Genomic DNA, 144179 nt, shown 5'->3' on the forward strand with positions numbered 1-144179 from the left:
TTCATCAGTCAGCATAACATTAGTATTACAATTGAGGGATACGTTCATTAAAATGTTCATTTTTATAGAACTAAATCTAAGTTAATTATCTGTTGTATATCACAAACCTTTCTTTTAAAAGATTAAGAAACTTTAATTAAGATTTTTTAAGGTAATTTCTTAGGTTGATGGGCTTATAATGGTAAAAAGAATATAAACATGTATATGTTAGGGAGATGGGACACCAATATGGTAGATAAAACAAAAACTAGAACAACTATGAAATGGTCCGAGGTATCCATCCCATACATTAGAGATTCATGGCACTAGAAAACTAGTCTTGTATGAGACCTATAGATTGCTGTGAGTTTAATTTATTAGTTACAAAAGCAGGTGAAACTGAAGTCACATCACAAATTGGACACTCTCAGGATCTGTCGGAATCCAGTGAAAACATTTCCGCTAAGAACAAGAGCAGCCTGACTCGACCCATATTCCTCTGTAGTGGACTTATCAAGTAACAATGCAGAAATGTAGAAGAAATCTTCTGAGTCAGCTAAGAGGTTTCCAAAAGGGGGGAAAAAAAGAGGGGCTAGAGAAACACCAACTGAGAGGTGAGAGACTCTTTTCACTTTGGGTGAGATGTGCTATTACTGAATTGTATTCTAGTTATCTGTAGTGCACTCCGAACATCTCCCAGCACTTAACAATTTTAATGATAGTGCTGCAAGGTCTGAAAATTATAGAAGCTGGGTGAAAAACATTCCATCTTCTCCATCCTCTGTTGAGTTAATTTGGTTTTAACTATGGTGGAGCAGTTATTTATCTATAATTCCCCTGTCGCTCTCTAACACATCACATGCTGAAGCACCCCTGCGCTGCTCCACCCCACCCTTTCAGCTCACGAGGCACTGATGCAGAGAGCAGTGGTCAATCAGTAAGCTGGCTGAATGTGTGTGTGTGTGTGTGTGTATTAAAGGAAAGGCGGTCTTCATCACAGTTCATTTTTTTTTACACCTGTGGCTGAAAACTGAGTACAAAGAGAATGACTGAGAGGAGGGGGAAAAGTGTGATAGACAGAACAAAAGTAAATAGGGTGCATTACAGGTAAAAAGGGAACGAGAGAAAGACAGTAGGGGAGAGTGGGAGAGATGAAGAACATTACAGAGGCTGCATGAAAGAAACAATATTCAATATTTGAATGTCAAAAACTGTGGAGAACAAACGAGCACAGACATAAAAACAGGAGCAAAGAGGGAAAAAGTTGCAGTGTAGGAAACAGAAACAAGTCTGACACAGTACGTTAATAAATAAATGTTTAATTTAGAGCTAAATGCACATAAATCACCTGACATAACAGAAATGCTTCATATAAAACAAAATCAATTTGCAGTTTTGTAAACTAAAAAATTGATAAAAACCCACAATATCAGTGCAAAATAGGAAAAAAGTCAAATGATCTGGATATACATTTACAGTACGTTTTACAAATTTATATAAGGCTGTTTGAAGTTGTAAACGTATAAACGTATATTCCTATGGTGGCTTTTTCAATGTTTTTAAGCCACAAATGACTTGAAAACCTGTTTAACAGAATGAATAAAAAAAGAAAATCAAGATAGTCATAATCTTTGGGCCTGCCATCACATTAATGGTCCCAGCATACAAATATTTAAGAGTCGAAGCAATTTACATCAATTTACATGTTTGAAATGTACATATAGTTAAATAAACCTTCTTAAAAGAATGCAATTAAAATGTTTTTGATGGAAACAAATAAAAAGCACCATATAGGTAGTAGACATGTCTGAATGAATAAAAAACATAAACTGGACACCATTTGAGGCTATTAAAACACACAAATGACTGATTAAAAAGAAAAGAAAATCAACCTGCATAGATTAGTCCAAATACAGTCTCCTCCAAGCATACAAAACACCAAGAGGTAGCTCTCTTGCTCTATCCAGTAGCTACAAACAAAAGTTTTATAATCTTGATTTGCATATTAGTAACAGAGAATCCAGGTCCTGTTTGTCACTGTCTCACATGTATCTGTTCTTGACGTACTCCCTGTACATCAACATGTCGTCCCTGCAGAGAACCCTCACCTGGCCCTGACCTGTCATCACATGGCTCTCGAACTCATCGCGGCTGTCTCTGTCGACCTGCGGAGGCAAAGCGGCGTAGATGCTGTCCTCAGGGAAGCAGGACACTGGCTCTCTGACATGGACGGGACAAAGAGAAAGAGGAGAAAAAGACAGATGGGCGCAAGCATGTATCAAATAATGGATGTATGGAAGAACTAATATTAGACAAATCACTTGGTGGTAGAAAAACAAGCCATGACATTTAGATTTCCTATCAGGGAAACGTGGTTTCTATCTATAGTTGTCACGAGATGGTTAAAAAAAATGCATTATGGCCTAGAAAAATGTTTGAATCCAACCAATCTGGGGAAAATCTGCCGGAGAGTGCGGGTCATTAAGAGGACTGTTAATGGAAACAACACGAGGATGGCCACGCAGAATTACTCATAGTTTCATGGAAACTAGACTACAAAGCATGTCTCATCATCTTAAGAGTAGATTATCAACTGCATGCTTGTCAGGGCAACCACTCAGTCAGCTAGTTCAACAGCAGCTGAGGCCCCGGTAAGAGGCTGCTCAGACACATGGCTGCATTACCAGTGCACCTCCTTGGTTATCTGCTGTGGCAAGAAAAAAACCCAAAAACAATTATGTACTTGAGTGTCATCATGGAGTCCTCAACTACGGGTTTAATGTAATTTAAAGCTCCACTCACAAGCAGATGTATACCGATATATCCGAGCACCCAACTTGAAACAGAAAGATCTCGTTTGTTGGTGCTTTTGCTTTCAGGCTGAAGTCCCGTTTTTATCCAAAAGTAGCACACATTTCTATTTAAAGAATTGGTTTACCATGATAAACTACTGGTGATGCTAATTTAACCAGAGCAGAAGAAGAGGGGTTTCAAGCAAAGTTTTTTCATATTACAGTTAAACAGTACACTAAAATATATTTCTGAAAACATCTGAAGCTAGAAATGCAGCAACAGTTTAATTCATATATGATGTCTAGTTAGATGGTTTCATCTGAGTTTCGTGAGCAATCACCAAACAGCACCCATAGAGAGTCAACTGGCAGACTTTTGCCAGCAAATCAGCGGGGAGCTCTGGGTGCAGCAAACGTGATCATTTGTACAACTGTACTTTTTCATATACTGCCCACATTGTAAGGATACAAAGCCGGTTGAAAATAGGCCTGCTGGTGAGTAGTGCATTCAGTGTACAGCACATGTAAGACAGGACAATACATTTTAAAAAGTGTCCTGAGATAACTTCTGTTATGATTTGGCGCTACACAAATAAAATTGAATTGAATTAATACACAAAATATGAAGAAACGAGGGTGCAGTTTTGGCAATATTCCCCTTTTTTATATACACCTAGAATGTCAAATGTGCATTTGGATTTGAAGTAACACACTACGCTTCAGTAAAATGGTCTGTGGGTCATGCTATGTTGTCAGTTAAACAGACAAGTCTTGTTTAATTGAACAATTTGTGTTCCGTCTGTTTCCTTGTTGTGACTCTCGTTACACAGCTGACATCCCAGCGGCTCTTAAAGATAATCGTTACAGCCTGCTGACATGTCAAGAGATGTGAAATGTAGAGTAAAACAGTGGATCCACCAGCGTGAAAAAAGTGTGGAAATGGATGTGAAATATAGATTGGAGAATAGTGTGTCAGCTACATTTTACATTTTGTTAATTACAGAAAAGCAGAAAATCTCACTGTGCATTTAAGCTGAATCTCCAAATTATTAAACATTTAAAAGAGTATTTATGAATTTTACTGCCAGTTTAAAGGTGATCATAATTACGAAACAGCTTGAATAAAACATCTGATCTATGTGTAACACCTTAATTACACATGAACACTTTAAAGAAGGTAACAGATCTTTTTTAGTCCTAACTCCATTATTCTGGACCTGTGACTTAAAAGCTAATCATAATTTAAGGAGGAAACAAATCACCACACCGCTCTGATGCTTCTCAACAGGAATCCGCCATAGTATTCATATCCTGTCTGCTTTTATCTCTACCAATTGAGTCAGCTTTGCCTAAGCCTGGTGGGTCAATAGAGGAACTACACAGAGGGAGGTGACTGACCAAAGGGCTCCTAACAGTGCAAACATGTTTTGGGTGCTGTAACAGTGTCTTAGAATAGATCGGTTGCACAACAAGAGACACGCCTGCCGGACCCAGTGGACCTGACGTGGGGATAACAACAATGGATGGAAAGATTAATGAATGGTCAGAGTGAAGAAAGGTGAAGATATAGGTGGGCGAGGGGAGATGCAAACTGAACTAACATGAAAAGACGTCAATGTTCCATGCTGAGTGACGTTGCTGAACTTTCAACCGTGCTAAAAAAGAAATGGTATTTCGGTTGACATGTATGTACAAAAAAGAAAGTCACATGTTCAAAGAGAGCCACAAAGAGCCATGTGTTCACTCTGAAAAGATTACAGAATGCTTTCAAAAGATAGTCAGAGGCTAGAAAACGCATCTGAGACATTTCATTCAGCCTCCAATCTTCCTTCAAGTCACCAATTTCCATCTTATTATCATTATAAGCACAAGTAATCCATGTGCCTGCCAGATCTGGGCTGCATCACTGTCTGACAGCCACAACATTTGGTGCACATATCCATTTTTTTTTATTTGTCCTTTGGTTCATAACCAAATTCCTGCAAAAATGACATGATATTCCCATCAGCTTTCAGCTGTACTTGAGCACAGTGCTCATTAGCAAATGTTAACATGATAACATGGTATGAACATGGTAAATGTAAGCATGTTAGAATGCTTATGTTAGCATTTAGCTCAAAGCACTGCTGTGCCTATAAAAATGGCTCAATCTAAGGTTATGAAAACACGATTCTTATTTCCAGGCGATTATACTCTATATATTAAACATACCTATGAACATTATATTCAATTTCTGTCAATAGAGCCCCGTAAATCTTACACACTTTCCTTAACCCTTTTTTTTTTCCAGTTTCACATGATATCCAACATGTCTTCCTCTGAATAGAGACCCAGGCTCCATCTGGCTTTCTATGAAATGTTTGGCCATGACAAAACTTCAAACTCATGGTCCTCTTACAAAGCTGGTTAACAGGGAAGTGTTGTACAAGTATTGTACAAACAGAAATCTCATCACCTGCTCTCTCGCTCTCGCTCGCTCTCTCTCTCTCAGCAGAGTGCAACAAATATAAAGAAAAACACTACCACGTGGATATATTTTTGTCCTCTCTGCTTCTGTACAGGTATAATTTCACCAATTTCTATTTATGTTCCATACAGCTGTGATGCACATAGGTAGACCTCACAGTCCATCTGGCTACCTGGATGTATTTTTAGAGCAAAGGAAAAAAACAAGCCCTCCTGTTTCCTCTCGTGCCTCTGCTGCCTCGAGGCTCTTTCGCCTTCAAACATCTCACATCTTCAGTGGGGTTGAAAGGGTTATTTTCCATCAATGGGGGGTGATATATTTGGGAAGACCACTGCGCTGAGTGAATGGTACACTATTCTTGTGCAGAGTAGTGTTCCATTAAAATGACAAAACTATACAAACATTTTACTTTCTATATTTTTGAACTCAGGCCACTCATTTGCTTTCTAGTAGAGAGTGAGATAAGTAGATTGATACAAGTTAGCTGGAGCATCATATTTACGGTACAGACATGACAGCTGTTAATCTTCTCATCTAATTCTTAACAAGAAAAAAAATAACCGCATTTCCTAAAATGTCAAAATACGCCTGTAAAATGTTTGAATATCTAAAATTGCATATGCAAATGTGAAGTTGCCCTTTACTTTGATGCTATAACTGTAAAAAATGTTGCCTGTTGTATGCTTGTGCATACAGTATAAAAGCATATTCATGTAAGTGTTTAATAAAAAAGAAGCAAGTAGCATTAGAATAATTAAAAGAGGTTGATAAAAAGTAAACATGAGCTGCCATTGCATCTCAACATTATTTCCTCTCTGATATGATTAAATAAAAACACTGGAGCCCGTTTAGAGTCCCAGTGTTGAAGCATTAGAAAACATGCAGTACACGTGAGAGAGAGCGATTAACAAAGGGCAAGAGCAAAAGAAAGAATTCAGAAGAATACATATTTCATTGAGTCATTGAGATGCTGTCTTTGAGTGTGTGTGTGTGTGTGTGTGTGTGAGAGAGCTGGAGTTAGAAAGAAAGAGTGCAAGAGGGAAACTGCATATGCATCTGCTTATGGCTGCACATTGTCATCCCACGTGTGGTTGAATTTTGAGTCTGGATGAAGAAACAAAATACTTCTCTATGACCTGCTGGGTCATGGCCGCAGTGATCAGGAAGGTGAAGGAGTGTAATGACTAAAGAAATTGGTTACTAAAGATGAAGATTAAAGTGCACACAGCTAGAAGTCTCCCTGGAGACCACTTAGTGCGAGCAACTGTGTTCACTTGTCCCAAGGCTACTGGAAATGCTGAGCGGTGTTTAAAAGGGTTGGATTATAACTTCAAACCAATATTACAATGCAATGCTTCTCATTACACGTGAGTGAGGATTACTGAGTTTGGGTACATATGTTTTTGTTTTTTCTGTGTGTGTGTGTTGGGGGTTAATGTGTCACATGTTTTACTCACAAGCAGATGATGTGCGCCAGGTTGATGCGTTCGGTTCTTTCCACCCTGTGCTGGCTCTCGCCCAGATGTGCAAACCTGCAGGAAAAAAAAACCCACACACAAAATGAAAAAGACAAATATTCCTGCAAAATACGCCACAGGTCTACAGTATATAAACACACTGAACACATTTGTCTCTGCTACATGCTCCTTCCATCTTCATCATGCGAAGAGCCATTTACAAAAGGTAATTGGGTAACAGGGTAACTGATCTCTAAAGGACCCTTTAAATTTCATGTTCATATTGTCAATTTTTTAATACAAATACTATAATAGAGAAGAGATAAACACATCTGTTAAGAACTCCAATGCTCAGAGCACATCATCATCAAATCTCAAATTTCCCCGTAGGTTATTTTTCTCTCGCAAAGACACAATAATATGCACTAGTTGAGAGTTCCCCTCTGGCTGTTGCTTATGATTTTTAATATTAATGCACTGATTAGCAGAGCTCAGGCTGGAGCTAACATCTCTGGAGCCATTCCAACTTCCAGCCTCAATAATGAATGCAGTTTCATTCTCATTATGTGCCACTACAGTAGGATGATATGAACAACATTCTTCATTACTATTTGGATTAAAAAAAAAAAAGTCAATCCCTCCTCTTCAATCACCCTCAAAACTGTGTCTGTCATCAAAGTCAGAAATACAAATCTGAGAAATAAAAAAAGTAAATGTTAGTTCCACAGTACTTAAAAGTGTCCAGTATCAACACAGGACTGGATAATGTCAATTGTAAAACAATGCCTTATCAGAAACAGCGATTATTTCTAAAAGGCCCAAAGTACTACTCGCCACTGGCCAAATATGAGTAAAAATATATTCACCGCCAGTGGAGGGCAGCTGAAATAGGCTTTCTTCACTACAAACTCTCATCACTACAACGCATAAGTTGATTGAACCATGTTTTGTGTTGCATCAACTCTACACATTGGTGCAACGTATTCTGGGGTTTATTATATACCCCCGCTTGACACAGCCGCTACAGTTATCTAGCGAGCTCGCTGGTAACATTTCTCTGTGGTAAGAAGGGTTTCACACAACTCTGCTGTGAAGAACGCTGGAGGACACTGTATTGACACTGTATGAACTTTTTTGTGACTGCAACAACGTGCTGGCTCTTCTCTCACACAGGAGAGACTCACTTCCCACAACAAACCCACTAGATAACGTCACATACACGTTACCCACAAGGCCACCTTTGCTCCTTATATTTTAGGTAATACTCAGTGCAGAAAAATGTCCCGTGTGACTTATACTGTTGTAGCGTTAGATTGTTATTACTCATGTATGTAAAAGTAGGATTTTACTGTTGTAGCTGGTTTGGTTGGAGCAAATATTTAACTCTCTCGACTGCAACGAATAATCATTTTCATTATGGATTAATCTGCTGATTATTTCCTCCATTAATCAATTGATTGTTTGGTTTGTAGCCCAAAGTAACACCATCACAATGCTTGTTTGTTCTCAATCCAGAAGTACAAACCTCCAATGTTAACTTACTAATTATAATTAATATACTGTATAATAATATAAAGTGCAATCTACATTCGGTACTTATCGCTTTAAACACCATACACTGTAATAATAACTGAGCATAGTGTGAGAAAAAAGGCTATTAAAGCTCCATGAAAAGCATCACACTGTGTCAAATGTAGATAGTTGTGTTCAGTCTGACGACAGCTGTTCAGTGTAGCTCATCAACGTGGTTGGGAGGAAACAAGGACAACATGAACTAGAAAGGACAGACAGAAAATGAAACTCAGGGGTGAAGGGAGAAAGAGGTGGACCAAGAACAGTGAGGTCAGAAGTGTGATGCACACAGCAGGGCAGAGTTGACAATGGTCCTTTTGCAAAATGACCCATATCACCCTGAGGGGGCTGCTGACAATGACTGCTTGCTCCTTGCCTCTTTGTCTTGGGCACTGGGTGCATTGTCCACAACAATAAAAATAAAGACTTTTCCTCAGGACCACTTAAATGGGCAGAGAAAGAGGACAGAAAATAAGGCTGGAGGTCTTCAGTTTCCAGGCGTTTGCTTCAACATGGCACCAAAAAACATGCTAGCTACACAGTATACTGAGAGTTGAAGGCCAAACAAACAAACAGAGGCTGGTAGGTATGAGACAAAAACATTTACCCAGAGTTGTGTGTGTGTTACTATCTCAGCATCCATCCATCATTCATTTTTTTAGCAATATGTAGCCCATACAGTACATGGGTGTGGTGTGGATCTCAACAACTATTGGACTGCCATGAAATTTGGTCCAGGCATCCATGTCCCCCTCAGAATGAATTGTAATTACTTTGTGTGATCCTTTGACTATTTAAGCACCATCATCAGGTCAAATTCTCTTTTGTCCAATGCAATATACTATACTGCTACTACTACTAGATTTCTGACAAAGTACATGCAAAAGTAAAGAAATTCTCTTTAGTGTAGTACTGTACTATTGTGTTTAATACCAATTAGCAAATTAGAGAATTTCAGCGCACAGAGCTGCAAGCATGGCAGTAGACTCGTAGTATTACATCATGTGTCTTATTAATCACTACTGCCACTGTTTTGCATGTCATTTTAGTACTTTATCTATGAGAACTAAATAAATGCAGACAGTTATTACTACATTAGTTATAGTATTAACTTAAATATCCTGACTTAAAAGATTGTAAAAACCCCATATACTGTGACTAATCATTTCACAATGTGTGCATTAATTGTAATCTCAAGCAGTGCATGTATGCATGTTTGTGCAAGCCTTGTGTCCATCACCTTTCATAAATGAGCTGGTCTTCCTCAGCAGGAAACTCAGCCAGATTGAGTCCATAGGGCTCCTTAACTGACTGCTGCTGCTGCTGCTGGATCTCCTGGAGAGGTGAGAAGTGAACAGCATGAAGCTACAAGTACATGTGACAGGGACAGAAAAACACAAAGGTTTTGACAAAAAAGGATTGTTAAAGATAATACAGAGAGATAAAAGGTAAAGCTACATGCTAAGAGCCAGGTCCTTCAAACTGCAAATCAAGGAGCTGCAACTCAATATAAAAATCATACAGACAAGGTCATCAGGTTCAGTGGCTTCTCCACAACTGATTCCTTAATAAAGGACGGCCCAAGAAGCGTAACCTAAGCAACAATGAATGTAATGTGATTGTTGGTGTCTGATGAGGTGGCTTCATGTTCAGGGACAGTGCCCTCCTGGGGTTCTTGCAGACAGCGTCCGAAATTATTTTGACATTATTTTGTCCCAAAAAAAAGACATGATAATCATAACAAACAAGAGACCAGTTTAAGAAGGTCAGACCAGTTCAGGCTGATTCTCAAAAGCTTAATATAAAAAGTTGAACATAAATAGAAGCAAAAACAAGTTGGAAAATAATTAAATTATAACCAAGGCCATTGATCATGTAGGTATACTCCGGTAAGAACAATGTTTAAAAAAAAACAAAAAACTATTGCATTATTGCACGATATATATATAACAAGAGATTAATATGGTTTAATCACCTAAAACTGTTACAAAATGAAATAAAACAATTGCAGAGGAGAATAATTATAAATCATTTCGCAATGCTATGATAACAGCAAGTAAAAAGAAAAACAATATATATTTCCTCATTAGGACCTGCTATGATTTATGTCAAGCTTTTCAGTTTCTTAGAAAACAAGTAATTAAGCCACATTAAGCCCAGTTTATAGAAAATATTTCAGAATTTTTTATTTTAATAAAGGTTCTTAATTTCAAGGCTTTCTGTTAAGCACAAGGCTGACAGCTCAGTGCAACAATGCTGTACAAAAAGAACTTACTGAACACAACTTGTTGAATCGTGGAACAAACAGCAGTCTGCCGCAGCAGAGTGAGGCTAATAACATTACTGTTAGCAAAGGATAAGACTATAAAGCTAAAGTGGACACGTGCTCACCAAAACCAGACGAGGGAAGAGTGAGAAAACGTTGTCTGATCTGATTAATCTCAGTTTCTATGTTCACATGCTGGTGTTGGGGTGGGAATTTCATGTAAACAGCATGAATCCATCTTGCCTTGTGTCGTGGTGAGAGATTGCGGGGTTGTTGGTTGTGACTGTTTTCTTGGCAAATTACATAGGACCATTTTATAACAACTGAGCATGAACTGAATACTGCATGTACACTGGGGAAATATATAAAAAAAATATTTTGTAATATGGTTAATATCATAAAATTACTAAAAATGTATTTGAGAGACAATTTATAGATCAAATACCCATATGGAAACGTCTGTTTTTGGCAAATCCAGTGAAATAAAATGTTTTAACATGGATGATGACACCTTTGCATCAGATACCACCCTGATGAAGGCAAAAAGTTTGGGATAAAATGGTGATAAAACCACAGTGTATTGGAGAAGAGTTGTGCAGCCTGTTTCAATCTTGAAAAGGGAAATAATAACATTTCTGTACTTTATCGTATTTATGCAAATATTCTGTCAATGTATTATTGTCATTAAGCATTGTCCCTTTTGTCTCACAGTACATATGGTAACACTGTCCAACCTAACATCCAACAGCTCACAGCCACAGACTAACCTAACGATCAGTATTACACCTTAGTTTGTAAAAGTACTAACTTTTTGCTCTCCAGGTTGTTCAGAATGTCCTCAGAAAATACTCAGAAAAAGGTTTGGAAATGATTTCTTAAACAAACTATGAATCTTTCTATAACGCTACAAGGACCATGGGAAGCTTGTTATGTAACAGGAGTGGCTGTAAAGCAGTCAGCTAGACCATTGTTCTCTTTGACTGTTTTCTGACACTGCAGCAATATGCTCAACATAATGCATTCGATTGTCACTGTATTTGTATTGATCTGAGCTGCAGGGACGGGAGAACGAATGAGGGTGTTCCAGGACCATGTCCAAGAAACAGCAGCTGTGAACACACACAAACACACGGCATTACAGACACAATCACAAAAACACACAGAGCCTCTCATAAACACAGAGCACGGGAACACTAACCTATAAACATTCATATGGTGTTTGACAGCACAGACTAGTGTGCAAACACATACTTGCTTATACATACACCCACACGCATTGCAAATCTATCCATGTTCATGCGGGCACACGTACGCCCATATTGAGGGGAATATGAAATGAGCATGTGTAATTACATGGCAAACGTCGTAATGATCTGATGTTTAAATATTTCAACAGTTTTGTGTTGTGCTGGCACCCTGGCAATCCATTCTCAGGGACAGGCTCGGCAGCAGCAACACGAGACGCATGAGAGCGAGTGTGTGCGCCCAGCACGTGAGCTAGCTGTCCAGCCCGAAATATTCATGACCATCTCATTGCTCAAGGCCCAGAGAAGACAGATCAGAGAAAACCTACAGAGTATACATCATAAATCAGGAAGGGAAAGAGATGGATGGAACAGGAGGGAGAACCATCGGCTATAACTCTAATGATCAAAAACTGAAAACTATTGAAGACCTTTGAAATTTTGCTTGAACAGATTTTCTTTCTTGATATATAGATATATATTGTAGGATCCTTCAATATCCGTCTATAATATGTGTTTAATAGCAGCAGCTGCTATTTAAAACCTGCTATTTCAAGCTTAATTTACTTTGAGGCAAACATTGGGGAATAAGCTTATTCGCTTCCTCCACTCTCGTATCTGGGAAAACTAATGGTGTCATGTAGTCACAAGACTTCTAGTTACAGTACATAATTCACTGTAAAACCACAACTTGCTGGTTTTACATATCTGTTCTGTGTACAAATGAATCAAGTGAGATATAAGCTGCTAATCAGCAACTGTAAGCAGTGCTGCAGGGCTGATTCTTCAACCTGTAGACAGAGCCATACTAGCTGTTTCCCACTGCGTCCAGCGCTTCTCAAGTTCTCAAATGTTACATGTCAAGACTAAACACGTCCTAAAGGATAAATAAAAGTACTCTGATTTGATTTTGATTTGATTTCAACAAAAGCAGCAACCAGAGTCATTAGCATATACAGTGTAGGGAACATGAATGACTGTATACATTTTGAGCCAATCCATCAAAAAGATGTTTAGATATTTCAAAGGATAAATGAAAGATTTGACCTCATGGTAACACTGGAGGAAAAAATCAGTAGGATTCATTCCCTGGGCACCATGCATAGTTTAGTTCGGCCCAAATCTGTCTAACGATAGATAGCTGTTGCTATCTGTATAGCCACGCTACTTAAGAAATAAAACAAATTGTCCATTTGATATAGAGTTTTGTTTTAACAGCTGTTGACAGAAGATGACAGTGGAGCAATGTCTGACATCTCTATCACTGCCATCCTTGCAAAAGACAGAGTCCCTTCATTTAAGCGCTGAAAGGGATTGTGTTTGAACAGCGTGGGCTGCCTGAGCCTTCAAGTGATGCAAGGCAAACACTTGACACCATCTGATCCACACAGATCTGACTTACCCACAATCCTCGTTTGGATATAGCATATTTGACAGTGGAAGAAATATAACTCCTTTCACAGGGCTGCCTGGTTGTAGAGGGCCCGGCCAACAAGGCCCTTGGGACTATGGCCACAAACAGACAAACAAAATGTGTTTCTCAGAGTGAATCAGTCATTATGTATGTAAATTAGGACAGAGGGGCAAAGTATGGGCAGAAGGAGTCATTTCACTCCTGCTGATGTCACAATGGCTGTAAATAGTGCCTGTAACCATAGTAACATTACGGCTGCTGCAATAAACAGATTAGACATGGGGGCTCGTTGTGCATCATAAAAGACATTTTTCATAAAAGTGAGAAATTCCCAGAGAATGTCCTTTCCTGGTACATTTGTGTCATCTGGTTGACACACTGACCTACAACGTGCTCTTTCTCTGTGCTGTGGTGTGAAATCTGGGTCAATGAGGGACATAAACGTGCGACCAGTCCACCTGGGGCGTGAAACAGATACCAATATAGTGATGACAGATTGGGTGTAACAAATTCCCACACCCATACTGTGTCTCTCACTCTCTCACTCTCTCTCTCTCTCTCTCTCTGAAGGGTGAAGCAAGGAAGTTGCAATCTGCAACTACCAGGCATAGGATGATATGAAAATTCACAAAAGTCACAATTATAATGGTCAAAATAATTGTGATACACAATATTATCATGATAAATATTAAAATATACATACTGAATCCCTTCAGCTTACATTAGGTAAAGAAACACACATATTTATTGCATCATGGATAGGACCCCTCATTTCCCTGTTCTTTATTTTAGAATCTATACTATTTCCACACGTCAGACTTTTTCTGAGGGATACAACAGGCAAGTTGAGCCTTCAGGCATGGTGTCAGGCTTAGGATTTTGGAATGACAAGAAAGATATGAGCTCCCGTTTGTCCGCTTGTTCAAAATAAATCAGCTTTCAGGTCAAGCCATGTGAGTATATTCACCGTTATCACGATAATAGCAATTCATCACGATAAATCTGTGAGTGTTTTTATATCCCCATATGCAATAATATTCTATATCGCCCCACCCCTAGCAACTACACCACAAGATGTCACAAAATCCTACACACTGGTCCTTTAATGCTGGAAAAATTAATTGTGATACCGTTTTGTCTACTTTTGACTATGCTTGTTTAACGTCCTATCAGTCGCGTCAGTAGCTGTATCGAGATAATAGTTTTCAGAAAATAAAATCGAAGTCGCAAAGACCATGGCAGCCCCGAGAATGATTTTTTTTTTTTTGTTGGTTGTTTTTTTTTTTTTTTGGGGGGGTTGTTTTTTTTTCTCCTACAAATTTTTTTTTTTTTTTTTTTTTTTTTTGGTTTTTTTTTTTATTTGGTTTCCTTAAAAAAAAAAAAAAAGGGTTCCCAAAAAAAGTTTTTTTTTTAAAAACTTAAAAAAAGAACGTTGTGGCCGGACTGTAGTAATTCAATTGATCTCTTATCAGATTTATCTGGAAAGAAAAAAGCACTGATACTGTCAAAGCAGACTTAAACCTTCACATCAACCTTGGCAAGAATCCAAAAGAGGAGATTAAATGAGGCATCAAAAAACTAGACACTTGCAGGTGACCACATATCACCTGATGTCCTAAAATCAGACCAAATCCCACTGCACATGTCCTACTAAACTCCTTAATGATACCTGTGCCTTAGAGGAGAAAGCCATAAAAGAACGGATCATTCTGCTACATTTCCCACGACAGATACACAAGCAAACACCATAACTGGGAACGAGTAATGTTGCTATAAAATGCCAGCAAAATCCTGATCATGCTGGACAGGATAATGAGCGTGCTGCATTAGAAGCTGCAGACATGGCTGACTGGTTTCAGTCAGTGTTATAATTTTCAGTTGTTCACCAACTGTCGTCGCTAAGTGCTTGCTCATAGTGGGAACTGTTGGGTCTCTGTGAATGATTTAATCAGGAGTACAGTCTAGACCTACTCTATTTAAAAAGTGTCCTGTGATAACTTTTGTTATATATTGGCGCTTTACAAATACAACTGAATTGAACTGAATTCATTGCAAAAGTATTCAATAGTCAAAGACAAAAAGACCTTACCCAGGTCAATGCTACAACATGATTCCAACTAAATATGAGTTTGGATCAGGGCTGCACGATATGGTAAAAAATTGGTGGTATGGTAAAAAGTTTTGCATCATAATTTCCATTTATTAAAATCATATTACTACTACTAAACAAACATTTTCTCAAATCTGAAGAAGCATCTCTGTAGCACTACAGTAGCCCATTATAATACTGATTGTCACACATTTTACCTTTATCAAAAAATAGCAGCTACTGCAATTTGGATATTGCACTTGGACAGATTGTTGCGTTTTTTTTATTTATTATTATTATTTTGATGAATTGTACAGAGCTAGTTCTGATTGACCTTAAGAATTCATTTCTAGTTTAAAAAGTTTATCTTTTAGGTAAGGAAATTATCGTAATGGAAATTATTTGTTATGGAAACTTACTTTTGTCAAGCATGAATACCATATTTTTCGGCATTAATACCATACAGATGGATATAATTATATATCAATAAAATGATGATAGATTTCAGCCTTTATATTTTACTTAAAATACACAGCTCTGTCGCTAAAGGTAACTGAGATAAAAAAAAGAGTATTAATTTGACCCTTTTTCCCTCTAGACTGAAATGTCACTAAATATAAACTAGTTATGTCATTCCAGTTGGTATCAAAAGGCTGCATAATGTATGTGTACAAAATCAGGTTCCTTCTGGAAAACTGAACCACTTTTAAACTGAAGTGGATTCAGTTTAACCAGCATGTAAGCAACCAACTCCAACCAAAGACTTAGGAAAACAGATTATATGAAAGTGCAGAAGGGTATGTATTCTCAAGAGCAAGACTGAGTGTAGAAACAGTGAGTTAGAGCAAAGGAGTGAAGAGATGGAGAAACAAAGAGAAGAATAATTACATAAATACCTCTCTTTTATTCTCGTCTAAAACCAACATTAACACAAACCCACACAATTTAGATCCTCTGCTCTGGAAACCCCTGTCACTGAGGCTGTTTAAATTCTGTTAAGTCTACTCCTCCATCTGACGCACACAGAAAACAGAACTAATTTCTTCTGGAGGACTCCGGGGAGGCGGAGAGGAGAAAATACAATTAGGGGGACATTTTCAAATTGTATTGAAAAATGCTTTTGAGGCCCCAAATACAAGCAGGTGGGATCAACGTAGCCTAAACTGCGAATTTCCCTGAGGTCCTTAGAGGAGATTACATATCCTTGAATCATAAGAGGATCTCATTTGATGGGCTGCTTTATTTCCTCATTATCAAACAATAAAGCAGCGAGGGGATACAAATTTGGATTTTGTTTTATTTGTGTTTTCAATTCCTCCTTGAAGTGTTTCTTATTGTATAACTCATTGCTGCAGTGTAAATGCATTTCCTTGATGTGTACATTTGTATTTGAAGATGTAAACTTATCTCCAGACATTTGTCATTAGATGCTTTGTGTTTTCATACCTCCTGTGTGCGATTACTCTCGCCAGACTCTGTTAGCAGTTTGATAGGGGTAGAGCGCTGGGACACGGATCCATCGTCGTCGCGGTCGTCCTCTGAGTCATCTTCCGATGTGCTGCTGATGGCCTCCTCGCTCGGGGGAGGAGGTGCGCTGGCTGCAGTCTTCCTCTGGAGGAGCGTCTCCTCTTTACTGGTCTTGTTGCTGCCAAAATCCACAAACCGCCACAAAGATAAACATGTGCAAAAACACACACATGCACAATGACAGGTAAGTTGGCATGCAATTTGCTGTCATGAATAATTTTCAAGAATATTTATGTTGGTGTGTTTTAAGATATATATCGGTATCTGTAAACCGAGATGTGACAAGAAAATATAGTGCAGAAATGCCAAATAATATGGCCTGCAGTTGAGTGTAACCCAGACAGAATGAAGATCAGCATCTTAAATAACACGGTCCTGTCCCAGAAAATATCACATTCATGTAATCGGGAACAACTTTATATATCTGGTGATGGTGAAAAGAGCTGAACCCCAAAGTAAAGCTCAGTAGTCATAGTTAAATAATTTGACCTATGGTCATGAGTTTTGAGTAGGAACAAAGTAAAATAAATGGTGAAAGCAGAAACAATATTGTCTTTTCATAGATATTGTTTCACTTAAATTTGGTTTGCCTTTTCTTGTTTTATAGATACTGTGTGATTTTGAATTGTTGTTCGTTTTTATAGTTTTGTGTGGACCCCAGGGAAGACTAGCGACCACATTGTGGAAGCTAATGGGGATCCATATAATGAATAAAGAGGAAGGAAAACATTAAAGCAGGACAGAGCATTAGAGGGGTCAGGTCTAGTGTAGTAGTAGTCATGCTGTTTGAATTCATGTGGAAACAATTATCAGCCACAAGCACATGATGGTTTATAACTATGGGGAAGTGCTGCATTAAGCCATTTTCTAATAGTATCCCTGTACAGGACAGTGTTTCCTCTATGTTGATTTTGGAGCGGAGGCCCACCGCTGTTAAATTTCTGCCGCCACGGTATCAGAAATGGGGCAGACGCACAATGTAGTCACGGTTGCCTTTTAAATGATCCTGCCGACATAATGCACCCCCGTTGGCTGCCGCTCACATTGCAATTTAACAACAAGTAGAACTATTCAGAGGTTATTGTGGCTGTCCAGTGTAACTCCACATACTGTTGTGTTGATGTAGCTTATTGTCAAAACGTTCACTTTCTTCCAAGTCGACTATTAAACTAACAGCTCCACCAAAAACGCCACCGCGGTGGGTCCGTTTTAATTGGACAACGTTCAACTTGTCAGTTCTCAGCTCAACGTCCTGATATCAAACATCTGGAAACATTAAAACGGTAAATATATTTGTTTGTGCCGCAGCGGGCCTTACCCACGCTGCTAAAAAAAATCCTAAACACTGCAGGAGTGATTATTGTAAATATATATATTCTTGCACACACACACACGCACACGCACACACACACACACACACACACACACACACACACACACACATTCTTGCACACACACAAATGCACACACACACAAGCAAAAGACAGGAAAAAGGGCAGAGCCTTGTTTTTGGTTACTTGAGAACACTGTGTCACATGAAGCTGTGTGTATGAGGGCACAGTGACATGAGATTTATTACATAAAAAATAAAAAGCAACCAAAACATCACAAATGTGAACATGTAGATGTAAAATACACTCACCCCAACACTGATTTTCCTGTTTCTTCTGGCTTGCGAACTGTGAATGGGCTTGGATCCACGCCCACTGTCTTGGGCATAAATTCCCTTTATGAGCACAAATCAGAGGGAAACCCATTAGCGGACAGCCCGCAGTACCATCACAATAATGGCTAATAAGTGTTTAGTACACAGAGGTGGGTATCATCAAATAAATCTGACTTAAACAAACAACAACACAATAGTCACAAAATCTTTGAGGGTTTTTGCATGTATATAATATGTCTGTATGTGTGTGTGTATTCACCTTGCAGAGTTGGTCATGGCAATGCAGAATGTGTCATCAAAGGAGGTGAGTTCATAAGGTTTGAAGAATTCTGTGTAGATGTCAATACTTTCATCAAAGCGGTTAACTCTCTTCACCTTGACTTTCTTCATGTTTTCCTCACAGGGGACTGCATCCCCGCAGGCGCACACAAAGGGAACAAACACAGACATTATTCCACATACTTAAAATACAAGTATGGTGATGCTTTGTCAACATGTCCCACGAAAAGACCAAAATCAAACGGCGATACAGCTGTACGAAAAAAAACACACACCAATGAGCCACAATGTTGCACTGGGTGGCACCGCAGTTTATTATGGCCATAAATATTTGCTGGCACACCACACAGGTTTGAGTAATGCCGGCTAAAAACTATAGTGCCCAGTTGTTTTGAATTAAAGTATATATTGGTGTCCCTTTTTTAATATATTAGCAACATGGCTCTAAAGATGGCAATGTCGATCCAACACCTTGTTCTAGCCTGAAACAGCTCAACAACCATTGGACTGGAATGGTACCCTGATGATGAATTGTTATGACTATTTATCTTGCACAGCCAAGTCAAATATCGACAACATTAATGACATTCCCATTAGCTTCAGCTGTACTTTGTATTTTGTGCCAGTTAGAGAATGTTAACATCAGTATGAAAGCATGGTGATGTTAGCATTCAGCTCAAAGCACCTCTGTGCCTGTGACTGAGCATGACTGTAGCATGACTCTTTGACAGATTTGTCTTCAGTAGAAACAGATGGGATTGGGACTGAGCCACAGACAGGCTGAGGAAGCTGGAAAGCACCGAGAGATGGATAAACTGTTAGGTTTGTGTCTTTTCATGGGATTTGCTGACAATAAAAAAAGATGTAGAATATCGTCAAGCTTTTCCCTTAATCATGCTGGCAATGGTAAATGCAAACAAACAATTTTAATAAAATAGCAGATATCTTTCCGTTACATATGAGAATATTATTACAGATATCATATATTGAAGAGATACCTTCATCATAGGCCACAGGAAGGTAGGATAAGATTCCTTCTGACCACCACAGTGTGTAGCTGGAAACAGACAATATACAGAAGTGTTAAAACTTTACACAAAAATGTCCCCTGACTGATGTGTGTTCTGCAGTCTGCACTGTTTCTTCTGGGACTTAACATAACCTAGATATGAAAATGGACTTGGTTGGACCACCTACTGTACAACTCCTAAACCCATTTGCCTTTTATTTAATATGACCAATTTGAGTGAATGGACTGATTATGATTTAGTGTGTGATGTGTTACTTAGGTGAGCTTGAAAGCAAAAGCCCACTGTGTGGCTGCCAAATTGAATTCGGCTCCAGCTATTCTAATTTCTTTGCATAATGGCTGACCTACCTTGGCTCATTGTGGCTACATAAACTAGTGGCATGTAGCAGATAACTGGGTCTACTCTTATGTAAGCACGAAAACAATATAGAGGAGGAAAACTTTTTGTGTCATATATACTGTATGTATGTCATACTGTATATATGACATAAACACCTTGTGCATTTGCATCATAAATAAATGATACTTATAGAGCAGGTACATAAATATTTTAGAGAAAAGAGAAATATTTTTGTTAATCCTATTGTTAGAAAGCAGTAAAACGCAACAAGGCTGAACAGAAAGATTTGCCTGGTTTTAAAGAACAGTGGAAGAGTTCAGGTATGGCAAACGGTAAGAGCCAGAATGTTAAAATGTTAAAGGTAAAAAAAAAAAAAAAAAAAAAAAAAAACCACATTGCGCATTTTTATGTGTTTTCTCAAGTTGTAGTGTTTCAAGCTCTCAGGGCCTCCATTAAAAGCCCTATTTAGATAAGGTGGCTGCAGTAATGTGGACAACATATTGGGCTGTGGTGGTAAGCCATGAAGCAAACCTCAGGAGTGCCACACACATAATTACACCTTGAGGCCGAAGCACTGTGACCATTGCTTGATATAGCAATCAAGTGGAACGACCGCAAAAACAACATCGACCTCGCTACTCGTGGCAACCATGTACAGCCTCAGCTTTTTAAAAAAGGCTTTTCAGAAACAGCAGTGCAGGTACTAATCTTTGGTGAGTGATTTCCACCTGTGCTATTCAATCAAACACAAAAACACAACAAACATTCAAAACATTAAGAGCAATTGAAAGAGGTATTTTGTGTGTGTGTGTGTGTGTGTGTGTGTGTGTGTGTGTGTGTATGTATCATTACGTGTATCCAGTTTTTCAAACACATATGCAGTATATAACTGCATTTGTGTATTCAGATATATTTATGTAAGTGGGTTCTTATTTAGATTTGTGCATACAGTATGTGTACGGTAAGTTGTTGCATGTTTGTAAGAATACAAGTATGTACGTTTACCTGCGTCTATCTTGGGGCAAGGCCATGGTGTTCTTCTGATGCAGGTAGAAGTCAGTGGGCAGCTCCCACAGGTGCGGCTTGGACTCTGATGGCTGATAGACTTGGAGAAACAGGTTGATGGCATCCTGTCTGTCAGCATCTGGAGGAGCACAGGACATAATAATGAAAATATATGTATATTGAAACATAAAGATATAATATATGGTAATACAGGAAAGAATTTATAAGGCTAAAATTAGTTGAGGAAGTTAACTGAGGGATATGTTTAAATAAGTCTGGCTGAGTGATTTTTGTATACTGAAAAAATGAGCTGAAATGATGAGTTGATAAATGTATTAGTCTCTTACCTAGACTATTTTATTATTAAGGGTTAGGGTTAATGTTTGTCTTACATTTTTGTGCTTAGACTAAAACAAAAAAATAATCAACTTGGGCTTTAGACAATTGTAACCAGCATTTTTCACAATTTTATGGACCAAATAGTCTGATTCAAGGTCCTGTGTGTAGGATGTAGTGGCAACTAGCGGTGTAGGGTTAGGGTTAGGGTTAAGGCACACTGCAACTCACGGTTCTTCATCAGGATGGAGTGTGCTCAATATGACTCAAGATGTATATTGTACGCTACCCTCTGTCATCAGGGAACAAACTTATGTTTCATGATGACAACTAAGCCGCCACTACAGCAACCAAGCAAAATCAATCCACTGATAAAGACCCTGAGGTGTGTTGGAAAGCTCTGGAAAAGGCTAATAAGTGTTAAGATTATTATTATTAAAACTTGTCAAGACATGATGCCAATATGTCGATGACATATTTTTGTATAATGTGTGTTATATAATATGGTCCACACTACACACGAGTGACATATTATATATACTTTAATTTTATGCTTAATTTTACACTTGAACGTTTTGAATGAATAATGCCTTGGTAGAAGAATTTAAAATGTATTTGTCATTAATCACGAAATGGTTTTCAGCTACATGAGCTTTATCAGCTTTACCAGCCTGGTATTCTGCCACTGATAACAAGTGAGCTAAATTACCTACAAAATCCCGCTTGTTCATAATATGAACTTTAAAGTTCAGTGTTCAAGACACACTTCACCAGCCAGTCATGTGGAGAAAAAAAGAGCAGAGACTGCAGAAGTGCCAATTAATGAATTATAGGTAAAGCTGAACTCACTCAACTATGCGTCCTCTTCCCATTAACAGGGATATTACCAGTAATGAACCACCACACTACACAACATGCTGCTGGGAGCGTGCTCAGATAATCTCTGTGAATGTCTGTGTGTTCAGCATGGGGCACGTGTTTAGCATGTTGTTGGCATTTAATCCATCCCCCGACTGTGAAGCCCCCGTGCATGCTGCTCCAACAGTCACGTTAAATAATTAGAAACTAAATTGGCTTTTATTAAAGCCTGCTACCAGGCCTTTTTCTCTCGGTAATTTTCAGCCTGAGATTCATTCAACACATCAGGAGATGAGAGTTCTGGATGACATGTGAACATAATATACACATGCAACAGAAATCATTGATAAAAAGCCTTGTCTCACAAGATGTATTAGTGTGGGAGTGAAATGCCACAGTAAAGAATAGGTCTGTTAAATTTCAGCACATTTTCCCCCCTTTCACTTACATAAAAACAAACACAGAAGACTGTAAAGCATATGGAAGTGTGTACTGTATGTTTTTCTGTCCAAAATGTATTTGTGAGTCAGAGAGAAGCTTGGAGTGCTTGGCAGAGCACTGTTATTCACTGTGAACTGCTGGATGATTGGGGCATATGTTCTGATAGGAATCAGGAAAATGGATCTGTAAAAATAAATTAATTAATAAATAACATATGTGGGTAAATAATATTGGTTTGCAGCCAACACAACGTAATCAAGTAACAGTTACATGTGGCACTTTCACACCAAATCAAATATTTTTGTACAGACATTTCTTTTTCAGATCAGAGATGATACATTTGTTTCAGACTTCTAAAAAAGGCCTTAATGTTTACTGTGTCAGGATAGCCAATGAGTGAGCTATGAAACAGCCCAGAGGCAGGCCTTACACAGAGTGCATGCACATGTCTGGGAATGTAACAGAGGGGGGTAACACTATCATAATCACAATGCCAACATGCTGATTTAGCAGGTATAATATTTATCATGTTCACCATCTTAGCATGCGAACATTTTCCTAATTGGCGCTAAATGTACAGCCAATAGGAATGTCATTAGTTTTGTAGGAATTTGGTGATAAACCAAAGTAAAGGATCTTGTGACCCAGTAAAAGGGCAGGTTGGCAGCAGACACTAGCTGGTCCTCAGACTATTTTTCTTTTTCTTTCTCTTCTTTGCCCTTATATATTCTGCAGAGAGTGCAGAGGCACAACAGGGCAACAGTCATCTTAGTCAACCACTTAAAATCATGAGATCTGATATATAGGTCATGGCACTACTACGTCGAAGGACTATTGAGTACTTGTGTATATGATAGTCTGTGTGTGTGTGTGTGTGTGTGTGTGTGTGTGTGTGTAGAGAGAGTGTGTGTGTGTGCGCGCACTGCCACATATGAGCCTCTCTGACTTGACATTTCAGTCTGAATAAACAATCTGCTACTTTCCCGGCTCTGCACGACAACCAACCAACATTCCAATTTTTCAAAATAAAGTGAATGACAAGAGTCGAAAGCAAAGAGACAGAGAGGCGGTCGACTTAGTAGGTCAAGTAGTACAGCTCTATTACGCCTGGCTTAATACACATTACACAACTTTCTTCTTCATTTCTGTGGCTCCAAATGCTACCCTTTGATGTGAAGCAGTCACCAATGTACTGTGAAAACACCCATGAACATTTTCATAGGCAAACTGCATCTAACTACAAGCTAGGGTGTCATTTATAATTATTACAATCCAAACTTCGGGCATAGCAGCGCCACTTTATCAAGAACTGATTGGCAATTAGATTCCAGTTGCAAATTGGAAGAGAGAGAAGAACATCAATTCACCTAATTTAAACATTTCTCCAGGTAACAATATCTTAAAACAAATGTCCTCAAAATATGCCTTTTTCACAGCTGTTGACAATAAATTCAGAGGCTTCTATTAAAACATTGCAAATGTTATAGAAATGGCTTTGAACGCACCGTTTACCGGCACCCACAGTCCTCGGGAGCAATGCTGGATATGATAGTGTCTGCTTTAGCTTCAGATGCTGAAATGTGTATGTTTACATTTTGCCATTTTAAAACCAGATTTTATTTTTATATTTATTTTATATCACAGAGTGGATGAATACATATTGTTGTACAACAATAGGATTTTGTATGAACGCTCCATGTAACCAATCAGAGCCGAGCTTATGTGGTTACAGTCTGAGCTATCTAACTTGCCTTTGCAGTTGTGGCTATTCCTTAGCTTTATGACGTTTTCTTACTTGCACAACGTGTTGTGTTAAATTAAAATAAGTTACATCAGCTCCAAGATGTAGGGACTGCAGAGCAAAGTCACACTGTTTCCAAAGGTTTGTCCAAATTTTTTCAGAAAGTTTGTCTTATTCCATATACTGAGAAAATACTTTGAGTTATGCATTATGAGGACTATTTTTAATATAAATATCAGGGGGGCTGTGTGTGTTTATTTATCTATATATTACCTGAATGTGCTGCATGTGTGTAATCTACTCCTGTATAAGTGTATGCAAAGGGATGGAAAATGAGGGGGGTATGCATAATCAAAATGAAACGTTAGTAACCTGCATTACCATATACTGTGAAATTAAAGGCATACTATGCAGTTTTCCGGTTTTGTCAACCAGCTACCTCTAGAGTCGCTGCGGAGTACTTGTATTTAACGTTAACGTCGTAAATACCACTCACCAGAGCCGTCTCTATATACGGCTCTGCGTCTCTGCACTCACGGCCTGATCCCCTCCCCCCTGTATACCGGTACATGTTCAGTAGGATGGAAGCGTCGGACATCGAACAGGCGGCAAAGATAGACTCCGAAGATGTCTACTGACCAGGTAACGTCTTCCATTGAGGCTGCTTCTTATGTCGCTAATGTATGTCACAATTTGTGATTCTCTCGAGATTTGGCAGGACGCCATCTTTCACACTTGCATTGCTGGTTCTGCCAACGGCGTCCCTCCCCAGCTTTGCTATCAGGATGATTCGCTATACTACGAGTTCGTTTACCATCGAAATGACTTTGAAGCTGTTATATTAAGGTACAAATCTTGCATAGTATGCCTTTAAGGGAGGGAAGAGGCTTAAATAATGTTGGTGTCATGACAGAAGTCCTACCTTATTTATGTTTGTGCATGTGTGTAAGAAAAAGCAATTCCAAGTAGAGGAATGCTTCTGTATGTAACACACCTGAGAAAGCATTGCTGTAGTAGCGTGACAGTGTCTGCATGATGTCTTTGGAGTGTTGTGTCCAGGGAGCGATCTTGCGGTAGGTCTTGACCCTGTGGACCAGCTGAGAGCCGCCGTACTGCAGTGACAAAGTATCTCCATGGTCCTCATACAGTTCCTCAAACAACCTGGGCCACACACACACACACACACACACACACACACACACACACACACACACACACACACACACACACACACACACACACACACACACACACACACACACACACACACAAAAAGAGATATTAACACAGGCAAAATATGATCCTGATATTTATCTTGCCTGCTGTTTTTTTTATTAAGGTGAGTTTTGGGATTGAACACAATCAGACACACACAGAAAAAAAAGACTGTATAATTAAAAAGGGACCTAGTCTCTATGACGCCACCTATAGCTTTCTAAAGAGTTGTTGTGAAGCTCAGTGTGGTCGGCTCTGGTGATCGGCATCTTGGAAGTCCTGACTCTGCCTGCTTCCGGTTAATCAAAAAACGGTCAAATATGTGGAGTGTGGGTGGAGCTGAGGCAGGCTGAATGAGCCTGGTTACTAAAACCATCCGCCTGTGACAGCATCCACCTGTTCTTAGTTATACATAACTTTAAGCCTTAATATAATTTAAACAGGTGAGTTATATTAAAATGCTGATAATGTTTAATGCTTAATTTGCCAGCCACGGAGGTTTGCCGCTTGGAAAAAACACACACATACAGACACACATATTTTACATACATATTTTCTTTTGACTGGCAAAATAAATTATAAAATAAAGAGCTTTACCTCACACAGTCAGTATCAAACTGGAGTTTGGGCTTGTCAATCATTCCCAGTGCATAAAGCTGATAGGCCAGCGCACACTTCCCCACCATGAACTGGGCAGTGTTGGTCCGATCAAGACAGTCCACACAGTTGGTCCGCAACACGCCGGTCTACAACAACAAAGACACAGAAACTTACAGACACCACTTCATTAAGGTGGAAAAAGACAACTTTTCAACTTGGAAAAAGCTACTGTAATGATGTGCACTGCATAGGAATAACATACTTTGAACAACTAACTACAGCAGGGATTGGTGTAGTAAGTGCTGGCAATTAAATTACAGTAAAGAACTCATTCTCGGAAGATTACTCACAAAACCCCTCATTATGCAGCTAAATGCATTGGCATAGTTTTGCAGCGATAGCAATGAATGCAGAGCCTCCTCTAAATAAATGTTATAGTCAGAAGCTGTGTCCTTGGCCTAGAAATCTCAATGCTATGAATTCATATGCAAGTTTATTACCTTCTATGATTCAACTGATAAACAGTGTCTTCCAAAAAAAAAGGTGAATTATGAAACGGAAGTTACATCAAAGCTGTTTGCTATGTGGCATACCTGAACCCGTCCACTGGCTGCGATGTGTCCACCTAAATCTCCCCACCTGAGAAAAAAGACATTTAATTCAACTTAAAGAATAGATTGCTGAAAAAGTAAAAATGACTAGTTTTTGTGAGTTAGATTTAGAGGACTGATACCACTCTCATGTCTGTATTAAAAAAAACTAAGCTAAAGCTGGCAGCCAGAAAACAGTACTAATGTAAATAAATTACTAATACTATATTTAAAAAGGTAAAACCAGAACTTGTCGTTGTTACACTTGAATTTTGTCTGCACTAAGTAAACAAGATATAACATGTTAGTTAGTGAGCCGTTTTCCCCATACTTCTTCATGCTAAGCTAAGCTAACTGACAGCCGGCTGTAGCCTTATATGTAGCACAGAAGAGCAGAAGAACAGAGAAGTATAAAAGAAGAGTGGTTTTGATCTTCTCATCTAACTCTTGACAAAAAAGGTGAATAGCCATTTACAAGATGTTGAAAACATTATTTAATATATTCTCTGAAATAAAGGCCTGATGAATTTCATATTTTAGATTTTAAAGTCCAAGAGCAGTCAGATACCGAGACCAGCACTGACCACTTCTGGCTCTAGGTTCTGTCTTTATTAGTTATTTTCCGCCAAATTCAATACTTCTACTCTCATTCAGCACTTTCTTCTTAAAAAGTGCTTCACAAAAAACAGCAACAGGCAAAGCGAGAAAAACTGCATCTACATTGTTTAGAGGGGGAGCCCTGAAGATAAATACAATAGTTGTTGAACGGTGGGTTTTAAAGTAAAGTGTATCTCAAACAAAGTGTTCTATGAACTCAATGACCTGACCAATGGGCAATTGTAATTTAAGTATCAAGTATGTATGTGTTTTGTGTGAGAAAACATGGTTAGAGGACAGACAAGAGCAGTATGATGAGGAAAAGACAATGTTATCAAATCTCCCTGATCAGCTACATTATTAAAAATCTAATTCATACGTGTGACGAAGGCTACAGGTGCTATAGTTATAGTTTATTGTAAGTGTATCTACAAACATTCTTATGCAGGATTTGGTTGTGTGTGTATATGAGAGCACATGTGCATGAGTGTGAAGCGAAGTGCATTACAAAGAATATGATAGTGTTGGGTAATGCAAAGAGAGGGTGTTAAATACTGGCAACGGTGTGGTCGTTAGGTTATGTAACAGAATGGTAATGTTGGCTGAGAGAGATTAAGACACGCAGACAATGGAAGGGCCATGCGTTAAGTACATGGACGGCAATCTACTCAGCTCGTTAGCAGAAAACTCTGCGACACAACTGCCATCGGGCATAATTCTCATTAAAAATTCATATCTGGGGAGTTTCAAAATTAAGTAGTATCGATAAATGTATGATTCTGAATATGTATGAATAGAAAGTTGGTGATGGTGGTGTGGTCTCACACATGGTTCCTTTTTCTTAAACTTTTTTCTCACATTGCTGGTGCATAATCGGCTACCCTCTCTCATTTTGACACACTGTGACCTCTGATTATTTAAACAGTTTTCTTGCTTAAAACGAGGAGAATGTGAGTCATGAGAGGTTTCTGAATAAGTTTCATTTAGGTTAAAGGTTGGCGTCATATGGAATCGTAACACGTTACAGACAAGACCTCACTGAACAAAGCTTAAAACCTGGTCCAAAAGAGTGTGTGTGGTGTGTGTGTGTATGCGTGTGTCAGCATGCTGTGTTTTTAAGAGAAACAACAGAACAACAGGATAAGAAAAGGCTCACCTGTCATCTGGTCTGAGGGTATGACAGAAGAAGTCGGAGCAGTTAATGAAGAAACCTGTCCGTTTAACCACGTTTTCTGCTATCATACTCAGACGGTCCAGGACGTTGCACAACTTACTAAGAGCAAAAAAAAGGGAAGTTCATATCAATACATATCCAATTTTGTGTTTCTGTACCTGTAGCTGAGTTACAGTGATGATGTAACAAACCTCTGGCTTCTGTAATATTCTTATTTATTTGTAAATATGTCTAATATATGTAACTTTCTTTAAGGCTTTAACAGAAGCCAAGCAAGGCCAAATTCTGGGGATAGTTGTTCTAATAGTGCAACATTTCAGAGAGCTTATTTACAATAGAGAGATCAGCTGAGTTCTTCTGGTGCTGCCTACACTGCTCTTTTTCACAAGGTTTTTCAGTTTAATGAAATTTAACTCATGCAAAATACGCTGACCTCCACGACACACATACAATGGGGTTCTGGCATTAACGGGAGGCCATTTCGCTGTAGAGAAAATTGGTGGAAAAGTTAATTTTGTGTTTTTCTAAAAATGTATTTACATAATTTCAAAATGCCAAATTGGCAAATTCATTATCACAATGAAACATATAAGATTTAAGAAAAATAAAATATTTTGGCTGTAGTTGTACTGTAAAGGTTGCATGATGTTTAATTCAGGCCAAAAATGTCCGATTTCCAAGATTTCAGTCTTGCAGCTTAAGAGTTACTGACTAATGGCATTTTCTTCTTTCCAGGTGAGGTTTATATTTTAATGGCAAAAATACGACACTAACAAAGCTGGTTTATAAGCAAATTTCCGCTCACTAAATTGAAATATTTTATGTAACAACCTCTTGGTGTAGCGGGCCATGTCCCAGGCGATGTAGTCGATCCAGTTGGCGGGAGGGAGGAACTGATTCAGGTTGATCACAGCTGGGTAGAGCTCTTCACTCAAAATCTTCTCATGTTTCCTTTTTTCTCGTTTCTGTAGCACAATAGAGAGACAAACTTATGTCACATGAACTGCATGACTGATTGCGTCACCAAAGAGCGATGGAGATTTTATTGAAAGGTGTGAATGTACGTTTATAAAAGAATTCCAGTTGCTTAAGAGGCCCCATGAGGACAACAGCACATAGAGTCAGACATGTGACAGATGTCGTCTCTTTGATGCATTCACAAAGATATATTCAGGTCTTTTCTTTCTGTTTTGAGCGACTATGGAGGAAATTGAGTTGCAAGAATCAATTTACAGTTACATTTTGCAAAGAAATATGGAATGACAACATGATGTCATGTCCATTTTGTCAAGTTTGTTGTAAAAAACTGGTTTGACTATAGCATATACGTCTATACTAAACTCATCTGAAAAGCTTTACTGCTGTTGGTTTAATTGCTTCTGAGGTCAAGATATTTAATTGAGGTAAAAAAAGATAAACAAATATATATATATATATATATATGCACACATCCAGTGTGCCTCAGTGACATGTAGTCACACTGTCATTTAACTTATAAGTTATTTCTCCAGTCACTGTGCCATTTTGACTGATCACCCTGGGTGATAATGGGCTTGGATGCATCATTAGCAGCTCACATCTCCATCCACACATCGAGCAGCGGCAAAGCAACACAGCAACCAGTCAAATTACTGATGCATCTCCTCTCCCATTCAAGCAGAGCATGTCATACAGTCTGGCACATGCACACACTCTGAAAAAAACACTTTCTAGGCACAGATGAGACATTACAGTGTGTAGATACACTACACATATACTTACAAAAGCACACATGTTCACAGGTATAAACCAACCAGCATACACATGCCACAGAAATAATCATTGGTGTGGGTGTACAAAGGTGAAGTCGCAGATCATGAATAATAACATGAATCTAAACATTCACACATGCACATGTATATAGGCTAGAGCAGTGGGCATTTTAATGGAGGGAATGAGCACTAATTATTATATTCTTTATCCCTCCTACTTAGCTCTTTGTTGGTTCTATGTTGGTTGCTTCCAGTTTGGACAGAGATTTTGATCTTGAGTTCCTCATTAAATTAAATTAATAAATTAAATATGTGGGTAGAGTAAAAGTCAAAACAAAGTGACTCTAATTAAGTTAGCTAGCTGAAAAACTGATTCACATGCTTGGCCATGTGCACTCTTCCTCTCTTAACATACACACTCAGAAACACGCACCAACCCATGACAAAACCATGAACCCGTCGTGCCGACCCATGTCACCACCATGGAGAGATGGACTGTCGTGCTTTCACGGTTAATTGCCAATTCCTTCTTCCTTCTGTCTTCTGTGGGTTAAGAGAGGAAGGTGTAGTGTATAATCAGGGCGCCCCCTCCCTTGCTCCCCACAGTTTCCACACATCACATGGCTGCAGCTTGTGCGGACCTCTAAAGGTCTGTGATTGGTCCCTCATCACACAGCTCCCATTGGGAGTGACAACGTGAGCTTGAAACCAAAGCTACAGAGTGTATGGCTGTGTGCCCAATCGTGTCCGTGTGTGTCTATGCGGAAAAGGCTACGCTACAACACTGGCTCAAATGAAAGATGTCTAACAGTGTTGCACACAGGGATGAACATAAAAAAAAAACGAGTTTCTTATGCAACCTTTTAATTACTTTATTGTGGATTTTTTAAGATGGAACAGCTTGAGGCATCATACGTTTTAAAGCGTCATCATTACTATTTCTTGAAATTTAATTATTTTTAATATTATAAACCCTTTTCATTATTCAAGGGCAGTTTGATAGATGATGAGTTTTTGGTTGGTGCTGATTTTACAGCAACATAATGTAAAGGGTCAAAGGGATAAAAGCCACGTGTGTCTTTTCAGGTGTGTGCAGTGATGTCTTCCCTTTCATCACTGCCGTGTGGGTTTTCAAAGCGATGCAGAGAGAAATCAATATTCAAGTTAGCATTTCAACTGCTAGTAATCACCCACCACCAGGAAAATCTCTTGTGATGGTGAAAGTCTCCACAAGAACGACTAACCCCCCAATATCAATCCAGCGCTTGGACAATTAGCCAATCACAGTGTAAGATAACAACCTGTCGAGTGATTCCACAAACTGAACACTTGAACAATCCACAACTGATCTAATCTGTATCTCACATACACATTTTCTTCCTTTTTTTATATTTTCTTCTGATCTCGTCAGAAATTCTTGTGAAATTTAAACAGAACAGAATATAGACGGGTTTACAAATTCAAAGCGCATAATCCTTAACCAGTGTAGATAATAGTGACCTGTTGAGTCGATACCATCTATGACCACACAATGTAGCTCCACAGAAGTAATTCCACATGTCCTGAATGTATTATTTAAAAGGGTCCCTGAGCAAGCACCTGTGTGACCTCTGCTAAATTGTTCAAAGCATTACAATTGTGTCACAGTATTTTTTCAAAAAGGTGTGTGTGTGTGTGTGTGTGTGATTTACCTTGACCAGGTTGAGGATGATGATAGGAGAGCCAAACCGCTGCAGCATCTGGTCAAAATGGAGGCCAGCTACATGGGCATATGGGTCAGCTTGGTCCACTGAAAGAGAAGTCAAACGGTTTGTTTATTATTTAGGACATTCAGGGTATAACATTTTATTATGTAGTTTAAAATGATACAGTATCTTTCATTTGTTAGTTAAGCTTCTTCTCAAAACTCAAGCTTCTTCACTAAAGTAAGAAAAAGTAAACGTAAGTAGATGAGGTAACTTGTTTTAATAGGGCTAACCTATTTCACATTTTTACAGAGCAAGCAAATTTACTTCTACTCCCTGCCACTGGTCCTGCACATTGTTCACCATTACATGCATTCACATCCATTTTCATTCTTCAACCTATTTGATGGTTAATTGGTGACTCTAAATTGGGTGTGAATGTAAGTGTGAACAGCTGTTTGTCTCTCTATGTGACCTCCCAGCAACCAGTCCAGGGTGTACCCTGCCTCCTATTTTAAAATCAAGTTTAATGCCTTCATTTGCCACTCCTGCAGAGTCCCACACCACACCTGCAGCCTGCCATCAAATTGGACCAGTGAAGCAGCCAGAAGAAAGATTAGAGGGAGCAGGTCGGATGGCGCCACAGTTCATCCCATACAGTTGCTCACAGGGGTCTAGAAGCCTGACAATACAAACACGTGCTCAAGCAGGTAGTTTTCAAGGTAACTACACTACCAATCCATCATCATTTCGTGGACTGCGTCTACTCAGCCCTCATGTTGATAATGATGATGATGACGATGAAGAACAGTCGCCCATTAAGGTCATCTCCTTCACAACCAAGACATTCACCCAGTCCAGGGCAGTCATAAAGACATTATATATATATATATATATATATATATAAACATGTCTTTATTTATATATATATATATAAAGAAAGACATTATATATATATATATATATATATATGTCTTTATTTATATATATATATATAAAGAAAGACATTATATATATATATATACATACACATATATTTACACACATATATACATACATATATATACACACACACACACACACACACACACACACACACACACACACACACACACACTTATGTAACAATAGGTCTTGACAGTCATGGGAGGCAATGGGCAATGCATGTCTGATATGTACTCTGCATGCACAGACACTGAGCTACCACTGTCTCTCTACCACGTCTCTGACCTAGATTTGTCTAATAGCTGTCATTCTATGCAGCCCACATCACAATCAAATAAATATTACAACTGTATTGAACGTGGCTTGATTATCTGTCTGACTTGAGCTGCAACCAGGTTTGAATTGTTGAGGCTTCATTTCAGTTTCACAATGCTCACAGTGGTGGTAGACAGCACATACAAGGCCAACTGAAATTACAATTAAGCCAGTTCAGAACAAAGATTCACAACAACAACTACTTGCAAACCCGCCAGTTTACACCAATTCAACTAGACGAGACGGTGTATTGTCCCCATAGCGAAGACAGTAGTCCTATTCTACCTTCTAGCTTTTCAGGCGCTGTAGCATCTTAAAATATGAATGAGGACAGTGACTGTGAGTTACTACAGTTGCATTTCCAGTTTTGCTGGCATAAACACAAAACAAAACAAGAGGTTTGAGAATTTGGAGCCGTCCATGGGTGCTCTTTATTTGAGTTAATTTGAGACTTGTATCATACAGACGTGGTTGTCCCTCAAACAAACTGATGAGGTTATCCTCTTATTTCCTCCAATCAAAACTCTGACAGTTTAGCAAACCTGATTTGACGAGCTGAGTTGGAGGCAACGCCATTAGCCGGCTTGAGTCGAGCTGAGATGGGCAAGTTAACACCACCTCAACTTTTCCCTGCAACGTTCTAAAATAGTTTCATCTCACTGTCAATCTTTGGTCTAAACTGGGTTATCTAAAGTGATCCTTTTTTGCAGTCAAAAATAATGTATAAATTCATTGTTAAAAGAAAAAAAGTCTTTGGGGAACAATTTGATTGATTTATCAGTATGTCACTGTATGTGATTGATGGATAGCGGGGGGGAACAAACAGATAAAATACACAAACTTGCACTGGAAAGTGCTCATAAGCCATTGACAGACAATGTTTTGTTACCAGTACACTGTTCACGAGTAAGGACCACAGCAGCATCTAAACTAGCTGAAATTAGATTTTCAGGTAGGTTATTAAAAGGCATTTTGGGAAATCCGATTTGTCCCTTTCTTGCTGAGAGTTAGATGAAAAGATTGATATCACTATCCTGTCTGCATGGTGAATATGAATCTACTACAACTTTCAACTGGTTAATGCAAAAAGAGGAGCTCCACCATAAAACCAACAAATTAAAAATAAAGAAGAATTTTTTTTTACAGAGCAGATATGCAAACCAAACCTAACATGAATAATTTATTCATACTCTCTTGTTATTTTCTTCATCCGCTCAAATATGTATTAGTAAATGACAAATCTTCAGTGAAGGCAAAACTATAATCTAAAAGAGCATACCAATGCCAGGTCAGACTGTGTCAAACCACATGTACACACACACAGAGTGAAATATATACCGACGGTGCAAGAATTGGACAACATTTGGGAAATGTCAGATAAGGACTGTCTTTAAGGATCAAAGTGGGAGCAGGATGATGAGGTAAGTTGATACACAAAGGGATGTTAGGGACACGCTCAGTGGCTCTATCTCACACAAGCAAATGTCATCCGGGGATGACTTAAAGGGCAAACTGGGAGAAAAGATTATGATTTGATACAGGCATTGTACACATGCAAGCACCCAATGGCTCCCTGTGTATGCACACACACACACACACACACACACACACACACACACACACACACATCAGACACACATCAGAAACACATCAGAAACACACACACACACACACACACACACACACACACACACACACACACACACACACACACACACACACACACACACACACACACACACACACACACACATAAGAAACACACGCAGCAGTCTCCAATGTCATCAGTCTCAGAGACCTGATCATCTCCCTGTAGCCCTGGTTTTGTGTTTTTATCCTCCTTATAATGAGACAAGAGAATGGATACAAAGATGAAAACCAAGAGGGAGGTGTCCTGCCTTCACCTATTTTGTTTTTATTTTTTTTAATCTGTGTTCCAGTGGTTAAGAAGAATGGCCCTGATATAAAGCTCTCTTGTTTGAATGCAGTTTTCCCCAGTTATAATCTTCCTCCGTTCCTACAAGGTTATTTCTGGTCCTGGACAACTGCTAGAATGAATACATTAAAAAAACATAAGTAGTTTAATACCTGCTCCTTAACCACTATCAGTATTTATTTGTTATCTGTCTTTATGTATAAGGGCAAAGTGGATATGAATAATATGTTCCATCAAAGCCTGAGTAGTTTGCTGATTCTCAACCTTTTCCGTTATAAAGCTGTTGTCGGGCACCATAAAGAGCAAAATGCCAATCACCTAAGCGATGACAACTCTTTTTCCTACACGATTTTTTAAACAAATTATTCTGATGCTGGATAGCAAAGAAGGTGCTGATGTTAGAAAAATATGTGGTGTTTAGCAAGAGTCTTACATCGTATTGGGGGTTTTGGCATCATGGTGGAAATGTCCTGGGACCAGTACAGCGGGACTGATCCTCGCACCTGGACGTATGAGGAGTAACTTCCTGCTGTGAAAGACATGACTGAGGCGTCATGGACGATCTGCTCGGTTTCAACTTCATTAGCCACATCCCCCTGCAAACAACAGAAAAACATAAAGAAACCACAAAAAAGGTTGAGAGAACAATCTCACCACACGGTCCATTTAGTTGCTGTTCTGGCCCTTTCCATCATTACATCTTTATCAGCAACTGTAGATGTTCAGATTTCCTTTTTTTGAGCAGTTCAAGAAATCCTCATTGATAGTGAATTGGCAATCTCAATCTTGATCATGTTCATCTTCGGATGAAGACCATGTAATACAATTGAAAGCTCCAGAACAGCTACTAAACTGTTGCTCCCAAGGACAATCATGAACTCTGAACTTTTGAGCTTTTAAGCCGACATGGATGAGGAAGCCCATGAAGTGTTTAGAAAAAAATGGAAATAGAAATCAATGCTGCTTTGAGCATTTGAGCATATCACATGATGTTTATCAAGATTAACAAGTTTTTCTTAAAGCGCACAAAAAATTGAAATTTGAACGCCTATAAGTCCATGACAAGGAAAACCCCATTTGCTGTGGAAGATCATGTGATAAGATCAAAAGCTCATATTTCCAAGGAAGCAGATATTTGGTCATCACACAGCAGAGCAACCACAGGGGAAATTAATAATATTAATGAGGGCTGCACTCGCTTTGGCTTCACTTGTCTGACGGCCCTGCCAGCATACACCTAAATGGAGCTGAACCATCGTTAACAATATCAATTACACCTGTGCTTTTACTGCTATGACAAATCAAACAGGATGCTACAGTGAAAAATAGTTACTACTTGAATACAATAGCAGGAAACTGAAAAGTGAAAATTGTGCACAAACTAATCTCAGGATAGCAGTCCAAACAGAAATAGGAAATCTACGTTTGTTCCTCCTCCCTCCTCCCTCCTCCCACCCACACAGACACTCATGCATACTCAAGGAAGAGGCAGCGGGTCAAATTAACCCCCTGTGATCAACCTGAGTCATCTCCATCATCCCGGTGGCCCTCAGCCCTGCCTCCACTATCTATTCTTCCCTGTTGCCTCAGCAACCGCTGTACCTCGCAGTTGGCTCCTCTTTTGAGGAAGCGGGTCCCGGCAAATTTGCTGGAGCGCCTGGCAATGAGGGTGATGTGAACCGGACGGCCGTAGATCAGAAGCTCTGCAGTTGGTGGGTAAAGGAGGAATAATAATACACCACTGACAATGTTATATAATCACCTGTTTGCAAACACACACATGCTGATATCAAAATACATCATAGTTCTTAATTTAGAATATTGATTTTGTCTTTTTTGTAGTCCCCTACCACTCTCCTAACCACACTTGTATTGGGCCACAGTGACAAATTACAACTTTTTTAGCTTCTTAATCAGTGGAAACCAAGGATAAGCACTATTCAAATTCTTATTAATATTATTGATATAATAATTATTATCCTCAAAAGTACATTCAACTCAAAAACAAAGCATATTTGATCTAAAACTAAAAGCAAATCCCTAAGGACATTTTGCTTGAGACTGTGGTATTAATTTTAAAAGAAATCTGTGATTTAGTTAGTGTAACAAAGCTACGTAATATCAAGCAAACCACTAAATTATAATTTTCTATTTTGGTAGACGAATCACTTCACTAACAGACTTCATGAAAACTATTAAAAACAGTAACTTTATTAGAATATTTAGCATTTTCCTTACATGATTTTCCCCAAAAAATATGTATTGACTCAATCAACACGTAAGACCCACTAGAAGAGTGTGGCGGTGTCTGTATCTGCAGATACCCTGCCCTCTTTGTTCTTACTTCATTGTGTTTGTGACGTTTCTGGGCGCCAACTTTGGGCAGTGGGTGTATAGCCCCCAGGAAATAACAGTGGGCAGCGTGTGAGGGTGGTAAAATGTAACAAACATTTCTGAGCATCAATTCAAAACAGGTCCAAATCACAGATCTACAAATTAAATCTACAGTATGAGCATTATGGGAAAGACTAACTAATGAAATTCTTCTGTTTCTGCCTCAATTCACTTTTTCCTGTCGGCTTCAGTGTCTCCTCATCTGCAGCAAATTTCTACATTTACTCTATCCACTGAGTCTCCTCTTATTGCACCCATCTGTACTCTTATGCTCACAGAAAACAGCACTGAAGGCCAAACAGTTCCCAGGAATTGTCTAAACTCAAAGCGCCCACACAATGTCAATGTGGCAGCACGCTGCCAGATAGGAGACACAACAGAGAGCACTACTGAGAGCAATGCGCCCCTTAGCTTATTGGACTGCTGCAACACCGAAACACAAAAGCTGGCATAAAAATATCAATTCATCAAAAACAAATTACTGATAAAACATAAAAGAGTTCCTTTTTTTTGACTAAAAGGCAGAAAGGCAACATATTTTACACAGCTTAATTTGATTTATACAAAGGAGACTTGAACCTAAGGCAGACTTTTACCATAATAAATCAGACTGTTTACTCAGCTCTAGTCAAGCCCAAAGCCACTCTGCAGCAGTAACCCATGCATCAATACCACAAAAGCCTCTAAAAAAATTCAGGGAAATTATTCATGTAGAGCCTAATACTAATCCCTGGTATGCAGCTAGTGTCTAGTCAAAACTTTAAAGAAAAAACTACAGTAGCACTGAAGCGAATGTGTAAACATGTGTATAGGTGTACAAACGTGATTTGTCTTCAATCCAGAAAGAATAAATGTGTAGCTTATCTGATTACGTATGCAAACTGTTGCTGCTTTTTCCAGGGAGGTAACAGATGGAGAGATTATCCGAGTGCCAGTGCTAACATACTTGATGACCTTGCTTAGTTGTCATAGTACTTGTCTAGCCCTACAAACAAAACACAAATTGCTTCAGCACTTTTGTGGTGAATCACACGCTTGCTCACAGTGTAATACACGTGTTCTGATGGAGGCCGCGCACAGTTCAACAAGTGATGCTGAGGCTCGGAGATGAGGGGGAGTGCCGACAAAAGGACGACATTGTCAGAGTAAAGTTGTGTTTTCTACTCGTGTGTGATTGATCAGATATAACCTTAACAGATATTATGTCCCAACAAGCTACTGTACAGTTCTTATTTCAAATTTTGTACATTTTGTAAGTTTCTTTTAAAATCTAAAGCAACAAGAGGATATTGCCAATTAAAAAAGCACAGACAGACATAAGTAAAAGCAACAGCCTAACAATGCACAAACAAAACTGATTTGACAATGCTGAAAGGATACTGGACTGGCCACAAAAGCCATGGATTATATACATGAGCCAGTCATGATGCACTATGTCCTTGACTCGCTCCAGTAGCTTCCCGTTCCACACGTACTTGTAGTACGGCTCGTTCAGGAGGCCGTAAACCACTGTGGCGGAAGAGAAGGAACACATAAAACCTCTGGATCATTTTACTGGGTCAGACCAAATTATCAGTTAGAAAGCAACAAATGGAAAAAAGCTGAGGTGACGCAGGCTGTGGAACAGCAGCATATTTGGAAACATTTGTATTAAATTGCTCAAACTGAGATAAAGCTTGTGTTATTGTATTACAATACACACAAATGACAGAACAGTTATTTTTCAATGGATTTTCCATGGACTTTAACAAAACACACAAACCTGCAGCGGAACAGATAACTGACACCTCTGACTGTGGTAAATACATCAACGGCTTTACACCTTTTTTTGTGGCAACAGGAAAAACAATTATACTAGCATTGACTTTCATTTATTGCGTGAAAAGGCTTATTCCAAAGAAAGTAGCTTAGCTAACACTACATACTTGGTCAAAAGTGACATTAAACTTAATTATCTGACTTTCTTGACATCTGTTCTGCTATATAAAGAACTATAATAAATATTAAAGTTGCAATATCAACAAAGCACAACTAAAAACCATAAAGCGACAGCGACAGCTGAAGCAAAAGAGATAGCTAAGATAAGGTAAGATATGTACTTTATTAATCCCCCCTATCCCCACAGACAGACAGACAGACAGACAGACAGACAGACACACACACACACACACACACACACACAACACACAGACACACACACACACGCACACACAATTCACTTGTGGACATGCAACAGGGAGAGAGATTGTGGAGTGATGGGCTGCCACGTTAGCAGCGCCCATGAGCAGTTTCTAAGGTTGGCTGCCTTGCTCAAGGGCACCTCGACCTGCACAGGAGGCGAAACTGGCACTAGCTAATGCAATGGTTAGCCTAGCCAAAAGTAAAGCTAAATTATTAGATTTTTCATTTTTCCCTTGCTGTTATTGTAATTAAAATATATTAATTCTGAAATTTTAAATATCAATAGCTATTGGACAGACAGGGAGACCAAGAAAGATAGAAATGCATTTAATTCCTGTAAGCTATAACTTAACTAATAATCAATCAAAATAAATCTTACTTTCTTGAACAAACTTGTTAAACTATACAAGAAAGATGATGTGTTTTGTGTCAAGATACCACATTTTCCCCTTGCATAATATGCTCTACTTTTCAGCAGGAGTATTAGGAGGCTTTTTCCAGCCAACAGAACAAACAAGAGGCATATAATGGCTACTAATTAACTTCCACTCACCTTGCGTAGGCAAACCCTCATCTTCAAAGATGTCAAAGCAGTCCTGCTTGCTCTGTGTTTGTACCTCTTCCTCCGCAGAGGATGCTGGTGATGACCACAGTTCGTAAGGCCTCTGCAGCAAAGTCAGGTTGTACTGCAGCGAATGGCTCAGGTCATAGCTGTAGCTGCAAGGTACAATGGCAATATAATTTGAATCAGGTACAGCATGTACAGTCCCATAATCAATTTAAGATGTGGCCAAAGTACAAAAATAGAGATATAAACAATTTCAACACGCGTTGTACAATTTGAAACATCAAGTGTACTTCATGTCAGACAAGACTTACCAAGAACTGCTGGCTATTTTTAGACTAAATATGCATCAATAGGTTACATAGAAAATAAACACAGAAGATATTTTTTGTTGATATGACAACAAATTGACATAGAGGACATGAAAACCTTTGGTAAACTATCACAGACACACAATTGTTCAGGCTGTGTGCAGACTCCTTGTGACATCCAAGGGCACACTTGTCAAGATAGAAAACAGGAAAACGAAGGTCAAATAAATTAAAGCCATTTTTAGTTTAGGCATCAACTGAACTCTGAGCAGCATCACAAATAACCAGCCGTGTGTCATCTTGATTTTCTACCAAGTCATGTTTCTGGACCAATGCTGCTAACAAACAAATAAGTAACCCTGGAGCAAGCCTCCTCAATGCTTTTATAGATATCATTTATAGAAAATTAAATATATTTTAAATAAATGACACTGTAAGCATGTTTCTTTCTTTTTTGTAAGAGAATTTGGACTGTCTTACCTGAAGTAGAAGTTGCTGGATAGGTCCACATTCTGAAAGATCCGCACATATCTAGAACAGCAAAAACTCAAGTTAAACACACATCTGAAATAAATACCACAAAAAAGTCATCTCTAGAGGGAATTTAATAACACATGCTTTTTTATCATTTAGTAAACTCACGATCCCTGACTAAGTGACATATTTTATGGATACAAGTAGCCCAAGTTATAATAAAAATAATAATAATAATTAACTCAATAACTGTAAGACATTTGTGTAAAACAAGCAGATTATTTCCCGTTTAGGGAACTTTTTATACAATTCTTAGTCTGTATTTTTTATTCTTTAATCATCCACGGGCATCTTTTTTGACACATACAGTGTTTTCTTGTCCTTCACACTGGGCCATTGTTCTATTAGACAATTTACTTTACTTTTCTTCATAGAAATTAACAAAAGATTGAGGGAAGGCTTCGTGACCCCCCAGGAAGCTTTGGCGAGCCTAGTGGGGGTCCTGAGCCCCAGGTTGGGAACCACTGTCCTAAACAACTTGTTTAGAATAGTTTATTAACTTATTTTATTTTATTTGTTCATAAGAGATGATGAATGAGATAATACACTCATTACTGATCTTATAAGGCAGAAGACATAGGATATCCATTTCAATTTTCAAAGTGTGTGTTAGAGAACAATTGTGAGCACACACACATTTACAAACACTATCTGCCAAAACACGAAATTAAAGCATGACTGTATGCTGCAAACAGCAACACTGCATGATTCCTAAAAGTCCCTAAAAGAGAAAGCGACAGTACCTTGCTTCGTCAGGGTGTGTAACCCTGACTGAGTCATTGGGGATGTAGATCATGCTGGTGTCTTCAATTTTGTAGATGGAGTGGCCACCGATGTCGGCCATCTTTCTACGCTTGGTGATCAACACAATGTAGTACCCCTCGAGGAAACGTACAAATCCTGTCGAGAATAAAATAATCATACCAACTTAAAAATCTTTTATAACTGCAAGAGTGCACTCAGTATAGAGTGCAGATCTCCAGCAGGCAACAGATGGTGAAACACCTCCTGCTAATTCCACCACAACAGCCAGATGCAACCAGCAGAAATTTGCAAAGTAAAGTTTATTGTATAGTATAGTTTTTAATAGTGTTCTATATATATATATATATATATATCTTAGTTTTCTTTAAGATGCAGAATAGTGTAATGGTATTGTAAAGTAATATCACTAGCCCCATTTATTGGGGCAGCTGACAACATCCAGAAATTTGAGGACCCACTGTCTGGTGGTAAGGGAGTGAGAAGGCTTCCATTGTACAGCATACATCTTATTAGCAGCTTTTAAAGCACGACTGTATCCTGAAAATAGCAACACTGTATCATAAAATGCTATTATAAAAGTGTTACTGTTAGTAACGTTTAACAAGTTGAGTGGGAATTCAAGTTTTGAAAACTAAAAGTATGTCATTGTGTGTAGTTTAAGTTGGCTGATCTCTATCTAGCTCCATATTTTCATACTATTCACAGCAACTGATTTAAGAAAGTGGGTGACCGGTTCAACAGCAGTGATTAAGGAGAAGATGGGCCAGTCTTAACACGTACCGCATAAGCCTGTTTGAGAGTAAGAAGAGATGCTTTCTTGCTGCCTGGTACCAGAGAATGGACTGGCTGGAGTACTCTGTGACAGCGGCTTCCTATTATTTGGATGCATTTTGGTCATTGAAAGTGTGTGTAACTGCATTTATACATAACAACAACGTGAATGCACTACCTTTTGTGTATTGTGTATTTTGTGATAGCAAGTCAGCCTAGATACCACTTCGATCCAGAACTATGACACTGGTGGACAGTTCCACAAAAAAGTGCCATTGACTGTACATAACCCACACAAGGGATCATCCTCTCTAGAATTATGCCTGGCGGGGATAATAAACCAATCAATTGCAACTTTCTTTCAAAGGGGCATTTTTTTCAGCCTTACCACTGACATAACCTGAGTTATTCATATCAAGCCCTGAAAATCAGCTACAGCTTTAACAATGCAAACAAGTAAACAACTCCTTTAGTGGAGGTGGATCATGAGTGTGTATGTCATACTTCACTATATTACCTAGACCCTCCAATCCATTTAGTCTTACATAATTAAAATATGACCCAGAAAACATCACACAACATAGTTTACGATTCGCTTTCAGCTTTTGCTGAGCTATTTTCTCATCTGTGATATTCAATTACATAATAGATGGTTGTGGCTCATGTCTGTGTGTCTGAATATTATTAGCCTGCCTCCTCAAGCTCTTTAATATATGACTGCTAAAACTAATCTCTTTACAGATTGTGTCTCACAAATGAAGTTTTGCAGCTAAATAGAAAATCCTTGTGCATTTAGACTTTTTAGAATTACAGATGACCCAGTCCCATTGTGCTGTCAGCTGCTAGTGAGGATGATGAGTTTATGTTTTAAATACAAAGAGAATGCTAGAAATTCAGGTGCATATAGTATGATTCAAATCCATGGACACATTTACAACCAATCACATAAGGAGACACAGTCCACTGGGGCTTTGACAGTCACTAGAAGGACATACATGTTCATTTGTAAAAGTGTCTGTGTGGTACCTGTGATATTGCTCAACTTATTGCTGCTGAGCTAAACATAATAAAATATTTAGTCACGGGGCACCCTGGTGGCTCCCCTGGTGGAGCATGCACCCCATGGGCTGGGGCTGAGTTTGTTCAATCTTGACTTGCAGCCCCAATAAACGCTAAATAGCCCACAAAAATACTTAAGAAGATAGATACTATTACAAAAAATTCTTGTACATGTGTGAAATTACACTCTCTCTGCCCCCCTTTCCTGTCTATCTTCAGCTGTCACTATACAATAAAGGCAATAAAAGGCGAAAAAAATAACTTACAATAATACTACTCATTATATACAGCAATAAGAAATGTGCCAGGCAAACGGGCTCTCAGGATACACTGTACCCTACATGGCTTTTATTCCATATAACACAGTGACTCTCGCAAATAGAGGCTTGTGAGCAAAGGTGGCATTAGGGCACAGTAGAAAAAAGCATCTCATTTAAGCAGACGTCAAAGTCCCAATCTGTCTGTGTCAGTGTGACCGACCCATCCACAGCCTCAACGATGATGCTGAATTATCTTAGACGTCTCACTATTATGCCCTGAAAGGACCATGCCAATATTAGTTAACAATTGCATCTTTCTTTGCCGGAAATGGAAACGTATACAGTTCAGCTCGGCATCTTAGCATTGTTATTGTGAGTATGTTCGCATGTTAAAGTTAGCGTATGCTCACTTATGTTTTACGTTAATTTGGTCTGGTTTGGAGCTGCTGGTAGCACGGTGACATTACGGTTGGAAGTAAAAAGTTTAGAGCCACTTTGTACGAGCTCATCAAGTCTGTATTTTATTTGTCATTCTTGGGCAATAACATGTAAAAAAAACCAAAGTTGGCTAGTTGAGGTCAAGGTTTGGTTTCATTTGATTCTGGCTCATTAAAAGGCATATCATACTCATTTCAAGCTTTATATTCCTATTCTGGGAATGAACTACTGTTTATCTTATACTGGCCCTTAAGGAGACTTCCTGTTTCGCAAACATTGCAGGTGAAGTCCCCTTTAAAATGAATTGGATTAATGCTTCAGGAAAAGGACAGAAATTGAAAACAAAAAATGAAAGCGTTCTTCTGATTTATAGAAATGCCAAAAACTGCATTCTTGCAACTCCTAAATCTCATATTCCTAGGGGAGATATGTTTAAAAATGTAATCAATTAATTAAAGTGTCTAGTATTTTTGGAAGAAATAAGCTTGATTAGAAAGTGTCACTGTCACATGTATGCAGATTGTATAGGTGTCCGCAATTGTTTTCTCACAAATGTCCTGGATACAAAGAAACAGACATAATCAAGGATCAATACTGACAGGCTGTGATTAAATCAGCATGGTTCTTCTTCTGTGTCTATTAGAATGTGTCCTACATGAAATGTAGGTCAGGGCTTGAGGACTGAGCATGCAGTGCATACGTGAAACTCACAGCGGCAATTATTTTTTCCCACAGCAACTGGGGTGCAAACGCAGATAAAGGACGTACAGAGTTGGCTACACATGTGATCAGTTACACAAACTTGTCACGTAACAAACCTTGGCTTTAATATATAGGACAGAGAGACAGAACAAGCAGACCTGAGAAAATGAGAGTGACCTGTATTCCATGTCTTAGCTTAACAAACAGTCAGAAAACAGACACTTTTGCTATTAAAAAAACCTTGTACTAAGTTTTGATGTGTTACCGTGTCATTTGCCATTTCACAGAAACTATATTAACTGCTTATTTGAAACTGTTTTTAAATTACATTTCTTGCCTTGTTTTTTCAACGATATTATAAAAAGTGGGGGAAAAAAGTGTTGAGATTAGTTTTAAGTGATTAAATCAATATAGTTTATATATTAAAATACATGCCTATAAAATGTATCCAGCCCCCTTTGAAGTTTTTATGTTTTATCATTTTGAAAGGACCAATGTATAGGATTTAGTGGCATCGAGCAGTGAAGTTTCAACTTACTGAACATGCTGGCATCTGTTTTGGACGACCTGGTTATGAGAACGGGCTGTTAAGTGTGTGAAGGAGAAACTATGGTGGTCACAAAACACCAAAGGCCTAATCTACGGCAAGTGTTTGGTTTATCAGCTCTGGGTTTAAAAATGTGGCAGTTTAACATGGCGGACTCCATGAAAGGCGACCTACTGTGTCTGTAGATAAAAACAGCTCATTCTAAGGTAACGAAAACACAACGATTCCTATTTTTTCAGGTGATTATTGTAGATCCTTCCAACAGTTACACACTGGACCTTTAATGTGGCTTTTTTGACACTGATCAATAGAAAGAGACCCTGTAAGGCTCAAGTAAAAACAGATCTCTACCAAATGATATAAATTAATTTTAATGTAAAATACAAGTAGGCACTGTATATCACTATTACAAGTATAGGCAACTCTCTTAAACAATACTGTTGTGGTTTCTTTTTACCTGATTTTCTAGAGAAGGAAATAGAAAGTAATAAAAATGTGAAATGTTCTTGCTGCTTCTGAATACACCACTGATGGTCATTATTTGAAAACAGAAAATCGAACATTATAAGCTTCACAAAAGGTAGTAGGAGTGGCAGCGGGGCTATATTGTAGTGATTATACGGCCAGGTGTTCCTTTTATTGTATGTTTTTCCATCCCCTGTACTTAATATGCAAAACTAGGTCAATGGATGCAGCTGTAGCACAGCTCATTGTACCCCACAGTGGTTGCTGCTGCGCTGGTGAGTGTGGAGGGACAGTACTCACCCACAATGCCAAAGGCTGAGACAGCCCTGGACAGGCCCGAGGAACCCTTTTGGCCAATTTTGGTGCGGTTGCCCAGGTCCAAGCGGCCCAGCAACTCCCGAACCTCTTGCTGGCTATACACATGCTACAAACAAATACACACACACACACACACACACACACACACACACACACACACACACACACACACACACACACACACACAGATACATGAATAAAGCTGTGTGTTTCTTTATTTATGCCTTTCCACACTGTTCATGCATTTCTTATCAAAAGACAAACTGCTGCTTATGGGGGACTCATTTTTGACTAATAACTTAATTCAGAGCCAGTGAGGCTTGTACAAAAGAATTATTTTCTGTGTAACAGTAAGTAAATGACTAGCAGGCCTTGTTCAATCAATGGCCCCAAATTTTCTACAGAAGGGTTTAGATTGATCCTCAATGAGGCAATTAATGGAAAAATAGATTAGCTGCTAACCAAATTCCTTCCTGCCATATTGTAATGAATAAACAGAACAGATCAACAACCTTTGCATGAAAGTTATCTGCAAAGCAACTTACGTCACTCATATAACAGAATTCACTGTTAAAATTCTGCAAAACTGAAAAAAGCTGTACTAAGCTATATATGCTACAGTATTTATATACATGATTTTTTTTTGTCTAATTAAATGCATTTTTCTGCAAAATGCAATAAGTTAAAGATACATCTCAATTATTTAGGTTCTTTATCTCGCTGTATTTATCTCACAAGGTTCTATGCAGCCTTTTATTTTATTTTGAGTGCCGTATTAGCGTTTCTTACATGTTAACAGTGAGAAAGTGAAAGATGAAGTTTTGATTCCAGTTTTAAACCTGCTCACCTCCACTGCTTCATCACATTCCTAAGCATCCCCACTCTGTTCAAGAAATACTCTACTATGCCAATCAAATGAAAAACAAACACGGTTTCCTGAGGTTAGTATAATATCTGCAGGAATGAGAGCGTGGGGTGATGGATATTTAGTCATGGATGCTTCATAATAACAAACAAATCATAATCATAATCACCCACAACACGACCAAACAAATCAACTCCCAGCTCATAGATCCTGGTAATGAGCAGAGGAGAAGAAAAGGAGGTGCGCTCAACACTCATCAGCTAAGCTGTCATCCACAATACACTGGGGACAGGCTGAGTGATTGAACAATTTTAGCCCGAGCGTGCTGTACTGTATTGCATAAGCATATACATTACCACTGTACTAACTCTGGTGGAAACTCTGCGCTTACCTTATCATCAATTATGACCAGGTCCTTGGGTTCTGTGCGGTCAATCTTCAGGACTCTGTGTTTGGTCTGTGCCTGATTGGTCCCAACCAAAAAATATCTCTGGAAAGAAACAATACACGTAAAAGCATGAATGCACTTTTACTTGTGTGATTGCATAATATTTTGTGGACACTGTCAGCACAGGGAGCTTTCTCATGGATGACATTGGATCAGATTCAGTCTCTGTAGCCAGTTTCAAGAGAACACAGTAGGACAACTTGTCTGTCATGTGCCACATTGATCACAAGGCTACATTATGATGTGTTTTTTGTTAAGATCTGTGTCTTTTCTTTTTCAGTCATTATTTTTCTCACACTGGGTTGCAAGATGGCTTAAGATTTTCTGTCCACTAAAGAGCGTCAAATTGGAACACCATGTATCAGTACAGTCCTCAACCATTAGAGCCATTTTGTCCTGTTCCACACGTCCACATATCTGATGAAGCAGCCTTTGTCCACGGTAGTGAGACAGTCAGTTTATCCCACTGTTCAGTAAAATGGATTGACAGCAGAGGTAACCCGCTACAAGTAACGTAAATGAGTAAAAAGGAGCCTGCATCGCCCTTTCACAAGTTGGCAGACACACTTTCACTTCCCATTAAGGGCGTAATAAACGTGTATTTAGTCTATGTAGAACAAATGTAGGCTACACACTGTATAAACATCAAAGTCAGATGATCACTGGATTGATTCTGATATATTAACAGAATTATCTCCTTGTGCAGATCATGGTTTTCTCTTGATGGAAAGTAGCCCTTTTTTCTCTCATTTGCACTGTTGCTTTTGGGTTTTATGGAAGAAATCATACTTTTCCCTTGAGTAAAGATTTTCAGAGTTCTACCCACCACTGGCAGACAGTCAGAGATTATTCGAACTAAACTGCGACAAATGTGTTCCTGAAATACGCACATATCTATACCAAATGTGTACAACCCTAATCAAACCTAAATATAGGTTAATATATTATAGGCAAACTTGTCTGACAAAATATAATTATTCTGACTGTCTAGTCTAGTCAAATCCCTATAAGTAAGTAGCCAGTAGACAGGAGTACACCAGGAGTAGCAAATGATCACAAACAATATTTTGCTGCCATCTAGTGCCTGTCGACAAGTAATCACAATCCTACAGGAGCTCTCCACCTTTCTCCACCCTCATGTTTACATCTGGGAATTTTTTTAGATTTCAAAATCATAGATGGAGCTTAGTGTTCTTAACATCAGTGCGATTAAGAATAGAGTCCATTTCAACAGGAGCAATACATCCTTAAAATAAATGATAGGATTGGGATTTTGGCTTTTGGAGACAGATTTGTGAACGTCAGCAATTTGAACGCCCAGACTGGCTGGGATAATCTGTCCTGAATAAATATTTGTGCCACAGTGTCATTAGCAAGGCACTTCCATCAGAGCTGTGGTTGTCCATGTGCTGTCACATGCATAGCTGGTGTGCTCAGTTAACTTTACTTTCCTTTGATCATAAAGGTATATACAAAGCATGCTTTCCCCTCATCCTGTTCTTTTAATTCAGCACTTTGTCTCTGCAGTATGTAAGTCACTAGTATTTACCAGGAAGCCTCAGCTTCAACATGATGGAGATGTACTTTAAAGAGATTTTGTTGACTACTTGCAGGCATGAACAGAAGTTTGTGAAGTCGTGGTGAGACAGTGGCAATAACAGCACAGATAGATAGAGATATCCTGACAGACTTACGGCTCTGGTTTCATACAGAACCATCTTCTGGATCCCACTGATGATACTCGCTGACTGAGGCATTTTTATCCCGGTGTTCTCCAAGCAGTCACAATCCAGACGAGACAACAGAAGAGCTGCAAAGCGTACGAAAACACACAACATAAATCCATTACCTCACACTACACGACTCAAAAGAGATACGTAAGGCAACCCTTAACACTTAGAGTCACAGTGTGTGGCCCTCATTATACCCTAGCTAACTGTTAACCACTGTAAAGTAACGTTACTCACCATTAATTCAGATAGCTAGCTGCGTTAGCCACAAACCCCTCCCAGGGATGATAACATGCATGTCCTCTGGTAACAACAAAGTCAATGTATGTCTGTAAACTGACCAGGTATTTAGCACAGAAGAGAATGAAACATGGATTTGTTTCAGTCAGGTGACTGTCATAAAAAAAACAAAAAACATGTCAACTGATACGGTGTCTGGCAGGGTCAAAAAAGCTCGAAAAAGGACACCGAAAATGCGATTCGTAATTGACGCTTTCGCTGCTCGTCTTTTACCTGTGTGTCTTTTCGCTCGTAGATAGCGGCTATATGTATTAACATACTGTTTACTAACGTTACATCAAGAATACACACACATTAAAGCAGCACAAGCCAATTAAACTAGCCACCGGTAGCATTAAGCTATTAGCTCTCGCTTCAGTTTGTTGGTTGCTATGGTAACCGTAATCGGATAGCTATCGTTAGATGAGGTAAAGCTTAGTTAACAAACAATGGTACAAGTTTAAACGGGTTAAAAAGGACATTATAATTCCCCAAATGAACGGTAAGTAAACGTGTGTTGAAGTATGACAGTTATTGGTTACCTGTGGTTAATTAATGTTAAAGTTATATCGGGTAGGTAACGTTAACTTTATCTTTAACCTGACGTTAGTTGCCGTGTAACGTTAGTTCTGCTAACGCAACGTCTTCAGATGTGTTGTTAACTTAGTTACAATAAAGTTTCTTTGAAGAAGCTGATCGTTTGTTTGCACTGTCCTGTTCATGATCTTTGCACTGATGTTCAATAAGCTCAAACAGACCGTTTGGTGGACAACCTTATAGAAGATGAAGCTGAGAGAGAGACTCTTCTTGCCAAACCCACCTGCTTCATTATAGTCGGGAGACCGGTAATTTCTCTCTCTTTTACAGACTCACTTAACACAACATGGTTTCCAAGAGGTAGCTACAAACACATCCACATTAAACACATTGGTGTGGGGGAATGAAATGTGATGTTGACATAAGTTTTCGATGACAGATCTTCCTCAGGTGAAGAATTTGAACACACAAATGTTCATTGATAATGAAATGTCCCGTCATCATTTGCTATTTGTGTTTTGTCTGTTGGATGAAGCAAATTATGATGGATGCATCTATTATATCAAAAAACACATGTTAAAGTGTCATTAAAATAAATATTATAGAGGTAATTTAATAACAAATCAAGTCCATACTGTAGGATCTAAGAATTTAGGTTAACACTGAACATTGCTGGTGAGGAAAGTTCAATGTTTTCAGGTTTCACCCACCACAAACATTGTGGAAAGTGCTGCCTGAAGCCCCCTAACAACTGAACTACTGTACACCCAAACACATTTTGTTCCTAATTACTTCCACGTCATATGACGCAGTGACTTAGTCTCAATTTTGTGTCATTTTTTTGTGGCAGGGTGTTGGAAAATCCACCTTGGCCAAAAACATTGCAGAGTCCTGGAAATGTATCTTAATCGATGGCAAGTATAATTGTTGTATTTCTGACCTTTGTCCCAACATAATATATTACATAATAAGATATGTCTCATCAGCTTTTATAATATTTCAGATACAGATCTGCTCAACACACACATTAAAAATAAAACAGAGCAAGGCATAAAGGTGAGTATGTTTTTCTTTTGTCAAAGGACAGAAAGGTTAACTGTCCCCTTTATATGTCATTTGTCTTCAAATATATATTCTTTGTATGGTCTATGAATTGCTTTTTCTGACCATTTTAGCTCTTGAATGTCTTATCTGGTGGAGGAAGCATACCAGAAGACACGGTGCTCCAGCTGATTCTTGACAGACTTAACTCACCAGATGTTGAGCACTATGGTAAATTGTGTAGCTTATTTTATCAGCTTCAGCACAGTGATCGTGTATGCAAGTTGCACAACAACCTGCCATTTAAAACACCACTATGGGAGCTCTGCTACTGCTTGTAGTTGATAATACGTGTGCTGTAATACAGGGTATGTTCTGAGCTGCCTGCCGTTCTTGTCAGAAGAGTGTCTGAAGATTCATGAGCAGATTGAGCTGATCAAAAACCTCAAACTAACACCTGATTTCATCATCAACATCAAGGTTTGTCAATCAAAGTTGTGCACTGCATCAAGAAGCAGTTTATTAATTTTTATTTTTAAATGAACCTTTAAACAACGGCAAAGATTTGTACATCTGAGATTAGTTTGATGATGAATTTAACACACACATCTTCCACCAGTGTGCAGACAAGGACCTGGTCCATAGGCTGTCTGGTCTGAAGCAGCACCCAGAGACAGGGCAGCTGTACAACAGGGATCAGTGGCAGCGTAAGGAGGTGTTTAACAAGAAGAAGGAGAACAGGGATGAGGAAGTGGAGGATGAGGAGGACCAGGTATGGCTCAAGAGGAAATACCTCCTGCTGGGTTTAACCTTTAATCAGTTTAATCTGTGAGTGGTGTTTGTGTAATTTGGTTTTGATTGTATTCCAATGATAAGTAGTATTATTTCCTGTATTGCCTCATTTCACTGTATTGTATTATTTGGACAAAGTAAAAATTTAGATTTTTACTGAAAAAACCTTTTCACAACTTTAAACCTTTAAAGGGAAAGCTCTCAAGCCATGATTTTCTATTATACGAATCAAGCATTTTTCTTATTATAGCATACTTTTATTTTTTGCTTGCAGGCTGTGGAGGAGGAACTCCAAAAGGATTTTATTGACCAGATGGTGTGGACACCAGAGAACTTGCCCAGAAATGCCTTTCATAGAGTCAACATGTACAAGGATACCATGCTCAGACCACTGGAGGTGAGTTACCCAGGGCTCCAAAAATCCTCAAAGGCTCCCACATTGATTAAAAAGTTTAATAAACATATCGCTGCCCACACATAATGCAGCTCTAGGTTGGACTAATCCTTTGAAATTAAGTCATCCATTTCTTACACAATATAAATCTTGATCTTTGTCTTTGGATTATGATACGTTTCAGACAGCTCTGATGCAGCAATCATGGTTATTGTTCTTACAAGCCAGAGTGCTGAACCAATTTTAATCATCCTTTTCAGCTTTGTCAACTTTGTATCAGTGTTGTCATGGCAGAGATGATGTCTTTGTGTAAAAGTTTGAACTTTATTTAGAAAGTATGTTTATTAGAGATGTCACAGTACAATATTTTCCTTCTTGATACAATACCCATTTGGGGGGTTAATAAATTGATTGAATGATCACTGACAAATATAAAAGGACTGGTTACTAAATGTAAGTTTATTTTAGAGCCAGTAATTTGTAAGTTAATTGATATTTTTCAGGACTACATGACAGACCACAATCTCCTTTACCTGTTGGAGCTTGATGGAAACAACACACCTGAAGAGCTGCACTTGGTAAAAACACCAAGGATGAATGAAATACGTGCTACAGTATTACAAACAATATAATTAACAATAACATTTTGGATCATTATATGTTATATCATATGTTGATGAACTCCTGTTGGCCTAACCTTAGTTTGTTGACTGTGTTGTCTCTAGTCTGTTATGACCCGTCTTGGATCCATGGCAATAAAGCGTGTCTCCATTCCTGTCCTCCTTCCCCAGACTGATGATGAAGAATTATCAGAAGATATTGACACGGTCTGTCATTAAAAACCATATTCAGATTTTATTTCAAATCACAATTAGTTATGTGAATGCATAGAAAACACCAGTATTTCAAACAACCTGCATTAGAGCTATACACACACAGCTGATGCTGACACAAGAATAGGATTTTTAAACATACCCCCTCTACTGAATCTACTCCTAATTTAACTAGAAGTAGTTTAATCCTGAGTCCATCTCTTTTTTAGGAGAACCTACTGAGAGTAATGTCCTCCTCCAGGCCAGTTGCCCCAGGCTTTAGATGGAGAAGGAGCCGCTGGGGCCGAACTTGTCCTGTTGCTCTGAAAGAGGGCAAGGTCATTCCTGGCATGCCTGAATTAAGTGTGGGGTGAGTGATGTGACTTTTGTAAGCTGTGGCCAGGTGAGGAATCTATACAATAGTTTCAAGTGAGATTGGATGAAAAGTTTAACCAACTCACTTTTCACCCCCTATGCAGCTTCCAGGACAAAATGTACATCCTCTCATCTCAGGAGGCTTACCAAAAATTTATCACAAACCCCCGCCGGTACTTACTTCCTCCAATGCCCAGGCCTCCTTGCAGAGTTTCCATCATTGGACCTCCACAAGCAGGGAAGAGCACTCTATGTAAGCTTGTAGCTCAGCACTACAATGCACTGGTGCTTGATGTGGAGGTATTGGTGCAGCCCGTTCTGGCTAAGGTTGAGCAGGAGAGGCTTGACAAAATCAAAGAGGAGACAACACAGGTCGCTATAGAGAATGTAAAGAGGAAGATGGAGCAGGATGGCGGACCCAAGTCGGGCAAGTTAAGCTTTGTTGATGATGATGATATTCACTATCACCTGTACAGTTCTACATATTGTAAGAGACAACAAAATACCATATATTGTATGTGCATGCAGTTTTTAAACATTCAACTAATACTGTCATATACAGAATTAATGGTCTGATATGTTATTTCCTCAGATGAAACTGTAGAAGGTAAGACTCACACAAATGCAAACAAACAAATACGGATAAACATATTTTTATATTATATTGATGTTATTCTGATCATGCTTGAGCTCACAGTGAGAGATTATGTAAATATGAGCAGCATATACTATATTTGTGTGTCAATGTTTTCTGTTGTTCTCAGTGACAGAGGATCATCCAGAGGTACAAGCCATGGTCCTCAGTGCGCTGGAAGAAGCTAAACATATGAGCACATCTCCCTTTGGCCTGTATGCTGAGGTACTGGAGACGCGTATAAAAGAGGTATGTAAAAAATCATTGTAACTACATTAACAAAAGCTAAACAATAGTAACTTTTTTATTTGTTGAATTGATTTGTAAGAAAGCATAGACATTTAACATAGATGTTGCCATTTGACATTTATCACATGCAGTAAATATGATGTCATGGTCATACCAAATGAATAAACCACTTAAAGTTTAATTAAGCATTTAGCTTGAGGTGGAATTTAGTACATCTATAAACAGTGATTGATAATAATTCTGATGTTACAGATTGAAGAGGCTGACACTGATGCAGATGTCAGGACTGGCTGGGTGCTTGACAACTTTCCCAAGAACTTTTCCCAAATGGATGCCTTACAGCAAGCTGGAGTCCTGCCAGACATCCTCTTCTGGCTCAGTGACAGTGATGGAAATCAGGGTACGAGAGAGAGAAACAATGCACCTCAAAGTGTTTTTATTTAAATATATAGCCTTTAGACTATATTTCGGTTCTGTCAGTGTTCATGTATCATTGAACTTCAATATGTTGAATAGTTCTGAAGAGATTATACGAGATGAACAAGGAGAGCGTGGACAAAGCCGTAAGGAAGAGGTCGCAGGACGAACAATCTAAGAAGGAGAAAGCGGCTTTGTGAGTGCAGGTGCAGTGATTCTGTAAAATCATGTGGGTTGTTATATCTAAAATGATTGTTTATGCAGCTTTTGTTTTTGTCCTTAAACTCTCTCCATTTTAGAAACCAGAAGGCGCAAGAATCAGTGGTAGAGGCCCAGCCAGCAGAACTGCAAACGAGTCTAAAGACAGTTGTCGAAGAGACTGAAGGTACTATCTGTCTGTCTACGTAAAGCAGCCTAGATTCACAAAGGCCCACAGATCCAGTAGAATTCAGCACTGTTTTTAATGCATCCATTAATTCCCTTTGTAGAACAGTCTAATACAACCAGTCCTGGACATCCTGGCGTAATCAAACAGGAAGGTGAGACATTTGTATTACATGCTGTTGTTTCTTAGATCAAAAAAAATTCTATGACTCAGTTAGACGAAATATGCCCTTTGTCATTAAGATACAAACACCAGGCCAGTTTGTGTATGTGTGTTACATTTCTCTCCAGTAGTTTGCCGTCAAAAGTAATTAGTGTGGACAAGAATTAGAACTCTTCCTCATATCTGTTTCAAAATAAGTAAAGGTTCACATATTATACTGGACATTTTCACACTCTGGCCACATTTTTTCATTCAAATCCCACTTACCTTTTGGTTTTCACAAACTATACAATATATAAGTTCCTTAAAAGCAGCATTAAACTGAAAAAAACATTTTCCCTCTGTCTTTAACACTCTCCATCTCCTTCTCCCCTGTGTGTTGCTCAAGCTGTGGTTCTACCTGATCATTGGGAGTTAGGTTATCCAGATGGCCCGGAGATGAATGACTATAAACTGCAACTGCAACAGTTTGTGACCCAATGGGAGCAAATGCAGTCCGCTTTAACTGTTGCCCACTCAGAACTAGAGATTGGGGGCAAAAGCCCAGAGGACCTGCTTCAAGAGATAGTCCTTCAGATAGAGAGTAAGTGGAACCGTATCAGTCATAGTCTTGGATTGGGATGACCAATCAGGTTTCAAGTAAATATATGTAACCCCAAAATTAGTAAAGTACTCATGACAAATGTTTCTGAATTGACAATAGAGTTTTAATGATTGCTGAGATTCTACCACATGCCATGTTTGGTAAGAAAAACGTTTAACTCAATCTGGTTTAACTGCATTATCTTCAGAACCCTTTAATTATGTGTCCTGGGAGCTGTCAGCAATAGACCTGGAAGAGGAGTCAGAAGATATCGAGGCCTTAACTGAGCTGGAGAGAGCTGAGGAAGGCAGCAGTGACAATGACACAGCAGAGGAGGAGGAGGATGAAGTCAGTAAACAAAGTATTCTTCTTTTAATCTAAGTTAACCAGTCAATTACCTTTTTGACTTAAACTACAGGGTTATAATCCTATTTATGATTGGAGAGACTAAGGTACAGGCCTGTTTTACTGCTTTGTTGACAAACAACAATATAAAAAAAAACAGCATCTCCTTCCTTCCTTCCTTCCTTCCTTCCTTCCTTCCTTCCCTGAATGACAGCAGGGGGACACAACATCCAAGAGATTATTTGGCGATACCCATCATTTCTGCCCTGTGGCCCTAAAACACCACAACGTCCTCTTGCCCTGTATGGACGAAATTGCAGCCAAGTACCGCGAGAAGACCTTCTGCTTCTCCAGCGTCAAAGCTAGGGACTCCTTCCTTGAAAACCCTGCACACTTTGTCGCACAGACTGGGCCTCTCAAGGTATAAGCTGGCACAAGAATAGAAAGAAAAAGCCATAGTAAGATAACAAAAATCCCTAACAAGTTTCTTATCTTCTTCTGTCCAAGCCTCCTGCCTTGCGGATCTTTTTGCTTGGCACCAGAGGGTCAGGCAAGACCACGCATGGTGAGTGGCTCAGCCAGAAGTTTGGCATCTTCCATATTCAGTTCAGGGAGCAACTCCAAATGCTCATCATGGCCAAAACAAAGGAGCGGGTTCCTTATGCTGACGAGGGTGAGTCTTCAGAGGAGTCTGAGGACTTGGAGGCCCTGATAAAGGAAGCTAGGGGGGAGGACGAGGAAGAGACGGAGGACACCTCTGACAACACGAATGACATAGAGGTCATCTTCGATAAACTTTTTCTGTGGCAAAACTTCCAGCATTATGGTGCCTGGCAATGAATTATAGTGTATTTGTTCTTGTGTGTCCACAGCAGGAAGTGGTACTGACTGATGAGGAAAATGCCATCAAAGCCTACCTGTCTGATGGAGAACCCCTCAGTCCACACATCCTGGATATGGTTATTAGACCGTACTGGAAACAGGAACCATACAAGTATTTGTACACACACACACAAACACACACTTCCTGCCCCCCCTTCTACCCTACTTATCAGAAAATATTTGCTTGTTTTCACAAAAACAAAAGTGTAAAAACGTCAAAACCCTGTTTTCTCAAACTGTCAAAAATGTTCTTTTCCTACATTATTTATAAATGCCTTATTTTTGTGAATGTATATACATTGCGACCCTAAAATACTCCTCGTAGGTCTACGGGTTTTATTTTGGAGGGCTTCCCTAACAATCCCGATGAGGTAAACTACATGTCGCAGCAACAGCTTTTTCCCGACCTTGTGGTAATCATGGCGGTGGAAGTCTCGGATGTTCAGAAGCGTCTGTTGCCTGCATACCTGGAGAAATGGCGTGAGCAGCGCAACCGGCGTGAAGCACAGCTGACCCTCCTTCGTGATATACGCAAGAAGAACCGGGTAAACATGTGACAAATTGGTAGAATTATTTTCCTGCCAACTTTATTATCATGCCTTATTTCTACTGTCCGTCCTGACAATGACTGTAGATTGTGTGAGTATGTGGCACAGTTCTATTTCTATTTCTTTGGTACAGGAGGAGAACATTGCCAAGAGAAGAGCTGAACTCATGGCAGAGCAAGGCGATAAGGCAGACCAAACAAAGGTAAGCAAACCCATCATAACCACTGTCTTAACCCACTTAACTTTCCCCCTAACCCCAATCCCCTAACGGATCAGACCGGGGATCATGAGGATGAAGAAGATGATGAAGAGGATGAAGCTGCAGGCAACATTGAGGAAGAGGTAGAGGCCATGCTGGAGGAGGAGTTTCCTTCAGAAGAGGATAATGAATATGCGGACAATGAGGAGACTGAGGAGGCAGCGTCTGAGAGGCTGGAGATGGAGATAGAAGAACGTTTTGGGACAGATGAAACCAACTTAACTACTCTGACGGTAAAAAGACAACTAGCCAGATATGCATATTAGCTTCCCTCACCCATATCATTCTGCTATCATTTATAGATACTTCATTGATTGATTAATTTACATTCTGATTTCAAGAACACATCATTTGCTCAAACGTTCTGCTTTCAGGAGCTCCTGACTGAACAAAACATACCAAAAATGTCAATCAGTGCATCTCGCAAGATCCGGATGGTGCAGCATCAGTTGCTCCAGAAAATCCAGCCCCTGCTGTCCAACAGGGAGTCACTCTTCCAAAAATGCCAGCCCGTCTCATACAGCCTGGCACTTAAGCTGCTGCTCTCCTCTTACAAGCTCCAAAGTGCCTTTGGCTGCTGGGACCCCATAAAGGTAGGCATATTTAAGGTTGGTTTTTTTTTTTGCATCTGTGGGATGAGGCCATGGTTTCTGTCATTAATAAAAGTTATTTTGAGAACTCTAACTTATTCTTTTACACGCCCCCTTCTGCAGCAATACAAAGAGAGAGATTTGATCCAGCCTCTGCAGTGGCCTCTCAATACCACATTTCCTCTCATCTTCCATCAGTATATCTACTTCTTTGCATCAAAGGAGAACCGCAACACATTTATGCTGAACCCCTTGAAGTACCTTAGACAGCCAAAGCCCACCCCATGCCTTCCTGTTAAAATGGCTGTTGTTGGACCACCTAAATCAGGAAAAACGACAAGTAAGACTCAAGACAGCTGGAAAATGATCCACCCAAAGTTGTTTCTTTTGCACTTTTCTCAAAAACTCACACACTTCCTCTCACTTTGCTTTATCTCTCCAGTGGCACAGATGTTTGCTCAGAAATATGGCCTGGCCCGGCTGTCCATCGGCAGTGTTGTACGTATGGTGCTTAGCACCCAGGAGCACACTGATCTAGCTGTCCACATAAAAAAGCATCTCTCCCAGGGAAACATTGTGCCTGATGAACTGGCCATTCAGTGTCTAGAGGTGGCGCTTATGAGTTCAGTATGCAGCACTCGAGGGTAGGCGTGATCCATTTAAAGTTGTTGATGTTTAAAGAAGAAGACTATCCTCTATACTCTAGACTATTACTTATGACTGTCTGCACATGTTTTTATTCCTGCTTGAGGTTGTTTGTGAAGACAGTATTTACTTGTTTGGCGTTCCAGGTATGTGTTGGATGGCTTTCCTCAGACACTTAAGCAGGCAGAGTTGATGGGGTCTCGGAGCATCATCCCAATGATAGTAGCTGAGCTGGAGCTGGACACAGTGGAGGTGCTGAAGAGAGGCCTTGTGGACAAGATGAAGATCAACAAGTCAGAGAACACACATTAATAGCAGCTATAAACACACATTTTCAGAGATCCTAAGTCTGAGAGCTCTTTAAAATCATAAATCCTAATAGTAATTGTAATAAGATGTCCTTCGACTGCAGGCCTCACCCTATGCACGACAGCTCCGAGATCCTCCACATTCGTAACTCATGTTACAAGCAGGAGGTGGAGCATGTGAGGCAACACTTCCAGCAACAATATCAGAACTGGATCCAGCTCGATGGGTTAAAGAGCAAATGGTGGATCTGGAACAGCATTATAAAGGAGGTCAGCATCAGCATGAAATATATCCACAGCTACCTGGAGAGGATGGGCAGCAGTAAGTACTAAGCTTATCCAAGCATCAGCTCAGCAAGGTTCTTTACACCTAAAATAAAATATAATGCCAAATACTGTATGCATTGAAAACATTGAAAGCATTTAATTGACAAGGATGCATTTAATCTTTTTTCAGTTTCTTTCAACCTATTATTTATTTTTTGTAATGGCTTGTTTGTAGAAAACTTACTATTTAACTTACAAAGGTTATACAACTTACAAAGGAAACTCCAGGAATAAAACAAAAAGACAAATAAAAAGTTACTCTTAAGATGACAGGTATTACTCTTCCCCATGCATTTTAATTTTGCAGGGCAAGCAGCCTGCATCAACAGACTGTGCATCACACCCAAGGAGCTGCAGTATCGGCTTGGAGAGTTTGGCCAGTACTGTCCCGTCTGCCTGGCTCTACAGTACCACCTGGTGGACTGCTCTGAGACTGCAGTCTTAACTCATGCTGCTGAGCACAGGGGACGCTATTACAAGATGTGTGGCGAAGACCATTTAGAGGTCAGTGCACTGGAGCGACACAAAAGACACATGCACACAGTATGGAGAGGCCAGATGAAGCAGTTGTTGTTCTTTTCAGATAAATTCTGGGCATGATTGATATGATTTCATTATCCAATGGAAAAAAATAACGTTTTTATGTTGCTCTCTCAACCACAGCGGTTCCTGGTCACTCCAGATCAGTTTGTGACTCCTAGCTGCCCACGCACTCTCCCAGAACCCCACCTGCTGCCCAGAAAGATAACTGAGAGTCAGGTGAAGAAGAGGTTCCCACAGCAAGTCGAGATGAAAGGCTTCTGCCCGGTCACTTATCTGGATGGGAGGCGAAGGTACAATATTCACACTTATACAGTTAATTTCAAATCTAACTCTAACTCTGTCTCTCTTGCTTGAAGTAATATATTGTCCTTAAGTTCCAACTCAATAGACAAAGCTAATTCTGACACGTACATAATTTGTGTTGTCTTGAGAATACACAGACATGCCTAAGACCCCTCCAAAAAAACATGTATTTGTCCATAGGTATGAAGCTCTGGTTCGAGGAAAGATGGAATATGCTGTGGAATACAGAGAACGGATCTACATTTTTGAAACCAAGGAGAAACAGGCCAAGTTTTTGAGGTGTGAAGTCATGTTTCCTTTTTACAAGGTTTATTCTGTGGTGCATATTAGTATTTGAATATATTATTTATAGTATTTGAAGTGCTCTCTATACTTCTAATGAAGACATTATAGTGTTATTTGACCATGTTACAGTAAGTGGTGTTGATATATTTCAAGGATTCCTGAAGCCTACTGGGACCAGAAGCTGCCCAGTAAAGTTCCTCCTCTCTGTGAGCCTGTACCCCTCACTTCCCTTCCAACGTTGGGCTACCTGGAACAGGTCAGACACCAAACACACATCCCAGTATTCTGTAATAATGATGTCTGCAGCTGATTTTTTAACATCAACGGTTGACATATATAAGTTTCTTTGACATCTGCCCTGCTTTAAGTTAAACCTGTATTTTTTTTAGGGTGTGGCAGTAGCAGTCATCAAGGCCATGACAGCTGTTGGGTGTCTCAAACCAAAGTATCCCTTCCTCAGTATACAAAGATCAGCACTTCTCTATGTGGCCTTCTATCTGAAAGGTAAGCAAGAGGTCAAGATTACCTTGATAATAATAAAATAAAATCATGCACAAATTGCTTAAACTTAATGATGATGGTAAGGGTATGAAGTACTGTTTTGTTTATCTACTTACTCTTGCTTTAGTCCAATTTTTTATCCAACTAATGAATTAAATGTCATATTTTTACAGCTTTCAACCACAAGAGCACGGACTACACCAGCCAGAAGTACAAAAAGAAACTTGCCTTGTTTGAAGAGAACTGTGCACTCATTCCATACCTGACCTCAACAATGAGAGGGAACTACAGGCCTCCCAGTGAACGTCCCATTGACTTTGAGTTCAAACTGAATAGGTTCCTGGCTTTGGGAGACTCGCCAGGAGCCAGCAGTGTGCTTTAGTTGACCCTGTTTTGAAAAACCTTGACTGCTGGTAGTTTATGTTGTGTGAAGAACTGTGTGACAGCAAAGGGATTTTAAAGTAAGCTGCTGTAAGAGTGTAATAAAGCATCCTTCACGATTTGTTTTACTTATCCATAAAAACGCATTGTCAACAATGAATCTCCTTTTTCTTTTTCTTTTTATGCAGCTTATCTGCATAGAGAAAAATTCATACTTATTACTAACAACTATTATTTTAAACACCAAAAAATCTAAATTATAGTGAAGCGAGCAGCAAAGTTCTTGAACATTAAAGACTTATCTTGGGGAAAATACATGCAGATCTTAGTCAAGGGGAAGAGGCCTCAGAGGGAAGTGCTCAAATTATACCACAATGTTTATACCTCAGTGGGATGCTGTAAGTCTGCCTGCAAATCACCAAGACTTGAAAGGATATATCATTACATTAAAAGCAAAACCAGATGTTATATGAATGCATGAGACATGATCAAACCAGTTCTAGATTTTATTATTAAAGGATATTTTAGCATACGCAAAGATGGAACCAGTGGATTTACAAGAGTTCGAATTCATAGTTTTCAAAGTATGGACCAAAGAAGGAAGTATAAAAAAAAATACATTTCTATAACACATGCAAACAATTAGAGAAAGAGAAAGCATTTTGGAACACTAGAGAGGGAAAGTAATCCGGGGTGGGGAGTTTAGAGCACACACTACAGTAGAGGGGATCATAAAGATTTAAGTTAGTGTGTTTAAATGATGTTTGATGTTGGTAGAGTAGAAACAAGGGGGTAATACAAGTACAAAGTTAGTTCCACATTGGACACAAGAATGAACTAAAGCAAAACAAAGTTGAAATAAGGCTTCCATAGCATTGACAAGAACTCTGTTTTCAAAATTATATTAAATATTTAAAAAAAGCAGGCAGTAGTAAGGAAAATAATAAAGAGGACTGGAAGAGAGTCGGCCTATTGGAGGAAATATTGTCATTCTTTAGGTAGAAAAGCACCATTACAGAGAGTAAAGTGTATGATCAAAATAATGTCTGGTAATAGGGATATATAGATAATAAGAACAATTATTCGCTAAGACCTTTGTTAAAGTGCATAATGTAAATAAAACGGAGTAATGAGGAAAAGAGAGAGAGAGAGAGAAGAAACATAAACACTGCAGGATGAAAAAGATAACTTCAAGGAAAGATCAAACAAGCTGTTGAATAATCTTAGTGACTGGAATAAAGAAGAGATTTGTTCCCATCAGTAAACCAGGTAAAGACCCAAGCTTGACAGAGAGTTATAGACCAATAGCTTCTTCTTTTATATATTTAAAAAATATATTATTGAAAGGTTGGTTTATTATTTAGAAATAAAAGAAGAATTTAAATGTTATCATTATGGGATTTAGGACAGGGAGAAGAACTAAATACCCTGCTCTGTTTCTATAACTCGAAATAAGGAAAGATAATGATAACAACAAAAAGAGTATAGTGGCTGCATTTTATTTATTTATTATTTATTATACAAATACAAAGAGGGAAAAAGAAGCAAAATGTATAGAAATATTACACTTTTTTTCTTTTTAACTGACAGAAAAAGATTTACAGAAAACACAGAATTAATGTAATAATAAAAAAAGGTGGCAGTAAAGCACTTAAAACACCTTTCCCGACCGTCAGTAAACAACCGAAGAAAAAGCTTACGATCTCGTACTTTCACGCGAGACTTCCCAGGGACGCGGGATAAGACGGTTGGTGGTCCTCCCATCAGCTGAGTCCTGCGCCGCCGCCGCCGCCGCCAACTCGGTAAGCAGTCCCTCTTATAACCTCTCATATCACTTCGTGCGGTCTCTTACAACGACGCAAAGCTGCCCGCAACGTACTCAAACTGCTGCTTGGCGAGAATTTGCCCCGTTTACCTTCATCTCCAGCGTGTTAGCATCAGTTAGCCACCTAACTAATGCTAACTTCATGTGACTTTTGCCAACGTCAAATTAAAAATAGAAATAAAACAAAAAAAAGGGGGGTCACTGTTTTCTGCCACTGTTCTGAAAAGTCGGTTGAAGAGTAGCGAGTTAATAAAGTTAAGTTAATGTGTGTGTGTGTGTGTGTGTGTGGTGTGGGGGGGGGGGGGGGGGGGGTGGGGGGGGGGGTGTGTTTTTCTCTTTCCTCTTTCTCTTTCAGTTTCGTTTCTCCCCCCACACCCCAAAAAAAAAAAAAAAGTAGGTGTCCAAGATGTCGAAAAGAAAAAGCAGCTCCGCCAGTGACAAGCCCCACAAACGGGCCAAACCGGTGGAGGAGGAAGACATGGAAGATGCTGATGTTTCTGATGGTGACCAGAATGATACTGCACTGAGTAAACAGGTGTGCACTGTGGATCTAGAGGAAGTGTTTATGGGATGGCAAGAGGGTGACGTGGAGCAGAGATATGCTGATTTAATAGCAGAAATCATCCATAACTCACTGTACACCTTTCTAGCCTCATTCACTTATTCACACCCATTCATAAAATCACAAACAGAAACTAGTTCGTTTAAACTCCGATGCACAGCATTGGGAGCAATTTGGGGTGCAGATTGCAGCCGCAGGAGCCGGGGATCGAACCGCCAACCTTCTGATTAGTGGATGGCATTTAAATTAAATTTTATTTTTTTAATGAATCTGAAGTAATGTGTCAAATTTGTCCAGGTAGTTGTTCTTCTACATCCTTCTCCTGCTGTCATCCTGTAAAACATCTTACAGTTTTTTGTTCCTGCAGAAAAACTATCTCTGATTCTCTGAGATTGTTCGAAAATGATCAGCTCAAGTCGATATGTTACGTTTGCGTCATATGTGAAGCGTGTATTGGTGAGAAGTGACATACATAACTTTGTGTTTAGGTGCAGTCCACTGGTGATGTGGTGAGTGACGCCGGGATTGTGGAGAGCATCACGCTGAAGAACTTCATGTGCCACTCTCACCTCGGCCCGTTCAGTTTTGGTTCCAATGTCAACTTTGTTGTCGGCAACAATGGAAGTGAGTGTAACCATTTAACTTTAAGTTATTAAGTATCTTTTGAACTGAAATTAAGTTGTTTCTCATTCCAGTTTTCATGAGTGTCTGTGTTTGTTACTATGGCAACTGATGCCCTAAGCTTACCCTAAAGCTGTTGTAATGAAGGTTAATGTTATAGTCTCTTGGCACAGGCTAAATAAAGTTAAAACTGTAACGTCTCCATTTTCTAACAGCCACTACCCAAAAAGTATCTACATAGACAACTCTTAAGAAATAAATAACCATTTGCATATTAAATAAATGTTGTATTTTGGAAATATAGCAGGGCTGAGGGTCTGCTGGTCTGTATGTATTATGAAATGATGGTGGGGTGGGGATGCATACCAGAGTGGGCCGCTCACGTAGAGCCTCTATATGGGAAACAGTGCACATTAACCTGGCATACATTCTGTTCTTTTGTGTCTGTCCTATCTTCCGTTTAGTTCTTTTGTGTATTACAGTGTCTGTTTTTCTTTTCTGTGTACAAATTACTTGTGTGACAGGTGGAAAGAGTGCCGTTCTGACAGCTCTCATAGTTGCCTTAGGCGGGAATGCACAGGCCACAAATAGAGGCTCATCCCTCAAGGGTTTTGTGAAAGAAGGAGAAAGGTAAACCTTGCATCACATCGTCTGATGTACATTCTTTTGTGTCTCTTTCTGAGATGGGTGGTAGTTGCCAGTCAGGTTGGACAGAATTGTTTGACATTCTCCTCTTAACCCCACTCGGCTGCGTGTGTGTGTGTGTGTGTGTGTGTGTGTGTGTGTGTGTGTGTGTGTGTGTGTGAGAGACACGTAAATGTAACTTTTATTAAAAATTATATCACTTGACTCTCAATAGATTTAATTTGTGTTACTCTGTCTCCTCAGCTCAGCTGACGTATCGATCACCCTGCGCAACAAAGGAAGAGACGCTTACAAACCTGAGGTCTATGGTCAAGCCATCATTGTAGACTTGAGAATAACACGCGATGGATTGAGAACCTATAAACTGAGGAGCAAGTCAGGTAAAGAATGTGGAGAATTATGGATTATTATACTACATTATAATTATTATCATACTACAGTATTATGGTGCGAGACTACTGCTACATTGTGCTACTGTATCATATTCAAGTAGTCATTTTAAATTATTAATCATTAGGCTATGATCTTAAAAGCTAAAGTGCAGAGTACAAATATGGTCACTAAAAGCTGAAATGAAAGCTGTAACAATGTGTATGTCAATCATTAGAAAATCAATTAAAAACAAATGAGCAGGTTGATCAATATTGATTATACAATGATAAAAGTATCTCTATTCACAAGTCAAAATGTCAAAAAGAGAGCAAGAGTGAAAATTAAAAGGATTAAGACACAGTTTTGCAATAGAAGTACACAAATGACCACTTCCTGTAGCAGCTGGAATAATTACATGACCATTAAGGATTTATTCTTCTCCTTTTTATAGGTCAACTTGTCTCAAACAAAAAGGAAGAGCTACTAGCCATCTTGGACAATTTTAATATACAGGTTAGTGCTTTAAAAATTTTACGCAGTACAATGTTTTCAACTTTGATACAACAAAATTAAATCCTGTGGGATGAACCTACTTCAGTTAGTTTCCACAGGACTTCAGTCAGTTACTGTGTTGGTGACAGAGGGTCAGTAGTAACTTGTTTTCTTCCAAAGGTCAATAATCCTGTGTCAGTTCTTACTCAAGAGATGAGCAAATACTTCCTACATTCCAAAGGAGAGGGGGACAAATATAAGGTAATTTATAAATAAATTAATTTTTTAATGTAAATCTTTTATCTGTTGTTTTTGTGGACTTTGAATTAATCAGATTGTTTTGGTTACTCATTTATTTATTCATCTTTTTTTTTCATTCCTCTTGCAGTTTTTTATGAAAGCTACCCAACTGGAGCAGATGAGAGAGGACTTTGTCTACATCAAAACCACCAAACATGTCACAGAGGATAAAGTTGGACAACATAGTGAAGTAAGAATTAGTCCTCCTGACATGTTCATTTTTTTAAGTAGCTATAACCGACATTTTACAGTAGCACAGTAACGTATGTGAAAGGGTTCGTTCGTATTGATGAACCTACAGAGAGGCCCAAATTTGCTGCTTCGCTCTGTGTCACTGGGCCATTTTATATACAGTTCCAGCTCATTGTTTAGCTGATAGTGTTGTTTTTGGCTGCAGCAGATAGCTGTGGTACAGGACTATAATATACTATCAGATCAATTTTAATTGTTTAACCATTTGACTAGCATAACTAGCCAGTAAAGCATAGCAGCTACTCTTGTTAAACCATGTTTTATATGACCATATATGATTATTATACAACTGTTACAGTGCTTGAAGGACTTGAAGCGGAAGTACCAGGAGAAAGAGGACCGTTACAAGAACCTGGCATCACTTGATGAAATGCATACCAAACTGGAGGAGTTGCAGAAGCAAATGGCTTGGGCTTTGGTGAGATCATTTTCTCCTATTTTTTGAGAATTCCCAACCCTTCACCCACTCCCCCAAGGTCCTTATGAAACTTAAAAGATAATTCTTTTAAATACTATTGACTGTGATTTAAATGTTGCAGGTGGCTGAGGTGGAGAAGGAGATGGAGCCAATGAAGGAGAAGCTGCGGTCAGACAGACGTGCTACAGAGAAATATGATGAGAAGGTGGATGAATGGAAGGTGAGTTAGTGTTAGAGTTTAAAAACACAGTATAATGTAAGTGTATTTTATTCTCATTAAGTCTAGTTTATTTTGAAATTTGTTTTAGTTTGTTTGTAGTATAACCAGTAATTACTAGTAATTTAAAAACAACTACTTCTGTTTTGTAGCTCACACCACAACCTTTCACTTGTCCATGCATAGCCCTCTTTTGTCCTCTAACCTTTAACCCCCTCCTCCCTTGATCTGTTTTTATGTAACAATGCAGAATAAGGTCGAGGAGGCTGAGAGGAAGCAAAAGCAGACCCAGGAACAGTTGGATGGGGTCACGCAGCAACTCCTGGAACTCCAGCCCAAATGTTCCGAGCTGAAGGCCGAGGTCCAGAAACAAAATACCCTCGTCAAGTCCAGCGAGGTCAGAGCTCAGACAATGCATTAGTCAGCCTGTAAGGTGGATGCTGCTGTCAGTGGGTTCAGTCACTTAATATGAGTACTGGAAATTATTTTAGGTTGTAACTGTTGGCTAAGGGAATGCAGTGGAGTGACCCTCTTTGAAGTTACCTCAAATATGTTGTTCACTGGCATATGATGCTTTATTTACAGCACTGAATGGTGTTCATAGGAAAAAGGACATCAGGGTTTTTCTTGCATAGAGACTTCAATTGCAGCATTATGCAGATGTGGTTGTAATACTGGGCTTCTACACACGACTCTCTCTCTCTCTCTCTCTCTCTCTCTCTCTCTCTCTCTCTCTCTCTCTCTCTCTCTCTCTCCCCCCTCCCCCGGGGGAGTAGCATACAGTATGTTTAAATATGATTAAATTAATACTCTGCCAAACCTCCATATTTCAGTGCACACTCTAGTTGCCAGATCTATTTCATAATCATTAGATATAACCGAATCACACATCCTGTTGTACAAAATGCTCACAAGTGTCACTGAGCTCTATCCTGGGGTCCGTCTGACCCTGATGTCTGTTACTTTGATTCAGTTTAAAAAGCTTCTTAGAGTTTTTGTGATATTCAATTTAATGTTGAACATATATATATATATTTTTTTTTTTTAAATATGCTTTAACGTGAGAATTGTCATTTTCTCATAATTTTTAGAACAACTAAAATACATTGCTTGTAAAAAAAAAAAAAGTGTGCTTGAGCCAGTTGAAGCCACGGTATAGAAAAACATTTTAGTCAAAAGCTCAAAATGTTGTCCAGATAAAAACGTTTAACTCTAAATATGTCACTGAAGATCTACAAGAGTAAAAAAAAAAACTGTGTATCGTAACATCCTGATATATGTCAGATATAATCTGGGGCAGAGCTGTTACTGCTATCATTGTGTAACTAACCAGTGTTTCTGTTCTTCAATTATGTGTCTGAGCTAGGTCACTGTTCACAGATGCAGGGCTAACCTGAGGGACCTGGAAAAGGACAAGGTTCAGCTGTCCTCGAGGATAAATGATCTCAAGCTGAAGTACGACCTCCTCTTGTTTTCACATTCTCTGTGTTGCAGAGAAGTTGAAACATGTTTTTATTCTGGACTCCCCTGTGCTTTTTGTCCTTCACTTCTCCCTCTAGCATCAGTCAGACAACAGGAGTGGAGAGCCAGGCCAGGACGGAGCGTATGGAGCAGATACAGGCTGAGCTGGAAAACCTGAGACACCACATCTCCACTCTGGGCCAGCAGATTGACCAGTATCAGCACGCCTGCAGCCGTGCCAAGGAGGAACAAGGAAAGATGAGGTAGGAAAATAGAAACCGCATCCTCAAGAACCTCCGTACCCCATGCCTCACAATGAGTTTAGAAATCGAGCTGGATTAAAAGTACTAGGTCCTTCAGTCTAACAGTCTAACGTAACCTCTAACATAATCAAAACACCCACCTCCTTCTGTCTTCAGGAGAGAGCAGGAAATGGTCCAGAGGTCCATTGATGTCCACAGAAGAAACCTGAAGACTATGGAGAGCAGTCGGTCCAATCGCCTGCGGCGTTTTGGAGAGCACATGCCCACACTCCTCAATGCCATCCAGGAAGCTCACAAAAGGGGCCAGTTCAAGCACAGACCTCGAGGACCTTTGGGTAAGACTTGGTTGTGCATAGATGAATCTTTATGGCACCCAGGCCTTGACTTCTCCCTCAGTCTTTTGAATCACAAAATCACGCATGATGTGCACAACAAAGCACCCGAAGTTACAGTACATCTTGCCTGGGTGTATAATAAGATTAATATGTAATAAGATACCAAAAAGGCCAAAAGGTGACATCTGTGCAGTTCTTACTTGTCTTCTCTTTCATATTTCCTTCAACAGGTTACCTTATTAGCCTGAAGGACCCAGAGATGGCCTTGGCTGTAGAAGTATGTCTTAAAGGCCAGCTTCAGGCCTTCACTTGCGATAACCATGAGGATGAGAGGGTGCTACAGGGCCTCATGACCAAAGTGTTCCCAACTGGCCGTAGACCTGCCATCATCACCAGCCATTTTCTCCCACATGTCCATGACACAAGAAAGAGGTGAGGACATGTACAGTATTTACACAAACATGTATTAAAAGCTTGTCTTAGTAGTGCATTGCCTTGAGGAAAAAATCATCTTCATTTTGAAGATTTCCTCCTTCACGGCGAACAGTAGCATGTTACAATGTATTGTACTGTGATAATAAGTTTTCAATATTGTCAAACGTACAGCTCCCTCACAAGCACAACAGGTCTAAGACTGAGCACATAATGTCTGTGAGCCATGATTGAAGCAATACTGTGACAGTTTAAAACACATTACATAAATTAAAAGTGATATATTTCTGCTGTTGTTTTTGATGCTTTCTTTCTGCTGTGACAACTTTTGGAGTACATATTAATTGACATGAATTCAAGCCAAACATAGGCTTTTAATCAATAGTGGTTTGTTTTGTCTTTGTGACAGGGCCGTGGATCACCCTGAATACCCCTCCGTGCTTCAAGCTCTAGAAATTGAAGACCCAGTCGTTGCCAACTGTCTGATCGATCAAAGGGGTATCGAGAGTATTTTACTCATTAAGGTAAGTTGCTTCACAAGAAAAGAAAAGCCCCAGGAACATATGTAGCCATGTATTTGAAGCTGATGCAAAGACAGGAGAGATATACCCTTTCTGTATGATGTAATACAATATACATATATACATACATATATTGTAATAAAACAAAAAACAACAATTCAGCTGTTATAACCTGGGTTCATATTTAGCACTTCTAATGGAAGTTCCTCCCTAGGAAAGTGGAAACCCCATGTCATTTTAGTATTCAGAAGATTTGGTGCATTGACGTGAGTTTTGTTTCTTTCCGTGTGGTTGTGTAGAATCGTACAGATGCTCGGAGAGTGATGCAGAACAAAAACCCCCCTCAGAACTGTAACCAGGCCTTCTCTAAAGACGGAGATCAAATCTTCAGTAATCGTAGTTACACCGCTGAGCAGACCAGAGCCAACTACCTCTCAGGAGATGTTGAAGAGGAGATCAGGTGTGTGTCTGTGTCTGTATGTGGAGGTGCAGTAAGTCAAATTTTACCTGACGAACCAGTCGTGGGAAGAACCTCTCATCTGGATACTTTTGGTCACCAGCTAACTTTTCAGGGTCTCTCTGTGTTTGAAAATTGCTTGGTTCCTCTTTCATCTCAGGCACCTGCAGAGGGAGATGGAGAACCAGAAAGCTCAGGCAGATCGCTTCCAGCAACAGATGAGAAAGTTAGATGAAGACATCAAACAGAACGAAGGGCTTCTGAGAAGAACCCACATAGATCAGAAGTCGAGCAAAGTAACGCTTTTATGATTTACCTTTTATCTATTTCTGACTCCAGGATATCATGAAATGCTGAAGATTTTTCAAGTCAGTTATTTAATGTTTAATGGTAATTCCTTAGCCTTTCTGAGTATCAAACTGATACCTCACACTAAATATGTTTCCTATTATTATAATAATAGTAATAATTAAAAAAAATATCTATAAACCCAAATTGGGTTGTTGATGTGTTTTTTATCAACTGCTTATACATTTTTCAGATTAAACAGAAGCAGAGGATTTTTCAGTTGTCAAAAATGGATTTCTAAATCAAATTTCTGTTATTCTACTCTGATATGATTATGAATTTCCTCATGAAGTTTCTGTATTTGTTCTAGGACAAGGCTACAAAGCTACAATTGGAGCTGACGGACCTTAAAAATGTGGAAGAGCCTCAGTCAGAGGACCTCAGGCCCTTGGTTTGTACAAAGCAAATAAATGCAGCACAATAATCAGACCTGATGGACTTACATTGTACTAATATCAGCAGCTCCACATAGCAAAGAAAATATTTAATTATGATGGAATGAAAGTCAGTAATATTTTTCACAATCCATAAGCACAGACGCTCCACATGACATGCTGTCCGTCTCCACTCTACAACAGGAGGAAGATCTTCAGGAGATTGTTTCTAAGATCTCGTCCAAGCGTGTCGAGTACGATGAGGCAAGAGCTCAGATGGCCTCCCACAAGGCCTCCCACGAGAAGGCAGAGCAGAAGTACAAGCAGCACAAAGAGCAGATCAACACGGTCGCAGAGGAGGCAGACTCAAAAAAGGTAAAATCCCCAACCCCAAATGTCCCTGTGTCTTGTCATTGGGATAAAAGTTAACATTAGCACCTGTTTCCAATAAAAGTTCAGAGCAGCTGCTGTGGTAAAAGGCCGACATTAGCACCTCTGTACTTCATTCTCATAAATCAGGTTTAATTACATTTCCGGTGTTGTCTCAGATACTTGGGGTGGGGTGAGAATTGAATATATCCCATTATTTGATGGGAGGCTTTACCTGCCTTTTTCTGCATGAAGCTTTAAGTTTGATTTCAGCTTGCATTATTACCTCATTATGTGACTGAACTTCATCCGGCTGAACTTCATGTAGTTACTCTTGTCCTTTTGTCCTGCTACAGGAGGAGCTGAGTAAGACGGATCAGGAGGTGATGAAGTGCAAGCATCACAAGAAACACTACGATGAGAAACGCAATGCCCATCTCCTCAACATACAGACCCTCGAGGCCAACCTGGAGAGCAAAGAGCAGGAACTTCAGGTACGCTACACAGACTAACAATATTTGTTGTTAAATGCACAGAGCAGCAGACATTTAATCAATTTAATATAAGTTTAATTTATAGCCTTGGAGCATTGTTAATCTATAATATATCTTTTTTTTGATTGTTTTGTTTTATTATTAAGTAACCATTAAAGGATTGTTATAGACATTATAACATTACATTATAGTTTTCACCTGCATTGAGTCTCAGAAACTGATTATTTTTTTACGCTACTGCTCAGACATCTGTGACCAAGGCCACCAAAATCTGTCCAGAGCGCCTGGAAGTTCGACGGACAGCCAGGAGTCTGGACAGTGAGATCAGTCGTCTCAAGGTCAAGATCACAACCCAGCAGGAACAGCAGGGGGACCGCGAGGAGGTTGTGAGGTATGTTACTCTACCCTTGTGTCAGATTGTAATGTAATAATTGCCAAGTAATGAAATGTAGCTACATATATTTGGTTCATGTAACTAGACAAATGTAAGTAAAGCAAGCACACAGTTCTCTTAATTCATTTTAACATGTAAACCTTCCTCTCTCTCTCTTTATCTTTAACACAACCAGGCAGTATCACGAGGCTCTCGAGAGCTACAAGAACATGGCTCAGCAAATGAAGAACCTCAACAGCTTCATCAGAAGTCTGGATAGTGTTATGAACCACAGACTCCAGGTTTACGCTGAGCTCAGGAGGTAAGCTGGAAAATGGCCTTTACACTGCCATTGCTAGACAAAATGTGAAATCGGAAACAATTTTAGTCTTAGTAATTTAGTTATATTTCTCTTCAAGATAATGGATTAACATATCAAAAAAGGGAACCTGTTGCTTGAGACTTCCTGTCCTCCTCGATTCTTCCTTGTCCATTTGATCCCTTTTCTCTGCATCTCTCTGTGTCTTAGGTTCCTCTCTGCCCGCTGTAAATACTACTTTGATAGCATGTTGGCCCAGAGAGGCTACACTGGAAGTATGACCTTTGACCACAAGAATGAAACCCTCTCCATCTCAGTAAGAAGAATGTTTGTTTGATTAATCAGTCAGACAACACTTTAGCCTCATTTTCCCCATTTAAAAAGTAAAATTATTACATTTATGCATCATCATGTTAGTTGCTGCAAATTAGAAGGTGGCACCAGCACAAGCTCTGCTACATGACAAATGCTTACTTAAACAGAGGTCTCTCCCTTTCCTCTTGCGCCGTGTGGGGGCCGTCAGTAGGTCTGGTGTGTGGGGCACGTTTGACCTTCACTCACTCTGGATGTCTGGATTAGAGTGTTCCTATAGCTTATATATAGATCATTTGTTTAAGCTTGCAAATCTTTTTTTTATTTGATCTTCTCCCTTCCCTTTTGTAGATTTTTAAAAAACCTTTTTTACTTTAAATATACAATGTCCCTGTAGTGAGTTTGTGATTGTTATTTTCCATCATTGACACCAATCAGAAACAGCCAATGAATTATGAAATTAAATTAAGAATTATGAAAACTGATTGTGGCCTCGGGTGATTTCATTTTTTCTGCTGAATGTGCGTGACTCTGAGGAACATTTTGAGCCTTGCAGACTAAACAATATAGCAGAAAGTCTAAATAAGAACACACTGATTTCTGAATGCTCACAGGAAAGATTTCTTGTACAAAACTGATCTGTCATCCACTCCTCTGTAGGTGCAGCCGGGCCAGGGAAACAAGGCTGACTTGAGTGACATGCGGTCCCTGTCTGGAGGCGAGCGGTCCTTCTCCACTGTTTGCTTTGTTCTCTCTCTTTGGGCCATCACAGAGGCGCCTTTCCGCTGTCTTGATGAGTTTGATGTTTACATGGTAATAAGAGCCTGTTTTTATTGACGTTGCAAGTTTGTACATGCTGCTTTAATTGCAAACTGAGCTCGTCTCTTCAGAAGGGTGGGGAAAGGGAAAGTTTGGAGTTCATACTTGAAACGGCTGTCTCAGTGTTTTGGCCTTATTTATCAAAAGATAACATGAATCTTGGGATATGTTTTGTCTGATCAGGACATGGTGAACAGGAGGATATCAATGGACATGATGCTGAAGGTAGCTGCTGGTCAGCGCTACAGACAGTTCATTTTCCTCACCCCGCAAAGCATGAGGTAATCGCCGATACATCTTTGTTTATGTATCTGTATGTCAAAGCAGTTCGACCACCCAGAATGTGATTTATTGACTAAGTAACTGTATATTCCTTTAGTAAATGAGCCATGACGACAATCCATTCAGTAAAGGCCATGTGATTTTTAGTATGCTGCTTAGTTTCCCTGGGAAAGAGCACAAGCCACTTAACCTCAAAGGTCTCTTTGTCATCTTTTGTTGCTTTTCTTCATCTTTTTCCAGTCTTCCAGTGAGCAAAATTATCCGCATCCTCCGTCTCAAAGATCCAGACCGTGGCCAAAACAATGCACAAACGAATCAAGACGAGGACCAGTAGTGTTGCTGGCTGGTAATATAACATCAGATGAGGTAACGAGACCACTAGCCGGTGCTAAGACGCTCCACCCGGACGTGGGGGTCGTATGCTGATTATCATTTTCTGGGAACATGTTAAAGGAAGTTCAGCCACTCAGCCACTTGTTCTGTACTTATCAGGTGGATTTTTATTTTTTATTTTTTTGAGAACGATTACTTCTGTCTGTGTTCGTACACAAAAAAAACAATTGTTCAATGTTCTTTTTATTTGGAAGTGTGTAAAATGTTTTGTACTACAACACTGAATGCAAGCACCGTTACTTTGAGGGAGTAAACATATTTTTATATCCACTGGCAAACTAACTGTTAAAACAGGCACGTTGAAGGAGTTATTGATGTCATTGTAAGCAATATTTAATATTCATTAAACCAAGAGTTAAGAGATAAATGCAGCGTTGGTGGGGTGTTTTTTTTTAACACATTGAAGCATTTTGGGATTGTCCTAACTGGAGGTCTTAATTTATTTATTTTTTAGTCAGTCAACACAATAATCTTGATGTGTTGCTCAGCTGTACACATTCACTGGCTAAGTCATTTTGATTTGAATCTACATTAAAACACTCAAATTGCATCCCTGAGACTTATTCAGGTCAGTCTTGTGAGGAGGAAGGATTTGCACCTTTAAGGGCTCTGTGCCAAATCCTCCACACAAGGCAGTCCATTGGAATGCACTTCCACTCATGCACATAATGTCTGTTGACAACATACCTGACCTCCTGAGGAAAAGTGGTACTTTCTTATTACAACCCTAAGAGCTGCAAAAAGCAGACGACATGAAACCCAGATCTATTCCATCGAGGTTGTTTGACAGAAATATGTCAGTGGCGGAGACTCTGAACGTACGAGCGGCCAAATATCAACGACATGTGGACTGTGCGGATCTCCAAGAGAGTCCGCATCCCTCTGGACCCGACGACAGCCGGCCAGAGGCGGACAACAGCAGACAAAATGAGGGCCAGAGAGAAATTCATTTCGCATTTCTGCCAGAGAGGTACGAGCCGCTGATGGATGACGAGGCACAAGTCAAGGCAAAAGAAGAGAAGAAGAAAAGGAAGAAAGAACAGTACAAAAAAGTGAAGAAGGTTGGTGTTCTCTCTACATTTTGTTAAGAAGTTAATAATCAGTGAACCTGCATATACACTGCATTCTTACTGTGATGGAATAGTCATTAAAACCTGAACCAGAATTGTTTTCAATGTGGAATCACCCACTCTCAATAAAATAGTTTAAATAGGTTGTTAGTTATTGCAAGAACTCAGGTAAACTTGCTCTTGTTTGGAACTGTGTGTTCTGTGCTTTTACTACATAATGATCCCCATTTAGCTTGTGATTATTTAGGTAATAAGTAGTAAAAAAAACAAACAAACACATAAACTGAATTGTGTGCAGCTTCAGAGACCACTGAAACGTCAAATGATTACATATTACATCTGTGTTCTCTCTGCATAATTGTGGCCTATTTACAGCAATGTTTCTTAATATGCAGTGTCCCTGAGAAATAAATGAATAAACCAGCAGCATCTTGGATCACTGGTCTGACTTCTGGGCTCACATTGACCTAGTCAAGACTAAAGCCAGGGATTACTCTCACTAAAGAGCTTTATAGTTTCATACGTGTCATCTCTCTGGCAGAGGAGACGTGAGAACGTTCTGGCGAACAATGTGGAGGTCAGGACGTGCTGTTCAGAGGGTCTGTCCACTTCCTTTAAGAAGCTGGTCTGAAATGATCACTATACCTGTTTGTAATTCACCTTTACCCCTTTAGTCCTTTTGATTCTGGATGAACAACAGTGGTCTGTTTACCAGACAGATTGCTTTATAACCCATACTGCCACGTGATCGATAAGGACCTCAAACAACATTATTCCAATAGGTTTATCAATGATCTGACACACTTGTTTGTATTGAACACTATCAGACTCTTATCAGTTGGTCGTGTTTGTGAATGAAGTAAACAAATCATCATAAAATGGTGGCAGGCGGTTTAATAACCACTGACAACCACTATAATGAGCAAGTAGGATATAGTTTTTAAAAAGTACATGTACTGTTTAACATTTTGCTCTAAATGTATTGTTATATGTAATATATAATTATGAACTGGTGAATACGTGTATGTGTATGAAGATACTTATATTGACCTGACTTCTGTCTTTTCTTGTAGTTTCAATTTGGGTAAGTTTAAACATGAACAGTTGTTTTTAATATGGCATTAATCAATCAGCCTCGCTTTATTCTAATACATTGTTGACTATTGGAAAAACTGTAAAAGCAGTAAGCCAATCCCTCCAGGAATGTGCGATGTTGCAATCACAGCAATTTATGAAAATTCAAGCAATCCCCTGAATTCTGTGTGATTTTTTAAAAGCTGCCGTGAAATTATGAATTTTAGACTGCAACAATCCCAAAAAAAAGAGCCTGTATAATCCTAGAAGGACGGGTAAACTAATGAATCTACACACGCTGGTTGACTAAAAAGAATGACATTTAAATCTGTAGAGAATCAGCAGTCTTTTTACTGTTTGAATGGCTTTATGAGTGATTTATAAAGAAATTACTAATTTATCTGATTCCAACTTGAAATAAAATAAGTTAATCAGTGATCTGGTATTCTTGTTTCTACTGATCAGTTATTCATGACCTACATAAATCTGTGAAAACATGCTGACAGGCGACTATTAATACTGTTAAAGTCCTTTCGTGACCTTCAAAGGTCCACTAACTAGCTTGGTGAACTTTTATTATACTATTTAATAAATAGTATTTATCATCTGTACCCTACTTTTTATTTCACTTGTTAAGAAGTTGACTCAATAATTAGTTTTATGTTTAGAAGACCAACCAGTGAGTAGAGCCTTTTTTTTTTTACATACTACACTGAGGAAGTAAGATTGTTATTAGTCCGTTTGTCTCAAAACGTCTGACTTCCGGTATCCGCTTCAGCCGGTCAGCCCTTTCCTGTTCAAAGAGGACAGGAGACAAAAGCGTTCACGGGGCCTTGTGTTTATATCTTAGGGATAAATGCGGACTGCACCTCTCCTCCTGTGGTGCTATTGTTCTAAAACACCACATACGAAAGCGTTTTTACCTGAAAGGCTTCCGCCTGATTTTATGTCAGTTCTTCATGCCCGTATTTTCTTAACCTACTTCAATCAAAATCATTGATAGAGCTTTGTAGCACAGATCTATCATCTGAATGATGTGGGAATAAAAGACTGATTGTGTGGGAGTTTTGCGAGGGGAAACAATCTCATTTGGCACAAAACACAGTTTGATCAACATTAATGTACCTTTTATTGTATTATTGTTCCACAGAATGAATGATTAATCTGCCTTTGTATGTTTTTCTTTCAGAATGTTGGTAAGGCTCTTCGCGCCACCTGGAAGTGTCTGATGCTCGGCCTGTACAATTTCGCCCTCGGCTACTCCACTCCGATCACAGTGGCCGCTACTTTCGTCCCCGACTTCCACCCAGGCCGAAACACGACCTGAGCCGAGCCACATGAACCTCCTCCTCCAGTTTCTTTGCATACTGCACTGTACATAGCAGCGAACCCATGGACACGGACCAAAGACTTTTAATACCTATTCAATGTTTGTGCACTTGATATCACATTTTTATAGTTGTTTCCACAAGTTGTAATCCAAATGTGCTTTTCCTACTGTGACGTTGTTGAGCTTATTGTTGACTGAAGATCAATCACAAGGTCCACATTCACAGCTAAAATTGCTTTCTTTACATGTGTACTCCTTAAGCCTAATACAGTATTGCTCATGCATTTATTAACCCTTAGTTCAGACACTGGAAAAACTAATGTGCCTTTGTTCACATGGAGAATGTTTTGGGTTTTTCTTTTAAATCGAGCTGGTGTTTGCATGTGTGCAGAAGGATCATGTGGGAATGAATGTGGCAGGACAGGAATATTTACTGTAGCTGAGTCAGGGCAGATATTCATACAGGCAACGAAAAAAAAGACTATTATTAAAGTAAATCAGAGGTGAAAGGATTTGGAAACACAGTGAGGAATAAACTCCTTTCAGAGTGGAGCAACTGGACCACCGATGTCAAAGGATTCTCAGACTGAATCGTAATGGTGTGACTTTTGGTGTAGCCCTAAACATTTCAGTGTTTGTGTACGTGTGTGAGTTTGTGGAGTTTTAAAGGTTGAGAAAGTCATGGTGTTTGTAAGTTGGCATGTGATAAAATGTAAATAAATTGTTACTGATTTTATTTCTTTGATAGTTTTCTTGTCTAAACGACTTTTCTCTGCCAAAAAGTCCTGGTCATGAACCAGTAACACAATGTCAAATACACACGTTTTTCACAGAAAGTTTACTCTTTATCATAATAAAATGTAAACCGTACAAATGAATTGTATATTGGACAATATAAAATAGTTAAGGACAACAATAGAATAAAGACAGATTAAATAATTTTGGTTTTCATGTATTTTTAGAAAGTTAAATCAACTTGTGTCAGAAGTCTTCAAAGGAAACTGTTCTTCATTGTTAAAGAAACAACAGCAGTACGTGACCTTTATCCTATTCTTACTGAAGTTGGATTAAGTTTATAAGAATATGATAAAGACAGAACAGAAACAGTTGAATCATTTTGTTCGTGAAGCAATTTTAGGTGCAGCGAGAAGGAAGAGAGGTAGGATCAATAAGACAAGGAAGACAAAAACAACGTGCCTTTAAACTGTTAAGAAAAATACCTCCCAGAATCAAATGATATCAAAACCAGTTAGAACATCACTGTCCCAGTTTAATACATCTTTTACTCGGCAAGCAAAACAAAACCCAATCATACATCAGACTTTCTGGAGCTCTAAAATGATCTATGTCAGGACTTAAATGCCCTAAAATCCTATAATTAAATACTATTTATAATACACACACACACACACACACACACACACACACACACACACACACACACACACACACACCACGCCCCCTTTCTGTGACGCAACTCCACCGCGACAAAGACTCCCCTTCCGTAGCAGTGTTGCTTTGTTGACATCAGGGACACAAACACTTTTTTGTTGAAATGACGGAGCAGAAAGCAGAGAATACCAGCTCTGTCCCCATCGACGGGTTCAGCCATTTAAGAATCACCTCGATATGGACGTTCCTCATGTCTGTAAGTTGAACTTCTCCCAACCTGACGGGGAGCTAACTCGCTAGCTGCCTTTGTTTATCTATGGCTGCCCTCTCTCGGAGAACAGCTGGCTAATATGTGTGTGTGTGTGTGTGTGTGTGTGTGTGTGTGTGTGTGTGTGTGTGTGTGTGTGTGTGTGTGTGTGTGTGTGTGTGTGTGTGTGTGTTTAGGTGCAGTGGTCGGAGCCGTGGCTCGTCGGGCTGCTGGTGTTTCATGTTGTGTGTGTGTGTGTGACTGTGGTCACCTGCAGCTACTACAGAGCTCAGATATGTCACTTTCTGCTCATGGGTGAGTTACTGAGGAAGGTAAAACCACACTTATTACTCTTTAATGGAGACTGCACACTCACATACTTATAAACATGTAACCTGTGTCTTTTATATAATCTGTAATGTGCTGCTTTGATCTGAAAGGAAACTACGTATTGGTGTGTGAAGACTGAATGAGGCAGATGTGTAATCCTTTATACCTCGCTTCAACATCACTTTGCTCTCTCCACAGTTGGCCTGGTGTGTAGTGCTGAATATCTAAACGAGCTGGCAGCCATGAACTGGAAGTAAGACCGCTGTTCAGCAGTATTTTGTTTTGTTAATTTGGTGTGTGTGTGTGTGTGTGTGTGTGTGTGTGTGTGTGTGTGTGTGTGTGTGTGTAGAGGCTCTGTTGTTCGTGTAGTCATCAAGAAAATCTCTTTTTTTTTTTTTTTGCAGGTCGTTTTCTAATTTCCAGTACTTTGATTCCAAGGGCATGTTCATATCTTTGGTCTACTCTATTCCTCTTCTGCTGAACACAGTCGTCATTGTGGTAAGCTGGATTGTTCCTCCTCGTCCGTGTCACATCAAATATACACTCAACACCAATCCATGTGAATGTTTGTGTTGTGCATCGACAGATGGTGTGGGTGTACAGGACCTTTTCAACTATGACTGAGCTGAAGACGCTCCAGCTTAAGCGAAAGGCCCGCAGGGAGAAGAGAGAGAAGAATGACTGATCCCACTGCTTATATCCAAAAATGGGCTTTAGTTGGAAGGATTAAGAATCATTGTCTCTCTGCTATGCTAAACCTGAATTTAGAAGAAGGAAGGCAGATTCTTTCTTGTGACTTTAAAAGGATTGTTCGTTGATGTCTGTGAGGACTGGGTGTCTGTTTCTTGTAACGGCTGTTGAAAGATGCAGCTGAATATGTAAACTATGAGATTCATGAGGACCAAAGGACATTTACTGTTTTGTATTTAATGTTGTTTTAACATGTGTTGCACAAAGAAATATAAAGTGTTTTCGAATGACTTATGTGACTCTTGATTTCTGGGCCTGGGTATTTTACAGTGTTTTGGTTAGATTTAAGAATGCAAAAGGGCAGAATATGAAGCATGGAGAAGGAAAGAAGGAACTTTGAATGTGAAAGAACGTCTGTACCATAAGGTGTCCTCTTTAATCATGTTTGTTGGGTTGGGATCAGTCATGGGTTACCGATCATCACCATTGACTAAGACTCGGGGGGCGTGGACATAATGACATACATTATGTTGATCTTAAGTAATTTTAAAAGGTTGCATCTCACACGAAACCTATGAGGAAACCCCCAACAAGCTTCTCTGGGCTGGATTCACGTCAAAATAAAGTAGTCCTAACTAACTGACTTTGTATCCCAGAACCAGTCGAACCTGTTGGTGACAGCTCCCACACAGTGTGGGAGGATTGGAGGGGGAAGTAAGGTCTTGTGACCTGTCAGTAGATCTAACAGGGAGGCACAGCCCTCCACATAAGGGAGGGAGGGAGTGGGTGGGTGGCTGTTTGATGGTACTAGGCTAAGCTCATTGTGCAAGACGTGTTTGAACCTTTCACGTCTTCCAGTAGACCTTTTTCCCAGCAGACATTTAGACTTGTCATAGCAGGAAAAGCTCCTGTTCCTAATAACATTAATGATGTCTCTGTGCCTCCCTATGAGCAGTGACAGTGAGCCGGCATGCACGGTACCAGGACCCTAAAACGTAAATGTCTTTACTGCTCGGACATGTCAAAATGTCTCGAGAAAAAGTCAGGTCTCTTTAGGACACCAACCCAGTAACTGCCCTACACTGGTTCTTCTTCCTGTTGGGATTTTACTCCCAGACTTAATACCCTAAACGTTAAATGCTCTGGCAGTCACATATTCTTTGGCCCTTCTGCTTGTTATCCTATTGTTATAAATTAATTATTATAATGTGTGTTTTAAATGTGCCACATGTTTTGTCTCCACTAGTCTAGAATATACAGTGTGTATGATAACCAAAAGGCATCCATGAATTTCTATAAAATGAAACATTTTATTTTGCGAACTTTTTCAGTTAAATATTAAAGCAAAATACATAATACAAATATAATAACACGTAAACACACACAAACTCTGCAGTAAAAGGTAGGTCAATACTGAAAATGGTTTAATAATGGCTTTGCTCTATGGCTGCAATAAAGACCTGGGGATGCACCACTAGAGGGCAGTATGGATCAAATGACACGAGACAAGTCCTGCGGTCCATAACATCTGTTCTCTGGGAAACTTTTACCTCAACTCACACCTTTTTTTTAAACTTTTTATCTCTGCAGAGAGCTAATGGGATGTCTTTCCTCAACCTTACTGTTGCTTTTTTTTAAATTTGTTTTCCCAGATGCATCTGATATATGTTGGTATGTTTTGTCGGCACTCATCTGACACAATCCATCAAGTGCGGACGTGAGTGATTGGATTACAGTCCTCCTCTGAAGTTATCTCAGAGGGTGTGGAGGAAAAGAACTGGGCGTGTTGTGTTGGTGGAGGTGGTGATTGCGATGGTGGTGAAGTATCCTCCGAAGAGATTAAGCACTAAAAGTTGCACTCTGACCTTTCTTTGGTGAACAAGGTGCAGGACTTACAGACACACACACACACACACACACACATACACACACACACACACACACACACACACACACACATTAGATAGATCTCAGCTCAACTTCTCCAGACACTTGAGTCCCGTCTAAATGAAAGATGAAGTATAAAAACTCTGAGACGTTTAAGAAGTTCATATTTCTCTGTTAAACAAAAGACACTATCACCCGTTTAAATCTTCTGATCTGATTGGTGTAAAAGTTGGAGCCAAATTCACCAGTTCATATATCTCAGATATGGCTGCTTTCCTCTGGTTTGTCATGCAGAACAGTACATTGCACAACATCCAGTCAGCTGCAGTCCTGTGGGTGAAAACACTTTGGATTAAAGAAAAAACACCTGTTAGAAAAACATGGGTTGAGAAGACGACTGTAGGCTGAAAGTTGGGGAACAGTTTACTTGACAAAAATCATGACACAACACTGGGGAGTGCAACAACCTCGTTGAGGATTCCTTTCTATTGAGAACAAGGAGATAAAGTCTGTTGAAGATTTCTGATGTCAAATGCTGATGATCATCCATCCTGCTTTGTACTGGCTTATAAAAGTGACCCTTTTTTCAACATTTCCAAGACCTTGGAGTGAGGTTGAGCTGACCTATCAGTAAATCCTAACTGATAAACGTACAAATAGAGGCTGGCTATATACAACAGCGGGACTGTTATAACAGCACTTTAGGAAACATTCTTATCAAGGATAAATCATGTCAATACATTGTGGCATGTGAGCTGATGCTGAGGTTCTCACAGATGAGGGACTGACGCATTCAGAGTTATAAATGTACTGTATATTGATCTGTACAAATTACGCAAACTATTATTATATTATTAATGTGTTTCAATTATAGCACGATAACATGGCACAAAGTCCGTCCACCCTTAACTTGTTTTCCCCTTTCATTTCCTTCTTAAGTACCTTTAATGTCATCTTAGTATTACATGGAATAAAATGATAAAATATGATATCTCTGATTGTTTAAAAACTGTCCATCATGAGTCTGACAGTAAATCGGTGGTCTTTTACATGTAAGTCGGAAGATGTCAGTAATTTAAGATTGAACATTGTAACAGAGCTGATGTAACAGCTCAAATGTAAATTTTCTCAACAGAATTATGTCATGGAATTATTGTTTTAACAGGTGATGAAATATGTCATTGAATTATTGCCCAACTATAATGTGTATGCAATCATTTTTCATTCAACAGGCATTACTCATTACGTAGAAGTTAAAACAAATTAACGTAGAAGATTTCTGTATGAGAAACACCTGTGAGCCACCCTGACATGGCCTGGATCCACAGAACCGCCCTTTAATGAACAGAGAGTGAAGTTTCTCTGTCCGGTTCTATTTTAAACCCATAAAAATCCCGGACATAAAGAATATAAGGATTGTTTCTGACGTCTCGTGGATGTTTTTGATTGTGTTGCATGTCAGGCCCACTGCCAGCTAATCCTGAAATGCATTCTTTACTGCATATGGAAGAATGTGAATAAGCAGATGTTGTATAGACCAGACACTGCCATGGGTGCTTTGAGTTTATATCTCAAGCTACAGAAAGGAAATGAGCTCAAATGATAACAGTGTTTTTGCCGTCTGTCACAATGTTCTCTCTGTTTCTATACAGTTTATGTTGGCTCCCGCTGTGGTTCTCAACATCTGCGGTTGTATAATCTACTGGTAAAGATGTTTGGCCAGAACTGTGTTTATTACAGTGTTATGCTAATTAAGAGCAGTTTTCTCCACTTTTCCACAAATCTTGTGCCGGTTGTGAATATACATTCCTGCACGGCAGCAGAGTTTAAATCTAGATTAACTTAAAGGACCAGTATGTTGGTCTCAGTGACATCTAGCAGTGAAGTTGCAGATTGCAACCATTTGAAATACAGATCAGCCTTTCAAGCATATAGGAGAAACTGCAGTGGTAGTGAAAAACATGAAAGGGCCTATGCAGTGTTAAGTGTTTGGTTCGTCCACTATGGGCTACTGTAGAAACATGGTGGTTCAGCATGGTGGACTATGCAGAGAAGGATCTGTTCCCTCTGTTATAAAGGGCTCATTCTAAGGTTGGACACTAATGAAAATATACCTATGAATATCATTGTCCATTTCTGCCAAAAGAGCCTCCTTAATGTTACACATAGGCTGCCAGAGCCGCTCCATACTGGGTTTACATGTAGATTCTACAGTGTGAACAACAAACATTCAAAGGTTTCACTGTACTAAAAGCTTTTTAAACAAGATTTGTGGAAAAAATTTTTTGTTATATGTCCTCAATGATGATGAAAAACTAGTTGTAGTTCAATCCCAGTTAGAAACATAATTTAAACTGTATGTGCATGTATGCAGTTATGCATGTGAAGCATCCATAACTGGTGTAAAGATAAATGAATACTTGATAACATATATTACATACTACTACACTACATACGACTACATACACTTAATACATATGAATTTTCAGGACATTTATAAACAATTTAAAACTTTGGCAGATTTTTGAAAACTATTAGAACCATTAACATATTAAAGCAGCTATAGCCAACACCTCTATAATATGAGTGTATCAAATGAGAATGTGTGAAAGGGTTGCTCGTACTGACAAAGATGTATCACCCAAATGTACAGCTCACCTCAACTTTGCCGTCCAGCTGCAACTGTTCACGTCTGTTTTCAACAGTTTTCAGTACCTGCTCAACACAATGGCAGACGGACACAGTTAGTCACTACCTGGTAAAAACTAAAGTGGCTAAAGAACCAGATAGTTCCCTCAGGAGTTGGCAGAGACCAAACACAGAGCTAAAAGGAGAGTAAATATTAGGCTGCTCTGTAGTTCGCCATATTGATGTAAAAGGTGATGATATGTCAATGTTGTGTTCATAAGTTGTTGTTGTCATAAATCAGTTATTGTAGTGCACCTTTAGCAATTAATGCCAAAATAAATTATACCAATTCAGCAGTGGTATATTACTTGACAATATTGTGGGGAGGAAGCTGCAATTTACCAAAGAAAATATTAATAATACAGGAGAAACCCTGCATAAAAACATACACATACACGCAATACCCCAAAACAAACTTCCATCAAACTCTGATATCATATACAGAATGTATAATGATGAAAGCTACAGTTATATGAAGCATTCATTAAATGCTAAATAGGATTAAGAAGGTTGAAAGAAAGTATCAGCTTGTAGCGTTTAGCATTGTAAGCAGCATACTTTCACCAGGTGGTGGTGTCCTGTGACTGTGTGGTTGAGTCACGCTGTGACTGGGCATGCTCTGTAATGTAATAAAGACAAAAGAGAGGGAGAGAGAAGGAAAAACTGGAGTAACTGATACAAAGTGATAGATGACTCACTCAGTGTGTGCTTGTGAATGAGTCACTGTGATATACATGATTATATAGATATATTTTGTTAGACATATTCTGCACACTGGTGATGTATAAAACCTGATACTTGGATTAAAGGAGGATTCAAATGAAGTCATAAGAGTTGGATAAACTTTTATTTATGAAATACATGTTGAAAAAAGTCCAATCTGTATGACGTATACATAAATGTCAATTCTATTAATTGAACTTTTATTGCTGTTTTTATGCTTTATCCAATATGCGTCCAGGATACAGACTAAAAGCCTTTGACTCAGTGACTCACCTGCAGTGAGTCATCGATCAACCTATATCAATTACTACAGTACATACTGATGATCACCATCTTTCATCATCGTCTGCTTTCAGAGTAGCTTCTGAAAACATCAGTGCTAAACATTTTTATTATTACAAGAAGAAGAGTTACAGTTCAAAAGAGTTACAAAGGGCTTTATTGAGCATATGAAATCTAGTCATAATGCAATATACAAGAAGAACAAAGGGGGAAAAAAGTAAAAATTAACAACACATGTCATAGTAGTAAGTACAAGTGAATTAGTTGGAAACAAGACAAAGCACATTTAAAAATGCGTCTAAAGATAGATACTGATTTGACTTAAAAGTGGCAGTTTCTTTTAAAAATTGAGGTTTTTACTAAAAAAGTTCCCAATGAAAGAAGTTTGATTTTAGGAACTCAAATAAAACGAATTACTGGCTGGTCTGAGGGTGAACCCTGGTAGGTCAGGGGTGTCTATCTAGTCTCAAGATCAGTGACTTGATTCAGAAGGCGCTGTGCTATCACTTAATGCAACAAATATTCCTCAAAACAGATGTGTGAACTTTTTTGGAAGAACACTCATTTACTGCAATTCAGTGTTTTCCAGAAGTCCAGATGCGAAAGTAAAACTAGAATCAATTGATATAGTGAGATTTATGTTTCAGGTGAGATCATTCCCACAGTGACTGGTTCTTCTCTGTTACACATATCCAATCGCATTGTGGGAAACTGCAGATCATACCGGGAACTCTATGCCAAGTCTTCCACTATGGTCCTGGAAGAAATTCTTACATCACAGAGAGACCTGTCCTTGAGTAACAATGAGATCTTAATAATCAATCTCATTATCTTGTGGGCCCAAATACATCGTTATTAAAACCCGGAACTGAGCTGGATGAATAGCATTCACAATTGCTGCTTTGAGTTTGTTTCAGCCAGATGTATGAGCTTTGTCTTTGAACACTGGTTCTGGTGGAGCTTCCACTAGTGGTACACCTCTGAAATATATATTTTTAATGATATAAATACATTTAAAAACACAATACCATCAAAATACAACACAATTCTGAATGAAAATACCATGAGATTTGCGTTTCCTGGAATATTTTGTATAAACATCTTTCTGCTATGTAGTCACGTTCATGCACGTGGCACACACATACATCCATACATCCATACATCCATAAACTGATGGCAAGATAGTAAGCAGAGGTAAAATGTAATGGTTCAAAAACACTGCAATTGTGGCTCCAAACAGGAAGTATTGGGAAGAGAAGTGTGGACCAGGAGTACCACCATTTCCAGCAAATAAGCTCTGGTTCTTAATTGAACTGGTTTCATTCATGATTCAGCAACAGTCACAATAAATAATCTGAGTCTGAGAAATGAGAAGTGATGCAATGTGCTCAGAATCTTTTGACAGTCCCAAGAAAGTAGGATGTGAAAATCTGTTTAACAGCCCGCTACTTTCTAGTCCTGTGATCTCCAAATATTGTTCTATGAAGTTTGCTGGAAAGACAAATGTAATTTGGTACCAAAGTATATTAATAATAATAATAATAATAATAATAATGGGAAAGTTGGAAGTTGCTTGAATGAAAAGCTCGATTTTTATTGAGCAATTCATCATTCATTTGTTATTGGAAACTTTACACTCCATTCACGCTGAATTTGCCCGTTGACAAATTTTCAAGTTTTGCATGCTCAGCTGACCTGCTGTGCACTGACTGAAATACTCTCTAAGTTACACTAGCAATTCATTTCAATTAATTAAATGGAGGAATACCAATTATGCAGTTTTCCTACCGTTCGTTCGTTCCCTGTCTTATATCAAATTCATCAGCCAGAGTTCCCCCATTTTTGACTTAAAGACTTGATTTAGTGGTTTATCTGGAAGGCGAGTTAGGTCCCACAGATGGACCTAGAACTCCAAACCCTAACCACCCCTCGCCAAAAAGACAGACCGCAACAAAAGAACTGCAGAGGAGGGATATATGACCCAGCCAAGAAAGAACCAGAGGTGTGGAGGTGATGGAGATGGAGTGACAAAGAGAACTGGAAGAAAGGGGATGTTTTATTGAAATACTGAAAATACAGAGAACGCTTAAATGAAACATTTGTCTTTTGATAGCAGAAGTCATTATATAATCTAAATAATTTCAGATGTCAAAGTTTAGATATTAAGTTCATAGAGCAAGACACAGCACTAGTTTATCAAACAAGCAGATTGCTGTTTCGTTGAATATCTTTCCAAAGAGATTCTGCCAAGTGTGTTAGACTCCCAACATACTGTCATAAATCCATGGGTGGACACATCCAAACACCCTTACACAAACACACGAAAATATCTGAGGTCATTAACTGTTCGATATTTATCAAAGCAAAATTGAAGACAGTCAACCTTACATGCAGTCCTGCCAAATCCTAGAGGAGAAACTGAATGGCTGAATGCAAAACCCCCCCCGCCACGGATGGAGGATCTGCTGAATGAAATAAGCTTATTAATGTCCATTCTCACACATATCCGTCTGTCTGGACAACGTGTACACTCTAGGGATGGTGTCTCCATTGTCACTTATGCCAATTTGGTGCTCCTATCTGAAATGCATGAATCATAGCCCATTATTGTGATGAATTCAAGAACTTTGTCACTCAGAGTGAGATGCCTCATTTCCTCTGCGCGACTGTAGACCTGTCAGAGGGGAAGAGAAGACAGATTCAATCCATCCCTTCACAAAGCCTCCTCCAATCCACCTTCCCCAAAAAACATCTTGTTTAGAAATTAGATTGTACAAATGCTTGATAAAAGAGGTCGATTCTTGATGCCTTGACTATGCTATATTCACTGCTCAGGCTTGGACTCATCGGCCCTTATGAAGGGAGGGGAGGTGGTGCTGGAGGTTGGCGGTGACAGCGTATTGTGACATAGATGTGCTGTAATGCAGAGAGTCACCATGAGGCCCAATGGGAGGGTTCAGTAACACTGTGGGTGGCGAGTTATGTAGGAAACCCTGAGGTTGGGTGCTGCCTTGACTGTCGAGAGACCTGCATACAGTGACCCCATCCCTTCTTTGCATACATGTTAATTAGCAGTGCTGACAGACAGCTTTGCTATTTTATTGTTGATAATTTACACGCTCATCTGTTTTCTTGGGAAGGCTTATGTTAGTTAAACACAGTGTAATTTCAAAATAAGCAGTTCACAAAGTAAAATAAAATCATCCCAGGAAACGCCACAGAGAAGGGATCCCTCTCCCAGATGGATGGACGTGCAATAGATGTCAGTTCTGATTACACATTTTCTGATATATGAAGATTATAAAATATATGTGAAGACAGTGGATCCAGGAGGACGATGCAACAACTAAAAACATCACTGAGGAAGACATACGACCTTCCTCTCCAACCACCGCAGACAAGGGGATATAAAATACACTCAAAAACAAAACAATAAACAATATTACCATGACAGTATTGAAGCCAAATGTGGTTCTTCTTCTCCATTGTTCTGTACTAAGAGACAGTGTTCATAAACCAGAGTTCCCTGGTTTCTATAGGAGTACTCCAGGTATCATATCCAGGTTTCTTAAACTGTGCAATTAAAACGTGTCTATTATCATTGTTCATATTATTGTTCATCGTGATAAGAGAAGTTTGTACCTTCACTACACATCTGGGCAAAGTGTCTTGTGGTGCTCTAAGACTTGACCTGAAATGTGGCAGTATGAGCAAATGTGTTTTGGGGTGCCGTTATCCCAGTTGAAACAGTGTTGTCACCAAGGTCACTCAGAGGAACCACACCTGTGTTGCATTAGAGATTTTATTGACATTTTGGGAGTTTAAAGGTCCACTGTGTAACATTTAGGAGGCTTTATTGGCAGCTTTAAAGGTATGTTTTTATTTGACCTGTGTAATCACCTGAATATAAGACTTGTTTTGCTACCTTAGAATGAGCTGTTTTTATCCACAGACGAAGAAGATCCTCTTCTATGGAGTCCGCCATGTTGAACCGCCATGTTTCTACAGTAGCGCAGAATGGACGAACAAACACTGGCTCTAGACAGGGCCTTTCATGTTTCATGGCCACCAGGGGAACAATAAAAACCTTCATTTTCACACATTAAAATGTTTAAAAGACTTCTATATCCTATATCCTCATGAGAAATTCAGTGAAAAACAATCATGCAGCACCTCTTTATCTTTACTTACAACACTTTCATCACTCTCAAGAGTAACAAGAACAAGAACTGCACTTCAAGACAAATTGCTGGGTCACTTTTGATTTCAAATTTTTACATTTTTAAAAAATGTAAAGCTTCAACCCAACTTGGTCAAATCTACCATATTTCACTTTTTTCCATAAGTGGAGCCAGTGTTTGACAGGAAAGATTTGGTGTGCATGTGTGTTAGTGTGTTTCTCCATGCAGCACCATTAAATTACAATTATCTGTAACACAAGCCAAAGAACACACACGCTCTCACTAACATATTGAACACTGTAAAAGATGAAAAGAAGTACTTTGAGTGGCTGATTGTGTTTTAAAAGATAACATCTGGCTGAGGAAGATGGAAGTTGAAGAAAGAGAGGGTGGTGCGGAGGATGATGGCGATGGTGGAGCTGGGGGGGTCAGAATGTGTCTGAGTTTCTATTAAAATGTAGAATTTTTATAATCACAAGCCTTTGTTCTTTGTCTGTCACTGAGAAATGTCTCCCATATCTGTCTAGACCGATGAGTCATCATCTTCACCTCTAGTGCATGTCCAGGATCCACATGTGTCACATCAGGAGGCTCCGACCAGCAAATTCTCACATCGATTCAGCTGGGTGAAGTCGCCTTTCATGTCATATATTGATGAACTCTCTGACTAGTCGTGTCAATGTCAGGTATAGATGATAATGTAATGCTTCTTCCTTTCCACCAAGTAGCCTTTAAAATACTGCTTCTCTTCTCTTATATTGTAAATATCCTGCTAGTATATTCATATAAATATATATCTATAATGTTATTATTTTTTTTAACACACTTTTGTACATATGCACATTACTCTGCACTTTACTGCTTTGCACTTCTGGTTAGATGCTTAACTGCATTTCATTGCCTAGTACCTGTACTTGTGCAATGACAATAAAGTTGAATCTAATCTGATCTAATCCAATCTAATATTGTTCAAAAATTAATTTGAGAATGCGAAGCAGATGCAGGGGTGGTGCATATGGAGGGTTTGTGGTGGTCACAGCCGTCATTGAAGTTGGCAGATAGGTTGCTGTGGTTTATCAACTACAGATGTGTCTGTGTTCTGACACTGCAAACAGCTCACGTTACAAAAGCACTTAAGTTAAATTATTACATTTGTCAGCAAGATTAGTACCCTTTCAATTCTGTGGACGTTTATCTTTGCATTATAAAAAAAGACAAAAAAAGATGCCACGAACAATTTAGTTAAGAAAGGACCAATGTTAACAGACACCTAACTTCTGCATTATTATTATGTAATGGTGTGGCCTTGTCTTGCAGAAGGTCCTGTGTCAAAATCTACTTCTAACACCTTTATTATTTAAATCAATATTGTGCTTACATAGTGCATTTTACTAAATAATCACTGAATTACCGCAAAGGGATCGACAGTAAATCTTGGACCAGATAGTAAAGTTAGAGTACTGGTTGGTTTCTTGGTGTCTCTGCAACAGTGGCGCCCCAAGAAAAACTTTGAAGCAGACAGGACGTCTCCAAAAACACAAGATTAACGCTTTTTTGAAAAAAAAAAAAAAAGGAAAAACATTATTGCATTGACCCTGCAATTATAAATAAATCACATATGACATAGTGCCAAGACATAATACATGTGGAAAGTGACGCACTCATGTACGCACATATGGATGTAAAACAGTTGCTCACAATCCTGCTCTGTCTCTTCCGTTGTCGCTCTTCTTTTTACTTCCACATTTTACAACACGTACTCTCACTGTCATTGGCTGTTTGGAGAAAACAAGATCAAGGCAGGATGCTCATTCTCAACATGACTTCTCTTCCGCACCGCAGGCAGAGACTGCTGGATGCCTGCTCTTCTTCTGCCTATAAAAGAGTAATGTGCTTTCTCATCCGGGTCTCGGTCAGCGTTGCCCTTAATCTGCTGAATTAAAGCTGAATGCTCCCTACTGATCACCAGGGATAGCCGACAGGAACTTGTCATGATGTTTGATCTTCACATACAGATTGGGATGACCCACTCAGAGCAGTAATGGAATTATAAACCTCGCATTGGTTAAAGAACACACGACCCTTTACTGATCCTGCCTATAAGATGGCTGCGCTTTATCAAAAATGTAATTGAGTAAAATGGAGAAACATTTAAAAACAAAAGGAGAACTTTATATCTTCATTCTCATGTTCAAGTTTCCTTTTATGTGTTAATGTTTTATATGTTTTAAAATCCATTTTAATGACACAATTGAATTTATGTATTTACATTTAAACATTTCTGTTTTCCTGGATGTTTTTCAGGATTTTAAATACCCATTTTCAAAAAATATGAATTTGTCATTCTATTAGATATGTATATATATTTACAGTATATGTAGTGTATATTGCCATTTTCCTTTTTGATTTTAACTATGGATAAAATGATCCTTCATAGAAATGGATTGCAAATGTGTGAGTTATGTTATGTTATGAACCATTGAGACGCAGCCTTTTCGAAAATTTTGACTTTATAAAACTTTAAGAAAAAAGATCTGGCCAGGACAAACAAAGAAATAGGCTACCTAAAACGACTAATAATCTCAAGTTACCAAAACAAGCAGATATCGATTAAAACAGACCTAAAAAAGCAAACAGGCAAAATACAGATAAACATAATTAGCATCTACTATGTTTTTTCATCATGGAACTTGATAAAAGTTGTGTTTCACAGGATTAGTCGACAAAAGATATAATGTGTTAATGAATTAGTGACTTTAAGAGGCGCTAGTACAATACAGTAAGTACATATTAAAGAAACAGGATATAACATGTTAATTAGTGAGCATTAGAGGTGCTGGTAGGTGGATATTGTCACCTTTGGGTATAAGCAGGCTTGCGGTTTCTTTTCGAACTATTCCTTTAAGTAGTTTTAATTTCTTCTGAAAACTATTCCAAAAGCTCAATTTCTCGTCTCTATTCGAGCCTTCAGTGCAGACAGCTTTTAACTTTATCCTATAATGCCTCTTGATCAATCTCTCCCAGTCAGTCATTCTGTTTATTATCTTTCCTCTCCAGGTTAACCCCCCAGTCGGAGCCAGCCGTATTCAAGAATACACCAGACTTACACTTTGGCCAGTTTGCCAGTCCATCACCAACAAGGAGACGGACATTACTCACTTATGTAGACAATCGCACCCACATGTCTGGGGAATGTCTGGACACTTCAGGGCTCTGAGAGGTGACAGTAACCACTGAGACACCATGTTTCATTCTATGCCTCTTCCATCTTTGTCATAAATTCATAATCATTCCAATCTCCTCCGTTTAAATCTCAGATACCAAATGATGAACCATCAATGGCTCTGACAGGCGATTCTTTCAATCTTTGGTCTGAAAATAATCGTGATGTCCTGTCTTTCCCTCCACTCAGGCCCTTTTTGCGTCACTGGCCATGTTTGCTGAGGTTTCCATCTGTGCTGAGGAGACCTTCTCTTCCTGATGTTTCCCCTGCAAAGACATTTCTGTCACCGCGGTAATTTCCCACTACAAGCCAAAGTGTTGTAGGTTATGCACACACCCACAACACCTCCTGAAAGCACAAAGGGTGTTCACCCCCTGGAGACGGAGATGAAAGGAGAGATGAGAGAGGGATATTGGGACTTCAAAGGCCACATAGATAATACCAGGGCCTTTTTTTCTTCTAAAGAAATATTAAATGATGAGTAAGGATGAGATACCGTCTCCCTCCTCAAAAAATATATCTATCAGCCCCTGCCTGGGGCTCATACGTTGCACTTGATGTTCTTTGTCATCGGGTCAAATAAAAATATTGGTTGTGTGCTTTACTTACTCGGACACTATAATAGAATTTCCAACTTAATAGCATTTGTGGGAAAACGGAGACTGTAACTTTTTTTACCAAATTCAAATGAATGAACGCAGCACGAATGATGTCATTGCTAATGTGATAAGCCAAAGCGGTTGTCTTAATACTATGAAACCTGTGACGTCATATGATGAGTCAGACAGACTTAAATGGAAAGAAGTCGTGATCGTAGAGAAAGAAACTCAACGACCAAAAACATAGGTTATCCTCCTATATTCAATGTGTAAAACTGTGTTTGAGCAGTCCAGGTTCTGGCTAATATCATGTCACTCTGCCCTCTATTAGTAATGCATTATTGATGAACAAAACAGGCTTAAGAGCTTGCTGCTCATTTAATTTAATCTAATCATCCTCCATACCACAGCCTTTACAGTATGCATTACAGTATATGTGCATTTTGTTAACCTGTACTTTAACCTGAATGAATTATTGATAATTAACAGAACTACTTTCTGTGCTGTGCTGGGTTCAAGCCACAGAGGACTCAGCATTATGTGGTAAGATCTCAGTCCATGTGATCTGTTAAACAATATATAAAGAATACAGTCATTTACCCGACTAAGATACTTTAAAACAAAGACAATTTGTTTGACTTCTCACAGTTTCAAACAGGAGGCATGAATAAGTTTAAAATGTTGAACTGTTGGTTAATTTAGTAGCTGTGTTTCCCTAAAATGAAACAATGTCAACTTGTGACCCCTCATCAAAAGCAATAGTCGGCTCACAACATGAGCTGTGTTGGTTTTTCCATCTCAGATCATTTCACGGTGAGAGTATCACTGTTTGCCCACGAAAAAGTATAACAGAGGTATTTTTGAACCATACAGCCCACATTTCAGTGTCATAAACCTTTAGTCTTCACTTCAGCTGTAAATAATCTTTGATTTCTTGCTGATAAAACACATTTAAAATGCTGATAGTTTGACACTGGAAACAGTCTCACCACCCTCAGTCGCTGTTCTGGAGCTTTAAATCATTTCACATGATATTCATCAGCAGATGGAGTTTGCCACGTAATTGTTTCAAGTGCTCAGGAAAAGTAGAAATTTTAACATCTTCAATTAACCTTGTGGTGGGATTTTTTCCCCTCAACACATCTGAAATATCATGATGAAAGATGGATCTCCTTGCATGAATTGCAGTGTCTGTTGTTCAAAAAATTACATGAAAGTTTAAATTATGCATTCTTTCATTAACTTTTCACTCAGACTGATTTGTTGATAATTAAAATAAATGTCATTATTTTCTTGTAAATCAATGGGCTATCAGTAATATAAAGTTAGTAATATTTAAGAGTTTTTATCTTTCTCTTCTGGTTGTGATTAATCATGTTACACACTCCTCAGCTCCTGTCTTTCATTATCTCTCCTCTCACTTCATACAACTCCATTTTATCTTTTCAAGTCTGAAAAATGTGAACATACATCTTTCAAACAAGGTAAATGTTTATTATGACTGTTAAACACGTGACTGCCAGCTTTGTAGAACGAGACAATCAGGCAACAGGTTGTCAGACAGACAGTTCGTCTATGTGACAGGACGCTGTCTTTGTCCACCCTGCCCATAGTCTGCTCTCGCCTGGGCCTCTGATCTATGGGCACAAAGTGACTCTGCTTATCTGCAGGAGAGGAGGAGGAAACAGACTTGAATAATGTACCAAGGGGGAAAAGAAATCTAGGGGAGAAGGGAGGAAAACATTTGAAGAAAATGTATGAAAAGAAGGCTCAGTCTAAGATTTTATGAAACTGAATTTGAGACCCAGTAATGCAGAGAGAGATTCCCTTTGTCACTGCTGTATGAAAATGTCATTTTGTGTTGGAAAAATGGGCCCAAAACTTTCATGGCTCAAAAAGACAAATAAATATAGAATTCAATGTCGTGTAATACAAATATCGCACCAAAATTCTGCTTTAGTTGCCTGTTAATTTTAAGACTTGTTTCATCATGTTTTACAGTAAAACATCAACCCCATATTGCATCTGGTCATAAGTTAGATCACCAGTCTTTGACCTTTAAAGGGAGACTATGCAGCTTTTGAAAGGAGAAATAACATAATATTCCTCTCACAAATGAAAAGTTCATGAGCAATAAAAGGCACAATTGCTCAATTCAGTACACTCAGGGGGTTTTTATCGTTATATTCTTATTTGGTCTGGTATGACCAGTAGCTACTGGTGTCTATATTAGTTAAAGCTGGCAAACTTTAGAGAGATATTGCTGTGGACATGCAGGGGCAGGCTGCCACCCTAGTTTGGTGTCAAATGTGTTAAAAAATGGAAATTAACACATATAATTTAATGATCTGTTATAATCAACTTTTAGACAAAGTGATCGGCTAGATATTTATTTTCAATGCTTTAAAAGCATTTTTTTTACTCAGCATATACAGCCTAATACAATATGTATAGACAACACTCAACACAATAAACAACTGTATAGATAACACCAGCAATATACTTGTGTTTTAGGCAATGCATTTTTTATCTCTTTCTTGTTGAATTGCATTATTCATCTTCTCATAACAGTTGCCATTTACCCGACTTCCTGAAGTGAAATGTTTATGTTCTTCCCTTTTTTCCACCTGTTTATCAATAAATAATGAGGCATTTTGTTGGGCTTGCACTGGTGGGGATTCCATGGCACATTGCAGTGTTTTTTATAACTTCTCTGATGTCAAATAGTAAACAGACATGACAGACAATGAGGAGAGGGATAGACAGAGAATAAAACGTATTAGTATTATTATTGGTCCAACACCAAAAAACATTAAGATGGCCGTCTCAGTCTACTGCTTCCTATAGAGTAAACTGCTGCATATCATATAGGGAATGAATGAGACATGACATGACATGTCTTCATTTGTTTCACATCAATATCTGACATGAAATATAAAATATGCCCATGTGAATTCTAGCCACTTTAGAGCATTTTAGCTAACTGTAAAAACAGTTGTAAACACAAGAACCTCAGATAAGATTAATTTGTTTAGGGGCTAAATCTGGTTTTCTACGTCTTTACCGTTCCATTAAAATATACTGAGATATCCTGCTGACAGACAAGTTAAGCAATGTGATAAAAACTGCAATAAAACCCATAAACCAAACTAAGAAGATCCTATTTCCTTTGGAACATTTGGAAAATACTGCAGACACCACAACTGCCAAAACAAAGACAACATTAAAGCTCTTAAAATCCCATCAAATGTTAAGATCTGAAGATGTGATTCTTTTGACTACTATAAACAGATAGAATAATAAATGGTAGTGACTCTGAAAAATAGCAGGAGCTTGAGCTACAAAAAAAGCTTGTATGGATGATGTGGCTCAGGCCTGCACAATCTGAGAGACAGAGAATGTTAATGCGTGGGCACACTTTCACTATGATTCCTGTGCATTGATTTATAATGTAACCCTAACCCTAACTGTCTGACTCCATTAGCTGTAAATGTCAATTTAAAGCATGAACAGACAGTTTCATTAAAAGCGGTCCAGAAAGATGCTCAAAGAATACATATGGAAGTGCACGCATTAGATTTCATAGCAAGTCTTAACAAGTGGATGGCCCCATTTTTGGTGAGTTATGTTATGATGCTGGACAAAAGCACGAATGTTACGTCTCCATGTGGCCACGGCTGTCAGTGCCTGTCTATTTGGTCGTGATGCATTATACTTTTTGACAAGTCACAGTGACATGTGCTGAAGTTGCTTTGACTCAGTGTGTGCCGTGTTAGCATTATTCTTACTTTCACTGGCCAATGTGAAAATGCGATTTATCAAAAAGCAAAAACATGAAAAACACAACACATTTTTGTTTTCTGAGGCAGAGACAGTTCAGTGTTGCTTTCTTTATTTTCCAATGCCATTTTGTCTGGCTGAAGTTTGAAGCAACATTATGTAAGATTTGGTATTTGTGCAATTTGGCACGGTTGTATACGAACATCTGTACGCATGCATTTGTTATGATGACATTACTTATGATCAAAATCTAGCAAGTCAAATGTCCATAGAAGCTGCTGAGACCGGTTATATTGCCCGCTTGCCTGACTCCAGTTCTGGCATAAAGCCAGCTCCATTCAGCACCTGACCCCCCGCCGTCCGAGGCCTGGAAAGTTTCTCAGCCTTGTAAACACCAACGATCCCCTGGTCCCTGGCACAAAGGGCAGTACACCTAAGTAGCTAACAGCAGCTACATTTCACAGCAGTAACTTTACTGTCCTTTGGGAAACTCTGTAAATCGCGGAGAGTTGAGGCGGAGCAGTCGGAGGACATCAGAGGGAAAACGCTAAAATATTTTCTCCATAAAAATGATCCAGTTTCACCAAAATCAGGGACATAGTTGGTGATGTGTGACTACTGCAGTAAACACCTGTAATACTACTAGTAGACAATCATATACAGTAAAATCACACTACTGTTATGCTATTACCACATTCATTGCATACTATTGGAACTGATTATTTAGACAGACAGGCTCTGAGTGATGATCCCAAACAGATTGCCATTGGTTAGTTGTTCAGTTGTGCCATGCTGTGGACTCTTACTGCGCGTTTTGTTTATGCTCCATGCCACGTGGTCCTGAGTCACATAAAAACGTTAAGCAGCGCATGGTGGATTCTTTTGGGAGAGGTTGTTCTTACAGTGGTAGAATTTACACCAGATGCACTAAAGCATTCACCATCGAGTTTTCTGTATTGCAACAAATACTTATTATGTGGCTTTCATGGTGGTATTCTTTCGAAATGCTTTTTCAATGCTACACTTTCTTGGTTGCTTGAATTGGTTATGGCTTTTTTTTGTTACACTCGTTTTAATGACAGTCTTGCAAAACTACCTGTTAGTTTCCCACAGAGCCACTTCCATCCAAGACAGGCATTATATGTTTACGCTGGCATGTATCGAAGTGTTGCGTTGACAGGTTTGAAAGATTTAAAGTCAGACTGTGCAATATATCAGTTTTGATGTTAGATTCATAATATAGCCATCTCAAATGACTCTGTGGTGTGCAGTAGATGGCAGAAGTTTACACTCGGTGCAAACAACTGCCATCTTTAATTGTTGAGTGTTTCTGATGGCAGCAAAAACAATCTTGAGAATAACTTGCATCTAATTTCAGCAAAAGAAGAATAAGCCTACACACTGATAACAGAACCAACCTCAAACCTGTTAAAATCATTATAGTGGCAGTAACTATTTCATACGAGTACATCCTATTGAAACTCTTTTTCGGGGTAAGGAAAATCTGTTGGACACTGAATGAAGATGCCTTTGTTTCAGAGAACAATTTCACATCACCTCCTCTGCAACTAAAGTAAATAAAGACAAATATTTCCTGTTACTCCCTAAAATTCCTGCATGTAATTGCACGTCTTTGGTCAACTCCCTTGTATGATTATTTTGCCTTAAGTATGTCTTGATTCAGCCTTTAAGCGCAAAGTGGAACACCTAGACCACAGTGATGTCCTTTGATACTGAGGAGTAGACGGAGCTGTGAGACAGCGGAAATTTATGAGGTGACTTGTAGGTCATGAATCTTCTTAATAGATGGTGAAGAAACTTCCCATTCTCTACACCCCGTGCACCCTTTACATGACTCTCTATAGTAAACCATTGACAGAGTGTGTGTGTGTGTGTGTGTGTGTATGTGTGTGTGTGCTCTGTAGTCTTTGAATGGAGTTAAGTAGGATAGGTCAGAAGAGGCTGTGTATACCAATGCCTGATAATTATCCACTGTTGTCTAATACTCCTCTTCCCCCTTCCTGGATCACAAATTAATAGTTCAATTTCCACCTTTGAGCTCTCGAGTTGGAGTAAGATGGCAAGGGAATTGTTATCAAGTGAGAAAAAACAATTTAGAACTAATTTGCATTGCTTTTCGTGTTCTTCCTTCATTTGAAAGTTTATATTGTGATATATATAACTTGCAGAAAATGTAAAATGTAAAGAATAAATCACAAATGTACATAAATCTGCAATATGTTGTGGAATATGAGCATGTGATGTTTTGCAAGGTGAATAGCTGAATGGCAAGTCCCAAATGGATATGGGTCTAACATGACCAAAGACATTGCCATAGGAATAATAAAATGTTATATACACTGAGGGGCCTGAATGTTTTGGGTTATGTGAAAGAGAAATCAGTTCAGATCAGTTTTCAGATGGTCAATGAAGGTCATACAAAGCTCTACAAACGGTTCTCAGAAGTCATTAAATCAGACTGAAACTAAAAGTCCTTTGTTACTTTAATTAGTGTTGTTTCAGTATTGTGCTGTGTTGATGTATTAAGAAAATGAGATAATGACGGTTCAAAGGACGGTGAATTTATTATTTATAGAAGGCTGAAAGGTTTATTTAAGAGATAATTCCAAACCTTTTTACAAGGTAAAATTTACCCGATCTAGTTGAAATCATGAAAACTAAATTTACAACTTCCAAATATGCTGGAGCATGTTATCTAAAAGGAATGGCTAAGGAGTTGCTATGATGGCTATGAGTCCTGAACTGAAAATGAAGCTGTCAGTACGTGTGGTATCTGAAGGCTTATAAATTTAAATTACATTCTGTTATAAGTTCAAATGATATATGCCAACATATGTACATGAGTACATGAGGTTAAATTACTAATTCTTACTATGGAATATTTATGGCTTTACAATAGCCTCTGGCCTCAACTGTTTGTGGCTTAATCCTCTACTGTTTGTGGTTGAAGGGCATTTGACCTTTACTTGATAACCCCCACCTCCCCTCATCATCTTAAATATTTGGATTGGAACCAGTTGTTTCTTTTAAACTTTTGGAGTAAAACTGACCTATATAAACCCGTGTTCAAGGTGAATTAGACAGAGCTGTTCATTTGACAGGATGCTCTCCAAGCTCCTGGGGCTTGAAATGATGCTATATCTTTTTTGTAATAAACCTTTTTTATATACAATCAAGACGGTGTCAGCGGACTTCCCTTCAATACATCTTCACATCATCGCTACTTAATATACAACATACGCTGACAGGAGATGCAATAAATAAACATGCACAAAAACCTTGAGAGCAAATCACGTGTTTGCATTGGCATCTGTTTTTAATTCCTGATTTTTATCACTTGTTCTTGATAACTTCTGATGGTTTTATAATTTGTGCAAAAGTGGTTAACTGCACCAACATACCTGTATGTAGAAAGCTGGGAGCTGTCTGGATTCGTAATGACTCCCACCTCTGACCCTCTTTACAACAGTTTGTATCTTGCTATAGCCTATAACATCAAGTTGAATTATACTTGTTGACAAGTGTACTTGCGTCACTCCTCATAAAACGTCTCATATGACATATGTTTAAAGCAAATTCCTCAACAGAGAGTTCATGCCTTCACAGTTTACAGGTGGAGACGTTATTTATGATTCTTGAATAATGACTGGCCCGTTTTTCTTATGAAACCTGAAAACTTTCAAAATTTTACAGCTTAGGCTTTTTAGCTTAGCAGCACAGTCGATGAAATGATTTACTGCAAGGTAGCTCTCTTCTCACCATGGTGTGCACAGCCATGCAGTGAAAATAGCTAATCACCTCCAAGACAGCAGTTGGCTTTTTAGGTTTTTAGCTAAACAGTAATGGAAAACATTTCATGATAGTGAAAAATGAGATACCATCAACAAGTGTCAAACCAAAGATATTGAAAGTAATAGATCAGTACAGTAACAAGGGAAGTGTTTTAACAAACTATTTGACTGTAAAATGAGTTTGGCTGGTGAAAATATGCATTAAATCCCCATAGAAAGTAACGGTAATGGTAAATGGACTGTACTTACATAGCACCTGTCTAAGTACAGTCAGTACTGCAGTACTTCCACCAGTGGCCATTCTGCAGGTCGGACAGGAAGCAACTTGGCAGGCTGGATGTGGCCGGTCAATTTGGATTTCAGGTGGTAAATCTGACAGGCATAGCAACAGTAACTAAGGAGTAAGTTGTTGAGTATAATGTCACATCTGATAGGAATGATGGGCACAGCAGTAGAAAAATTTAACTCAGTTTGTCAAAAGAAAAACATTTTTTTCCATCGGTATCACAAGACAAATGAACAGTTGGGTGTTTTCATTTAAACGCTGTCCACTGATGAGTCTCTAGACAGATTCTTCTGGCTTCTGTAATCACACACAAATTGGACACAATAATGCCCTTTAACCATCTGTCCTCATTCCTCCTTTCCCTTATCTTGTTTTCTATCAATGCTTCTTATTTTGTGCCTTCTCTCTCAACATTTTCCATTCTCCCATTTGTTGTTTTATGGTCTCTCTTCAGATTTTTGTTCACTTCACTTAGCTATTTTTTGAATTTCTTTTTCTCTGGAAATATTCAAAGGAGTCAGTTTTGATTTGTCAAACTCAGCAACAGACATACTGTATCTCAGTGCAAAGGCCTCAAGTGTCTGCAAAACTGAGCAAAATTAGAGATAAAAGAACGATGTTGGATTCATGCACAAACTCTTCTACATGTGATTCTTTTACTGTTGAAAAGAGAAGGATCTGTGTATGTTATTCTGTATTTGTGCGCACATGTTCTGTTTGTGAGTGCATTACGCCACCAACAATATCCTGTTTCATGCGTGAGGTCAGGTTATCCTGCTCTGTCATTAGGACAAGCAGATGTAACGGGAATACGGCATACACTGGCCATGTAACTGGGGGATGATGGGAAATGTGTATGTGTGTGTCTTTTCATGTCATACCATAACCAGATAGTATACTTACAGTGTAACCGTTACACCAAAGCACTCCATGAACACACTTTCAAATGAAAAGGATCACTTACTTCTCAGGAATGGAGGCTTACTGTAACTTCAGTTTTTTCCAACAGACAGATCAACTAAATGAACATCCTGTTTGCTTCTGACTGTTGAAGAGCCTGGCACCAGTATAAACACTCATATTGTGCATATACTGACATGGCTAACCCGCAACACCTCTCCTAAACCCCAGTTCAACTTTAATCTACTATAGTTACAGTGGTTGTTACATAATGTTTAACAATATACAAAGGTGCTTTGATGCACATTTCAGGTGTGTCCAGCCTCTCCTTCACTGCCATGAAAGTGGTTTAACTTACTTGGCTATTTAGCCTTGTATTAAACCTGTGTGTTCCTCCATGTTCCACACAGATCTGGATGATCAATATGAGGCTAAACAGATAGCATGGTGGTCAGTTAGTCAAGTTTTCTATAAAACAAATGCTCGGGCGAAAGGTTAATCCCTGAGAATGAAGAGTGCAGGATTCATTGTACACTTTGCTGTCAGGATAACATCTGATTAATAGCACTAAACAAAGTATAGCTGTGGCTGAGGGGAATGTCATTAGTTTAAGTATTTGTTCATAAAGGTTTTGGACAGATCTTGAATTTAGAATGGAGCTGAAAAGTCAGGGGATCACCAAATTTCCTGGCAATCCATCCAACAGTTGTGACCTTTCACCCAAAACCACAAACACCAACCTAATGGTGGTGCAAGAGGAAAAAAGTCTGGAGATCAGCAACATACTTAGATTCATAGATACATAGATTCATCCTCTGGGGACCCTGGATATCTGTACCAAATTTTAAGGAAATACATTTGTTCATCCAGTAGTTGTTGAGAAATTCCACAACACTGAGGACACATCATCAAGCCACACCATTACACTGGGTGATATGTTCCTTCATTACAATGAACATGAATATTGACTGCCAGCCTTTGCTTTAAAGTGAAAAACATCTTCTGGTTTGAGGTAAAAACTTTAAAATTGTCATTAGTAATAAAGATCTGCAATGCAACTTTAACTGAAGGTATAAAATACAATGTAGACTCATTCAAATAGTGCACAAATAGTTAATAAATTGGTCAAATGTAAGTGGGCTAACCCTGCATGCTTCAGCTTTAACCTTTTCTGGAAGTGGCTGGCTACAAATAACTTGCTGCTTTTGTAATCCCTCCATCAGGGTCACATGGAGGCCTAACTGTATAGTGTCAGAGGATTATTACATCACCCTGATCTGGTAAATAATGTCTGGATTGTTATTGTATTTCTTTAGTAATTAGTCCCAGGGCAGGAATTACACCGCAGCCAAACGGCAAATGCCATAGATGCCCTGTCATGTGGCCATAATGGCTATTCTGACATTTACAACCCATATAGCCAGTTTGGCATTGCCCTGTTTTGAACTGGTCGTTGTGGATTTCCTTATTCAAAACTACATGTGACGCAGCATAAAAACAAAACGTTTTACAGTGTCTTTCATCATGCTGATTTCTCTCACTCCAACCCATATATTTGTCAGGGAGATGGTTCAGTAAGTTTAATATGCGATAAAGTGTGTACTGTGTGTTGTTTGCTGTGAAGTAATCAGGTCCATTATTTTAACAAAAGTACAAACACCAACACAACTGCGAAATACTTCACAAGTAAAAGTTCTGCATTCGGAAGCTTACTAAGTATGTAAGTAATATAGCAAAACTTTGTAGTCATTGTGCAGTAAAATGTCAGTGTTTTACAATTTTGATGGGTTTTTTCCAATTACTATTTCTGCTTACATATTATTATGAATGTGTATGTTCCATATTAATGCCGTAGAGTTAGTTTAAGGGTTGTGGGGATTTTTTTATATGCTGTTGGATACTTTTTAGCCTTGGTATCCTACATTTTGGCCACGATGTCCTAATATATTTGTATTCATCAAACGCCAAAGTGACCTTTCCCTAAAAATGACTTAATTCCAGGCCCGTAGTCCATATTTCAAATAAGGACAAAGAATGGCTTCTTGTCATCAGAACACAAAGTTGAAGAATAGCTTTCTTGATTAGATTTTAATAAAACCTTTGTGTACACGTGGAGTACAAATAATGTCATCTAGGAATCATGCAGTCATAGATAATGGTATAAGTACTACAATTCTTCCATGGAACTGGCTCCCAGTCGATGGCTGCAGCTACACTAACTGATTTATGTCTGAGTGCATTTTCCGTACAGCGATGGTGAGGCCTTTTCTTGGGAACATGCTGTTGTCAAGCAAGAGTCTTCTAGGAATTAATTATTATCTCTGTTCTAATACTAAATGTATTCCTTGGAGGGTATTTCAGTTGCGTTTCTATTTAGAAACTGTATTCCTGTATTTCTTATCTCTCATCATTTACATGTTCAGCATATGGATGCATGCTGGCATAAGAAAGCACACTTTCCTGTGTAATTCAATACAAAACCATACCATTTATTCTCCCTGGGGAAATTCCATTTACGAAGCTTTCACTCTCTCAAACATTTACAAACACTGTGCTGACGCAACCTCTCTGTCTCTCTCTTTTTATCCTTCCCTCACCGTCTCTTTCTCCCTCAAGCTTTTAGATCCCATGGCAGCAATGCTGAGTGGTCAGGGCCCTGCAGAAAAAAGTGTGTTAGTATCAATTGCTCCCTGGGAGAACAACATCTGGAAGGAGCTCCTTCGCCTTCAAACATACAGCGTGAGTTCAGCAACTGGATCCTGGACACAAGACAGAAATGCAGTATCAGATTTTCAGACACGCTGCAGGGCCAACTCGTTATGATGACCTTCAGGAGACGTCGGATCAGATGATGAGGCATGACTAATCATGTGTGGATACCAAAGAAGAGAGGGATATTGTATGAGTAGAGTGCTGAGATCAGGGGCTACTGTCAGGATGCTCTCAGTGACATGGGATTCATTTCACTTTTAAAGTAACTGGGTATCACCTCAGCAAAGTTTACTGGTCTTTCTGTCATCTCTTCAACTCTCTAAAATAAGTAAACATGTTAAATCTGAAGTCGCGGAAATTGGAAATTGGAAGACACTGGAGCATCCTGTCTAAACAAACAAATTCCACAGTGTTGTCTCATTTGTTTTGCGAGACTCCGATACTAAACCAACAAACTATCCACCGCAGCTTTCACTCATCACGCCTTTACTGTCTTGCATCCTTTCATACAGATGTGGAAGGCACTTCAAAGTTTTCTGAATACAGGGCGCAAAAGTAATCAGCCATCTGTATTAATAGTGTGCTGCAAACATATGCTCTCTTTCAGCCAAAGACAGGATCCCAATCATGTCTGCAGGCTCGAGCAGAGCTCCAGCACCTGATGTTCAGCCCAAGGATCACACACAGCACTCAGCGGGATAATAATCTGATAATAGCAAACACACGTTAAGAGTTATTATGCATAGACAGGCAAAAAAAAATCACTGGATGATCAAAAGAAAAGGGCAGCCAACAGAGTGAAGAAACAGAACAGTACTGGCTCAGGCAGAGATTATTTCCTTCTTCCTAATGTTTTTGTTGTGGAACTTGCTGAGAGCACATGAGACCCAGACCTCATAAAGCATTTTAGTACAATTTAAAATTATTGGTGTAATTATTACTTTGTGACTGAAGGTCTACTGGGCCTGTATACATAAACTGTTGAAGTGCTTGAATCAATGATTGTTCGCATGTTTTTGGTGAAGATTCTCAGTCATCCAGGTCATCTAGACGTGTTAAGTCAAGGGTTGGACATGCATGTTCAAACGACAATGACTGATCATCTAGCATGGCATTTGTTGTTTGTAGTTTAACATTAAAGGAAAGACAGGGGAGGACATGCAGCAAAGGTTCAAAGGTCGGGGTTGAGCGATGGCTGCTGCAGCACAGACTCAGCCTTGGTATAATGGGACGTTAGCTCTAACAGGTGAGCTACCAGGGCATGTAAGGGCATTAATTGAATTGCTATATAAATCTGTGCAAAATGTCGAGTTCAGCTTTGGGGAATTTTGATGAGCAAATTCACCCCCTTGACCAATAGCAAGTTATCTTGACACTGCTGACCTTTGAAGGAATGGAGAAAATGCCCACAAAAGAAGAATGATTTGTAGACAGGAGACTGGATGGTGCGAATACATTATCTGTTGACTAAACAGTGAGAACTGTGAGCTAACAACTAGCAAAAGCTCCCCTCCCCCCTTTTCAATAACTCTTTACTGAATAAAGTGAAAAAATACCAGCGGGGTGTAAACAGCTCTGTGCAGAGAAAACTGTAGATGACTAATGCTAGTACGTTCACAACTGTGCAGCATGTGTGCGGATAGCTTGCCAGGTACAGTGGTTCACCAACGAGCTCTAAGAGTAGTCATAACGTCAGTCACAACGTCAGTAAACTAAGAATTCTTATTTTGTGAAGACATTTCTGGCGTGAGGAGGCCTTTATCGTGCAATTTACAAGTTTATTTTACTTTCTACTGTCAGTTTACTGATCTCTTACTAGTTATAATCCTCTGCCTTATAATTTTCCCCTTAGTGACAACCAACCTTTGACACATTAAAGGCAGCTGCTCAAAAAAAAAATTGGGTTGGAGTTGGATAACGCGTTTGTCCGACATTCTTCCAGACTAATCAACAGCTGCAGATGAATATTTTATGCTGGGGGTGACAGGGAAGAGCGTGGCCTCCTTTTATCATCATGTTGCCTCTGCGGGAGGACAGTTAGGCTAAATGGCCACAAATGATTCACAAATGATTTCAGTGATTCACAAAACGGTCTGAGACCATATTGGTTTTGCATGTTTAAAGAGAGCGAGTCACAAATCAGCCACAAGCTTGCAAGACATGTTTCCAATCCAGACTTTGTTTCTTAACTTTACAGATTGGCGTGCACACAGATTTTAATCAAGTATATCTCATCTTATAATGTATGCTCACATCATTTTTTGCGTGTTTTGTGCTCATCAGGACGGGCTGATGGGATTTCTCATAACCATCTCAGCCACTACAGCTACGAATGTGCATGTTGGCAATGAGACTCTAAAATAATCACAAACATTTTGTTTGGACAGAAGAAAACGAGTGACCTGTTTGCCTGTTTGACCTATTTGGCCCAGGGTATAAAGCGAATAGTGGATAATAAATTAGTCATGAAATTTAAGCTGAAAGGCATCTGGTATCTGCCACAAAAACATAATCAAAATCTTATCTCCACTACTGCCAAAAGTAACAGACCTAAGAAGGAACCAGAACATGAAATGCTGTGTTAAATCTTCTATAATTGACACTAAACAGTGATTTTGTTTAGCTGGTTAAAGGTTATTTGACCAAAAAAAGTAAGTCCTTCATTGTGTTTTGTGTGAGCAAACCATGCATTTCTGCTACATTGGTTCAAGAAGTTCAAGCCACAGAGTTAGGTCACATGAAGAAACACAGATTATACTTTCAGGAAGAATGAGGCTTCAATAGACCTGCACTTATTATGGTTGATAAAATTTATCTCCTATTCTATATTTTATTTCAAGATATTGTGCTCTAACAGAAAGTGTCACGTCTAGACAAAACCAGATAAATATATATGTTTTAATAGGCAGATATATTTAGTTTTGTCACATTTACACTTAATGCACCAGATGTGAAGACATCTCCAACAAACTCCTTCATCCCTTTATGTGGAAGAATATAATTATCGACGTCATACAACTAATGCAGCGGACCGAGCTGTGAATCCTAGTCGGTCATTAAGCTAACACATAAGACGGAACCCAAATGACTCAACAGCCCTTAATAATAATATTACGATGGGGAAACTGAAAGTGTGTGTGTGAGGAAGAAAGATATTTGGTTTTTTTGTGTGCAATATAATTGTTCAGTAAAATGTTATTTAGCTTTGGCAAAAATGTGACCTTAACATTCATGCCAATGAGGCTGTTTGAATTAGAATTTTAAGAGAGAGAGAGAGAGAGAGAGAGAGCACCAGAGGAAACTGGATGTATATGAGATCTTCACAGTTTCCTGACACACTTTTCTTCCAAACTGAAGTCAGTTTATGGCTTTGAGTTCGATTAAGCTAAACAATAGGAACTTGGTCTGGGTTCAGATTTACACTCACCAAGGGACTGTGGTAAAACGGTATCACTTGCTTAAAAAGAAATAATGGAAGTAAACGAACCGTGAGTGACATGAGCACAGACAGTGTTCGTATCTTTTGGAAAATGAAGCACCTTTGCATCGCCCACTAGTCGAGAATACGGTGACTTATCTGACCAACCTCTGTAGAGCAATATGGTTTTTCCACTACTGATCTCCCGGTTAACTGTGTACACTTGTCACACCAAATGAGGGTAAACCCCACTCCAAGCTCTTGCACCAAGTGATGCACCAGAGGCTGTGAGCTAGTGGCCAAACATGCCATGTCAATTTCATCTTCAGCCGCCATTATCTAAGGAGAGAGGCCCTGAAGAGGCTTTTTCCACAGGCTGCTTACTGATGTAGATGCACTTGGGATGTAAACATTATGTACAGGTTGTAGAGAGGTAGATGCATTTACAGCTTTTCAACATAACATCCGGCAAGAATGCGTCTCGCCTCTAAAGGTGGTTCGAGCAAACGGCTTTCAGTCCGTCTTGAATGCTTCTTGGCTGCCTTTACACTTTTCTTTTTGATAGCTATCAGATCCTCTCACGATAAACAAAGTGCAAATGGAGTCTCGAATTCGTAACAGGATAGTTGTCGACAGACTGTGCTTGCTGACGTTATTTTATTGGCTCGAATACGTGCCTTTAACGACCATTTTCAAATCGGTGTATTTTGTTTGTACGTATTTTCACAGTTTTTAACACTAACCAAATACGCTAATGAATTTGGACCTAAAGGTCCTGCTATCCATTTCCCAATAATAGGCCTGTAATAGCAGGAAGATCACAGGTGTATTTAACAACATTAATGATGCCTGCAGTCCATTTAAGTTTACCAGTGTCAGGATTTACCGGCAGGGTTTAATGAGCGATTACAATGGAATGGAACCATCATTAATTTTATTTTTCACACCTGTGCTGTTCCTCCTCTGACCAGTCAAAATGTTTGCTTCGCCGCAAAAGTTTAATTCATACATGTTACAGGACATAATAGATAATATTAATTGCTTCTCATTTAAAGCAGTATGGAAGCGTTTGTGATTGTTTTTTCCTTTCATTTGTGACCTGGTTGACAAATTACACAAGTAAACAGATAAAATAAATTCTGCCCAACATTTTACACCGTATAGCTCTTACGATGCAAAGGTACAAGGAAGCCTGTATGACCTCTGATTATTCTGGCTTGCGGTTGTTTCTGTATAATCATGCATGACAAGTAACAAAAGTGCATTTTCTTGTCTTCGCAGCAAGAGTCTGACATACTAATTGAATAAGCGACACTTAGCCCCCGACTCCCTGTCAACGGACAATAAAAATGTCAAATCAACCAAAGGGACGGTCTACAACAACTAGTGGCGACTCCGTGCCAAAGGTCTCTGCAGTCATCGCACACCCGCAAATTACAAATTACACTGACAGCTACAGTGTAATTCCTGAGCAGTGAGTTAGTCCACTCTGATGCAGAGGAAATAATAGTTCCCACGTTGCAATTAAAAAATCATCAATCATGCTCACTTCATGCTACTATCAACTGTGTGGACTCAAATATTGTTTGTATGTTTTAACACCATTTGCATGTTTCCATCCTATGACTATGCGAGGGTTCACCGAATGAGCCGTATGTTTGCAGGACTTGACCTGGATTGCCCTTCAAATAGCATAACTGAACATGTGTTTTCTAGTTGCAGTAAGGAGTACAAGGTTGGCAGCCAGATGGAGATTGCACAAGTTGTGCTGACCACAGCCCAGTCACCATCAAATCATCATAATAACAATGTAACACAGACAGTCTGAAGGCACAAAGTGTGAAAGAACAGTCCTTGCCCTCTCACTTTAACTTCCTTGACTCCAGCCTCTAATAAGAAACATATGTATCTTACATGGGGGAAAAAGTGTGATGGGAGGAGTGTCTGGTTTTGAATTTATATTAAATTGCAATTGAGCCAAAACTAAAATAATAAAGGAAATTGCGTTTAGTACGGACTTGTGCATGTGCAGTTAATTTGTTTTTAATTTATTTTTATGTGTACATTCATGTCCCTATGTGATATATCCTGGTAAAAATGAACATTTACCACTAATCTTTTTTTTTTCTTCTGTAAACCACCAGTTCGTGCAGGGTTGTGCAGCAGCTGCACGTACGAATCCACTGACAGCAGGTTTTTATAACAGCTAACCCTTTTTAAAAACAGAAACCCTAATAGCCAGTGACATTATTATATGTGCAACTGTTCGATGTGGTGGATTCCATGTGGCGCAGTATAGTTGTGTCTTGGGGGGGGTAGACACACTGGGCTGATTCCTGCCTTCTTACAGTAGTAGCAGGAGCAGGTCTTCCTGCGTTTTATTATGGTGTTGTTGAAAACAACTATTACGACAACTATGCACAGGAGAAGCCAAATAAGTGGAGCAATGAAAGAAAAGGAGAAGTGATGGATCACAGATTAAAAGCAGAAAGATGACTTTCGAGTGTGGTTTTGAAACTCGAGAGCGAAGCAGAATGTCTGAGATGTTGGGGGAGACAGTTCCAGATGGAGGGAGCAGCCCTGGAGAAAACCATGTCCTCCCAGGTCCTTGCTTGGACCGGGTCAAAGGAGGTTGGTGTCAGACGGGCGGTTGTGGAGGGCTGACGAGGAACATTTTTTAATTGGATGCGTTGAGACTTGAAATATTTTAGTTAAAGCTGCTATAATAAATATTTTTATGATAATAATGGATCAAATGACTCTTGTGTGATCTGAAAGGGGGTCGTCGGTACTGACATACCCACAGAGAGTTATGTCCCTACAGCTCTATGGAGTGTTTTAGCCACATTCAGCTCATTGTTGTGCTTTTCCAGCCCACAAACTTTACTGTTTTGGTTCACTTTCACCACTCTTACAACGTTGTTTTTGGCAGCAGCATGCAGTTATTTTCAGCAGAAGAAAGCCTCTAAAAGCCCTCTGCACATTGCCTAACGGTCCAGCACCAAACAGCACACAGACACAGTTAGTGACTAGTTGAGGAAATTTAGCATTTTGCGGCTAAAAAGATTTGCTTTGCTCAGCAGTGCAGGTCGAAAACAGAGCTAAAAGAGAGCGAATATTGGGTTTATAATTGCAAAGGTGGCCAGCAATCCCAAAGTTGTTCTGTATATGCTCAAAAAATAAACAAGTGTTTACTAACATGTTATCTGTTAGCATGCAGTCACAGCTTGTTAGCCCTGCCAAAAAATATGTATTGTTGTCCCACATGGAAACTTGGTTCATAAAACTTATATTTAAATATCCAAATCTTATTCCAAAAACATCTAAGATGCCCTTGTGATAGTGTTAAATGCTATAGTTTTCAAGTTGTTAATTCATAAATACTGTATTTAATAGCTGAATGAATGAATGAATGACATAGTTGAATGATGAGAATTAAAAGCAGGGAAATGTAGTTCCTATAAGATCACACACCTTTGTTTAAATGTCATCAGATGGGCTCACAGTCATTCATACATTAGTTAAATAAGTGTATTTTTCCCAGTGTTTTTTGACTGTGCACTTAAGTATTCCCACCACCATCCCCGATCTGTCGGCTGCTTTCCACAGCAAAATGATTTACAATGTACACATTCTTCTTTTCACTCACACATTCATGTACAATATTTGTGAAAGGCACACCCACACAAATTGCTGAAAAGATATGTCTTTCTCTAACCTTTATTCATCCAGAGACGGCTGCTGATTCAGGCTGTTTCTCCTCTTTTTAGTATTTTTCCCATTCGGTGCCAAGTGTTGCCTCCATTCTGCAGCGCTGGACCTGGAACGCATTTCTTGTTGGCTCATCTGTGCCGAATCTACAACGAAAAACCTGCAATTTTGCAATGAGGAAAAAAAAAGAACTCGTTTTTCATTTTGACAAAATAAGGCAATGGTGCTTTAAAGTTTTGTGAATATCAAAAACACTATACAAAGTGCATGTTTTTGACAAACAGGGTGAAATTGTTCAAGTAAAGGCAGCACTGAAGATGAAGTCATTTTCTTGTGAAGTACACTTGTTGGCAGGTGCATGTAAAATCTGTTCAGAACATCCAGACTTGGCATATTGTTTTGCTCTGTTGTCTCAGTTTTTAAGATGGTCTTAAATGACCCTCATTACAACTCCTGGTTCTGTCCCATTTGTCTCTCTGGGAAATGTCAATCAAGCATCATCATAGTCATAAAAAGAGGACTAATCAGCCAACATAATTGAAGACGCCTGTATGGAATTACAACACAGATTTAATAATCTGTCCCATACTCCATTAGATTTCTTTCAAACTGGCAGATTAAAGCACATTTTAATGACCACATAGGACTTTATATATTCAATTTCTAACAGGTTTAAAGCATTTTACCACAGCAACAGGTGTGAAAAATATCATTAGCGTAAATTATGGGCTATTAGGCCTGATCTCTACTTTTATATTCTTCTTTTGGCATTTGGCTTTATTTAACAGGTCAGTAGAGAGAGACAGAGAACAGAGCAGGGACGACATGCAGCAAAGGGGCCTTGGGCTGGACACATGGTACGTGCTCTGCCCTGTGAGCTACCAGGGTGCACTATCAGGGTTGATCTTTCACTAAAACCTTGTTAGATGGCTTCACTGGAAGTGAGCTCTTCCAGCCAACACAGACAGAAGGCGTTTCAGTCTACTTTATTCTGTTTTATGCATGTAAAAGGTCGCAGTGACTTTTACAGTAACTTACTGGCAGCTGGATGTCTTTAAAGTATTACTAGTATATTTTAATTTACAGTAATAATAAAATGTTTTGGTAATGAGCTTTAAAGGTAGGGTCAGTCATTCTGGAGAAAGATATTTGATTGTTGAGTCTCATTCCGGGGTTAGGGGGTCCCATGACTGACCCCACCTTTAAAGGTCTAGTATATAACATTTAAAACGTTGTGCTTTTGTTACTTTAGACATTTTTATCTCCATGGGTCGCCTTCCATGGTGTCCACCATGTTAAACCGCCATGTTGAACAGTTTTCACCAGTTTCATGGCCAATGTAGTTTCTCTTACGCACAGTAATAATTAACCAGGTAATAGCTTGGTATTAACAATGGATATGCTTGGGAAATATTAGACTGATATTTATGCAACAGAGTAATAAGGGACGGGAAACAAAGGGTAATAATGGGAGAACATGTTGGCAAAACAATATAGCAATGTTTTGGTAACAATATGGTAACCTCCTAATATTAAACTTGTAACAGTTTTAGAAAACACAGGCAAAAGTAATTCAGCTGATGGTGGTGGCGTCAGATCAGAAGAATGTAACTGTGCTCATAATGTCTTTCTAAAACCAGCAGACGCCTTGTTGAATGAAACCAAAATGAGCTTTGCTGCAGTTCCGGCAGGCACAGAAGTCTTTAAACTGTGCTGTCATGACCCATGTTTTATGCAATCACAATCCATGATCTTCCTTCATTCATTCTGCTTACTCCAACGCTCACGCTGATCCTGAATGTTTCTTCTGCTTACAATTTACCACCCTCCACTAACCCAGCCTCATTACAATTTGTGGTTTCAGGATTTTTTTTCTGTGTGTGCTCATGTTCAGTGGTAACTGCATCAATTTTGCACATCAAAGTCTGTTAACAGCTCTTGGAAAGTACTACTGCATATGTGAAAACATTGTAAAAAGACTTTTGTGGCTCCAGAGGGAGTTGCACAAAATCTGATAACTTGCCTCAAGTGATGTCATTTGAGTCAGCATGTGTTGCTCAATTTGACGCTCGGCACACGTGTTATTCTACCAATTATTATTTTGTGAAAGACTGCTTCCACCCAATGAGTGATGCGACCCATTTTGCATCATCTCACCCTCTTGGCGGGTTTGTTGAGCTGTCAGAATCACTTCCTTTTCTTCGCAGTTGTTTGATAACGACACACGTCTGCCCGCTGTATCCAGCTATAAGTTCTGTTTCTTCATGGATGGCTATAATGTCCATATTCAGCACCTGTGCTGACAAAGTGCAGTGATACAGAACAGAACAATGTAGACTCCACACTCAGCTCAAGGTATAGTAAAGTAAAAACCACCCACCTGCTGAAAGTATGAGAGGAGAGAGAGATAAAGGATATGTGAAAGATAAAATGAGGAATGAAGAGTCTATTTTATCTATTAGGAGGATTTTCTCTCATCAAAAACACATGGAGAGATGTCTTGTACGGATACCAGTGGCAGGACAGTGATAAGTCATTTTTGGGTGGGAAATAAGTGGTAGGTATTCCATTTCATGCCTGAAGGGAAAAAAAGATGGAAGCAAACCAGTTTGTAAGCTGGGCCTTTGTTGATGCAAATCATGGTCAACTTTATGTGAAACACCAATTCCTTTGAGTAAACGAAAGTGCACATTTCCTATTACCTAATTTCAAATGTGTTATTTCCAACCCACGATTTTATCAGTCAGTTTAAAAGCTAAAGCCATCAGCGGTGTCAGTTTATGTGACCCACACGAATGAAAATATTTTCAACATCCTTGATTACAGAAGTGGGCTCCTTTGCAGTGACCAACTTCAGAGAAGACCGTGCTCTTTGACAAAGAGAGAGTGCTCTTGAATAACCTTGAGGAAGTGAAATTTTCAACTTGGACAAGAAATTCAGGAAGACAGAAGCACGTTCATGGAAAAATTACCACATCCTCTTTGCAAAAGATTAATTAAAATGCCTTTCAGAAGACAATCACGGAGAGTTCAGGAGGGAAAGGAGAACGAAACAATCACTGTGTTGAAACCAGTGACCACCATACTGCAACTGTGAGGTTTACCACATGTGGTTTACTAAAAAATCATATGAACATGACTCATTGACTTACACATATCGGAGAAAATAGTTTCACATGTGACTGCAGCAAAGTTTAGGAAGGTCACAAAACTAATGGATAAAAACAGGGTTAAACGAGGTCATACGCCTGTCCAAACACTGATTTTGACAAGTAATGTCATAATTTCTGCAGTTATCTTCACGTTGTCAAACATTTCAGAGTGGACATGAGGCGAGGATGATGTGCGGCAGAGATCTCCAAAAAATTACAGCAGCAGTCAAAAGCATGAAGACAACCAACTGAACCGAATAACAAGAGAAGTGCCAAAATACACAGAGCAGCTATTCCTCTGTCTTTACTCACCTGCTTGCCAGACCACAAATACTGACAATTATGAAAGCATCAACCTCCCTTTTGCTTTATTCATTCATAAATAAAAGGTATTCTTACTTGTGGCTTGTCTGCTAAAGACTCCAGTGATTGGAAGTGACCCATGTGGATGGTCTACTCAGCCGTGGTGGCCCTTAAACTTTACTCATCTTTAAGGAAAGACCAAAATGCTGGCTAAGTGTTATTATCCACACAAGGCATCAGACAGTACAAAAAACAACACTGGGAGGATTTGAATGTACAGTGATTGCAGAATGATGCCCCCTGCTGAATCCACTGCCTTCCATTACAGAATATTTCAGTTAATTCAAGAAATATTTATTATATGCTACTTTTTTTAACAGAATTAATTGTGGCTTGTCAGAGGGGAATTCATATATCAACAGCCATAGATGGTTAAATACACCTTTAATTTCAATTTAAAGGATATCACAACTGCATGTCACCTTATAATGGGTTTAGTGCACATTCAAGTCTAGTCTTAATGATAATGACTTAATATAATAATGATAATGACCACTTTAGTCTTCCATGTGAATGTCAAAGGTCAGGTTATGCTCCAGATTTCTCCCTGTGGCACACTTTATCAGAGAACCGTGCCTGCTCCACAAACTGACCAGTCACGTCACTTTGCTCATCAGACAGCAGCAGAATTCACCTAAATCACAAGGCCCCCTACAAATGTAGTCACTGGAATTACCCTTTTTGTAACCACAAAGCTGTGCAGTGTTATTAGATGTCTCATCATTATTCCTCATAAAAGTTGGATCCATTCTCTATAAAATCATAAATCATACTGGTGTGAATCACCAGGGATGCCAGATATCATTCGCACTTTTTGTCATCGTTTTTGGTTGATAAAATTAATCAGCATAGTGTTCAGACAAAGAAAAACCTGTCTGCCATCATACCGGAAGGCACAACCATCTCTCCTGAGAGAATACAGAGCTTTGTCTGTTCGGAGAAGAGGGTTTGGAGTTGGGTGACAGGGCGCGCTGTCCTTTCAGCACCAAAGGTTTTACGCACGGCCACAGGAGTTACTTTACAGTGCAAACACTGACGTTTTGTCCGAGTTTCAAATTGCCTGCAATGATCAGATAATGGCGAAACACAAGACAGGCAGACGTGCTGTCACAAAGTTTAAAGTCATTGTTTAAAGTTTTTGTTTTGATGAGACTAAATGCTACACTTGAAGCTGCATTAATGCTTCATTTTCATAGTTTTGAGACATACTGATTTCCCTCAACGTGTCTTCATAATATGGTAAACTACTCAAGTCTCACTGGTCAGTCAGAATTGAGGGGGGCTGGAAAAGCCAATTGCACGCCCTGACCTAAAGAAAGCTGTACCAACCACAGTAGACTAGTGCAAACTAATCTCACATGCAGAAACCCGCTGTAGGAGCTCAACTGTGCACTCGGTTGCTCTGACCAGAAACTTCAGAGCAATAAGTTTTAAAAAACCGTGCGTAATTAATTTTCAAAGAATCATCCTTAAACGGTGCGTAAATTGTATTCCAATTCCCATGATGGGTGTAAAGTGCGCAATGGCTCTAAATGAAGTTATGAGAATCACAAGAAGGATATGGGCGCATTTCCACTGAGATGCCGGTATCTGCGCTCTATACTGGGCTGATTGGAAATTTCAGTGGAAGTATTAGTGGGAAAAACGCTTCCTGTAACTGCGTATCGCACAGATAAATGGAGTAACGGAAAGGAGGGGGGGCGCAGAAAACTTCACACGGCGTTCGAGTGATGGTCAGTCAACTTCAAGTGGACTTTCCGTTTCTGGAGTGCCAATAATGCGTCTTATTGTCATCACAGACACGGCGGAGTAACCCACGAGGGACAGGTCACCAGCGTCTGCGAGACAGAATAAAAAGTGAGCCTCACTTCCAGGACGACCGATCTGCTACTTGAGCGAGGACGCACACGGGACCTGGAGCACCGGATCCTTCAGCTGTTTGTCCACTCTCTCCCTTGCAGTCGGCCGGTGTTCCGAGGATGACCACAGATGCTCGGAGAATACTCGCTTGACTCCAGAAGCTGTTTCCTACACGAGAGCTGCGTTTAAGGAGACTCATTTCGGAGCGCACAGGAGCGGGAACATAAACTAAAGTTACTCACAGTTCTTTATTTTCCATATTCATCATTGCTGGACGCGCACAACGCAGTCGTACAGTGTTAAAGAAAGCTGTCGAGGGCTGAAGGTAGTTACGTTTTTATCACTCATTTGTTCTCCGCGTTACTTTTTTATAATGTCTTGGTGCCTTTGGGGCGGTGTGTGGAGGGTTTTTCACTCTCTTTCGCAAAGGAAATCTTGATCTCATTGAGATTTTCTAAATAAATAAATAAAAAAACCACAAAGCCGCAATCGTGTCAACAAGGCAAAGAGGCTACTAATACACCTGTAGCTTAGTTGTGTAGATTTCTTGCCTAAACAACAACAACAACAACAACAACCTGTGGGTGGCCTGGAGATTGATTGTAGAGAAAAACGGTCTTATCTTGAAAATTGACAACTTATCCAGAATATGATGTGAGTGTAACTTACAGTTAAAGAGAATCAATAACTTCAAAATGGTTGAGAACGCAGATTGTTACGTGTGATGTAGGTTATACTTGTCAAATGACTTTAAAGGGGCTTTTTTAAAATTTCTTTATTTTTTTAACCAAAGATGAAGCAAAGCCGCAAGAAATACATTTGAACAGCTTCGTGAGCCACAGTCAGAGTCTGGTCTGTCAGTCAGCAGTTAAAACACTTCTTCCCCACGCTCTCAGCGGGTTTAATGGGGATCATTTCATGTAAATGATATGGGAAGCACTTGGACTTGACATCCCATTCTCGATCTCTCTTGCAGGTGTCCGGTTAAAGTTTTCCCAGAGGCGCTGGAGAAGGAGTTCACTTCTTCCTTTTTCTTTTTTCCTCTTCTTCTTCTTCTTCTTCTTCTTCTCACTTCACGGGAGCTATGAGCCGACTGCGCAAGCACTTCAGTATGGGACTGGTGCTCCTGATGTGCACGCTGACCGGCCACTGCAGCGAGAGCGCGCCCTCGGTGGCTCCGGCGTGGACGACGACGACGACGGCGTTGACGGCGGCTGCAGCAGCAGGAGGAGGAGGAGGAGGAGGAGGAGGAGGAAGGGACGCACAGCAGCAATGGAGGCGTTTACTAGAGACCATGAAACACATTGAGCACAGCCGGGGTCACCACAGCGCTAAAACGGAAGCCCCCATAACACTGTGGACGAGGAGTTCTCTGGATTTACGCAACTTGAAAACAGACAGAGGAGATCACATAGTCGGTGAGTGGCTGCTTGGCGTCTGGGCGTGACCCTGGATCTAAAGAGGATGCTGTAAGCCTGTAATGAAGGATGCAGCCTTCTGGAATATGTGTAATAATAAGGCAAAGGCAGTTTAGGGTGATGGGGCTAAAGTTAAAGGGTTGTTGCACCCAAAATGACCTAAAACATCTTCTAACTTACCTTAAGTGCATTGTAGACATTCAGATATTGGGTTGGAGGCAGACATTAAACAACATGGACACAAAATAATGAACCAAAAGTAACTACATGGTTTAATGATTTCCTAAGAATATCATTTTATGTTTGTTTCTCTCAGTGGATATCAAAGTTTGATATTTTGAGTTTGAAAAATGAGTTAAACCTGACACTCCCTTCCTATCTTCTCTCTCTCTCTCCACAGCCTTTTCCCCCCGAGATTTCAGAAATAAGGAGAAATTCATAAGATATATTACAGGTAAGACTTCATTGCAAACATCTGTGCCACTGGTGCTTGGGGTGTCAAGAGTCTGAGAAAATCAGAGGCATTTCATGAAAGAGATATTATTGGATAGAGGGAGGATGGTCGAGGCAGTCAAGAACACAAAAAACTGAATGATGGCCGTTCATAATAGCTGCAGTTTAAAAACAGATGTTTGTGCTGGTGGCTGTGGAGCTGGAAACGTTCTTACAGGCCGCTCTCTTCCCTTTCAGGTCCACTCTACTTCAGCCCCAAGTGCAGGAAGCATGTGTACAGACTCTACAACCACACCAGAGACTGCACGATACCTGCATGTAAGTTCTGACACCAGGAGGAATGACTCCAATGTCAACATGCTGCGTGAAAAAGCACGCACTCTTACGCAAATCTCTCCGTTTCATTTTTCTCATCTCAGACTTCAAAAGATGTGCACGGCTTCTGACACGACTAGCCGGCAGCCCGCAGTGCACAGTGGGGTAGCACGCTCAAGGTACAGTAATGCATTCACTTCTAATTCAAACACAAGAGTTTAAGTTTAAAGAGAGGAGATGCACACAGGACTTATGGTCAAAGGGCTTGTGCATTGTACTTGTTAAGCAGTCCAATATTCCAATTATTGTTTATGGACTCCAATATGCAGCAATATTCAAATGCACTAGTGGAAATTAACACATTTATACCACATGCAAAAAACAGCATGCTTTTATCATAAAGTGCACGTCTGCAATATTTACAAGTAATAGAATATGTGAGTGTTGTACGTATTACTGATGCATTAATGTGTCAGCATTTACTGTTGAAGCTGGTGAGGCAAATTAACTACTTTATATACTGTTTGGTTGTTTATAACAATTCATTATATTTTATTGACTCATCATATGTTTTTTTAAGTAACTATGGTATAGATCAGACATCCCTCTCAAATTTAGTCACATTAAAAAAAGAATGTGCAATTTCTCAAATACATCACAACTGGGATTTACTACTATACGTGATGCACCAGAGGAGGGGTGGAAAGTAAAATATAGTACTCACTGGGGTACTTGTGCTGCTCTTTACTTCAGTGTTTCGATGTTATTTATTTACTTTATACTTCTACTGTACTACATTTTAGATGGAATATTGTTATAGTTACTTGCAGATTAAGATTAAACATTATTACTATTACAAATTAAACTACCCAACAGTATAACATTAACATGACCAGCCACAGCATTAACATGCTTCTTACAAATGATTGACTTTAACCTCCTTATTTTGTGGTATTGCTACTGAAGTGTAAGATCTGAATACTTTTTTCCACCGCCGCAACAGACAAAGAGAATAATCTCACAGTGTGAAGACCATGTCTTCTTGTCTGACGCAGACAACCGTTCACAGTGGTGATATGCGTGCTGTGTTTGATACATGTAGAGAGCAGCAGATCTGTGGCAAATCAAGTTTATTGATTCATTGTTCGCGATTTCTTTTTGGAAAGGAAAGCATTTGTCAGGTGCTGCCAAGTTTGAGACTGTGCTGAATTCCACTTCCTCTTTGTTGCAGGTTGAAGCCAAACACAAGTTCTCCAGAAGAAAAAAACTTGGGAAAAAAAAACTGCCTTGGACAGTAAGAGGGAAGCCTAAAATACTCTGACCAGCCCCAACTGATATTAGGCACGGTACTGCCTTTCAGTGAGGTCTGTTCTGTGCTAAGGCGTGGATTACTGCCACCCACCTCTCTGGCTGGGCCCTCGATGGTTGGCTGTCACCACGAGGGAGCGACCAACAAAACCAGACCAAGATAAAGATGGTGACACTGAAGAGTGGAGAAGAAAAAAAAGAAACAAGTGGCTGAGAGAAACAAACATGGGGCCTTTTTTTCCTGCTGGGATCCAAAAAGATGTTGCTAAAACAAACCAAAAAAAAAAGGGATTGCATATTTTTATTTTGGTCATTTCTTGAAGAAAAGAGCAAAATCCAAATGTACTGTTTATAGCATGACTTGCTTTTCTGCAAGTGTTTTTGGGTTGAGCCCATCCCTACTACTGCACTACCCCATTATGCAGACAAAAAGCTCCCACAGACCCCGTGGCCGGCAGTCACAGCATAGTTTCACTCACTTGTGCTCACACTGAGAAGGAACTGTGATTAAATTATTCATTGCATGAACATTTCTCCGCGTCTTTGCAAGACATGTTAAAAAAAAAAAAAGTGGCGGTTGTAAGTCACAGCCCTCCTGTGGATCTTGGCAGAGCGTGGTACAGTCTATATTTATATATTTGAGTTCCACTGTACACACTATCGGCCATAACCACATAAAACAAGAGAAATATGTACATACTGTAAAGCAAAGCATAAGAGGAATCCACCTACCTACCATAAATTAAAGTAACTGGCATTTATCAAATGGCTGTTAAATACATACATAAATATATATATATATATAAAATGAAATATATTTAAATAAATTATAAGATTGGTACAAATATGAATGGTCTTTGTTGTCTCATGTAGTATTTTCCTCTTACATTCCTTGAAACGTGGTATGCTTGCTGAATGACCACATGACTGAACCGAGTCCCAGGACCACAGATTTGGTAAACTGAACCCACGATAGAGACTGCACTGTGTTTTGTTTGAAACAGAATCCTTTTTATGTGAACATTTAACAGACTCTGAGTCAGCATTTTTACTTTTAGATGAATTTGAAGTTGATTATTTCCAGACCAAAACAATGGAGGTGAATGGGATTTAATTTGTTTCGCTCCTGGCATTAAAAAAAATATCTTTTTTTTTTTTGGGGGGGGTCCCTGGGGGTTGACCAGTTTCTTACACATACCATGTAACAGTGAAGTTCCCAGTTTGATTCTGGCAGTGGACTCTTTCTTGAAAACAAATGCCACAAAAATCATTTAAAAAGGAAGAAAAGTGACATTTCAAAACTCCACAATGTCCTGATTACTGCACACAGTCCTCACACTGGAGCTACTTTGTAACAAAAAATAGTTCTTATGAAACTTGTTGACAACATATTGTGGATTATCTTATGTAAAGGGAGCACTGAATCATGGGCAAAGTGAGGCGTTATTCTTTGTCACTTGAGTGGACCGACCGTTTACTACATCTCCCCTTTTGGGGTGTATTTTTGCCTTTATGTGACAGTGACAGCAGAGATGGGAAATTAGGAAGAAAAGGGATGAAGGCAACAAAAGTCCCCAGGTGGACTTGAACTGGCGATGCCAGTATAGCATTGTCAGCTACTAGGCAACCAGGACGCCCTAATTTGAAGTTTTTATAACCTAATTCAGCTGTTTATTTCCCCAGTAAGAGGCGTTGAATGTCTTACACACCATTCTTTAAAGCTGACACCAGACTACTGTAGATGAAGCTTTGTTAAACAACATCTGCACTGCTCGGAGGACCTTTTTTTCTTGCAGACAGGTGAGAACATCAATGTCAGTCTCTTATCTTCAAATAAGAAGCTAAAGCAAACTGCAGGATAGCTCAGATTAGCACAAAGACTGGGAACAGGGGAAACTGCCAGCCTGCTTCTGTCCAAGAGTAACAAAAGTGCAAATTAACATTTTATATCTTGTGTAAAACTACACTACAACGTTTTACGAGGGTTCAACCTTTCCCCTCTTTAGCTTTAGAGGTGCTGGTGGGTGGATTTAGTTACCTCCTCAGACAGAGCCTGACTAGTGGCTTCCCCCTGCTTTCAGTCTTTAAGATAACCTACCCGGCTTGGAAATGTAGCTTCACATTTAGGGTACAGACATGAGTGAGATATCAATCTTGTTATCTATGTATCCTTCACAGTTAAGGCCCTTGCTACTTTAACAATTCTTAAACAATTGGAAACCCTGCAGTCACCAGTTGGTTAATCTAACCTTTGGCTCCACGCTTGTTAATTAGGTAACAGCCTCTTCTCAATGTCAACTCTTCCATGTGCAAGACAATCACACTGAATGCCAATTTGTATTGGCACTGATGAGACCTCCTTCATGGGATTACCACTATTTAAGCATTAAGTGGTGATTGACACATAGCAGAATAACTTTAGCGAGTGACAACAGATGGTTTGCTCATTTGTTTTTAGGCATCCATTAAATATGTTCGATATCTAATATTTGTGAGAATGATCTTGTGTTAATAGGTCAGATAAAAGGTGCTGTATACCAAAACACAACCAAAAGAAGAGCCAAGAAAATAACCTAACCACCACTCGTCCCAAAGAAATACAAAGGAAGCTTAGTGTTGAGGCTAGCATTAACTCCGACCCCGGTGTTGGCCTTTGACCTGAACCTCAGAGATGTCCAGACATGTATTATTGTCTGCAGGATACCTTCATTCCTATACATTCTTCAGTATATTTAAAATGTAAAGATGAATGAATTGTGTGTAAAAATAAATCCCAAATACTCATACTCATTTATTCATTTTATTAATCACCTGAATTTACAGTGGACAAACTTGTCCACGCAGCGTCTTTTCTAAACGTACACAATGTGTGGTTTGTATAACATTTACAACACTGAACCAAAATGCTCTGGTTCTTTCAGTGAGATCCACAGATGAGGGTTATACTGACGAGTGCTTGTGTGATACAGACAAAGTATATTTAGGTTGATTATTGTTGTTCAGCCGAAAGAGTCATCAAAGATGGTTTATGGTCGGACTGTTGTTAGGAGTTCACCTCCAGAAAGGCTTTGCAGCAGCGTACGCACTGATCATACACCTTCTCAAAGTCTTCGTCACTCCCCTAAGAGATAAAACATAAAAAAAAAGAAATTAAAATTCATTTCAGCCAAGTGCTGAGAGCTGAATCACATACATCTGTTTGACTTTTTTTTTTAAACTAGTGGTTCAGAAAGGAAATAAACCGGTCCAATACAGCTGTAGATATGTAGGACCAGTTCTGTGATGTGGTTTGAAAAAAAAACACAATCAAATGTGTTTCTTATTCAACCGATAAATTATTTTCAAGTCCACTTTCTGAGCACCAAATTGTTGAGTTGTGAAGGAAACAGATCCCAGACTGCCAACTGGCTTCAGCTGTAAAATAGCACGTCCTAAGGGAGAAATTTACTGCCAAAGGGAGAAATATACTGCCAAAGGTAGAAAATTCTGGTTCTGATGGTGCTGAAACCCTAATAGACTTTTATGGGAAATCCTTTCTAACCATAGAGAATCTAGATTTAAAGAGAAGTGAACTGAGGCATTGGACAGAAAATAGGAAAAACCACAGTTGTAGGTCAGTAATAAAACAAATGTTAATGTTCACAGTATGAATCAAAAAGATTTTTAAACACACAACACAGTGAAGGGTGCAGTTAAGGATTATTCCCATTACCTATTAATCCTATAAATTAAATCATAAAACAAAAACGGCTCATTAAATTAAAATACAACAATTCTTAATTTCAGGTGATTAAACGCTAATGAAAACATACCTATGACTTGATCATATTCCATGTCTGCCAAAAGACCTTCCAAAATGTTACACACTGGATCTTTAATACATTTCATCCTCTGTGGACCGTGAATGTCTGAACCAAATTCCACAGCAATCTATCCAATAGCTGTCGAGATATATCGCAACCAAAAATGTCAACATCATGCTGCCGCTAGAGGAAAAGTCAGGGGATCATCAAAGTCCTTAAAAGTCATCCACCTTGAATATACTGCTGGCATAAAACAACAACCCACGCCCGGTGGGGTGGTGCTATTAATGCAGAGTGGGCAAGGCCGATAAGTTTTATCATTGAGTTAACTGATCTGGAGTTATCTTAGGGACAGCCATGATAAGGAACTGGAATTCTGTTACGAAAGATGTTCTCATCTCTACAAAGTGGAAACAGACAACTTTTCAACTTTCGCCCCCACTAGCCTTTCCAAGAGGTTTTAATGTTTGCGCCGCTATCGCAAAGTTAACCGATCACTTTCAGTTTTTTATCAGAACGTCATGAAAAAACATTACTTTAGTTTGGAAATATGAGAGAAGAAGCATGTTAGCTGAAGAGAAGAAGAGGCTAAAAGGTTGATGCAGAGTAATGACATAATTTGAGTTATTGCTTACTACAACAAACAGGTAATGACAGCACGGGTTGGTGTCAGGGTGGAGGGGGGAGTAACGTCAATGTTAGATGAAAACACTAGGAGAAAAAAAGTGCAAGTTTGTTTCTTAATTTAGTCTATTTCTATATATCACTCTTGTAAATCAAGCCTTCATTTTCCCAGGAAATAGCCCGGTGGCAGAACCGCATAGTGAAAGCGAGGCTTATAGGGAACCAGTGTTAACGCGGATGGTCTCATTATTCTATAGCCATTACACTGTGGAATCAACATTTACCTAATAATTATAATTTAAAGCAAATAAGCTAAACATATTTACCGGTAAAATTATGAATGTAAACTCTCACTGTGTTCATAAAATAACAAACACATGACACAAAAATGCCAAAGACAAGAAATGTACTCTGGTGCCTCTGTGAGTTTGTCATTATAATCTCACTGAAGACAAGACAACAAGACGTATGTCTCCATTTATCAAGACACATTGACAGTGACGATCTGGTTCCTCTTGGCTCACATTGCTGTCATGCCATGTGGTTTCTTGCGAGGGAGCACAATCCAATACTGTCAAGTGTCCAAACCGCACAGACTGAAAAAAGCATTCATTTACTCCTTCTTTTGGCAAGAAAAAAGCTACAAGAAGACAAACTCATGCACTCGCATCATAAAAAAGAAAAAGTGGTCTTCAAAGCCAAGATCTGTGACAAACTAATATAACTGACTACAGTCACATAAACTGTGGTCAACCACAACCTCTTCTTCCAGCCACATCACTTATGATTTGATGACTGTTTTATCTTGGGATCCCGGTTCCACACAATGTAATACAGCACTGCAGATGGGCACAAACACATTATCATTTTGCCAACAGAGTTTTAGTTGCACATCATCCATCAAGACCACACAGGGAATGTTACTTTTCAAGCTTAAATACATTATGGAAGCACAAACGATTTGAGCGTCCAAAGATTTCTTTAATGTATATTGACATCATCATCATCATCATCATCACTAATAAAACTGTCAAATCTTTCCCCAACCATTGCTCGCCCTTCACTTTGCCTTTTTCCCCACTCATAACCGTCAAGAAGATAGAAAGCAGCCACGGACCCGTGTCCAAATCATTTGGCAGGACTTTCAACTGCAGAGAAAGCACGTAAAACGGCGAAACGGATGAGTGAGCCAGGGAGCGTGAAAAGACGAAGCAATATGGAAACAGAACTAAGACTAACAGTTATATCCAAGCAATCAAACAGTTGTAAAGTAATTAAAATTTTTAGGGGTAGAATTTAAGCTTTTATTCAAATTGAGCGATCAAGGAACCGAGTGTTGCACTGTTGTAGTTTTGCTTTGGTGCTGTTTATTTCATGAAATGTGCCTGGACATGGACCCATCTTCCCCTGTGGAGAGTAAATCCTCTTCAGAGCAACCACATGCATCTAGACTGAGAACCAGACGAATCCGCAAGCTCATGTTTTATTTGCTTTGGCAGATGAGTCGGCTCCCCCTCCCAGTCGGACAGATTTCCACCAGTCCTGGAACTGGTTGGGCGAATGGCAACCATTTATCTAATATGGAGCGGGGGTTTAATACGATGACTGCACAGAGGAGTACAACCTTATTGAGGCATTTTTGTAAACAACCAAGATGGCTGCCGTTGATCTGCAACTGTTTCTGTTCCACATCAGTATTAAACAAACTGGACAGTGTATTTTCTCTAAATGGAGAATGGCTGCGCTTTTGTAGATAAGAAAATGTTGTTAGTTGTACTTCCAGCTGGATTTGTTAAGTTTAATTGACTTAGTTGCAGGTCTATCCCATTGCATCTAGAGGCATTTTGGTCTGCGCATACTGTCTGTTGGTCTGTACTGTATATCACATGATCATTAGGATTTTGAACAGGTGCACAGCCATTGCAAGAAGAGGAAAATGCACCAACTAACAGTTTTAAAGGGCCTAAAAACCTATTTTCACAATCAGCTTCCCACTATGTACGACGGGACTGTGGATGAACACAACCTTTCTGCCAAATTTCGGACTATTTTGGTTTATTTACATGAGAGGTTTTCTGTATTTCTTGTCTGTGTTCTTTTCCACGGTTTGAAGTGGAAGGAACTCAAAACCTAATAACTGTTGTGGGTTTGTTTGCTTATGTTGCCAGGCCACTGTCAATCTGATCAAACCAAACGCACACAGTCCTGATCAAGAAGAAAAATCATTTCATTCATTTCAACAGTTTTCACTCGTGCAGATGATTAGCACATTCCCACAACAGATTGACATCATTTGGTTTGTAAGCATTTATTTGAAGTGGCAGTCAATGTTAACTTGCACTATATCTGTTACTTTTCATGTGAACAACTGGGCGCAACACAATGAATATCTTCCAGGAGAGACTGTCTGACTGAAAATGTGCTTTGTTAAGCCCATATTTAAACGATATCGCACCCTTCCCCCGTCCTCTATGATGTCTGTTTTTTTCACCACCAACCCCCCAGTAGAGCTGTCGTAAGAATAAAAGCATGTTGCATGAATTACTTATCCTTTTGGCAAATTAATTTACACTTCACATTAAATTTAATGATGAACAGCTGGCTGGAATTGAACAGTGAGGAATCTTCTGAGTTATGCTTTAAAATACCTGAAAATGTACTTAAATACTTACATAATACGGGTCTTTGATGATGCGCTGCTTCTCAGGGTCATACGAACCAAGAAGCTCAATCTTTGCCTTGTAGCCTTTCACCAACTTTGCTTTCCTGTTCAACTCACTGTGAAGAAAAGAGAAAACATGTAAATCCAGGAGAAAAAACAAGAAAACGGACCAGAATAAAAAGCCTCTTTTTAGATGTTATACAGTATTTTTTGCCATTTGGAAGAGGTGGAACATTTATCTTCTCCTATATGCAATTTTGAAATACTTCTAATAATGGACAGAATAACCACCCCTAAAAAAAAAATCAGATCCATGTGATTAACTTCCTCCCAAACGCTAACAAACAAGCTTGATTTGGATGCTTTAAGAGCACAGAAAATGAAAATTACATCTCAACCTGTTTTAGGTCAATCTCAAACTAAAGTAACAAAATCCAAACTCAAACAGAAGGTCAATGATTAATAAATACATTCAAGCTGACAACAATGAGATGGGTTCTGTTAAAGGAAACCTAAACTAGACATTTTGTCAACTTTTTCTCAGTCTCGTCAGCTTAGCGGCTGCGGAGAAAAAAATAATGTGGGAGAGAAAGGGGAGGGAAAAACTGCCCAAAGAGCAAAGACGAGGCATCCAAAGAACTCAGTAAGCTGCTTACAGATCAGATCTGCCATAGGCATGTGATCTCAAAATGATCCCTAAACGTTCAAAGTATCAAAAAATATCCCTCCCCCTGACCTTTGGAAAGAGCTTAAGAAAGGATATTGCTCATTAAAGGAAGGCATTCACCTACAAGTTAGTTATAGCTCAATGTTACCACCATTTTCATATTCATGTGAAGTAGCACAGATCGCTGACAGTTGGCAGGACAGCCTAGGTTGACCCCTTTCAAGGCAAATATTTTTTTTATCCCAGGCAACCGGTAATAAGTAATACAGGACACTTAACACATGACACTAGTGTTTTCAGTGACTGTGTGTCCAACTGCGATCCACATTTACAGAAATAATAAACACTGCTGCTGTGGGCTGGAACAACTGTACCTCAAGTTGTTCTCATCCATGCAGAGAATGTACTCAAAGTTCATGAAATCTTCTCTGGTCACCTGGAAGTGGGGAAGAAATGCAGGACAAAACAAATATTACTTTTGGCTCTGTGTGGAAACACAGTACGGCCGGCAGAGCCTCTTTCTGGTCCTTAAGAGAGGGTTCAATCTTATGCATTAAAAATCAATCAGTTCCAATACAGTCAAGTGATAATTCTCAAAGATTTCCATGCAATCAAACAATGATACTATAAATTACATGAAATGTTTTTGATACTGTCAGCATTTACTCAATAATAGCTAATGTATAGGCATTCTGTATTTATCTCGCTACATACAAGTTACGTTGTTAGTGGTGGAGTCCGACATTCCTGCACTAATTTCCAAAAGCCTTCACATGCATGGGGGGAACCGCAGGAAATGATGCATACGATGCAAACATAACTTCTGTTTGTTTACAAGAAAAGTTCACAGGGGCTTTTATTGTGAAGCAGTTACAGGAAGCACAAACTATAGGATAGCTCTGACATCCATCATCAAAATCCAGAAATCATTTTCAGCTTTTCTTTTTGCAAGCAAATCATTTTCAGGTTTTGCAAGGGAGTAATGACACAATATGGGGTAATAGTGAGGCATTAGATGAAGAGTTGCAGGTGACACACCTCCATCTCCACAGCAAGATAATTTTACTTGGCTTTGCTGTCTTGTGACTTCCAGCTCCGTGTGCAGCATGACATCAGACTTATTTGTTATAAGCTTGCACTCTAAACAGATACACCTGCATTTTTGACAGCAGTAGTTTCAAGGAGTTTCTGATGTTGTATTAAACCACGTTTGATATTAACACAGTAACCATGAGTGTTTCCAAATCAACCAGGGCTGAAATCGTATATGTACGACAAAGGATTTTTATGTGGTTACAGTTAAAAACAGTCAAACAAAGATTGGCTATTTTTGTGTGGTTATTTATAATGACTGCGACCTGGTTGGATTCAGTCGGATTCCCTTTAAATTTAATGAGACGAGGCAGGAGAAACGTTCCCACTTTGCTCCACAGGGGCCGCCAGAATCAACAAAAAAATGAAAGTCCCTTCTAGGGGCTTTAAGGATAACCACTTTACCATGATTATGTACTCACTGAAAACTGGGTTATGGAAGGGATCTAAGCTGCACATCTGTAAGCATGTGGAGGGGTGTTGTGCAAAGTATTCACTGTGCTTAGTGATGATTTAATGGAACAAGCAGCAATAAAAAACAGGCAGCACCCTGAATAGTTTTGAAGGGTTTTGAGAGAGTCAAGCAGGAGGCGAGGGCAGCAAGAGGCAAATGAAAGAAGAGAGGAACAAAAGAACAAGACATGAATAAAACTCCTGCAATGCGCCAGATGTTGAGATATAGACACACATTCAATCACAGAGACAGCTGTGGCCATTCATGTAACAGCAGAGGAATTAACACACGTTTATTATGACTGTTTTGAATTCATGTTTGTATCACCAGAGTGTCTGGTTGTAGCCGTGAGGGTCTGATCACTTTATTTTCCATTTGAACACTCTCACACCCTCTCTCACACACAGGGTGGTAATCTGTGGCGGTTATAATCACAGCGGCTGTTGATCTCTCTGCTCCTGTCTACCTCGCGCTCTCACACTCTTAGCTGAAACAGTGGTAATCCCCTGTCAAAAAAAAAGACTCATGCGAGCCCTCTCACAAGGCTGACACAGACCTCGGTTTGATTTTTGAAATATCTGGCTGCGAGTGAGCTGGGAGGCTGTTACTGTAAATGAGGAATGAGCAGGGAGACACACATGGCATAGTTCAGCAAGTTCAGAAGATGATAAAACCCAGAGAAGACGTGAAGAGATATCGTAAAAATTGTGTGAAAATAATCAGTAATAGACCTTTTTAGACATTTTGACATATCACAGTAGGAAACACAGGTGAAAAACAAATGGTTGAATTCAATTTAGCTGCTTTAGTTTCAGGGTCCTGGTATTGTGCATGATGGGATACTTTATTATAACAAAGCCATCATAATTGTTATTAGTAACACCTGTGCTTTTCCTCCAATGACAAGTCCAAATGTCTACTGTGAAAAAAGCCCATTTACCCAATAATAAACTGTTCTTGAATATATTTGGAAACACTTTACTGTACGTCCCCCTACCTAGTGTATATAAACGGTACATAAACATTTAATAAATGGTTTATTATACTCTATAATGTCGTTGGAAGAAGTTATATAATTGTTAATTAATATATTTGTCAATGAGTATAACTCCTACTGTGGGAATTCATAAGTGAAGGCTGGTTGTAATGACATAAATTATGTTCATAGTTATAACTGTTGAAAGAAACTGTACGTTGGATAATATAATGCAATGTAATATACTATACTATGAAAGAGCTGAGTCGAAAATCAGAAGTACTACATTTCTACCGTATATGACATCAAATGACCAATTCGACAGCCCAAAGAGAAACACTCGGCTGTCTCTGGATAGTGTCTTAGTTTAAGTGTTGGCAACTCCTCCATGTAAATGTTGACTCAATGATAACATATTGACGAATATGACATTAAAATTTCAGCTCTCTTAAATCAAATGTCTCTTTGGCAATTTCTGATAAGGTACTAAATACTCCACATAATTTGTTATGGATCACTTTGGAGCATGTTTGCTTTACTAAGCAAATGCTTATGCTTGTTTATGTGGGGATACCATGGTCTCCAAAGACATCTCCCACTTGGCCAGTCTGCAAGGATACTGGCCGCGGCAGAAGTTCAGCAAAGTTCAACGAGTAAAATAAAAATGTGGGGGGAGAAAAAAAACATATAGGGTGGGAGCAAAACGGCTGTATTAGAAATAAAAAGGGTGATAAAAGAAAAGAGGAAAGAGCAAAAGCTTGTCAAAGCTCATTGTGTGGATGTGGCTGGGTTTAAGCCAAGGATTGAACCCCCCATCCGCGCTTTGAAGAGATTAGACGAGGGTCTGACTGAACAGTTTGCAGAGAAACAAACCAACAGAACGGCAGATCTCAAGTACAGGGTGAAAGACCCTAGAGTTCTCTCAGGGAAACATAAAAAGAGTATTTTAAGGGCACAGGGGAGTAGGAGTTGCACTGAGGATAAGCCAACACAGCGTAAGGCCTGAAGGCCCTACATGGACAAACATCTTGGTGTAATTTCAAGCCTGTTTCAGGATTTGAAACACATGCTGTGAGGTGATACAATGATCGCTAGATTCAATATTTCATACACACCGCGGGTATCCTCAGTTTGCACAGCAGTAAAGACACAGGACTGACCAACAGGTTCCTCACGACTTTCACAGACAATCAAACACACGTGAAAGATATTTCCAAGATAATAACACCGATGTCTAAAAATTACTTTGTTACTTGGTGTAAAACGGAGCCAGTTTTTAACTACTCAAGGAGAAGCAGAACCAGCTGCTGTGTCCTGTAGAGTTCACTTAACTGTCACAAGAGGTCACTGTATCTGAGCTTTAAGCTAAACCTGCTGCATACTGAAGAGTAAAGTATAACTCTGTTTAAAAGGGCATTTCTAATGTCCATATAATTTCAATACAAGCTCATATGTTTCATTATAAAACTCTATTACAAGTACATTTAAAATGTGAATTCAAGAGCAAGTCATGTGCAAAGAGACACATTTAAGTTCTACATAGAATATTATTGTAAGTGTATATTAGTCCATAATGCATGTTTATTTTATTTTAGACCAGTGGTTCCCGACATGGGGGTTAGGACCTCTTGTGACCCCAAAACAGTTGCAAGTTAAATCTAAGGAGTTTTAACAGGACAATTAACAGGTTAGGAGAGCGGAAAAACACTTTTATGCTACACAAAATTGTTTGTGTGTGAAAAAGTGCAAATAGCCCATCAATGACCATGTAATGGTTTTTGTCTGACTTTTCTCAAGTAGTTAAAAAAATGGTTAACACTAAATGCAAATAATAAACTATGTATACAATAATTTCATTACACTTACAATTGTTTCCGTTCCCATTCTACAGGGTTCATTACAAAAGGATCAAGTTTGTTTTTTTTCTTATTTGTGATGGGGGTGTGTTCAAGTAGAGTGTGCTTGATCTTGAATGAAACAGAGGGCTAAGCAGGAAAAATTGGCATTGAGAAATCTTAACTAATTTTCTATTTGCAAAACTGAACATCAATCATGATTACACACGCTTGGGGCATATTTCCCCTGGATCATCATCAATGTTGGCCGGACTTTACATCTAGTTCAGCTGCAGTTCAGATGAACATGTGTTTGTTTTGACAGAGCTCCATCACATGGAAATTAGAAAGCAGCTGCAGGTTAAAGTAGAAATGTATTTGAACCTGTATTAAACTGGAAAGAAACTACAATACAATAAGTGACAGAGCAAAAAATAAATAGCACATTGGTGTGTAAAGGGCACCGTTTTAACAACATCACACTCATACACACAGACACCAATGAAGCGAGAGGAGCCCTGGGACATCTGGTTGTACCTGTCGGGCCCTGTGGTCCGTCTCAATGCCATGAATCCTTAGGCAGGCCAGACCACGGGCGTCCGGTAAGCTGCCTATATTCCAGTCGGACGTGGCTCCACTGTCTATGACCCACTGCAACAACAGAGAAGAAAAAAGGGGACGCTAACTACAACTAAGAGAGGCATAGAGGTGAGTGGTCGTACCTGCCTGGCCACATGACTCATCGGCACGTCGTGCCTCTTCATACAGGCTTGACCGCGGTGGTCGGGAGAGCTTCCTATCTCATAGGTGGAGGTGGCAGCACTGTCTATCCTCCACTAGGCAGAGCAGAGCACGGGGGAACAATGACACAGCAAAAAATGATTCATACGCTCACATACAGGCACGAGGCAGGTGTATTGGTAGGTCTGATGATGATTACCTATTACTAATATCAGTGTAAACATTTTCAACCACAGCAGCGAACCACCCACCAGTACTTAATGCCTGAATATCGTCATACTGTCAGTAACCAGGTGTTTTAATATTCATTTTGTGATTTTTACCCGACTCTAAACTATTAATCTGCCACCAGTAACTATTAATTTCCCACTAATATTTAAAAAGGTCCAGTGTGTTTAACATTTTCGGACTGCAACTACACCTCTGGATGCTATAAAATCCTTCCCACAGCTCCTTTAATAAAATATAAATAACATAACAAAGTGCAAAACTGGTTTGGTAATTTAAGTGTTTCCATTTGTTTGATACTTAACTTCTGCTCCTAATTTGACATTTGTGTCCAAGGACAAACTTCCAAAGGAAAGATCTCTTTGTACATAAAAAAAAAAAAAAACATGTAATACGATGTAATAATGATCGATTACCTTATCGATCACGCCAGCATCTGTTGCCATCTTCATGAAGACTGCTTCAGCAATGGGGGATCTGCATATATTCCCTGTTCACAACCACAAACAGACTTTAATTAACACAACTTTAGGAACCGCTTTAACTTTATCACTTGTGTTTTACCAACTACACACAAAAAAAAACAACAAAAAACACCAAAGAATAATGTTTTTAACACGTTTTTAAATGTTTTAAAGACGTTTTTAAAGATTTCCCTCTCATTCATTGAGCCGAGCGCTGTAACGTTAGCGGGGGGACACTTCCTGTAACGCGGTTAAATGGACCAACGACGTCGAAATAAACGACTTAAAATGTGTAAATTCATTTGCTGGTCGTGTGTTGTGTTTGTTTTTATTCGGCCCACACTCTTTTAGCTTCGTATGAGCCTCGTTTGTGAGGTTAAATCAGGTTTCTTACCCAAACACACGAACAACACCGACTTCCTGCCAGCGGTCGCCATGTTGAACGGACGGGGTCCTGTGTGACGTCGCCGGCGGTGGCCGACTAGTGCCTGCAAATAATTTTTAAAATAGTTTTGAATATGTTTTAAAAACTGCGGATTAGATAGATTTATGAGATGCTGCAGATATTGAGATCATTGTTTACTGGTTTGGATGCATTCTTGAAGCTTTTTGAGGAAAATGTATATTTTAATCTTTATTAAAATGAGGCAGAAGTACTTAAGTATTTTACAGTTTTGATTACTTTATTGAATAGTTACTTTTTTGTTGCTTCCTCGGCTACATTTCAGACTGACTTATCATTATATATATATACTTATATATTATATTGCATTAATATTTCACCATGAAATCTAACGGCGATTGTTGTATTTGTGAAAACGAATGATACATTCAGATTTAGAACAACTATCCAATAATCCAATATAATAATAAACTGTAACACTCAGAAAACGGCCCATTCTGCTTAACAAGTAAGGCATTTTGTTGATAATATCAACAGACCACCGGGTAATTTTTATTAGGCCCTACTCGTTCTCAACCAATCCTGGTATCCAATAAATAGCACCTTCATTTTTTTATTGGACAGGAAATATTGTGACGATTTGAAACATATGCGAATCTGGCTCACTGGCCCGTAACACACAGCTTTGAAGTGTTGATAACAAATGTTAAGAGTTACAGGGAGAAAAATAACCCTTTATCATTATATAAAAAACGTTTTCAGATCCCTCCTTGATGTAAATTAGAGACATAATCTGGCTGCAGTCGCTCCATTAACAAGAGTAAATCACTGTCACGCTTAATGAAATGCACACTTTTTATGATATCAGAGTGCAACATCGGCAGATCTGTGTTTGAGGTCACCTCAGACGATAAGAGCCCCATGGGCCCTTTAATAAGACACAATGCTCACTATTTATAGACTTCTGGAGCATTCCCATAGTCTGAGGAATGTTTTGCTGAGTCATGGTGCCGTATGAAATATGCAGGTCATGAGAAAATCCTTGACTAAGACAGCGGAGACATTTATAATAACAGATTACGGGCTGTTGAACAACATTCCTTCCGAACTGTCACGTGAGTTTTAAGCTCAAATTTACAGAAAAATACCAATTTTCAACTGAGAAATAGATTCAGTGATTCTTGTGTGACGCTGGTTTAAAGGTTGAACGTACCCACAGAGTCAGTGGATAGACGCCACTCTGCTGAATGGCCCTCGTGTAGCTGCTGCTAGCCCCGTCTCGCTTTACAAGCCTCACCACTCATGTGTACTGCCCGCCATCGGACTAACCAGCGTCTATACAAAGAGAGTGAGGATGTCTGGCACAACTTTACCTGCTTTCAAGGTGCATGGAGAAGGGACATTGTCTGAAAAGTTCAATGCATCTCTGCTTGTGGTCTTCATCACACACGTCTCACCTTGTGGTGGGACTGTAAGAACCAAGGTCTTTCCTACAGTCATATAAAGACGGTGTGAAGTCAGCCTGTATTTATTTCCTATCAAAGAAAGCAGCATTTCTTTCAATTTCAAAGACTGGTTTCAATGTTTTTTAACGGCTGTTCTGAGAGCATTAACTTAATCTTGGAAAAATGTTCCAAATCAACCAAACTCATTACAGAGCTCACGTTCTGAAAACCTCTTTTGGTGTTAACACAATAGCTCTGTGTGGGCGAGACTGTAAATATATTTCCTCGAACTGAAACTCACTGGGTCAATGAGCTCCATGTAGCCTTTTTGTAACCGCCTGGGCATATCTAGAGCACGCTAAAATGTCTGCATGCCCTTTTGCCAAAGCGTTCCACAATTGCCAGACTATGACAGACTTATAACAAAGGACTTGAAGGGAGTATGGTCTTTATTCGTCTGTACTTGGTCAGTTGACCGTGGCGTGGTTTTGCAGGCTGCCAGTTTTGAGGGGTAAAAAATAATTTGTGGTTGCTTTTGATGGTACCTTGGCTATTTCAAAATGCAAGGTTTTGTGCAGGATCGCCAATGTCGTGTGACCGATCAGTTGTCTGCAGTGTTTTCACGTCACCTTTTAGTATCAGCTCAGCTCGCTCGGGACCACGACCAAGGTGTGTACCAAAACAATTTCCTGGTACCTGGTACTAGGGTGATATCAGCTAAATTGAGCCACTTTTTGGTTAATTGCTTACGAAACTAAGAAAAAGCAATGTATGACACTGGATTGTGTTTTTATAGTTAATAAGGACTGTTTTTAAAAATATTTTTGTGTTGAATTAATGTAATAAAATATAATCGTTTAGGTCTTTCAGCTTTTGAAACATCAGCTGTCCCACATTTTTGAGATAATCAGTGTTCAGCTAAAATGAGTCACTGAAACTGCAAAGCAAAACAGAGTCATTTAGGATAAAACAACTTTATAAAGACACAATATAACATTACATTACATACAACAATTCATGAATAATGACATTAAAATGTAAGTGAAATCTCTCCTCTCCTCTCTCTTGTCTCCTCTCCATTCCTTTCTCCCCCTCTCCTTTTGTCTCTCTTCCTGTTTCCTCCTCTCCTCTCCTCACTGTTCTTTCTTGTTTGCCATAATCTGGCCATATCACACTTTCATGTTATTTATATACACATGTTACATACATACATACAAGCTACCACTAGCCTATTACTTCTAGGTGAGTGTGTGTGTGTGTGTGTGTGTGTGTGTGTGTGTGTGTATTTCACAATGCAGCCTGCACCAAAGCTAAAACACACACACACACACACACATTGGACCTGAATAGAATAGAATAGAATAGAATAGATGTATTTTATTAATCCTTGAAGGGAAATTCAGGAGGGATAAATAGAAAGGAAATGTGAAGAGGCGTGGAATATATGCTGTAACATATTCATATAGTCATATATTAATACTGTTTAATAAGAGGAACCATCAAAATATTTACTAAAACTAACTCTGAAGGTGGCTCATTTTAGCTGAAATGCATGGCTCAATTTACCTCAGTACATTAAAGTAAATTGAGCCACCCCAAAAAAATGTGTTTTTCATAAAAAAATAATTTAGCTAAGCAAAAATTTGGCATTATATCTGATGAAGGCTATCACAACATGCATTATACCCAATTTTTTTTATAGCTGTACATCTGTTTTTAAGTGATTTATCAACCTTATAATGTTCAAGCAAGATTTGTCTGCCAGGCCACTCACCTCACAGTTCTCCTCAGCAGTCTGGAAGTGAGGCTTTACCCCGCCCACCATAGCAACCATAGACCAATTAAATCAATTGTTTTGTATCAAGCACAGCTGTAGCAACAATTTGAAATTATTTGCAGCCATTGGCTATTAGAATTTAAAGAGCTAGGAGGCTCAAACCTTAAATGGCTAATTTTACCTGATGGCTCAGTTTAGCTGATATCACCCTATTTGTAATGGAAAACCAAGAAAGAGTGAAAAGCGGCTATTTGAACACGTTTCTAAACACATTACAAAGGGCTTCACACAAGTCAACAACATCATAACAAGCCGGTCACAATAACAATTTCCGATAGAGTAGTAAGCAAAAAAACAAATAAAACCAATAAAACAAATATGTGTGTATATGTGCCAGAAGAGAGTGAGGATTAAAGAGCTATTTGACCATGATTTTAAACAGATGTCAGTAGCTGAAAAACAGCTGAGATACAGGGCATGGTGGGATGTTGATCCTGAAAGAAGGTCAGCATATTTAAAGTAACAGAGAGAGGCAGAAGCTTAGAGCACAAGACAAGCTCATAACTGTGACAAAGGTGAGTGAGACAGAAAAAGATGCAATAGAGAACTTCAAAAACGTAAAAGATTTACTTAAGAAACCACACAAAAAGATGTAGTAAGGTCTCAGAATCCCCAGAATCAAAACCTCCCTGTTCCTGGTGAAGTGCAGAGAATAATGAAAAGAAAACCCACAGGCAGGTAATGTCCCAAGTGGTAACTGGGAGGATCTTTAAGACATAGGATAGTTAGGAATATGTTTCAACTGCAAGACATGTGTTACTGCCTTCTTGACGAGGGATGAAAACAGCAAACACCAGAGGGAAAATACAGAAACAAAAGATGTTTCTAAATGATATCCAGAGAAACCTGCACAGAAAACTTCTCAGTTTCCCAAATTCAAGTCTCTGATGTACCCCTTAGTTAATCGAATGCCTGCAGACAGAGGGACTTGTCTTTGCAAGGTTCATGAAAACCTTTCCATCTTGCTCTTAAGTTAATAAGGAGCATGGACTTGGAAGACATCAACAGGCTGCAATCCATCCTCAAAGAACTACATGTTCAAGTTTACAGTTTAGCATAGCAACAGCGAAAAACTTGGAGGCTAATGTCCAAATCACTTCATCAACTAAAACAGTCATCAGAGAAAATAAAACCACAGAAGGCAACTATGACAATCACTTTAGAAGAAAAAAGGACACAATGTTGGCAAATGTGCTAGAGATGTTTCAAGCCCAATTAAAGAATCTCAAATGGCACATATTCAACATCAGAAACCAGTTTACCCACTACTGAGAATTAAAAAGAAACACGACAAATCAAGAATGCTTGATTAATGTAGACATGTCCAAGTACTACTCATGCAAGCTTGCAGCAGAGATTCTGGAGATGCACTTTGCATCAAACCAGAAGCAAGCAACGCTCCACATGGGAATTCTCCAAGTTGGTGGGACAGCAGAGCACTTGTGCTTTGGCACAATTTCTGCATCAAAGCAGAAAGACCCACCCGCCATCTGGACACATATGCCCCCTATCCTGGGTGAAGTAAATGCCTCCTATACTTCTGTTGAGACAGTACATTTCTTTAGTAATGGACCATGCAAGCAAGCCATAGGAAGGGGGATCCAGATGGAGTGGGAGGCCTCCTAAAACGAAAGGCTGACAGGTTTGTTAGCCAAGGCTGTGATATCCCTTCAGCAGAACACTTTGGCCAACAATAAATCTGTGAAAGTTTTGTATCCAGGAGGATCTCGAGGAAGAAGCTATAAAAACATGGCAAGTAGTGCAGATCCACCTGGTAGTCACAGTGGCACCAGGAGAAACCAAGCACCGAGATGACACTAACACTAATAACTTAAGTTTTGGAATTTGACTCTGCCTCAAGCACACAACAGTGAGGAGGCCAAAATCCAGTGGGCTCCTCAATTGATTGATGAGTTGTGTGTTCTGAAATATGACAGTAAAATTTACCCAAGAGTCTTTCAGGACGTCACTAAGACACATGTGCGCATAAGGTGCCTGGACAATATGGGTGAACCATTTCTTTGGCCAGTAAGAGATGATGTGCTGTGGTACCTGTTTGAGGACATTGTGAGAATGATTCCTCCTCCAAAGCTAGTGACAATGTGTCACATTAAAATAGATAAAGATATCCGGTCTAGTTTAACACTTTCCACGCCACAGTATTATTTGTTGCAAGCCTCCGCCAGCATTTTAGATCATATTCAAGAATATTACGTTCTATGAATATGTAAACAGTGAATACATCAAAAGAAAGAACAACGCCTCTATTTGTATACACAAGAAATGTAGTCTCATTTTGTTCATTTTTTTTTTTAACACGGATTGCTGGAAGATCTTGTCAGTGGTGGGGAAGCTTTACGTCTTAAATCACAGCGGTCTTGTTAATGAAGGGTATAAAAGGTCCAACTTACAACTAAAGCAACATAAAGCAAGCAAAAAAGTTGGAAAGACCTAAAAAGATAGTTCTGAAGCGTCTGCAGGTTCTGTACAATACAATACAATAACACATGTACAATAAATGCAGAATTTTTCCTGATTTCAAAACACTTAACGAATATTGATCGTTTTGACACCAGGCTCCAGCTCCCATTCAGCATTGCTGTGGCTGGTCCTCCTAAAAGACACATTTTTGAAAAAAATAGAGCAGCCTTTATATGATGACATGTTAAAAATAAAGGATATAAATTTTGGTGAAGGATTGCCGTCTTCTCTTTGTGATGACACTCTTAGTGACAATCTGATGAGTGATGCTCATGCTGTTTTTACTAAGCATGTCCACCACAGAAACCTCATGTATCTATCTTGCAGAATTTATTGGCCATTAATCTGATCACCAATTATTTTTTCTTCTGAAAACCCCAGAAACCGATACCAAATCTTTGTGTTAGCCAGACAGATGTTTTCATATAAGACAAAATATTTCTTAGAATCTTTTAATAATGCCACAGCTGCACCATCCGGGTATTTAGTAAAGTCCAAGACACCAGAATTATTTGAGACTCGGGACGGATATGTTGGCAGGCCATCCTGTTGGCTATGTACCAAGAAACAAGTGATCTATAGCAAAACAAAGAATAAGAAATGTCATCATGCATCTGTGGAAATGTGGCTCAGCTGAATATGTTATATAAAGGCTAACGTCCTTTGAGGAAAATTATTCAAAGCAGTGCCAGCAATGATTTTATCCATGCTTCGTGTGAAACTGAACTGAATGTGTTAAAAGGGAAATACAGTACAGACTGTTGAAGAAGGACCAGGATGGAATTAGATTAATTACCAACAAGAAGGTTGGCGTCTTTTTTTGTGTGTTACCTTTACTAGGAACAGCCATACCTAGATTACCAGTCTTTTCTCACAACGTTTAATTGTTATAGTTTGTTCGGTTTTTTTTTTTTTTTTTTTAAATGGAACGTACAGAAAAGGTCTGTTTGCTCCTGCAGCAGCAGCTGGATGCAATAAGACCACCTGGCAGCCGTGAATCTATTACAAAAAGTAGAAAATGAGGAGGATAATGCAATAATGGATGTACTACAGCTTCCAAACACAGACTTGCATGAAAAGGCTAAAAAGTATAGTAACATTTTACAGCATTTTCTAAATGTCATTAGACAAGGTCACTTCCTGAGGGGAATGAACAGAAAGAAAAGCAACAGCTGTACAGTGAGGTGTTATGCAACATATGTCTACGAGAAACAATAAAAATGCTGAAATACATCATGGTTTTAGTGATGTACATAATCAAAAAATTTATCTTGTAAATATCATGTTATAAGAGGGTCACATATATGGTTTGTGATTCTTTAACAAAAATGATAAACCATACAAAAAGTCGTCTAGAGTTTTTGAAGTCTCCTGTAATTTTAAATGTGCCATTATCGGCAATGCAAAGCATACAGGCGAGACAACTTGTTACTGGTTCCAAGATTTAGTTTACATTTTGCAACCTGTTTCCCAACGTTGAGGAGTATTCATTTTCAGATACGCCTGTAAGTAGTGTAAAGAAAAAGACCTCTGCCTGAAAGATAGATCTCTATAGATACTAATGGATGGTTGAAGTTTTGCTTCTTTTGTAAATTATTGTATTTTTTTTGTCTTGTTTTATTTTTTATCTGTTTGTGTGTTGATCATTAAACAAGCAAGAGAGAAGAACATTTACAAATATATGTATGACTGTAAAAAAAAAAAAAGATATACATAAATAAATAGATACACACAAATAAAACGGCTCATTCTAAGGTTTTGAAAAC

General features: G+C 39.1%; 7 protein-coding genes across 11 annotated transcripts; 5 read left to right on the forward strand and 2 right to left on the reverse strand.

Moving 5' to 3' along the window:
* Positions 1-1282: 1282 nt before the first annotated feature.
* fig4a (FIG4 phosphoinositide 5-phosphatase a) lies at positions 1283-50184 on the reverse strand. Of its 2 annotated transcripts, XM_051408668.1 has the most exons (24): positions 49902-50184; positions 49629-49744; positions 47878-47976; positions 46604-46727; positions 42040-42196; positions 41243-41293; positions 40440-40603; positions 39086-39214; positions 36914-37014; positions 35745-35907; positions 32122-32219; positions 29511-29644; positions 28662-28778; positions 26912-26957; positions 26316-26464; positions 25498-25664; positions 21128-21266; positions 19751-19809; positions 18733-18880; positions 18450-18533; positions 16727-16925; positions 9508-9602; positions 6696-6770; positions 1283-2199 (listed from the first exon to the last, which is right to left on the reverse strand). In XM_051408668.1, exons 2-24 carry the CDS (start codon positions 49689-49691, stop codon positions 2022-2024), a joined length of 2739 nt encoding a protein of 912 aa, XP_051264628.1. In that variant the 5' UTR covers positions 49692-49744; positions 49902-50184; the 3' UTR covers positions 1283-2021. The 2 variants fall into 2 exon arrangements, with proteins under 2 accessions (XP_051264628.1, XP_051264629.1); XM_051408669.1 differs by lacking the exon at positions 39086-39214.
* A 63-nt stretch (positions 50185-50247) lies between these two features.
* Positions 50248-62401, forward strand: ak9 (adenylate kinase 9). Of its 2 annotated transcripts, none has more exons than XM_051408666.1 (37): positions 50248-50445; positions 50691-50788; positions 51331-51394; positions 51484-51536; positions 51656-51752; positions 51889-52001; positions 52141-52293; positions 52588-52710; positions 53211-53285; positions 53433-53534; positions 53750-53889; positions 53999-54321; positions 54487-54501; positions 54659-54777; positions 55030-55177; positions 55294-55390; positions 55494-55579; positions 55683-55733; positions 56130-56324; positions 56533-56672; positions 56884-57090; positions 57177-57449; positions 57542-57663; positions 57877-58096; positions 58233-58301; positions 58376-58591; positions 58733-58951; positions 59072-59288; positions 59391-59592; positions 59740-59886; positions 60006-60223; positions 60536-60732; positions 60892-61061; positions 61255-61353; positions 61513-61615; positions 61749-61863; positions 62034-62401. In XM_051408666.1, exons 1-37 carry the CDS (start codon positions 50439-50441, stop codon positions 62240-62242), a joined length of 5202 nt encoding a protein of 1733 aa, XP_051264626.1. In that variant the 5' UTR covers positions 50248-50438; the 3' UTR covers positions 62243-62401. The 2 variants fall into 2 exon arrangements, with proteins under 2 accessions (XP_051264626.1, XP_051264627.1); XM_051408667.1 differs by having other exon boundaries at positions 57545-57663.
* Positions 62402-63976: 1575 nt separating this feature from the next.
* Positions 63977-75864, forward strand: si:dkey-119f1.1 (Structural maintenance of chromosomes protein 6-like). The gene is made up of 27 exons (XM_051408838.1): positions 63977-64043; positions 64422-64601; positions 65117-65252; positions 65774-65879; positions 66138-66274; positions 66718-66779; positions 66939-67019; positions 67147-67248; positions 67609-67728; positions 67850-67948; positions 68196-68342; positions 69312-69400; positions 69505-69669; positions 69826-70004; positions 70235-70436; positions 70846-70960; positions 71257-71417; positions 71575-71710; positions 72073-72153; positions 72341-72511; positions 72862-72999; positions 73245-73390; positions 73569-73694; positions 73902-74007; positions 74664-74816; positions 75006-75103; positions 75345-75864. Exons 2-27 carry the CDS (start codon positions 64473-64475, stop codon positions 75436-75438), a joined length of 3279 nt encoding a protein of 1092 aa, XP_051264798.1. The 5' UTR covers positions 63977-64043; positions 64422-64472; the 3' UTR covers positions 75439-75864.
* A 132-nt stretch (positions 75865-75996) lies between these two features.
* LOC127368248 (uncharacterized protein C1orf115-like) lies at positions 75997-79707 on the forward strand. The gene is made up of 2 exons (XM_051408841.1): positions 75997-76558; positions 78831-79707. The coding sequence occupies exons 1-2, from the start codon at positions 76250-76252 to the stop codon at positions 78966-78968; spliced, it is 447 nt and encodes a 148-aa protein (XP_051264801.1). The 5' UTR covers positions 75997-76249; the 3' UTR covers positions 78969-79707.
* A 726-nt stretch (positions 79708-80433) lies between these two features.
* tmem18 (transmembrane protein 18) lies at positions 80434-81920 on the forward strand. Of its 2 annotated transcripts, XM_051408839.1 has the most exons (5): positions 80434-80619; positions 80808-80925; positions 81139-81193; positions 81345-81438; positions 81527-81920. In XM_051408839.1, exons 1-5 carry the CDS (start codon positions 80527-80529, stop codon positions 81623-81625), a joined length of 459 nt encoding a protein of 152 aa, XP_051264799.1. In that variant the 5' UTR covers positions 80434-80526; the 3' UTR covers positions 81626-81920. The 2 variants fall into 2 exon arrangements, with proteins under 2 accessions (XP_051264799.1, XP_051264800.1); XM_051408840.1 differs by lacking the exon at positions 80808-80925 and having other exon boundaries at positions 80442-80619.
* Positions 81921-118721: 36801 nt separating this feature from the next.
* On the forward strand, positions 118722-123546 carry LOC127368648 (ALK and LTK ligand 2-like). The gene is made up of 6 exons (XM_051409689.1): positions 118722-119532; positions 120184-120625; positions 121026-121079; positions 121316-121396; positions 121498-121572; positions 122625-123546. Exons 2-5 carry the CDS (start codon positions 120292-120294, stop codon positions 121560-121562), a joined length of 534 nt encoding a protein of 177 aa, XP_051265649.1. The 5' UTR covers positions 118722-119532; positions 120184-120291; the 3' UTR covers positions 121563-121572; positions 122625-123546.
* A 1941-nt stretch (positions 123547-125487) lies between these two features.
* Positions 125488-136721, reverse strand: acp1 (acid phosphatase 1). 2 transcript variants are annotated; one of them, XM_051408908.1, is made up of 6 exons: positions 136642-136721; positions 136200-136273; positions 135352-135465; positions 130832-130893; positions 129801-129906; positions 125488-125822 (listed from the first exon to the last, which is right to left on the reverse strand). In XM_051408908.1, exons 1-6 carry the CDS (start codon positions 136682-136684, stop codon positions 125745-125747), a joined length of 477 nt encoding a protein of 158 aa, XP_051264868.1. In that variant the 5' UTR covers positions 136685-136721; the 3' UTR covers positions 125488-125744. The 2 variants fall into 2 exon arrangements, with proteins under 2 accessions (XP_051264868.1, XP_051264869.1); XM_051408909.1 differs by lacking the exon at positions 135352-135465 and adding an exon at positions 135537-135650.
* Positions 136722-144179: the final 7458 nt, after the last annotated feature.

The sequence above is a fragment of the Dicentrarchus labrax genome, unplaced genomic scaffold (genome assembly GCF_905237075.1).
Source record: "Dicentrarchus labrax unplaced genomic scaffold, dlabrax2021, whole genome shotgun sequence".
In the NCBI taxonomy this organism is placed as follows: Eukaryota; Metazoa; Chordata; class Actinopteri; family Moronidae; genus Dicentrarchus; species Dicentrarchus labrax.

Excerpts from the sequence above, each read along its gene's own strand:
- tmem18 (XM_051408839.1), top strand. The coding sequence starts at position 80,527 with ATGACGGAGCAGAAAGCAGAGAATACCAGCTCTGTCCCCATCGACGGG. Across the intron at positions 80,620-80,807 it reads TATGGACGTTCCTCATGTCT|GTGCAGTGGTCGGAGCCGTG; the intron begins GTAAGTTGAACT and ends GTGTGTGTTTAG. Across the intron at positions 80,926-81,138 it reads ATGTCACTTTCTGCTCATGG|TTGGCCTGGTGTGTAGTGCT; the intron begins GTGAGTTACTGA and ends CTCTCTCCACAG.
- acp1 (XM_051408908.1), bottom strand. The coding sequence starts at position 136,684 with ATGGCGACCGCTGGCAGGAAGTCGGTGTTGTTCGTGTGTTTGG. Across the intron at positions 135,466-136,199 it reads ATGCTGGCGTGATCGATAAG|TGGGTCATAGACAGTGGAGC; the intron begins GTAATCGATCAT and ends CTGTTGTTGCAG. Across the intron at positions 125,823-129,800 it reads TCATCAAAGACCCGTATTAT|GGGAGTGACGAAGACTTTGA; the intron begins GTAAGTATTTAA and ends TTTATCTCTTAG.
- ak9 (XM_051408666.1), top strand. Across the intron at positions 55,391-55,493 it reads AAGAAGGAGAAAGCGGCTTT|AAACCAGAAGGCGCAAGAAT; the intron begins GTGAGTGCAGGT and ends TCTCCATTTTAG. Across the intron at positions 59,887-60,005 it reads GACAAGATGAAGATCAACAA|GCCTCACCCTATGCACGACA; the intron begins GTCAGAGAACAC and ends CTTCGACTGCAG.
- si:dkey-119f1.1 (XM_051408838.1), top strand. The coding sequence starts at position 64,473 with ATGTCGAAAAGAAAAAGCAGCTCCGCCAGTGACAAGCCCCACAAACGG. Across the intron at positions 67,249-67,608 it reads AAGTTGGACAACATAGTGAA|TGCTTGAAGGACTTGAAGCG; the intron begins GTAAGAATTAGT and ends CAACTGTTACAG. Across the intron at positions 73,695-73,901 it reads GTTTACGCTGAGCTCAGGAG|GTTCCTCTCTGCCCGCTGTA; the intron begins GTAAGCTGGAAA and ends TCTGTGTCTTAG.
- fig4a (XM_051408668.1), bottom strand. The coding sequence starts at position 49,691 with ATGCCTCAGTCAGCGAGTATCATCAGTGGGATCCAGAAGATGGTTCTG. Across the intron at positions 46,728-47,877 it reads TGGTCATAATTGATGATAAG|CATGTGTATAGCCAGCAAGA; the intron begins GTAAGCGCAGAG and ends ATTTGTTTGTAG. Across the intron at positions 32,220-35,744 it reads GCCAAAACCCCCAATACGAT|TGGACCAAGCTGACCCATAT; the intron begins GTAAGACTCTTG and ends CTTCTCTTTCAG.
- LOC127368248 (XM_051408841.1), top strand. The coding sequence starts at position 76,250 with ATGAAACCCAGATCTATTCCATCGAGGTTGTTTGACAGAAATATGTCA. Across the intron at positions 76,559-78,830 it reads AGTACAAAAAAGTGAAGAAG|AATGTTGGTAAGGCTCTTCG; the intron begins GTTGGTGTTCTC and ends TTTTTCTTTCAG.
- LOC127368648 (XM_051409689.1), top strand. The coding sequence starts at position 120,292 with ATGAGCCGACTGCGCAAGCACTTCAGTATGGGACTGGTGCTCCTGATG. Across the intron at positions 121,080-121,315 it reads ATTCATAAGATATATTACAG|GTCCACTCTACTTCAGCCCC; the intron begins GTAAGACTTCAT and ends CTTCCCTTTCAG. Across the intron at positions 121,397-121,497 it reads AGACTGCACGATACCTGCAT|ACTTCAAAAGATGTGCACGG; the intron begins GTAAGTTCTGAC and ends TTCTCATCTCAG.